The sequence below is a fragment of the Hoplias malabaricus genome, chromosome 2, assembly GCF_029633855.1.
Source record: "Hoplias malabaricus isolate fHopMal1 chromosome 2, fHopMal1.hap1, whole genome shotgun sequence".
NCBI classification, from domain to species: Eukaryota; Metazoa; Chordata; class Actinopteri; order Characiformes; family Erythrinidae; genus Hoplias; species Hoplias malabaricus.
In genome coordinates, this window is record NC_089801.1 from 73,730,984 (window position 1) to 73,875,162 (window position 144,179).

General features: G+C 41.2%; 3 protein-coding genes across 12 annotated transcripts; all 3 read right to left on the bottom strand.

Moving 5' to 3' along the window:
• Positions 1–5,512: 5,512 nt before the first annotated feature.
• LOC136687184 (mitogen-activated protein kinase kinase kinase kinase 4-like) lies at positions 5,513–68,714 on the bottom strand. Of its 7 annotated transcripts, XM_066661479.1 has the most exons (32): positions 68,457–68,714; positions 68,056–68,121; positions 37,776–37,832; positions 29,454–29,579; positions 28,548–28,658; positions 28,061–28,151; positions 27,704–27,834; positions 27,104–27,158; positions 26,790–26,868; positions 24,414–24,589; positions 23,904–23,976; positions 23,297–23,507; positions 20,505–20,666; positions 19,554–19,640; positions 18,017–18,481; positions 16,934–17,083; positions 16,113–16,355; positions 15,624–15,727; positions 15,123–15,262; positions 14,387–14,484; positions 13,422–13,591; positions 13,121–13,238; positions 12,538–12,789; positions 10,718–10,835; positions 10,182–10,349; positions 9,761–9,904; positions 9,485–9,619; positions 9,204–9,304; positions 8,957–9,106; positions 8,596–8,755; positions 7,306–7,445; positions 5,513–6,964 (listed from the first exon to the last, which is right to left on the bottom strand). In XM_066661479.1, the coding sequence occupies exons 1-32, from the start codon at positions 68,529–68,531 to the stop codon at positions 6,881–6,883; spliced, it is 4,440 nt and encodes a 1,479-aa protein (XP_066517576.1). In that variant the 5' UTR covers positions 68,532–68,714; the 3' UTR covers positions 5,513–6,880. The 7 variants fall into 7 exon arrangements, with proteins under 7 accessions (XP_066517576.1, XP_066517571.1, XP_066517572.1 ...); XM_066661474.1 differs by lacking the exon at positions 18,017–18,481 and having other exon boundaries at positions 5,517–6,964; positions 68,457–68,712; XM_066661475.1 differs by lacking the exon at positions 18,017–18,481 and having other exon boundaries at positions 5,518–6,964; positions 10,182–10,352; positions 16,113–16,349; positions 68,457–68,712.
• Positions 68,715–78,970: 10,256 nt separating this feature from the next.
• Positions 78,971–93,227, bottom strand: lonrf2 (LON peptidase N-terminal domain and ring finger 2). Its single transcript, XM_066661480.1, has 12 exons — positions 91,483–93,227; positions 87,150–87,268; positions 86,555–86,677; positions 85,792–85,956; positions 84,774–84,966; positions 84,478–84,580; positions 84,116–84,230; positions 83,632–83,753; positions 83,282–83,440; positions 82,337–82,499; positions 82,041–82,190; positions 78,971–80,469 (listed from the first exon to the last, which is right to left on the bottom strand). The coding sequence occupies exons 1-12, from the start codon at positions 92,165–92,167 to the stop codon at positions 80,311–80,313; spliced, it is 2,256 nt and encodes a 751-aa protein (XP_066517577.1). The 5' UTR covers positions 92,168–93,227; the 3' UTR covers positions 78,971–80,310.
• Positions 93,228–126,182: 32,955 nt separating this feature from the next.
• chst10 (carbohydrate sulfotransferase 10) lies at positions 126,183–142,399 on the bottom strand. 4 transcript variants are annotated; one of them, XM_066659978.1, is made up of 6 exons: positions 142,262–142,399; positions 136,356–136,478; positions 134,417–134,523; positions 128,552–128,786; positions 128,224–128,329; positions 126,183–128,066 (listed from the first exon to the last, which is right to left on the bottom strand). In XM_066659978.1, exons 2-6 carry the CDS (start codon positions 136,459–136,461, stop codon positions 127,517–127,519), a joined length of 1,104 nt encoding a protein of 367 aa, XP_066516075.1. In that variant the 5' UTR covers positions 136,462–136,478; positions 142,262–142,399; the 3' UTR covers positions 126,183–127,516. The 4 variants fall into 4 exon arrangements, with proteins under 4 accessions (XP_066516075.1, XP_066516078.1, XP_066516076.1 ...); XM_066659981.1 differs by having other exon boundaries at positions 142,255–142,393; XM_066659979.1 differs by having other exon boundaries at positions 142,276–142,380.
• Between the last annotated feature and the right edge of the window lie 1,780 nt (positions 142,400–144,179).

Here is a 144,179-nt window from a genome sequence, read left to right on the forward strand (position 1 = left end):
CTCACTGACAGTCACCCGGAGCGGGAATCGAACCCACAACCTCCAGATCCCTCGAGCTGTGTGACTGCGACACCTACCTGCTGCACCACCATGCACCACCTTGTGTTGATACCAGGCAGTTGAAAATCACCAATACAGCAGCTACTAGCTGCCACAGAAAAGCCACAGATAAGTTTTGTAACGGGATGTTACCACTGTCAAAAATGTAACTGAATGTTATCCCTAACCCTGGGGATATGTAATATTTTATAACAGGTTTATATCAAAGTCCTTAGTCATATGAAGCACTGCTTGAATTTATCAAATTGCTGAAGTGGCGCAATATATATCCTACTCTCTACCTGTTTTTGAACCTTGTTGTGTGGCACTCCTCCCGTTTTCATACTCCACTCGTTTCTCATTCAGTCATTAAAGTGTGAAGTAAACACACTTTGTCTCACAATGTTCAGTGTCTCTTCAAATTTGTGACGTTTTGGGGGGAGATGCATTAATAAATCCTGGTGAATATAAAAATGGGTTGAGTGTAAATATGACTGGGAATCTAAAATTAACACAGATAGCACAAAAAACAAGCGTTAGGAGAATAGATTTGACAAGAAAACAAGTGGGGTACAAAATGCTCAATGAAAACGAGTGTATCACGAAAAAAGTGTATCAAAGGGGAATCACCTGGAATCATTGGGTGCAAGGCGGGAATACACCCTGGAGGGGGCGCCAGTCCTTCACAGGGAGACACATACACACACACACACTCAAAACCTGTGTGTCCTCTACATGCTTTAGGATTAAGTGGGTGCTTCTGCAGCGCTTAAAGGCAAACTGTAAACGTCAAAGCTATAGGTCTAAAATCATTATTTTTGTCAGGAGAAGGCTTTTTGGGGACTGGGGTGATGACTGTCTAATTCCAGAGAGCTGGAACAGTGTGAGAGCCTAGTGACCGCTGAGAGATAGGACACCAGGCACCAAGAAGTGGGCGGAGCTAGTCCTCTAGCCTTCCTTATGAATACCTGCTGGAATAGTGACCGTACCTTTAACCAGTCGACCTCGTGTCCTACATCAGTGTCATTGCTTAATGAGTCTAAAGCTGACATGCACTCATCCTGTAAAATCCTGTATTTGAAATCTAAGGAAAAAAGTCATTGAGTTCATCAGCCTTCCAAAGGTCATCAGAGGCTCAGTAGCATATTTGCAATTGTCTTCATTGAGTCCCAAAGTTTTTTGGAGTCCATATTTGAAAAATGATTCTCAATACAGTCCTTTGATACTTTGACGATTTCTGGCTTCCCTCAGTAACTGATTATGTTCCTCTTGTACCACTTCCAGTCCAGCCTTGTCTTTATTTCTGAATGCTGCCTTTTTCCTGTTAATGCAGACTTTAATATCTTTAGTCATGTGGGGCTTATCGTTTGGATAAACCACAATTTCTTTTTTGTTACGGACACTGTATAGTTAATATAATCCGTAATTGTATCCATGGTTACATCGATGTCTGTACATAGGAAGCAGGCTTTAAGGCTCAGTGCCTTTGTGTTGCCCTCTCTGCTGAACAATAGATAGAAACTGGAACACAGCTTGTAGAATGTGTGACAAAAACACATATAACCTTAGGCCATTTATGAAAATAGTCTATCAGTGTGAATGCAAAAAGTATAATTCCAGTGTATTTCCATAATGTCAGCTGCCAGTTTTTCCAAGCAGTGGTAGCATATGGCATAGTCTGCGTAGGCCATTCGGACGTGAGAAATTCACACGGATTTGTTCGCACTGAGCAGGAAACACACGCAGCTTTGAACTCATCACTTGCTACAGCAGTGAGTATCGATGTCAGGGCAATCACTTCCACATCACCTTGTACCCTTGCGTCTTAACTGTGCAGAGGCAGGGAGAATAAACCGTCAGCGGATTAGTTTCCCTCCCAGCAGACTGTTATGGCTCCGGTACAGGTGCATAATTTGGTATTGCTGCCTTTGGCTCTCTTAAATACTTACACAGTCTGATTGCCCATCTGTCTAGAGACCACTATTACAAACCCATCCAGATGCTCAGTCACATATTGTTCACCAAGATCTACATAAACTGTTTCCCTGACTGCAAATGGCTAGTGCCGGAATTTCTGCTGTATCCAATGAATGTCTGATCTGATTCTTACCTGAGGAGATGTCCAAACCTAACCAGGTTTAACTTTAGTGCAGAGAAGCTGCTCTTTCAGAACAGTCAGGTACAGTTACCTCAGACAGGGGTGTGGGCCCTATACACAAGCAGTGCCCACGGGACGCCCTCAACCACTTACTCAGTGTTCCTCCAATTTTATATAGTTGTAAAAACTAAGTGGAATTTTATTTTTCTTATGGATGTGACAAAAAAGTCAAGATGGAACTGCCTTTAGTCTATTATTGGAATTAATTAGGCTGTAGCCAAACACAGGGCACAGGAAAACACAGCAAGACTTTCGTGTTGCTAAACATTAGAGTATAAATATCTAAAATGATGTGCTTTCATTTTAAACTATAGGCTTAGCTTGTCTCAAGTCCACGGTATCAGAGGATGAAGAGTCTGTTGCTTTATCACCTTCTGTGACAGTTTCTGGAACTGTGTTTCACAAGTTAGCTTTTCTACTAATTTGAGAGCCTATTCTTATGAGCCTATGAGACTGAGCCTGCTAATTTAGGCTATTAGCCTAATTGTGTGATGGCCTAATAATTCATATTAATTTAATTCTCGAATTAGTATACTTTTGCTATGGTGTGGTTCACCTCAGATTAGAGAAAAGGCATCATATTATTTCTACTTTTGTGTCATACAGTTTTTAGCACTGACAGTCGCAATGGTGTTGAAGCGTTTTATAACCACAGTTAGCCTACATTAAACTATGTGCTTTCACATTAGGGTTAATATTTGTTGTAAAAAGTTTGTTAGCAGGTGCTTTCCCTCATATCTCATCCCCTTCCTGCCTCCCTTTTCTACGGAGCCCCTTAAGTCTCATGGTGGAAAAATATTATTTAGAGATTTTATTCGTTCCCTCAGTTTAACACTCCATTTCAGACAGACATGACACAGGTTATGCGTTAGGACACTTGTTCTCTCCTCTCCATTCCTTATTTATAAATTACAACCACTTTTTTATAGACTGAAACATTAATATTTCGGTTAGAGGAGGGAGTGAATCTGACGGGACTCGTTTTTAACTGAACGAGTTTGGCGCGGATCAATCCGCTGGAGGTGGGAGAGCGGGCAGCTGTGGTGCGGCACAAAGCCGCGACCAAAATCACATCTCATTCTCAAACAAATTATTCAGTAAAATCCAGTTGACCTGCTGTTGTCTTTATATATCAATTACAACATAAAAAAAAATCTAATAATACTTAACGGGGCTTTTGTGGAGAGAATTAAGCCTTAACCGGGGAAAACTATATCAGGCAATACCTCATATCGTCCACAAGAGGGCACGCGAAGATTTAATTTGACACAATTTCAATGTAAAGATTTGACCACGATTTTGCAAAAAAAAAAAAAAAAAAAGGGCCGTTACACACCTAGTGGGTGCATTATTGCTGGTCAGAAGCTAATGTTGCCCAATTTTTCTTGTCCATAACAAACATTATGTGTGTAATTAACATTCACATAAATTACTCCAATGGAAAAAGGACAGTTACAGCTTTCATACGTCACCTTCATCTTGTATCTGTTTATTATTAAAAGTACTGTAGTGATACCTTTATTTCGTGGGCTACGCTTTGCTGCAGACAATAGAGAATGAAGAAAATGGGTATAAACATACACCTATAAAATACACAAAATTAATAAAATAATTACAAATAAGCAGCTTTACAGTGGCACTGACGGTGTAATCCTCCACGCAGCGAACTTGTTTTTTATGCTTTTATTCCTTTTTTAAACATTCATTCTTGAAAAAAATAATAAATAAATAAAAACCCAGTAAACATTTAGCCGTTGATTGAACGTTGAAATAACGTAATGACTGCCGTCTAATCAACGTATTATTAAGGTTGAAAATGAAAGTTGAAAAGACGTCCAAACACAGACATTGAAAAGACGACTATTCGACGTATTTTGGACGTCCATTGACGTTATTAATTGGTCCCGAAATAAATGACTTGTTTGAAACGCATTTTGGACGTCCACTGACGTTATCAATTGGTCACCATTTTTAAGATGGATTTTGGACGTCCGTTGATGTTTAAAATATGTCCTTGACGGACAGACTACTTTTAGACCTATTTTGAACGTCCAGGGACGTTCCTTGTTTACTGGGAAATGACAATAGCAGGTCAATTGGATTTTAATTAATAATTTGTTTGAGAATGAGATGATTTAAGCCGCGGCCAAAAAACTGCATTTATAAGGAACTTTAACTACTTTGAGACGTTTTTAAGATATTACCGTATTTATCTTAAAAAAATACTTTATGGCACCACATCTATAGTATATACACTACTAATTCTCCACGTACATTTACAAATGAATAATTAGTACAGGAGCTAAACCAGATGGTGTAATTGTAGATGGTGAGTGGCGCCAGAACAATGGACAGTCAGCGTAGAATGTTCGACTGTGTTTATATTCAGGACGTGCGTGTAGTTGCATTCCAGCATAATTCATTTGCTTGGAATTTTTGGGGGAGTCCGTGTGTGTCAGTGGACAACAGTGATCTATGCATTGGTGTTTCATGGGGAGATTTTAAAAGGAGATACAATATAATTTACTCAAACCCTTTTGGCAAGAAATCCCCTCAGATTCGAGGCATAATTATTTATTAACTTTATTTTATAGTCAGACTTTAACTTGCCCCTGACTGCCGTTGTATGCTTAGCTGAACCTGTGTGCGCGCTTTTAGGTCCTTTACACCTTTATGTGCTACACAATACATGGGAATTTATTTTTATTTTTATTCATCCAAGAACTTACATTTCTGTTTCGGTATAGCTGCTCGAGATGAGGGTAGGTATTTGAGCTTTGCCTGACGTAAACAAGGACTACTGACGTGCAGACTGACCAATTAAATGTTTACAGAGAAGGATATCGACCAATAACGGTAGCGCTACAGTCAGACCGTTCAATCAGAAGATTCTACGCTACTTCACCACGCCCCCTTCTCTCTCAAGCGAACCAATCGGAGTAGGGGAGGGCGGGACTAGTTTGTGAACGAAACGTTTCTCGAAGTTCTACGTAAGCTCTAGAAAAACAAAATCCCGGACGTTTGTGAAATTCCGGCCGGACATTTTTTTAAGTCTAAAAAAGAGGACATGTCCGGGTAAAAGAGGACGTCTGGTCACCCTAGGTTAGGATGTAATGATTCACATCATGGGCACAAGCCTGTGATCTCTTTATATATAAATTTATTTTTTATAACATTGATGTGAGTGTGTAAACAGGGTTTGTGTCCCTGGGGTGTGCACACATTTTCATTCACCAATGGAATCTTAAAATGCTGTAACTTTTCATTATTAGGGCTGTCACCACAATAATAAAAGTCTTAACAGTTTGCATTATATATATTTTTTTATTTTTTTTGGCCATAGTTTATTCAACCAAAGTGGAATAAACTGAGATAAAAGTGGAATTTTTGTTGTAGTTTGATTAATAACCGGTTCAGAAAAATGCAAAAGTATAGAAATGGTTGGGTGTTTGATTAATTCTTCAAAATCATTCACCTAACGGACTGAGGCAAGGTTCGCCAGGGGGCTTTCATCTCATGAAGGGGTTAATTGCTCCTTTTTAATTAAAGTCTTTCATGGTTCATTGGATTAAAAACATTTGTCAAGTTACTTTCATATTGTCGATGTCCAAAGAAAAACATCTGCATTTGAGCGTCAGCAGCATTCCTTTCATGACGAATGGACCAATAGAAATGCTCCAAAATGACTTTGAATTCCACGGAAAGTTAAAGCGTTTCCCTCCCCTTGTCCTAGACAGTTCTTATTTTGGCGACACTTGTAAAGACAGACGATATGCTAACTTCTTAAAAGTAGTGCCTTTTTGACACCGATTTTAACCTTTGAAACTCAACACATCTTCCTCTGACACTGAGGTCGACCAGGAAAAAAAGATGAGAAGGAATCTAAGAATTTATTTATCAAGTGCAATGCTTAAAAAAATTAAAACACTCAATGTACTGGATATGAACATTGCTGCAAATGTATCAGCATAAAATCTCAACACACTAAAGTCAATGTTGTTAAAAATCCTGCAAATATTAATCCCCAATGTAACCTGGACTAGCACAGTAATACAGTATGACTCCACTGTTTTGGCAGTTGACAATTCACAGAAACAAAAAAAAGCCCAAGCTCTTTCCAAACTCCCCCTCCATCAGAACCCAAACCCTGCATTCCCTCTGTAGTCTGACGAAAAGAGAGATGCTACACATACAGCCAGAGACTGTCAATCTGTTATAGTCAATTAAAGTTCAGTACAAATACATTGACATTAACTAGATTATTCATTACGCAGGGTTTTATATCCCTTGATGTCTGCAAAGTGTAGGAAAAAAGGAAACCCTGAATATTAGGGTGTTACAACAGGGTGGGAACCAATCACCACAGAAGGTCTGGAGTTGGCTGACCAATCAGTAATGCTGTTGATGTAACAACAACAACAAAGAACTGCAAACCAACATCCACAGCCCCTTCATAGCAGCAGGGGGCACTGTAGCTCCCTCTGGCAATTCTGATTCATTCTATTGTCTGTCCTCTCAGGGCCAGCCATAGAAATGGCACCCACATAGATCTGCTGCTACAGGAGCATGTGGCTCAAGAATAAACTTCAGCTCAAGGCGTTACCCCCTCCCCCCCAAAGCCATTTCCTCAGTATTTTCAGGAAGAGTCCATTTTTTGTCGCCAAAACCAGGGGCACAGCATCTTTACCAGCTGAGCAGGTTACTGCGGCCGAGAGTCATGAAGTAGACCTGGCTCGAGCCTCCAGGACGAACAGAGGCAAAGAACACCTAGAGCGAGAGTGTGAGAGAGAGATAAACAGGAAAAGAAAGAGAAGAGGGAGAGAAAAATAGAGTGGATTACTGCAATACCTGACAACTGAACATGGCAGATGAGGACAATAAGCTAAAAGCTAACGTTAGCAACTACAGCCTCACAGCTGGAGAGCAGAATTAAAAAATGAAAAGAAGCAAACAGAAGATGTCTAAGCACGTCTTGGCTGATTAACTACGACAGAGTTGTTACTTTCATGTCATGTTTATTACTAAACCTGCTGTGTTTAGAAGCGAGCATTGTAACACCATGAGATACACGTGTAAATACGATCTCGTGGATGCTCCATGTGTCTCACCTTGTCGTTTCTCTCACAGAGGAATTTGAGTCGTTGTGCTCTCTTGTGCATGAAGACACCATCCAGATGACCTGTCTCCACAGAGCGGATCTCTATGGCCTTCTCTCCCCAGCCCATGATTTGATTCGACCTGATGTACGCTACGGAAGAGAGGGGACATTGTGTCAAAACAAATTAATGCATGGGTAATTGCAGAAAGGAAAGGAATCATTCAACTGCAGAAATATGTTCAGGACGTACATAGCGTAGAATAATAATGATATAAATAATGGAATAAGGAGTGTAATAAGGAGTCTTATAGAAAAGTTGGGCATGCCATTAGTCAAATGTCGTTTTTCCTCCCTGAATTTAATTTACTGAAAATAATTCAATTTGCTACGGTGGCGCAGCAGGTAGGTGTCGCAGTCACACCGCTCCAGGGGTCTAGAGGTTGTGGATTCGATTCCCGCTCCGGGTGACTGTCTGTGAGGAGTGTGGTGTGTTCTCCCTGTGTCTGCGTGGGTTCCCTCCGGGTGACTGTCTGTGAGGAGTGTGGTGTGTTCTCCCTGTGTCTGCGTGGGTTTCCTCCGGGTGACTGTCTGTGAGGAGTGTGGTGTGTTCTCCCTGTGTCTGCGTGGGTTTCCTCCGGGTGACTGTCTGTGAGGAATGTGGTGTGTTCTCCCTGTGTCTGCGTGGGTTCCCTCCGGGTGACTGTCTGTGAGGAGTGTGGTGTGTTCTCCTTGTGTCTGAGTGGGTTTCCTCCGGGTGACTGTCTGTGAGGAATGTGGTGTGTTCTCTGTGTCTGCGTGGGTTTCTTCCGGGTGACTGTCTGTGAGGAGTGTGGTGTGTTCTCCCTGTGTCTGCGTGGGTTTCCTCCGGGTGCTCCGGTTTCCTCCCACAGTCCAAAAACGCATGACTCAAGTGTCCGTAGGTGTGTGTGTGTGTCTGTGTTGCCCTGTGAAGGACTGGCGCCCCCTCCAGGGTGCATTCCCTCCTTGCGCCCAATGATTCCAGGTAGGCTCTGGACCCACCGCGACCCTGAACTGGATAAGGGTTACAGATAATGAATGAATGAATTCAATTTGCATTTGCCATGTTTTGTGTTATGGTAAAATTCTATGTCACATTTAAATTTGTTCCCTTTATAATATTTATTTCATATATAGAATATTTTATTTCATATAATAGTTATGTCAGAGGACACTAGATGACCTAATAGACAAGCTCAGTTTGCTTTATTTAGTTATTCGATGTATATTTCTCTTCTTGAGTATATGACCCTCCACATCAGTGTGCATGAACTGATCGTACCGACGGAGGTGGGCATCTCTCCCCACTGCAGCACCACATCTTTGGTGATCCGGCCGTAAGTATTCACATAGACGCCTTCATCTTCATAGCAAACCAGGAGCTCGATGCCATCCGTGTTGGGAAGAATAATGATGGCGTGTGACTGAATGCTTGTCTGAATCTAAGAAAAGGGCAAGAGGAAAAATGCAGGAACAAAAAGCAAAAGCCAGTTGTGAATCAATAAATCAACAAGAAACTGACCTATGAAACACAGACCTACGAAACTGAGGCGAATGAAAACAGCAGAATATTTTACTTCTACTTCCCTACAGTGTCCTGTTATTGAAAGTGATGCAGAAGTACAGAGACAGGGAGAGCTTACGTGTGTTGGCAAATAGATGTCGTAAACAGCCCCGGAATCCACATCCACTGCATGAAAACCAGAGCAAGAGCCATAGATCACCTTCAGCCTTTGACCCTCCTCTACTGTCAGATCAACGAGCAAGGGCTTGTGCACCAGGTCTCCAAAAGACTGCACGACACAAAACATTCAGAGAGAAACTCATGAATCTATGGGTTCCTGATGCTTTCTGAAAAGACACGCGTTGTGTTGCATCGCTTCAACTCACCTTAAATGCCATAAATTTATGGTATGGCTTTGGTGCCCATGCGTAAACCTCCACCGAGTTCTTCAAGGCAAGCACCAAAAACTTGATTCTTTCATATTTTACTGGTGAAACAAAGGCATTGAGTTGTGTTTTAATAATTCAGATTGCTTTAAGGTTTCTGTTACTAATCATATTTACCACCAGCGTTGGTTAACACTGTTACCATTGTGTAAAAGCAAGAACTAAATACCTCAGTCTCACTCCCACAGCACCTCATTCATAAATCACTGAGGAACACATACCGACTTTGTAGTGCACACAGCCCTCCAGCTCGCCCACTGTAGTCCAGCCCTGCTTTTTCTCCACCTCTGGGTCATTGTGAAGGATTTTGTTCCTCAGCCAGGAGAGATAATACACTCGCAGTTTGTTCTTCTTTCCTGCATTGTTTTGGACAGAAACAGTACAAATTTACTGGCAAATGTTTTGCAACCTTTAGCTCCTAGATCCACTACTGAAGAAGTCAGAATCATTGAGTTTCTCAGACCCCTCTGAATGACTATAGACCACCTGGATCTTACCTGATATCGTAACCAGGACATTAAGGCCTTCCAGGACATCCATTTGCTGGAAGCGGCGTCGGTTTATGAGGGGGTAGACCTTGCCCTGACCGCTGCGGTCAAGAAGCATAAGTCCACTCTCTGTCCCCACCAACAGGTTCACCCCTACAGAGGGAAACATGAGGGTGTTATGTAAAATAAGAAACATGGACCACCTACATTGTTATTAACTGCTTCCCATTGCTATCATTTCTTTTTTCCCCAAGTAATCCATCCAAGGTACATTTACAATCATGAAGTTTGAGCCTTGACCGCCCTCAATATTAACGTATACCATTCAGTGATTCTGTAAGTAAGCAGCCGTCGTTCTGCATCGTCATATGAATTTCCGTTATACATATATCTTTCCAGACGATAACGACAGCTGTGGAAAGCTACCCACCCCAGAGCGCAGCGCAGAGGATCTCAGAGTTGAACCTCTTCTTGTACTTGCGAATCTCAGGCGTGTCACTCTGTGGACGAGTGTTCACCGGGTTCACGTTAACCACCGAGCCCTTTCGCGAAGGGTCTGGCCTCAAGGCCTCCTGTAGACGCCCATCACTCACAAATCCTGCTGGAGAACCGGAACAGAGCATCAGAATCAGGACATATATATATATATAAAATATAAACTATCTGTTAAATAAATGGTTTGTTTATTCAAACATCATTCTCTGTTCTACCACAAAAACATGTACAAAAGCATATTTATTGGATGTGAGTCTGCAGTTGAGGATGAAACAACAATAAGTCTTTTGGCACTAAACCGATGTTAGCTCCTCAGCAGACGCTGTGTAAAATGTCACTGAGGTATGGCTCATTTATCATGTTAAGCTTAAATATTTTCGAGAAGATATACACATGTATTTATTCTGGTACAGGTTTCTAGACCAAAACCTGAAAGACCAGCCTATTCATAAAAAACAAAAGGACCCTTACCCATGTTGTTGAGAGAACTGCCAGTGGAGGGGGAGATCTGAAGGAGGCGAGGGTCAATAAAAGGAGTGAAGGAAGAGGAGGACTTGTGTTTCTGAAGAGTATTACACGCAGACTGTGTCTGGAACAGACAGATTGTAGTTGAGTGGAGGTCTATAGGTGACGATAAATCACCTATCCATATAAATTTATTTGGGACTACATCGTCCAATCAGATTTACACCATAAAGCATTCGTTCTCATATCAGAGCCCAGTCAACACCTACATCTATGAGGTATAGATTTATACACCGAAGTTATTCAGTGCTCTTTATAGGAAATTCCAAAGTTTTTTCAACATTTTAGAAGTAATTTACATTTGCAAGGTTTCCTATCAGCACCGAGTTGTTTAGTTCTCTCTAAAATACAATATTTTTTGTGACGTGAAATTGTGTATCTACATCAAAAATTATACAAAATGTTAGAAAAACTGACGGAATTCTGCTTAACATTTTGGTAAAAAAAGTGCGGTCTAGGGTGGTCTATGGAGGTCTAGGGTGGTCTGGGGCGGTCTATGGAGGTCTGGGGCGGTCTACGGAGGTCCTGTTTGAGAAGCTAAGGAGCAGGTTTGGGCTCAGAGTATTTAATTACAATAAAATGCTTTGCTTTCTTTTCACATTTTTTCTGAAACCAGAATTAAAGCTAATTAAGCAACAATCCTTAATAACAACAACAACACAAGATTAGACATAAACAGTGTGAAAACATTATTAGTCTCTAATACAGTTAATAAAGCAATTAAATACGTGCATTTTTATGAGGAGAGTTAAAAAGGTTCACGTGAAAAAACAAAATGAAGGTTAAAATGGAGCAACACAAATGAGAATGAATAAACTGAAGGGTGGCAAGTGAATAAAAAATAAATAAATAAAATTCTAAAAATGCAAAGAAACTTAGCCCCTACATCTTTGTGTTTTGCTCTTTGGGTTTCTTTAATTCACAGAAGTTTCTGGTTGTGAATGTACGAGATTCACAGTAAATATATGGGAAGAAGAAATATTGAGAACCAGGCGATCGAGAGGCTGCACAGTCAGCGAGGAGAAGCCTTCCATCAACCCTCCGTTGTCAAACTCTAAGCTAAAACGTTTCCAGTTCAAGGGCAGTGGTTATCTATGTCTAGGAATTCCCAGACAGTCTTGTGACCCCTGACTGAACTCGAGCTTACATGAAATTCCAGAACGACTGGGATCATTTTTTTAAAAAACGTAATATCCATTATCAGATAAGATCAAGATAAATGCTTGGCTTAAGTGTTTAACGACTACAAATGTTCAGTGCATTCGGTGAAGACGGGTCCTTAAGTGGTCCCTGGCCTGAGGTTAAGCAGGATAAAGGCTTATTTTTTTGGGTGGTGGTAAATACAACATAAGTTTGGGTTGCTGTTGGGTTATTTTGTTAGATACATAACCAAGTATGTCTCATCTAAGCAGTTATCTCTGGGTTACATTAAGACAAAGCTTTCTTTTAAATGTAGGGAGGCAATCAATCACCAAATATCAGTTTAAAATATCACTCAAACCTAAAACTGTCTGTGTGCTGTGGTACGTACGTACTACATTAGTCTGAAATGTATTTCCTAGCCCTGAAGGGAAGAAAGGTAAAAAACACTAAGTAGTGCAAGGCCCACATTGCTGTAAAGACACAGAGCTCGTCCATCACTCAGTGTCAAGTTTTGCAAAGAGGCTCTAAATGTTATTCACAGTGAGTAGCAAAGTAAAGCCCAGTGAAAGCCAGCCAGCAGAGTTCTACACACCAAGGCGCTGTGGTGGAGTGGACAGACGTACCTCGCTGGCCACCAACTTGTCCATTGGGGTTTGCGGGGACATGGAGGGGCTGGCGTGGCTGGAAGCGGGGGAGGAGGTGACAGAAGGGGAGGGGGAAGGGGAGTGATGGCTCTGCTGGATGAGATCGGGCAGGAGGTGAATACGGCCTGCAAAGCCATTTCTCTCCTGTTGGCCGAGGACAAAAACAGGGCCTTGAACAGGGCCAGGGCCAGGAGCAGGGCCTGGACCCAATCGTTTTTTCTCTGCTACACTCTGGAATCAAAAACAGGCACAATTGAGTCTGTACTAAGCAGAATAAAGGGTGAGAAGTGAGAAAAGACAATGTTTCTGCCATCTACGAAAGCAAACTGGTTCAACTTTTGATTTAAAATCAGTAGGATGTGTGTGTGTGTGTGTTCAATTACAAGCTACTGTGCTGAAATTGGGCTGTGTTTATAAAATATATACAAGACAAAAATATATATATAAGACAAATAATAAAAAAATCTGATAAAACACAAAGGGATGAATGAGCAGATGATGTGCAATAAACAAACAGATAAATAACGTGTGTAAACATGGCTCCGACGAATCCCTCTCCTACCTGTCTGACAATTAAAGTGCCGTCTTTAGAAGGTGTGGTGGCTGGGTCGCTTTCTGCTTCATCATGAACAATCATGGTCTTTACGGACTCGGTCTCACCGTTGCTGAGTTTTGAGGAGCTGAAAAACAGTCCGTTCATTGGTCATCTATGACATTGCCACACATTTACAAGGACAAGGAATGACAAGATGCGTTAATGCACTTATTGTAGCCATAGACTAAATAAAGCAGGTCCTTAATAGAAAGGTATGTACTAAGTTAATCGTATAAAGGACTGGGAAGAATGGAAAATATCATCATACTTTGCCCTAGAGTCCTCTGCACCAGAGGTGGACTCATTGCCTAGTTCCTGTTCCACCTCATCATCCTCTTCTGAATCAGAGTCATCGCTAGATGATGAGTAGTCTGTCACTTTGTGAGGTGGGCGTGCGTCTTCTATTGTGCGAATCTCATTGGCCAGTAGAGTGAGATCCTAAATGTAGGGTGTAAGAGGTAAATGTTAGTCATAGTTTACAGGAGGCAAATTATTCTGCCCAAGTATAGCATCACTACCCCCCCACCCTTTGTGTAAATAGTCTTAGGCCTCCAACTCCAAGTCAACACATTAATAAACACTGACATACCACAGTCCTTTGTTAAAACAGCCAAAGATGAACGCATGCCAAGTGAGTTAAGGATGAGTTTACAAACAACATATAAAACTGCACCTTCTCCTTTGTGCTGAATTTAACATGAAGCAAAGTGAGCAGCCACAATGCAGATCATCGAGATGTGGTCCAGTGAGCAGAAGCCAAAACAATATTTAAATCACAGGGCTGTGTAGCAAATAATCGGGGGAGGAGCCAAATGAGCCTTAGTTTAAACCAATGATTAAAGGGGAAATAAAAGAACAAGACGTTTGGTTTAAAAAGCTAAAATGTGCAGCTGTGGCTCATGCTTTGATGTGCTCAGGCATAACATAAGGATGTGAACACCACCTCCACCGAACTCACCACTTCTCCCTACATAGTTTACAAAGTCAGTCATCAATTGGATGGAGAAGTTAATGGAGCGTGGAATTTCCAAAACATTGTCCAGTGGAGGAGACAATAAAAGGAGAATATAAAGATCAGTAGTAGATTAGCAAAAAGGGCACATATCCACAGAATAATCATCTCTGTATCGTGTGGTAAACAAATGTCACATATCTTAGGTTAGGTCAAGGTTTAGGAGACAAATCGTACACAATATGAGTATGAGGGCTTTCCAAAAGTGTAAAATAACTTACAACAGGCCTGGAAGGTCGGACAAAATCCTTCTTCTCCTCTGATTTCTTTCCGGTATTTTCCGGACGCTGGAGTGGAGAACCCTCTGATTTGGAGGAGGCTGGAGGAAATTGAAAAATGAGCCTCAATAATAATACAATTCTATTACAGGAGTTAAATCACTAAACACGCTGAAGCCCGTGTGGCTGGTGAAAACCTTCATTTCCTATATATACACCACCCAGCAGCCATAACATTACTACCACAACCTTGCTTCTGCACACACTGTCCATTCCTTTAGCTCTACTGACATAACGGAGCAGTCTGTAATTCTACAATTACAGACTGTAGTCCATCTGTTGCTCTGCATAATTTGCTTGCACCCTTTAACCTTGTTTCCTCCCTCAGCATTGAGGACCACCACAGAGAAGGTATGATTCAGGCGCTGGATCATTTCCAGCACAGCAGTGACCCTGACATGGTGGTGTTCGTGTGTGTTGTGATGGTGTGTCCTTGAGTTTTTAAAGCCCTCAGTGTCACTGCTGGAAGGAGAAGAGTCCACCAACCAAAAATATCCACTACACATGAAATCCCTGCTCTGCAGTGGTCCCATGGTGCAACAGATGGACTACGGTCTGCAGAACTACACAGTTCACGTATATACTCGTTGGACAGTAACTGTGGAAACAAGATGGTGGTAGTAATGTTATGGTTTATAGGTGCACTTATGTACTACGCATACAAGAAAAAGTCACTCACAGCGGACTCTGAACTTATCTCCAGAGCTGCTCTGGGAACTGGCCTGAGAGCTGGAGTTGCTGGACCCAGAGGAGCTACCACTGCCCGGTCTGGAGGCCAGTTTCTCCACCCTGTCCCACAAGAGACGAGGCTCTGCATTACTGAGACGGAGAAACAAAGCAAAAAAGAAGGGATACATCAAATTCAGTCATTTATTTTCAAAATAAATACTAACATTCAATACTTTAACATGCTTTCACCTAGAAAATCAACCTTTTGAATAAGGATGTTCACACTTTTGCTCATGCATCTGAAATATCTTCACAGCTTATAACAGTAAAACATTTGTTACTACCCTTTGTAAAATGCAGTTACGTTTTACCGTAAAAGAACAAGAAATCATTTCAAAACAACCACTTGGAGAAGAGTAATGAGTGTCTTGGATATGTGCTTGGAGAAAGATCATGTAATACATTACAAAGACTAAAAGGCATGTATCTAATTTAGGTTTAAAGAACTGACCTTCCAGCATTCCTCTGTCCAATCTGGTTACTTTGTTGGAGGTTCTGAAGGGGGGAGTCACGACGGGACAGTACAGGAGATCTAGAGGTTGTCCTCACTGGGACCTTTATGAAAAAAACATTAAAATCTAGTATGTAATAACAGACTCGTAATAAAATGGGTTTAAATGTAAAAATAGTGCAGGAAACTGCTACACAGCGCCATTCTATTAATTACAGAATGTATTACAATGCAGTATCCAGTTCTCTGAACAACAATATTACAAGATATATACAGAAAAAGCATGAATTGTCACAGGGCCAGATGTGATATAATGAGAATACTCATATGGATACAACTCTTGGTGTTTCCCTGTGGCAAAGTCTGCCGCAAACAGGGCTTGAGCAATGTAAATTAACCTATACCTACTAAAGCTCCACAGACTGTGTCAATGTTGACTACTAACGCCACCAGGACACCATCTTTCGGTTTTTGGGATCCTGTCCTTACCCTGGGGGGGACCTCATCACTGTGGCCTGCCTCTGAGGCCTCATGGCCCCTGGGCTGGGATTGATGCTGCAGGTGCGGGTGCTCGGAGCGAGAGGGGTGCGCTGGGTGGTGGTGCTGGTGGGGCTCCTGAGAGCGAAGATGGTGATGTGCAAAACTAGGAACGGGATCACTGAAGGAATGGGATCGAGACACAGGGGGTGCGGATGCGTTGCTCTTTAGAGCAGCCAGGTGAGACCACTGGACCTTCCAGAAGGGGAAAAAAAACACATGGAAAAGAGAAAGGGGAAGGGGACAGGAAAGTGGCACACAGAGTGAGACAGTAAGGCATGATCTCAGGCAAGACGAAGAGAGATGATGACAGGAGGATGGCAGACACTCCAGATGACCTCAAGTCATCCAGTATCACAACTCATTCACATAGCAACACAGGCTTAGAGCACCATGGGGTGAGAAAGGGCAGAAAGCGCGGCTTACTTTACACATGACTGTGTAACAATGGCAGGCAGAAACATGCAGCTTTATGTGAACTGGGACTGCACCGCGCTGATTATCAGCAGATGTGTGTGTAGGAGGCAGGAGTGTACAATGGATTGATCTGAAAATGGTGATTTAACATTCATTGTAATATATTTAATACAAAAACCGTGTGTTTTAAAAAGCCACACACACTTCTGCTTTATAAGCGAATGGTGTATCATTAATCCCTGCTACAATCTCAACTGAGACCAAACAAAAACCTTCCTCAAGACGACACCTACACAGATAAACAAGAGGAACGGAGTGTGGATGGGGGGAAAAAAGAGAGAATCTCTGTGTGTTACCTGTGGCTCCATAGGCTTGTGCATGCCTGAGGACTCTGACGAGGAGTTGCCGTTGGAAAAAGGCTCAGAAGAGCGTGGAGGAATAGGAGGCTGCTTTGGTGGAGCGGTCTGAGGGGAACTGTGAATGTTCTTACGGTGTCTTTCATCAGCCTGGAGCACGGGAGAGAGACAGACAGTGAAGGGAGATCTGGTCAGTGGGTGATGGGAGAGCAAGAGGGACATGCATTCGAGTCAAGTCAAGTGACAATCACTCAGACATGCTTGAGGTCAACTGCCTTGCCAGGACTGAGCAAGCCCGAGGATGACGAAAGAGAACAAAAACTGTTAGGACACAGCTGGCTCAAGCCAACGGGGCTTCCATGCTTGCTGAGATTTTCACTACTATATTGAGTACACTTGCTTTCCCTCTGATTAAATTAATAAATAAATATAATTATCCATGAAGTGGCTCAAGGCAAATGTGGTAAAGGGGAAAGACATGCCAAACAAACTTGTGGAAAGGCATGAAAATGTTAGTATTTAGTTTACCTCCAATAAATAAAACATGTCTGACCTGGGACTGCTAATGAAATTGTAAACAACGCATCCACACAGACACCTAATTAATGCACAGTAATAGTACAAGTGTTAAACATCATAAGGCAGGGTTATAAATGCTTAGGTTTTAGATGTTCACTTTACACAAGAGAGGCAAAGACATAACAGAAGACGGGACAAAATTGTTATTCCGTTTCAAGGCTACGGTGGTGAGCAGTGTGGTTTTCTTTCTATTTACACATTGGGACATCCCAAATTTAGACTTCCAGCACGACGGTCAGAACGTGATGGGGGATAACATATAACATTTAAAAAAAAAAAAAAAAAGAGGCAAACAATGAGCCGTCAAATGATTCAATTGAGGAAAAAGGTGAATTAGCTTGAAAACGAAGTACAATGAAATCAGTTTCAAAAGAAAACCATATTTCTCTCACTCCCACCACCATACTTTTACTTCACATGCAAAACAGAGCCAAGGTTAGCTCCAGCAGCCAGAGAAACAGCAGGCAGGAGTGGGTGGAGCGAGCGAGGGGTGAGGGTCTTCACCTCTTTGACCGGCTGGGCTTCAGAGACAGGGCCGCCCGGTGCGGGAGTTGACTGGACGAGGGGGTTATCGGTCCCACCTACCGGCTCTGTGACTAAAGGGCTAGGGTCCACTACCACAATTTCAGTCTGACAGTCTCTGGACTGGTCAACAGAGGGTTTATCGCCGTCCACTGGCCTAGTCGGTTCTGCATCAGGAATTACATTTCTGTCACTTTCATTACGAGGTGGATGTTCGGTCTTTGGGGCGGCTCTAAATTCGTCAGCGTTAGCGTAAAGTGGGGTCTCTTGTGGCTTTTCTAAGGGGCGAGCCTGAGGTAGCTTGGCCCAGTCAGGATGGGGTGTGAGAGCTTGGTTCTGCTGTTTTTGGTCCTTTTGGAGGGACAGCAGATAAGCCTGCTCCTGCTGGAGCTGCCTCTGCAGTCGCTCTGCCTTCCGTTGCTCCTCTAGCTCCCGCCATTTGAACTCCTGAGCACAGAGTGTAGCTCAATGAAAGAAATCCCCTGACATTAAACTCATTATAGTTACAACTTCATTATATATATATTTTAATACATTACAAGTGCTTGTATCATGCAGGACACATGCTTATAGATACAAATCACTGTAAAGTGATAACAGTCTGAAACACAGCAGTGTACTGTGGGTCTTGGTGTACTCCGACTATGTAACTAACGAATGCTGTGTCCACTGATTGCTTTTGGGCCGTCAGCCCAAAGTCTGTCATGTTAATGTTCACGGCACGGGAAAGTTGACATCAGAGGGTGTCTTTTTCAGGGATATCCATTTTATTTAATGTGTGATACAACACAAAGCCATTCTGCATTTATAAATAAATAAATAAATAAATAAATAAATAAATGAAAACTTGGGAATTAAGATTAATAGTAATCTGAATATTGGGAGAACAAAAATTTTAAAAAGCATACGGTCAGAACACATTCACAACCAATGGGGAGATTGATTCAAAGAAATTGTGAATCCTCAAATCCTCGCTGTGATTTTAGCGATGGGTAGCCGCCATGGGAACAGAGACAAAAAGGTCAAGAAAACACAGAGAGAGCAGCAACATTTAACTTTGTTTACGTATTCTTGTATTAACTCATTTCCACTCTCTCTGGAGGCACACTGCAGACTGTTCACAATGTAAACACCAGACCTCAAAGACGAGAACAATGAACTGAGCCTAACCACTCTGGAGAGAGCGGAGTTTTGGGAAGTCCCCTGTATTTTCCGAGGGCATGTCATAAGACGACACTCATAAATCTTTACGCGGGAATACTTAACTTTGGGTGACTCCCAGGCACTAGTCAGAGAACACACACACGACTCAACAACAATGGAATTGCTGAATTACAGTAGAGAACATTTGATCTTGCGGTCTTGGAAACGACCTATTTCAAATCCCCACTACATAAAAATATCACTGGGATCCATGTGAAACTAAACACAGACAGTAGGCCACGTCCTACAGACAAAACCTTTCAGACTGTGTGGTGAGAGGAGGGTGTAGATAAGAAAAGGCTATAAAAGTTCCTACCAGCAAAATGGCCTGCTCATGGAGCAACTGCTGCTGCAGGATTTCTAGGTGCCTCTGCTCCTCCTCCAGCTGACGGCGTATATACTCCTGTCAAATAAACCTTCATCAGCATTCCTTCATTCTGTGGTATTGAGTATTCACAGCTGGGCTGTGCGTTATCAATCAAACGTTTTATTACCATCTGCTGACATTAATGATATATCATCTTTTAATTAGAAGGAAACCCCTAAACACGGTCATGTATTACTCTGAAATAAATTAATTAACAAATACACACAAGGCACAGACTAGTGCTCCTTGTGGCGCATTCTGTGGACTGTATGTAGGTGAGTGAGTATGTGAACGAGTGAGTTACAAGACACTTTCATGAACTAATAATAAAGTCTGCATTTTATTATTCACATAGTCTCACTCATTTTTCTCCTTCTTAATTAAGCCACAATAGAAAAAAGCAAACAATATATCTGTAACATACTGCACCCTACAGCAGCTGCACAGAGGTCAATAAAGGATTTCCAGGGTTAATAATGAACTTGGAAAAAACAATTGCTTATGATGATCACAACTGAGAAAAATCAGCTGCATTCAGGTGGATTATTCTTTTAAATATTTTGTAAATGCAGCTGAATGACACTAAAGAGAATAAAGGAAAGCTACAAGGGATATAATATATTTTGCGTAACATCTTCTCTAGTATATTCTTCGTTGGGTAAATACAACTTGTGGTATCAGGTAATATTTTGGATGTGGAGATAAAACTTGTTTTTATTGTGTTCAGACACTGCATTATTTAGTGAAAGAGAATAATTGTGATAATTTAATCTTATGCATAAATTAACCTATTATTTGTGAACTGAGGTGTAATGTACTGTTATAATTAGTGCTATAACTATTAGGGAATAATAGTTACGTAAATAAATTACGAATGTATATATATTCCGTTTCATTTACTTGTTCACGGTCGTTCCTCCTTTTCTCCTCCTCGGCCCGTCGGCGCTCCTCCTCTTCCTTGCGTCTTCGCTCCATCTCTTCCATCCTCCTCTTCTCATCCTGCTCCCTTCGTCTCTGCTCTCGCTCCTGCTGTCTCCTCATCTCTCGCTCACGACGCTGTTGCTGTAAAATGCCAGGAGAGGGCGGGTATGAACACGCTGAAAACTTTGCCCGTGGATGTGCATGTGTTGAGAAGCAAGGAATCAAACCAGTGCATGTCACTGGAAAGGTGGGTGTTAGTTATGAGCAGCCAGTGAACCTCGTGTAACATCCTGGCCATGTAACAGCAGACGTATGGCCTGCCTTTATGACCCCGATTATACATTTACAATGCATTTGTAGCAATTTGGATAATTTAAGAAGTGTGGGTCACATACAGAGAGCTGCACTAGACTTTAATTATTTAAGCAGTGTGTAAATAAACAAAGGAAATGGCCAGAGTACATCAGCACAGACACATGCACTCACACTGCTCACAAGCAGCCTGCAATTTTCCTAAACAAACATGAACAGATCCTCATCTTCATGCGCTGCGCTGCTGTTGATAATGCAAGCAGACATAATGGGCCTCACAGTTTCCTGACCCTCCATGGCCTACTTCTGAGACCGAGCCCAAACCCAATTATAGTAAAGTGCCTTAGAGGCCCTGCTATGAAAATTCCGGCTGAACACAAGGCAACAGAGACTGGAGACGGAGAGACACACACACAACACACACACACTAGCGTGTATATTTTATGTACTTTTGCAAAACTCAGACAGAAGACTGTTCTTAAATCTATGCACTGACTCAGATCTTTGCTGGATATTTTATAAATTATTCATGTTCAAAAGTGCAGGTGTGAGCAGCTTGTACGACAGATTTACTTTCTTTGGAAAATTGTTAAAGAAAATAAATAAACAAACTAGCAGTTGTTTTTATTTCGCTTACAATGTAGCAATTTATCTCACAATACCTGAAGACCAATTACATACCAGAAGTTTGTCTTATAAAAGATAAACCAGTGCGACTGTCCAAGTCCAAAGATCAACAGAGATTTTTCAGAAACCAGACTTCAAAGTGCACTTAGCTGCCAAAACCAATGGCAGAATTACAGGTCTTCAGCCCCTTGGGCTTTGTAGGTAAAGGGCATGACTCAGGCTTTCTGTGTGGAGCTACTCAGAATTTCACATTTAATTCTGGGGTGTAAGAACTGATTATATCCTTTGAGCAGCGCTGCACTTAGATTGAATTAAAAATGTAGATCTATTTATTTTATTTCTAGAACCATGTTAACTATCCATCCATTCATTACACAGGGAGAACACACCACACTCCTCACAGACAGTCACCCGGAGGAAACCCACGCAGACACAGAGAGAACACACCACACTCCTCACAAACAGTCACCCGGAGGAAACCCACGCAGACACAAGGGAGAACACACCACAATCCTCACAGACAGTCACCCGGAGGAAACCCACGCAGACACAGGGAGAACACACCACAATCCTCACAGACAGTCACCCGGAGGAAACCCACGCAGACACAGGGAGAACACACCACAATCCTCACAGACAGTCACCCGGAGGAAACCCACCACACTCCTCACACACAGTCACCCGGAGGAAACCCACCACACTCCTCACAGACAGTCACCCGGAGGAAACCCCCGCAGACACAGGGAGAACACACCACACTCCTCACAGACAGTCACCCGGAGGAAACCCCCGCGGACACAGGGAGAACACACCACACTCCTCGCAGACAGTCACCCGGAGGAAACCCCCGCAGACACAGGGAGAACACACCACACTCCTCACAGACAGTCACCCGGAGGAAACCCCCGCAGACACAGGGAGAACACACCACACTCCTCACAGACAGTCACCCGGAGGAAACCCCCGCGGACACAGGGAGAACACACCACACTCCTCACAGTCAGTCACCCGGAGGAAACCCACGCAGACACAGGGAGAACACACCACACTCCTCACAGACAGTCACCCGTAGGAAACCCAAGCAGACACAGGGAGAACACACCACACTCCTCACAGACAGTCACCCGGAGGAAACCCACGCAGACACAGGGAGAACACACCACACTCCTCACAGACAGTCACCCGGAGGAAACCCACGCAGACACAGGGAGAACACACCACACTCCTCACAGACAGTCACCCGGAGGAAACCCAAGCAGACACAGGGAGAACACACCACACTCCTCAGACAGTCACCCGGAGGAAACCCCCACAAACACAGGGAGAACACACCACACTCCTCACAGACAGTCACCCGGAGGAAACCCCCACAGACACAGGGAGAACACACCACACTCCTCAGACAGTCACCCGGAGGAAACCCCCACAGACACAGGGAGAACACACCACAGTCACACAGAGGAGCATTTTAATAACTGTCCTTTTTTATTACTCTTTTATTTAGTTTTAAATTTTACTGAATAGCTTTTAATCATTTGTATCTTATATTCTGTTTTAATTCTATTTTATCCTTTTTAATTGTTTTAATTTTCTTTTACTTTTTAAATTCTATTGTAATGTGTCTGTTTTGCGCTGTAAAGCCCTTTGAATTACCACTGTGTTTGAAAGGTGCTCTATAAATAAACTGGCCTTGCCTATATTCAGTATAATATGTCATTTTGCGTGTGCAATATAAAATTGTGATTGTGGACAACAAGTCTTTAGGACACTGCATCAGTTCCTTAAATGTCACAACAGAATCAAACAGAATCCCACTGTGCCTCAATCCTCACCTCCTCCAGCCTCCTCCTCTGCTCCTTCTGCTGCTCGATACGTTTCTGTCTCTCGGCAAGCAGCTGACGCTTGTATTCCTCCTGCTCACGGAGCTGCTGCTCCTGGAGAAGCTGCTGCCTCCTCAGAGCTTCCGAGCGCTCCTTGTTCTCCTGCTGCAAGCGGATGAAGTCTCGTCTGAGTGTTGACTCGCCAGGTACGTTCACTATAGAGCTTTGAAGAATAACAGAGAGCAAGAGCTTGTGAATGAACGTTTATTTTGGCAGTGCATCATAAAAAGTCTGTTTATGTCGATTTAATAAAAATTCCGCTATGAAATGTTTAGGAAAAACAAGCAAATTTAGACCTAAATTAATGCACACAAACTCAAATAGGTTTTCATGTCGTAAACTAATTTTATCACTTATTATTTTATTATATACTTCATCATTTCTGCGTACGTTTTAATAATAATAGATGCATTTAAAAACCATCATCATTCCTCAGCTTCTTGTCATTGCCTCTGACTCTGAGTTTAAAAACAACCTACCACTGCTGGGGCTTCCCTTTACACAGAGGGTTGGACTTTCACACAATAATCACACAAAGACAACCTTCGGCAGCAAGTACCTGGGCTCTCCCTCTTGCTCTGGAGCTTCCTCCGCCTCCTCCTCACTGCCACTGTACTCATACTCAGTCTCATCTGCAAGCAAAGTTCAAATCGGTTTATTTACATGTTTACAAGGACAAGCAGAGTAAAGCATATGAGCAGAGCTTGAAAAATACCATTTATTTACAGTGAGTACAAGGTCAAAGCCTAATTTCTATCCAATTATACTCCACCTCTGAGTCACAGTACCATCAGCTACAGGAAGGAGGGGGCAAACTATGCTTCCTTCAAGGAGATGTGAGGCCAGCCCATTGCTTCTTTTCAAATGAAAAGCCAGTGAACAGCTTGTGCTGCGAGCGGGGCCATCCCACCCAACCAGAGAATAAGGGCACACCTTTTAGCCCTTAAACATTTCAGCCATACACCACCTAAACCAGTCCAGGTGATGCCAAGGTTCTGCTCCTGAACTGTGATGTTCATAGCAGGGATTCCTGTATAAGGGTCGTTATAAAGGAACTGCCAGGCCTCACCTTTCTCTCCTCTCCTCTTGCGTGTGCGGTCGATCTGGTCCTTCAGCTGGATGCGCACCTGCCTCTCATTGGGCTGGTCTCTGATGAACGGATGCTTCAGAAGCTGATCTGTGGGCGGCCGCTGGGTGTAGTTCTTCACCAAGCAGCTCTCGATGAAGCTGAAGAACTTTTTGGACCTATAAAAGGAAATAGAATAAATACAGGGGGAAAAACCCAACAGAAAATTCAAATAGGACAAATACTCAACTCTGGAGAGAGTGACCCACACTGTTTGAGAAGGGTTTGGACAGTGGTGATCAAACAAGCTAATCACTGGTGACACAAACACATGCTGAAAAGCAAATCTTTGAGAAACTTATTCACACTTTGAGCCCGTGCTGTGTTTAATATTTAAGCCTCGTGTCTGAAAGCTGAGTTTCCCTGCTCTGGACAGCAAAGATTAGGAAGCCTTACTGAGCTTTATATCATGAAAAGGATGAGAGATCACAACAATTTCATGTAACGACTGAGGTCAGCTTTGTTTAAAGAGGGGAAAGGAACATGGGATCTTTGGGATGCCCCCTCTTTAATGTTAGAAAGATGTGTAGATCTCAGTGTCAAACAAATAAATACAGTGGAATTTGAGTTCCTAACTTGTGTTTATTGATAGTCAGAAAACATGTTATTTCTTACTAATTCAAGGAAACGATTTACCGCTTTTCCAACAATATGGGCATGTAAGGAAACCAACGAAAGGGGTTCAAGAGCCTCTGTAACATGGAGGTAAACAGGGTAAGGACACTCACTTCGCCTGTTTTAGTTGGTGTTAGTTAATGTTAGCATGACTAGCTAAACTCGGTGGTTCAGATTATACTCGGCTGCATTACGGAGGTTTATAGTGTCGGATGAATTCGAGTTCGACTTCGATCACATTTACAGGAATAACGGTACCTCTACATTTGAGTTTAGCTTATTGCTAGGCTATTGTCATGAATAATGTTGGTTATTTAGCTAGATACTGTCATAACAGTCAGTCATAACGATGTTTTACCGCGGCGTTGTTCAGCTGTTGTCCACCAGTGACGTCACGGTCGCGTTCAAGAATTTCCGTAGCGAGCTCAGGTTTTTCCGTCAATTTAATAACATTGTCAGTTTTAAAGCAAATTAAGCCGCTATTTTCATTTTAATTCATACTTATATATGTCAGTCACTAAAATAATGTGAAATATTCATGGAGGTCCATTAAGTGGTGCTTAGCCTTTAAGCTACTGGCTAAATCAATCACTCAAAAGGGGGTTTGAACAGCAAATAAACCAGTGATATTTGTGTTGTAGACATTGTGAATCTCAGGTTTCTATCATAACCACCATTATCTGGAGTGCACACTGCCCGGCCAAAAGAGTTTCAGTTTTACAATCACTGACTGTACTTCATTTGTTGATCTGTGTTTCAGTTTGTTCATCAATGGTCAGGACCACCACAGGGTAGGTATTATTTGGGAAGTGGATATTTTTGAGGTTTGTTTTGGGCTGTTCTCAATCCAGCAGTGACTAGTTTTAAAACTCCAGCCGCACTGCTGTGTCTGATCCATTCTCACCAGCACAACACACACTAACACCAAAGCCACCATGTCAAACATCACTGTAATGCTGAGAATGATCACCTGCCCAAATAACACCTGTTCTGTGGTGGTCCGGTGTGATTCATGACCAGAAACAGACTGACTACAGTTTGTAAATGCAGAACTCTAACTTTATGATGAGTGGAGCTTATAATATGAACAATGAATGTAGAATATTAGCAGGTGCAATGTATTAGGATTGATGTATTTTAGCTTGTCATCTTATAACGCAAATCTGAACACAAACATATTCAGAGCTGGCAGGAGCCTGAACAGGCAGTTAATATTAAGACTGAAATATGACTGTAGGCAAGACTCTTTTCCTCGTGTCAGTGAGACAACAGCAGAACTGGTTTATTAATCGTCTTAACCACTTAATATTCAAATTAGGTTGAGTCAGTAATAATTCCTGTCAGTACAAATAACAGATTGTCTAAATAAACACAGTTAGATAAACCTTCAACCCTCCAACACATTTCAAACGTTGTAGATTCTACACGAGTTCGGGTGAAACACTGTCTAGTTCATAAGGAATTACTTTTATGGTCATTCCTCAGTCACTGAATAACACAGTATGAAATCAAGGGGGGTGGGGGGGGGGGGGGGTGTAGAGGGGAAATAAACCAAACTATCTAGAGAGTCAGATGTTGCGCAATGATGCTGGCAGCGGAGAGTACGACAAGTGCTTTGTAAAAACAACAAATCTAAAAAAAAGTATTTGTTATTCAACTGATGAACAGAGAACAATTGAAACATGTCGATTCAAGGACGCTCACCATGTTTTTGACTTGAGCCGTGGAGGTGGGTTCCTGGGGATGAGGAAAAGTGCTCTCATTGGGTGCATGTCGCACAGAGCTAGAATCAGGGGGGGAAAAAAAGAAAGTAAACAAATGTATGCAAAATGACTCACCGCAACCTCAGGCTAAACACCTGCATATGAGCAAGTGTACACATGTGAATAAATGACAGAAGAGCTAAAAGAGCCAAATGGAGCAACAACAAGAGTCAGACACAAATAGCCAACAGGAACAGGACACTACGGAAACAATGTGTACGATCAGGATAAGCACAAATGTGTTACAGTACTCACGGGGAGCTCCCTCAGCCATTTCTATAGCAGTGATACCACAAGACCACAGGTCACTCTGCAGAGAGAGAGAGAGAGAGAGAGAGAGAGAGAGAGAGAGAGAGAGAGAGAGAGAGAGAGAGAGAGAGAGAGAGAGAGAGAGAGAGAGAGAGAGAGAGAGAGAGAGAGAGAGAGAGAGAGAGACTCAATTAGAGACTGGCAAACAATAACGCATACGCAGCAGCTTCAGTACTTCATCTAAAAGCATATTGACCACAGCACAACACACTGATCACAGCTTCAGACCTGACCATGTGGCACAGGAGCAATGCAATGAACTCTCCACTTAACCCTTTAACCCCCAGCCTAGTTTTACTTAATTTAATAATCTTAAAAACCTGAAAACACCACATTGCTCTGTCTGGTCGTCTCCGTTGTAGTGCATCTGTTGGATAATTAATAGGACACTAAGACGACCTAATCATGTGACTAAAAAACTAGTCAGCTGATACAAATCTGACATTCATTCAACTGCCTTCCGTGTGTATACCTCCTAAACAAAGAAGAATGCTGAAATACACACTACATTAATGATCAGTGAAATATTTCACTACGTGTTTATACCCTGTAGTCGTAGGTGGCGTCAGGATTTTCATCACAGGCAATGACCTCTGGAGCCATCCAGTAAGGGGTGCCAATGAAAGTGTTTCTCCTGCCAACCGTCCTGTCCAACTGGGCACTTACACCAAAGTCAACTGGAGGAGGAGTGAAAAGTTAAAAAACACATCTGAATGAATGATGACAACTAAACATTTCCCAACATAGGAAGACCTTATGTTTATTATACAGGTACAAAGGTATTGAAACATTCAGTGCATCCCAAACACAGAGTAGCACTGAACACAGGTCAACACACACACACACTACGGAGTTTAACTTTAATAATGTGGTGTAAAGACACGAGGGGGCCTTGTGACTCACCGAGCTTAACTTCAGCGTTCTCAGTCAGCAGGACATTTTGGCCTTTGATGTCACGGTGGATGACGTGGTGAGCATGTAAGTGGGCCAGTCCCTGAGACAAGAGAACATGCTTTTCTCATTCAAAATTAAATTTACACACTAAATAATCATTTGGGAAGAAAGTCTAACTGATTTTCTTGACTTGCTGTTGTTTTCAGTGCGATAATGTCAGTATAAATCTGTAAAAATGAACTCCATGTTTTTCACTCCCTTTTCCTTTGGCTGGATTTAATGCAATAAACTATAAATGTAATAGAGTTTAAACAGTAAAGAGAAACAAAAGGTCTGGTTTATAGCCACTAATGCTAAGGTGTGAATGGAATACTGTGTGGCAGGGAGACGCATGACGATCAGAACCTGTAAAACACTACAAGTGACACATGACCGGAACACCAGTGGAGTGTGGAGAGGGAGGTCAACCCTAAGACGAGTTGTAAGTGTCACTCACTCTGAGGATTTCCCGGGAGATGTAGGCAATCTGGTCCTCCTTCAGCTTGTTTCCTTTAGTGTTCTTCACCAGATCTGTGATGGAGCCAGCTCCACAGAACTCCATCACCAGCTAGAGAGAGAGAGAGAGAGAGAAAAGAGAAAGACAGAAAAAGAAAGAAAATAGAGAAAAAAAGGAAAAAAAGAGTAGAGAGAGAAAGTGAGAGAGAAAACAGAAAAAAGAGGAGAGAAAGAGAGACAGACAGAAAACGAGAGGGAGGGAGAGAAAGCAAGAGAGACAGAGCGAGACAGAAAAAAGAGAAAGAGAAAAGATAAAGACAGAAAAAGAAAGAAAATGGAGAGAGAGAAAATAGAGAGAAAAAAGAGGAGAGAAAGAAAGAGACAACGAGTGGGAGAGAGAGAGAGAGCAAGAGAGACAGAGCGAGACAGAAAAAAGAGAAAGAGAAAAGATAAAGACAGAAAAAGAAAGAAAATGGAGAGAGAGAAAATAGAGAGAAAAAAGAGGAGAGAAAGAAAGAGACAACGAGTGGGAGAGAGAGAGACAGAGCGAGACAGAGAAAGAGAAAGAGAAAACAGAGAGAGGGAAAGAAAGAGAGAGACAGAAAAGAGAGACAAAGAAAGAGAGAAAAGAGAAAGGAGAAAGAGAGAGGCAGACTGATTACAGTCATTAATTAGCTTGCGCTACATTGTTATGTACTGAAAGAAAAACTAAATCTATAAATAGCTCAGCTGCACGGTCCTAACTGAGTGGCAACTGTTTGATAATCTGCACATTGCAGCCTTGTGTAAGTCAGTATAACTAGTCTCGTAAAGGCCATTATCACAATCTCTGTGAAACATGATTAAAATCAATAACTCCTGAAGCCCTAGTTAACAGTGCATCATTAGCGGTTAAACTCATACTCACCCAGAGCTGGTCGTCGTGTCCTGGGGGGCTCTTCTTAATGAACGCACCATAGTAGGTGGCGATGTTCCTGTGATGCGAGTATTTTTTCAGCATGTTGATCTCCAGCTTTATCTCTTCCTCTTCGTCCTAAAGCATATTAGGGATAGAAAAGAAACAGCAGTTAAGTCTTATGCAATCATCGTGGGCACATTTAGTGCTAAGTCTATTTGCAGAGGCACTACTGGGGTCTCATGTGATTCAGACGTCTGTGTGTGAGAAGCACGCTGATAAATCAGCTCAGGAGGAGAAACAAATCTTTTTGTAGTGGGAAAGCAAGAACGTTTGTCTAAATGAGGACCTCTCTAAGCCTAATTAGCGGCTGCGTGTTCTGGGATTAAACACGGATGAATTTCGCTGTCCTCCACAGCAGTTTACAGGCATTTTCATTACCGAGACTTAATAATACAAGAAAAGAGTGTAATCCATTTAAGCGCGGCTAATAAAATTAGGGATGCAATCGATTCGCTTAGCCTGGTTTTTGCTGCGTTTGCAAAGGCATTCAGTATCGTCAAGGGGTCCAGAAGAGAGGAAATTAATCCTTTCCAAAAGGATACTGTGAGAAAATAAATCACATATAAGGCAGTGTGCCCTTCACTGCGCTGCATTACCTCATTTACTGTGCATTTTGATTAGCGCATGGCATGAATTAACATATTTTTTCAGTTTTATTACTGTGGTTTAATATATAAATTCTCTCTTTAATTATTATGATTCGTTAGTGATTGTTTTCATGTGTTCTGCTGGGAGCTTTTTTTTGCAAAAAAAAAAAAATTTAAAATTGCTGAAACATTACAATCTTCACAATTACATTTTCACATAATAGAATACAAATGTCAACAAGCCACTCATTTTAAAAAACACCATGCCATAGGCTACTGCTATGAGTACATTATTATTAGTCACACAGGAAAAAAGGAAAGAAGTATGAAACTCAAATTTCACAAGTAACCCTTCAGTTCTGTGAATAAATATTCATTCATTATCTGTAACCCTTATCCAGTTCAGGGTCACGGTGGGTCCAGAGCCTACCTGGAATCATTGGGCACAAGGCAGGAATACACCCTGGAGGGGGCGCCAGTCCTTCACAGGGTAACACACAGACACACACACACCTTTTGAGTCGCCAATCCACCTACCAACGTGTGTTTTTGGACTGTAGGAGGAAACCGGAGCACCCGAAGGAAACCCACGCAGACACAGGGAGAACACACCACACTCCTCACAGACAGTCACCCGGAGGAAACCCACGCAGACACAGGGAGAACACACCACACTCCTCACAGACAGTCACCCGGAGGAAACCCACGCAGACACAGGGAGAACACACCACACTCCTCACAGACAGTCACCCGGAGCGGGAATCGAACCCGGAGCGGGAATTAAACCCACAACCTCCAGGCCCCTGGAGCTGTGTGACTGCGACACTACCTGCTGCGCCGCCGTGCCGTCCCGTGAATAAATATAACAACTCAAAATGAACAACCTGGCACCTGAGGGGCGCAGTGGTCCAAGCTTTGGTCTTATCATCAGGTGATGGATCCCCTGTTGTGCCTCAGCCATCCAAGCCGGGGAGCCCTATACAACACAATCTACCTTGTTCTCAGCTCATGGCGCTAGTTAGCACTGATGTTCCTCAGCTGATGTGACAGATCTGAGCAGTGTGGGCAATTTGCATTAAACTAGCGTTGTTGCATGAGCGCCAGGTAACAAAGAAGCTTTTTGGTTTCGTGGAGTAGACACCTGCGCACACACACCTTCGCAAGGTGAGAGTTTGGCGGGAACTCTAAGTGTGGATCTGAAGACTGTTAGTAATTGAGTATATATATATATATATATAAAATCCGTGGAGAAGTTGTTTGCTATAATCCCTGTGGAATTCTCTCTCTAACAGAATAAAGTTATCCATATATTGATGTAAAACAGCCTAAATTGATTAAACATTAAGCAGTACTACATGTGGTATTTGTAGCTTGTAGCCGATATATTAGCATATATTTCACCATGTTACCATGTAGTGGTAGTGTTCCATGGTAATCTTAAGGACTTAGGAGGCTCATGTGGTTCATGTAGTTAGTAAACACTGCTTGTTGTTTACATACTCTCTCTGTGGTATAACAGCTTTTAAGATACTTTCAGTTGCTGAGGGTTATGACTATATTAACAATAGCAGCAACATACTCAGAATAGCATAGTATGATGTAATGTAAAGATCTGCTTTTATACCGCGTTCCCCTACTCTAAATGTTTAATGACCTTAATAGCTCAGGGCAGAGTGGTCGCCAGACTCTCAATAATAATTCACAGCCCTTCAGCCTTGATCAACACGGACAATGCCTCAATTAATGTCTCAGAAACAATTAGTACTAATACCGTTTGGTCTGACATCATGTCTTGGGCATTAGATCCATCCGATTATCCTCTGCCATTATTTGGTGTGTGCCAAGGCATATGGTGAAAAATGGCATTGTGAAAGATGACCACCACTGAGCTCTAAAGTGCTCCGACACCCATTACAGCTAATTCAAAACACACCGTTCCTTTCTCAGTCATGTGCTTCGTGTGCGAGGAATGGGCTGACAAAGGCTTATTTAAGGGTAGCTGCCATGTCTTGTCGTCTAATACTCCCCAATACCATTTTTGCTCAGGCTAGTCCACCCTAGATTATTGCAGGGGGGACTCTGGCCAGAGCAGGATGCTTTTATTAAAACAGTACATTTACGACATAATGTTTTAAACAAGAATTAATGGATGTTTACCACTTAGCAGTGTGTAAATATGTAAACTATCAGACGAAAACCTAAAACTGCAATAATAGGTGATTTCAGATAATACTAAAAAGTGTGGTGGTGGTGGAAGAAGAAGAGAGGAAGAGAGAGAGAGAGAGAGAGAGAGAGAGAGAGAGAAAATACCTTTTCTAAAGCAGAATAGTGCTGAATAGAACCATTGTAAAATTCTAAGATCTATCATAGATTCAGAATATTAATAGTAGCCTTCTCTCAGCCTGAACTTTATCTGGATACGAAACCAGTCTATTTGAGATGACCTAAGCCTCTAATATAATTTCACTTTATTTATTGTGACATTAATTTTGTGAAAAACACAGAAAGCCGTATTTAATGCAGTCATTCACTGGGGCTGGGCAATGGATCGAAAAATGAAATTAATTTTCAATTCCACCTTAAATAACGCAGCACTAAGGAGCGTGCTCCAGCTACCACTAATATTTCCGAATCATTTAAGGTGGAAATATGTGCTATTCTATTAATCTCCAGCTCCTGCTGCAGTGTGTAGAGACCGCCCTGACTATGTTTTCCCATCCACGACCCAAAGACATTTATACGGATTTTAGTCTGTGGATCTACATAAATAGCAGCGCAATCGATAACCGCAGTGAGTTGTACGTCCATATTTAAGTGTATCCTAGGAAACGCGAGTTGTGTGTTCCCTGGGGAGTTTGGGGTTGTGTAGTGTGTTATCCTCAGTCTTGTGGTGTGAGTGAGAAATGTTTCCAATGTCCATAAGTATCGACAAAAACAATCATGTAGTGACTGGGGCAAAAAACTTCTATGAGGTGTGTCCCAAACAGTGCCATGTGTACTACATGTAGGGAGTAGTGAGTAGGGGGCCATTTCCAACACACCAATGTTTAAAGGTGCTCTCTGTAGCTGATACCGATACTGTGTTTAAGTGCTAGCACCGGTGCCGATACGGATATGGTATTAGTATCGGTGTAACACTAGCTAGCACCAAAGAAAAACACAGCACCTGTGGCTTGGACGCGAGGTGTTTGGCTATAATTAGGACAAAAAATTATTAATTAAAAAGAAATCAAAATGTAAACAATGAGAAAAAAAACGAGGGGAACAAGCTCCCAGGAACATTAGAAAAATATATATATACACACTGAAGTATATTCACAGTACCAGCCTCGTCACTGAACTACGTAGGTGAAAAAAATAGGAAAACAAAATAATCGTTCATTAAATCGTAATAAAACGTTAAATTAATTGCGATACTGATTTGCGCTCTCATCGCCCAGCACTCACTCACTGTTCAGTATTTTTAGTGATGCACCATCACACAACTCAACAACTGTACTGTTTATGTACAGTGCAGTTTTGTCCATTGAGGTGACATCATCTCTTTCCAGTGCCTATCCCTATCCCTTCCTATCTCACGCTCCCTCTCCCTCACACACACTTCCTCCAGCTGTGTGGATTACCTCTCGGTTGTGAGAGTCTCATTACAGCGGTTATTACCTGACTGACAGAACAGAGTGAGTCATGACTAAGAGAAAAGGCCACTTCTACAGTTTCACTTCTAAAGAAGCAGCTGATCCTAGAAAAGTTCAATAAGCCTATAGGGGTTCTTTAACAACAACAACAACAACAGTCACAGACAGGAGCCCCATGCAGGCCAAAGGTCATATGCACAACTAGATGAGCCTGAAAGTTGAGTTTGGCATTGTGTAAACACACACACACGTCCAAGTTGATTTTCAGTCTGTAAATAAACAGCAGTGGCCTGTTGACACCAGACAAGGTCTTGTTTAATTGACGGGTCCCCGTAGATACATTCTCACACACACACACACAGAGAGAGAGAGAGAGAGAAAGAAATGCACAGACGGAAAGGACAGGTAAAGTAAGAATAAAGAGGAAGACAGTGGCAGAAAGAAAGAAGAAGAAGTAAATAAAGTCAGTACCAGATTGAAAAGGGAAATAGCAACAATTCGTTTCCAGTCAAACGTTCCCCTGAAAGCTATACAGTAGCTAATAGTTTGTCTACTTCATCTTTTCTCACAGTTCTGCTCTTTAAGTAAAGTATATTTTCCAAGCATATGTTTATGTCTATACCCATTATTACTGGCTTTTCTATCCACATATTTTTAGCACGTTTTCATACAGGATGGGGTTTAGCAAGAGACAAAAGAGAAAGTGAAGCAAAACCTGTGAAAAAGAACACAGAAGAACAAAGAGAAAGCAGTAAGATGAAGAACTAAAAGGGAGATTCACGTGCGGTGGATGTGCGTGTGCGTGCACGTGAGAATGTGGGCCACAGCCGAAGTGGCTGAAGTGATCCATGAATGTTGTATACCAAGAGCGGTCAGCTGACTCATAACTCCATTCTCTCTGTGGCGGTGCTGAATGTACCCGTGTGAGGCAGACGTTCCAGTCTCTAGTAAAAGACACTGACTTCTGATCAAAAACACAGAATCTTTACGGTAAAACCATTAAGGCTCATATGGACACTAAAGAGTTTCAACAGATGATATTTTCAAGTGGTAGTTCGGCTAAAACTCAGCTGGAGATAACAGAATTTACACTGATTATCACCCATTACTTGCTTAGACTGGCACTGATCCGATGAATATTCTTAAAATACTTGTTTTCTGGTGGCTGCTTACAGGGGTTTGTTACACAATGAAACTGAAACACCTGTCATTGTAGTGTGGGAGGTTTCATGGCTAAACTGGAGCAGTCTGGTGGCCAATCTTCATTAACTGCACATTGCACCAGTAAGACCATGTGCATCCAATGGTTCAAACATTGTGTCCTGAAGGCGGTGCCGTGTATCAGGACGACAACGCACCAATACACACAGCGAGACCGGTGAAAGACTGGTTTGATGGACATGAGAGTGAAGTTGAACATCTCCCATGGCCTGCACAGTCACCAGATCTAAATATTATTGAGCCACTTTGGGGTGTTTTGGAGGAGCGAGTCAGGAAACGTTTTCCTCCACCAGCATCACGTAGAGACCTGGCCACTATCCTGCAAGAATAATGGCTTCAAATCCCTCTGACCACTGTGCAGGACTTGTATATGTCATTCCCAAGACGAACTGACGCTGTACTGGCCGCAAAAGGAGGCCCTACACCGTACTAATAAATTACTGTGGTCTAAAACCAGGTGTTTCACTTTCAATGTCCAACCCCTGTATTATCTGTGCATCTCATTTTATGCTTCTCTTTGCTTTAGAAAGTAATGGCACTGGACAGTGTTTTCTAAGATTAGACAAAATATGCGAAAGCAGAAGAACTTGTGGTATCCAGACCTTGGGAACCCCAAGTCTTTATCCAAACCGGGACACACCTAATCTACATTAGAAGAGGTGAGCAGCTCGGGGTGTGTCCTGAACACTCAGCTCACCTGATTACATCACAAGTCGTCCCAGAGTAAACTTGAAAGTGTGCTAGTCCCTATCACAGGAAATGGTTGAGCAATGTTTAAATGTCATGTAGCCTTTGTTCAATAACAGCTCCTGGGAATAAATAAGGAGTGTCAGAGGCAAGTCAGAACGCCTTCGGAAAACTGGTCCCAGAAACACACCACTGAGTTTCTGCTGTTTGTGATTTTTTTTTTTTTTTTTCTTAATTTCAGTCTTAGACCTTATTCATAAAAACATTCATGTAACAGGTAACTTCAGTATTAAAAGTGCTACGCAGCTTGAATCATACTACATTAGGTATGACTGACTATATTGAATATAGTGTATAGTTTATAAAACATTCTGGCATTAAAACAGCTGCAATAAAACCCTGACTCAGAAAGGCAGAAAACAATGTTCGATTACACTCAATAATTATGGCATGTGATAAATGTACTATGTAAAATAGTAATGGTGCTATTTAAAAAGATTTGGGTCAATGCGGATTATATCATTTTATAACGTAATGTTCAAAGCACAGCATCGACTCATTAGAAAAACTCTATTCTCTTTCATCTAAATGTACGAACTTTGTATCTGCAAAACTAAAACTTCACGAGAGAGAATAAAGTTTTTGACCGTTGGCAATGACATGCTTTAAAAAGGTGAAGAGAAAGAGTGCACAAACATCTCCAAAACATTTTAGTCATGGCTGTATTTTAGTTTACTTCTGCTCTAATGATACCTCATTTGGGTTTTTGTCCCACTATAGAGCCTATACATTTTATAGGGAATACTTTTGAGGGTAGGGCTTGTTGGACTGAATGCGTGGTGCAGGGGCAGGGAGAGGCTGACTGTTCAAACAAGCTTCAGAAAATATTCCAACAGAATTTCTGAATGCAGAGTAAGAGTCAGCAAAAGTGGCAAATCACTGAAAATACAGACTAGCCGATCTAAAACCACTAAGAGGGTGGATAATAAAGGCTGTGGGAGCTCTATGATGCTGGTCTGTTTCTACTGAGGCGGAATGTGTGGACTTTTATAAAAGTTGTGTGTGGGTGGGTGGGCACACCCCCTACCTAAACCTCAACTGTAGCTGTATATATCTCCAACGAGAAGTTTGCGAATAGTGAGATAAAAAAAAAAAAGCCACATTTTGAGGGATATCCCTGCACTATAAGCTTAGGTTCATTTAAAATAAATAAATAAATAAATAAACAAACACCCTTGCTTCAGGCTGTCAAGCAATCACCGGTGCTTATTAAACAATTAAACTTAGTTTTATGGAACAGTAATTTCCTAGACGCAGCAGAAACTCCAAACCCCACCTGAGTCTCACTAAGACATTCTCAGTTCCTGCACAGTATGTACTTCTCTGGATGTTCCAAGATTTATGACTCATTTTTGTATTTGTAGAACTCTCAGTTCATGCTGAGCTTCTACTGCACCAGAATACCCTAATTATTGATTTGTACTCTTATTATAAATGGATTCCATAATAATTCTAATACAAATGTAAATACAGCAGATATTAATATTGTTGTATGTACCTACAAAACAATAATAATCCATACTGTAGTATATTATACGCATTATCATAATACGGTCTATTGTAAGCACCTATTTGTGATAAGGACGTTAGCCGAGAGCTAATATTAGCATAGACGCTATGTTAAAACAGAAGCACTATAAAGTGGAGATTGTGTTGTCTGTTGTTATACAAGAAACAAGATTGAAAAGATCAGAAATAAACCCACGGTACCCTTCCAAAGTCTTAGACGTTCATTTACTAACGTCTTATAGCTCTAATAAACTGAAAAGAATATTTACTGGTTCAGATTTATGCTGCATTCTATTAGAATAAATAACACAGTAAAGAGATGATGTACCAATACAATGCATCAGTGTGTGGATTTTTGATCACAGCTTATTGCATTATAAAGATGTGGTTAGCAAAAGTGAAAACGAACAAATGTATCATATCGAATGTGGTGTGATACACTGACATTTATCCCCTACTACACTATGTCCTCCTTAATTTTTGAACACCATTTTATATTTAAAGTCTATACATTAACTGAAAACTGCACTGAGATCAGTGTTTTTAAGAAAGACTGTGGTGCTCGACTCTACCTCTGTGACGTCCATGACCTTGATGGCCGCCAGCTGTCCTGTTTTGACATGTCGGCCCTGTAGGAGAGAAAGGAAAGAAAAAAACGACAGTTAATTTTAGTCATCAGTCTCAAAGCAATGCAAATGTTCAATGTAAATCTCAACTTGTTTCACAAAAGGGATTTTCAGACTGTTCCCCGATTGTTCGAAAGAATAATACAGTACTCTCAGCTGACCTACATTTTCACATCGTCGTCAAACGGGACCTCAAACTTTCCTCTCAGTTCCTACATCGAGAAAAGAAAGAACAGACCACAGAAGTCTGACCCTGGTGCTGGGCCCCTACATAAACATTCCCACACTCTTCTCCTTTCTCTCCAAGCACCTCATTCTCTGTACTCTTCGGGCAAACCCCCACCTCCCCACTTCACTTTCTCTCACTTATTCCATCCATCCTTCAACTCTCTCTTACGTAAACAGAACCAAAAATAGCCAGGCCTCTTCCTTTATCAACTGCCCAAATACCAGATCCCCAAAGAACAGCACTATTGTTGGGTGATGATGAAAACAAAATAAAAAAAACGGTGTGAAACCAATCATACATCAACATACATGGATTCTAGGGCGCTATGATTGTACACTTAGCTAAAACTGGCTGTTGACAATTAAGCGGTCATGTACAGACATGTGCTCCGAGAGGCATGTATGCAAAAATATAACACACACTTGGAAGGAAATCTAAAAATCACAGTGGGGGATACACAGTGGGAATTAGGGCCCTCATGAGTTCAGCCAAGTGCTCACAAGTACACTGCACTATTATTCAGCGAAGTAAAAGAGGAGTGGAAACAATCAAAGAACCATCATGTAGACTGAGGCCAAAAAGCTCCAGGCCTAGAGTTTTTTCCTGATCTTCTCAAGAGCTGTGTTTGATGTTTCATAGAAGGGACAGTATTCCACAACCGGAGCACTGAAGTGGAAAAGTAGTTCCGTGGCCTGAAGGGCAATGGGGCACCAAATAGGACCGTTTTTTTTTTTTTTTTGCGTACACGTTTTTAGCTGTTTTTGAAAGGCGTTCATATCCAGCAATAAGTCTGTCCCAAAACTTACTCCCCACGTAAAGGCTGTCCCAGTTCTTAGATACCCAATCATGCTGCCTACTGAGATACCTTAATCTACCTTAAACCTTTCCTCAGCCACGAAGCACGAAGGCAATCCCATGATGCAACACAAGCACAATTCCTGTCTATTTCACTCTTCTCCCAGAACACACACAAAGAATTAAACTGGTGATGAAAACTGGAAGACTAGAGTCTGAGGCGATGCTAGCCACTGAGACAACTCCTGCCGTTTCATTTTCCAAATTTTGCAACTGTTTATATTTTACATCCTACTCCTCTCAATATCTTTGAACCCCGGTGTAACGCGAATACTGTCACACTCTGCTCAGAAAGGCGCAATCTGCCGGTGATGTCATATTACCGCTGGTGAACAGATTCACATGAGAACCTGAATGGGGCGAGCTCATGAAAAGGGGAGTGAGAAAAATTTAGGTGAACACAATCCTGCCGTCAGTGCTTGCCACAGAGCACTGAAGGTTTGGGTTTCCTTTGTCTGCATGGAGCTGATATTTGAGCCCAGGCCTCTGGTCTTCAAGGCTTGCCTGTCATGACTAAGGTCAGAGGTTTGTAGGATGACAGACAAGAGATTAAACCAGCTCCAGAATGAGGAGGAGGAGGTTAATTTTGTGGGTCAGTGCACTGTCATTGTCGGTTTTTCCTCAGAAAAGTAAGATTACGTCATGCTGTTCAAGGCTGAAAATATGGGTAGAAAAGCAGTGCAAAAAAATCAAAGCAACACATCTGGACCACAAAGATGGGAGGGTCCAACCCTGGACCCTGGAAAACTGAAAAAGTTTTAAAATTGTGGGCGGCGACTTGTTTTGGGAAAAAAAATAAAGCTTTAATTAAAACAAGATGAAGAAGTTTCTGAAAATGAAGCGGAAGACTGTGGGAAAAAGCAGGACATTGACTGAATCATAGTAAGGTATTCATCCAGTGTTGAATCACCTGCGCCAAATGGCCAAGGAACCCTCACATCTTAAGGTTTCTTAAAATTGCTGAGTATTTTGTAGAATGGGAAACCCACACTTCTTTAGAATTATAACTACAGTAAAAATTCAAACTCAGCTTCGTGGTCATACAATGTTTTGCGACTATGAAATATCATCACTGCAGTCGTCAGGACATCTACAGCACTTCTGATAAAGTCCAGAGAACAAGAACAAATACTATGAGAAGATTTTGGCCAAGTGCTCTGTCTGGACAGCAGCCAACAGAACTTTCCTCAGAGGTCAGTCTTAAGCTAAGAGTGCCACTGGGTTTTAGCTTTAGACCATTCAAGTTTTACCAAGCATTAAGAGGTACATCAGATAAGATTATGACAATTAGCCTACATAAGGATTGCTCAGAAAGCCTTTAGAACATGGTATTGGCCAGTTGTGCAGAGAAAGAACTTAGAACAGAGGCCTTTCTAAGCTCCTAGACAGGAAATCAGCTCAACTCTGGGAGGAAAAAGGTAATTAGAGACAGAGAACAGAGTTTGTTCCTTCTAACTACACATCTACTGTGACCGCTCTTCCATTTTTTATTTTTTTTTGCCTATTATCTTTCCACCTCCATTTTCTGGCAATGGCTGCTTCCTACACACATCTATCTGCAATGAGACATCAGCTATTGCACTGCTCTGGTTTGTACCCATCATGATGTATACTCCTCCAGTGACTTGTTCTGTTTTCTGGGTCAAACTAAAACCAAACCTGCATGTGGAATATTTATTAGGAGCCAGGACACCATTCCTGAATCAGACAAAGACCATCATAACCACCGGAGCAATTATCTTGGTTGAACCGATTGACAAACTCACATATACAAGATGTGATGTTCAAAACACAAGCTCGAGTGTTTCTAGGTTCATGTTAAATAAGGATGAAGCTGAAGTGCCATGAGCAAGACGCATGGCACTGTCAAAGCTTAGACTTAATCCTTTACACTGCTTCTTGGACACTTTAAGCAAGTAGGGTTCATTAATGAGACACTAACTCAGACACACACCACTTCCAGTGTGCCCAAGCAAAAAGGGCTACAGGAAGCAAGGGAGAACAAGACAAAGACAAACAGTGCTCAAAAGTCAAGGACCAAGGAACACAGTGGGTGTCTTTATGACAGTGAGGCAAAGCACTATAGATGAAGAGGACTTAGAGGAGGAGGATATTAAGGAAGTCCATATCCTAAACTGGCCTAAGCCTCAAAGCGACAGTCATTTGATAGTATCGCTTGTGCAGTGCTGGACTTCCCTGAGGAAATGCCAGGGAGGACAAGTCACGCCGAACGCTGATCAGTAAAACAGAAAAGAGAATCTGACTTGAACGTTGAAACAGCAAAGTTTACAAAGAACTACCCACCAGTGAAGCCGAAAGAACAGACACTTTTTTAAAAACACCGAGCTCTGAATAAATGACGGGGGGGGGGGGGGTTAGACATTACACAAATGTGTAATTTATAGCTTGTATGCACTTAACAGGATTTGGATGATGAAGGCTAATCATGATAGTGTTATGTTGAAGTTTGCCATTCAGACCATTCAGTTTGCAACCATTAATATCCACTTAAAATAAGCTATTATATTTAGAACGATTTATACATCAACATAAAAATAATAAAAAAGAAATTAAAATGAAGGCTACATCATACATTTAATAACACTTAATAACGCAGACACATTTACTACCGTTATGAACATGCTAAACTCCAGCATGGCACCAGATGACTACTGCCACTTAAGACAACATTTTCCGTCTTAACGCAAGCATCATCATTGATAAATTTAACTATGTGAACAATTGAAATTTCACTTAGCAGCAAGCAATTATGACGTACTGAACAATATAGTAGTTGGAGCAGAGTTTGGCATTACAGTGATCCCTCGTTTTTCATGGGGGATGCGTTCCAAGACCACCTGCGAAAAACGAATTTCCGTTAAGTAGAGGAAAGATGTATTTAACGAGTATTTGGACTTTTAAAACCCTCCCTGTTAACAACCCACCCTTTGCATTAAACAGTCGTACTATAATGTTTTTCAGCTGGAACTACATGTTCCATGTCCTACCAGTTTCTTTAATAGAGTCATTCCTAAGCTGTGATTTAGCGTCAGTAAAATTTCACTCGGATGTGGACATGAACAATACGTAAGAAATACTTGTAAATGATATATTTAGTCACCTACAGGCCCAGTCTAATACATGTAAATAATAATAATTAAAAAAACACTGTTGGCTATTCATCTTTCACGGTTTTCCTAGATTTTCCCTCAATATCCGCGATATAGCGGCCATAAGCCCCCTTGAAAAAACCCGCGAAGAAGCGAATCCATGAAAGATGAACCGCGAAGTAGCGAGGAATTACTCAAATCTCTAGTTTAAAAATCACTCTTGTTCACTTATAACAGTTCACAAAAAACGCTTGTCAGTTGCTTTCCTGCAAAGCTAATTGTTCAAAGAAATAAATCAACTGCTGCATACAGGGCCACCAGACTGGGATCATTGGATTAGCAGGCAGTAATTATCCTTTATTTATTTATTTATTTATTTATTTATTTTTGTCCCCCACCCCCTGAATTTTATCAGAAGAAATACAGTGGGAAACAGTCACATGTAGGTAGGTGGAGAACCTGGAACACAGACAAAAACCACAGCAGACTGGCTTTCAAAAGGACACCAAACATAGTAAAGTACAATGACACCCAGTGTGAATCTCTTGAAAAACATCTCTGTGGCAGACTCCATTTACGCAGCACAAAAGACGAAGACTGGGCCGGCACAGGGGAAAAGGATTACTGTTTAATATGGTGCTCACTGGGGAAACAGCTCTTTGTGATTCTGACAGAGAAGCAGGATGTGCTGAATCCAGATCAGTGGGTCACAGGTCAGCGGAGGACTGCCGACAGTTACAGCCTGCACTGCTTAGGGATCCACGAAAAAGCAATTTCAGCACTTGATCTTTATGAGATCCATAAACCGTCAGTCAGTCAATTACTGTGCCTTTTAATTCCCAAAACCCACAGAGGCACTCAATAGCAGACATGTTTTTGTATTAATTTAAAATAAATACGTACTAGAAATTACGTAATTGAATTAAGGCCCCGTCCTCACGGATCTTACGGCACTGAAAACGGAGGTTTTCGAACACTTGTTCCAAGGTGGAGATTTTAGAAAACGCTGTTGTCACTCTTCTCACGTGGACGAAGGTAAACAAATCTTTGCAGAAACCCCAACGTCACGACAAGCTACAATATACATGAAGCTAGCACTAGATTTCAGATTCCACATACGTATAAATGATGCTGCGTTAAAAATATATAATCATTCAGTAATTAATGACTTGCGTAGTGCATTACATTGGGAGTATGGAGTGATGTGAGATTTAAACACTTTCTATGCATTGTGGAGTTTTGAGGTCTCTCTAAGAAGTACTATGTCCCCCTACTGGACTGGCATGAGAATGTATTCGTCTGAACAGGGATATTCTCAAAAATGGAGGACAATGTTTAAATCTCCATGTCAGGACTATCTTGCCTGTCAAATGAAGCACAAAAAAAATTATATCAAATAAGCAGAGCTTTCCACGATGAACATACTGTTATAGGCAGATCGTTTGTAGGAAATGAACCTTCCAAATCAACATTTGAAGAGACACTTGGGCTATAAATATGGGTTGGCACCAACAAATATACGTGAATATATTGGACATTGACTCAACATTCTCTTTTTGGAGCGTCCATAGTTCTACCTTAACTTTACAAAAAGGAGGACAGCCAGTCTACACCAAAACAACTCATGAGTGTACATAAACACAACCCTCCAAGCTCCCACTTCATACAATAGTGAGAAAGTACACTAATGAGCTACTAAATCACGTTGTGGTATGCAGCTACAGTACACGGGGAAGCTGTTCAAAGGAATTTTAAAATGCCAGTAAGCCTTCAACCCACTTGGAATCACATTAGAATGCTCCAGAAAAAAAAGGCTGATATAAACAATGTTTAGATGTCAACTTTTATTTTAGTCTCAACACAGACAGCGCCAACTTACAGCTACCAGCGCGATGACAGACACCCCCCCCCATTTCTATCAGAACACAAAGTCTAATCCAACTACATCCCTCATCACCATCCAGCAGCGAAAGGATTTAGCATAAATTTTCAAGAGTCAGGACCAGTGCCCTCTTCAAACTGAAGTTTAAGCATTTTGAAATAAAACTGCTCCTTTTTAGCCACATCTAAAGATACACCACACGTGAGTGCGCTGGTGTTCCTGTCTGTGAAGAGGAAATGTGTTCAAACACACATGCCCCATGAGTCATGTGAGTAGAGATGACAGGCAGGCAAAGATCTAATGGAGTAGTAATGTGGGTAGAAAGCTTAGAGAGAATGGGCCCGGGGGATTAGAGAAGCGTATAGTTCTGTAGAGATTTCTTGTGCACATACTCTCTACCCATTCGTAGGGCAAGTTTTTCCTTCCTATTTGTATGATGTCACGTCAACGTGCCTCTAATTTTCTCCTTGAAGTAAAATAATCAGAGCACTGTCACCTGAAAATGAATCAAGGTTCTACCTCAGAAATCCAGGGATGTGATTACACAACCGCCCTCTTCTACCAACAGGAAACCGGTTCAAATCCCGTTTGAGAACCTAACTCTGAGCCATTCGGCATGCTTCCACCAGCACAAGTTGGTTTGCGAAGCAGAAAAGTTTGTTTCCAGCTGGAACTAAGGAACAGTAGGTTCTTTTGTGTAAACTGTAACAGCGCCTGTGGGTGTCAAGCTAAAGAATCTCCAGAAAGAGCGTAGAGCCTTAAATAAAGCAATATCAAACAGTACAGCCTGATAAGGTCATTTGCCACGGGTTACGTTGTCTTTGATGTTATACTGTGTAAAAAGACCAGCTACCCAATTCCTCCTTTAGTATGAAAACCAAGACATAAAAACAGGAAAATGCTCTGTGTGGATTTAGGGCTGTTCTTTTAGTGGAAAAAGGCCAACATGGCCGCTGTCTGTGTGGAACGGATGGCCGTCCTAGTAAATACAGGCTGTTTTTATTTGATTTTCAATTTATACCCATGTTTATAGCAAACAAGGCTTTACAAATGAGAACTTTTAGTTCCCAAACATCACATCATGCTCTGCAGAGATGCTTGTCTAAAAACATGACTGTGCAACGCTTTATGGCAGAGGGAGCAAGAGAGGTGTGTCTTAATTTCATGAACATTAATTACGTTCAGCAAAAATAGGGGGAGCTCAGAAGACAAAAAATCCAATTCTTACATATCCTTCCTTTAAAACAAGCTAATATTCATCTGCAACACAATAAAAGGAATCACCCAGTCACTCCCTTATGTACAAATTAATAAATTAAGTATTTGTCAGGTCCTACTTTATCTCGTCGCCATTTTTCTAATCAATGGAGGAAAGATTCATCATGTTTTAATTAAAGTGCATTTATACAAACGTGAACAAAAACAGCAAGCACACAACACACTAGCCAAGAACTATCACACAAGTCATTATAGTTCAGCCCTCTTTAAATAAGAGCAGCGATAACATACCATGGCCTAAAAAGCCAACTCCCCTTCACTTTGATGTGAGACTGCAGCTACAAAAACACTCCAACCGTTATCAATTTCAGTGCAGCCGTGGGGCAACCCCAAACATAAACCTCTGTTGGGGTCAGAGGTCACAGGTGCAACGACAGGGGATCAAGTTCCCTCCCTCGTGGCATTTGCTACAACACCATGCATGGGTGAATGATTTATAAGATATGATAATTTTAGGACTAAGCCTCTAAGGGGGAGAGATAGCAGAGCAGGAAAGAATGCTAAAGAGCCACCTCTTGAACAGGAAGTGAAGATAATCAGATTAAGAGTAAGGAAAGAGAAGGGACATAAGCAAAGAAACAGCATGAACACTGAACACCAGACTCATTATGGAGCATATTCTGCAGTATATGAAAATTCCCTGCTGTAAAAGAGCAACACAATTGGGGTGGACGATACAGCCCTAAAATAATCACAGTGCAGTGATCCCTCGTTTTTCGCGGGGGATGCATTCCAAGACCTCCCGCGAAGTAGATGAAATATATTTTTTAATGTATTTAACAAGTATTTGGAATTTTAAACCCCTCCCTGTTACTGTTAACAACCCACCCTTTGCATTAAACAGTCATTCTATAATGTTTTTCAGCTGGAACCACATGTGATATCCCACCAGTTTCTTTAATAGAGTCATTCCTAAGCTGTGATTTAGCGTCAGTAAATTTCACTCGGATGTGGACATGAACAATACATGTACTGTACGTAAGAAAGAGTATTAGTCACCTACAGGCCCAGTCTAATACATGTAAATAAAAAAATGCCTCCTTGAAAAAACCCGCGAAGTAGCAAAGGATTACTGTATTTCAGCAATGACATTCTTGGCGATATGAACAAAACATTAATTTCAAGAACATTATTGCAATAAATATTATATCAAATACATTTCCAGTACAAATGTCGCTTATTTTGTAAACAGTAATGTACCCAGACTCTGCATAAAAATACCCTTAAAGCTTTACAGTAAACAACAAAACTACAAATAAAGTTGCCATGCAGAGTCATTGTGGACTTTCTGCTTGGTTTAGAGCGTACGTTATCTGTTGAACTCTCTCTACGGTGTTTTTGGTTTTCCTCGTACTTCAGAGATTTATTGTCTTTCACATTTTACAGTTAGTGGTTTGCTGTACAGCTGATATTTTGTAACCAACCATTGCCACACTACTGAAGTAACACCCCGTTTAGGAGCAAATTCTTCCATTGCAGAGTAACTTTCCACCAAACTTGTCACTTTGTCTAAATGACTCACTTAATGCATGTATCCCATATTACATGAAGTCATTACGCAAACAAGTAAAAACATCACAATTATCGCAATATTGATTTTTACAGTTTTATCGTAACACTGCAAATGATTCAATACGGCACTGCCCCAGTCCACATCTGGTTTGATTGTTCTGTGATGTTCATTGGAACAAGTGAGAACCCTTGCATTACATAAGAACCTGAGGTAATTCTCTGTCCACTTCCAACAAACTCCACTGCAGTTTTGTTGAAATATGAACACAATACAGAAACTAGTGGCATTTTGTGTTGCAAATGTTCAGCCACCCTCCGCCCCCAATTTTCCTGCCAGCTGTGTGCATTGAAACCTTCCAGTCTCAAGCCTGCTTCTCCATTAGGTCACCGCTGCCCAACAGCGCTATATCCCTCTCTTTGTTGTGTACTTCTGTATTGGTGCATACGAAAGACATGTCTGATGCCATGTTGACACAAGAATGACTAGTGTGTGAATTCAGCTCAAAGCCATGGAGATTTCACAGCAATTTCACCCCAAATGATACCCGTTTGATATTATAGAGAAGCATGGGTGTGCATTACTTTATAACTTCAAATATTACAAGCTATGCATAAAACCCATGAGCTCCGACTATCATTCATTCATTATCTGTAACCGCTTATCCAATTCAGGGTCGCGGGGGGTCCAGAGCCTACCTGGAATCATTGGGCACAAGGCAGGAATAAACCCTGGAGGGGGCGCCAGTTCTTCACAAGGCGACACAGACACACACAGACATTCACTCACACACTCACACCTACGGACACTTTTGAGTCACCAATCCACCTGCAACGTGTGTTTTTGGACTGTGGGAGGAAACCGGAGCACCCGGAGGAAACCCACGCAGACACAGAGAGAACACACCAACTCCTCACAGACAGTCACCCGGAGCGGGAATCGAACCCACAACCTCCAGGTCCCTGGAGCTGTGTGACTGCGGCACTACCTGCTGCTCCACCGTGCCGCCCTCCGACTATCGTACAACATCAAATGGGTTTAGCTCATTTATTTTCACTAAACGTAGGTCATAAAACCTACAACAACTGCACAAAACTACAAACATAAAACACAAAGATGTAACGGTACACAAAAGTCACAGTTCTGTTTTAAACCTTAAGGTTCAGCGAGTACACACACTACTATATTAGGCTGAACTCATTAATAACTAATTAGGGCATTATAGAGAGTGTGCTATTCCTCCACAGATCTCAGAGCGAACTACAGCAGCGGCGCGGCATAAAAATAGTACATAAGTGTTTCATGACTGAAGCAAACCCCCAAAAAGTAGCTTTTTTTGTTGCATAAACTGTCCACCATTTCAATTCGTGTGAATAGCACAGAACTGTACTGTTAAAGGAAAATGTCACTGATGATTATGTACCAGCTCAACACTCAATTAGACAAGCAAAGAGAAAAAGACTGCAAGAACATGAGCACACTGGTCTGGAATCAAAGAAGAGTTCAAAGGGAGGTGTACGACAACTGCGCTGAAGGTTGAATGGCCCTTGGGTGGTGGTGGTGAACCGAGGCTGATGATTCAGACCAAGATGCAAGGTGACAGCAGAAGAAGGGGTAGGGCATGGGGAGTACAGACAAAGACAGACACACAAACAGTAAGGCTTTAATATGATCAGTGAAAACCGGTGAAACCAATCCCTCCCAAGCAGACTGTCATTAAAAGTAATGTTAAAAGTCATTGCACATGATGTCATTTCTTTGTGCTGTAAAAAACACGGTCTTGCGTGAAACTGCTTGAAGCAGAAGACCACAGCATCAGCTGTTCAGCAACATCCAGAAAAGCGTGAAGAAGATTGGGGGCAAAACATTGAAGGGTGATGTTTTAGTCTCAAACAGGATGATGGCATTTTATTAATTTATTTCTGTAGCAGCATGAATTAATACATATTCCGTAATAATCCACAAATGTTCTAAAAACAAGGGACTATCCTTGAAACCCCTGTATACAGAGTAAATATTTATACATTTTAAGACTATTTAACAAAAGACAGAACACGCTCATGGAACCCCCCACACACACAAAGCATGTTCAGCTAGCACAGACACACACTATAGACATACAAACACACACAGACACTCCCCCACTTCCTCCCCTGCCTTCCCTACACAAACCAGATGAGCATCCAGAGGAGAAAGGGCCAAGCACCACATGACACGAGCATGCTGCTAAGCTGTGATGCACATACCAGTGCAGACTGACCCACTTCCAAGTACATCGCCACTGGCCAGGAAAGGATATACATGCACTCTCTACATAAAACAGCACTAATGTGTTCTGATAATGATATTAGTTCGTCAAACTCACTCATGTCATTAACAAAAATGTCTTTACTGAACTGGTACATGTTTTTTCCCCCTCTTTGAGAATTGATCCTACTGTGTACCTTAAGTTTTCCCATAGAACACTTCATAATAAACAAAAACACCCTGGATTTAACAGAGTGTATAAATGTAGAGTGTACGATCACAAAGCAAAACAAATCAAATGAACAAATACAGTAGAACCTTACGACTTCTTGAAGATGCTTCATGAACGGCCCATTTCTAAGTTACACTATTCAAACATGTGAGCTTTGGAAGGAGCATGAGAAAATTGCACGCATTAGAAACCAGATCTGGTCACATGTGCCTTGCTGTAAGAAAATGATATTCATGTCAAAGCCTTGCAAAAGGTTCCAGCCAAGTTCAGGAGGTTCATTACTGATACAAGCAAGCAACCGAGCTGGTTCTCAACCGCCTTGGGTAGGCAAACAGAAACACAACCCAGACAACTGGCCATTAATCATCTAAACCTACTCTTTTTATGTAAAAATAGAAGCCAAGAACCAGTCATGCAAATATCCCGTTTGAACGTTTGTTCTGATTTCACTGATAAAACTGCATCAAGATATCTAGGCACAATAATACTGTGTAATAACTTTCAATCTTCATGTAACGTTGTTAATCCCCTGAGCCGACTGACACTTAGAAAACATTACAGTTATGAATCTATAGCCAAATGTAGGGCTGAAATATTAATCATGTTTGTACTGAAACTGAAAATGTGAAAATAAACAAACTAGTTTTTAAAATCATGAGAGCTGCAGTTTATTTATAGTTTACATTAACCAAGGCTACTGAACCCTGCTGTGTACATAACCACACCTAAGTTCATTCATTATCTGTAAGTGCTTATCCAGTTCAGGGTCACGGTGGGTCCAGAGCCTACCTGGAATCATTGGGCACAAGGCAGGAATACGCCCTGGAGGGGGCGCCAGTCCTTCACAGGGCAACACACACACTCACCACACCTAAGTTGCGGTCTGGAAAGTGGAAGCGTGATTGGCGGAGATGCAAAAGACACGTACAGACACATTTGATCACGTTTCTTTCACTCACTTTTGATATTAATCAATTTCTTCTTTGGTGTATTTTGCCCTGGATAAGAGCCTCTGCTAAATACTGGCAATGTAAATTTAACCAAAATTAGGCTTGGAATGAGTGCACATATGAAACAGTTTAACAAAACTGGGGGGGCGGGGGTTAAATAATAAAATATTGACACGTTAAGTAGTAAATTATCCAGACAAACTGAATGTCTTCAACACCATGGCGGTTTCCCAAACTGCATACAATCACATTAAACATGAATTTATTTGAGTTGTATCTGGGGTATGATGTGTTAAATTGAACTATTACTACTACTAGCATGTTTTCAGGCACTGAACTCAATCCCCCAACTGTCATATACCATCCAACGTGGTCAAATCTATGTGGCTTTAATAAATAAGAGCCAGGTGATTGGATTACAATGGTCTGCAAATGCAAATATTGTAACAAACTAAATTTATCCAGCAATTCTCTCTCACACACACACACACATTCCAAAGCAAGAGGTTAACATGACTAAGCTCATACTGAAAAGCATTCTCATTAAGAGAACAGCAGACTGAAATGAAAATGAATACTTTATCAGAGGCACACGGAGTGCTGGAACAAAGTAAACCAGACAGAGACCGCACTGGTGAAAAAAAAAAGGCGAGTTACTGAGAAGCACAGGGAGAAGCGAAGGCCTCTGCCCATTTGTTCATTTAGAGCTTGTGTATTGTCAGGATTTCTTTCAGTGAGGTGAACAGGGCCCCCACATTACTGTCACAGCAGTGCTGCTCTCAGCTGCTCCAAAAGACAGCTGTTCAATCACCTGCCACAAAAGACCCAGTATGAGGGGGACTGTGTGCTCAGTTGGTGGAGAGAAAAAGGCAGAGTGAGAGGAAACACATTATAAAAATGGCGAGGAATTGTGTGAGAGAAAGATTACGCTGAAAAGTCTCTTTCTAACTGAGATCTCAACTAAGTGCCTACCCCTTCACAAACTGAGAGCCAAAAGCAAAATGATAACCAATTTGGAGTGATAAGGGCATCCAGGAGATGACTGATTAGACCTGTGACTTCATGGTTAAGCTCCTATGTCTCTGACAAACGCTTACACACCTGCAGCAATGGTTGAGATTCTGAAAATGTGGTGATCGGAGGCATCCACAACAAAGAGAGAGCAAGAAAAGTAGGCCAAGACAACAGCAGCAAGAGTGGTCAATAACAGTATCTACTGATCACGCAACAGTGCTGCTGAAATGCCTTGATGGAATTACAGCGCTAAAAAAACTCCAGCCTTTTACAGTAGACCACACACAAACACTAAACTTAAGAGCAGGGTGGTCCAAAAGTCATTACTAGTAAAGACTTCAGCACAGTTAGGAGTCTAGAACATTGATACATCACTGTTACTGAAATTATATTGCAGTATTGTGACTGCAAAACGGGATGTGTCTGAGACCAACCCGTATACAGGTGGTCCTCGACTTACGTCGTTGATCCGTTCCTACGTCGCGTCGTAAACCAATTTTCGGGTAAGTCCGAACATACTGTACGTAAATAACCTACTGTAAGCACTTATCCTAACACCTATTCTCCTCGGTCCCGAGCCGCGTAACCGTGTATTCTTCCGCCGCGCACACCAGACACAAAGTTCGCGTTACGACGTTTACGACGCAAAACAAAACCACGTAAGTCGAAACAAGGCTTTACACAGTAAGTAGGAGATGTGCCGTAACCACGAAACATCGTAACTCGGGACTGACGTAATCCGAGGACCTTCTGTACACCTTTTGTCCATGAGTCATTCTACAGAAATGATCATCTGACCAGGAGCCTCATAGGTTAGAGGGCTAATTTGCATAATGTACCCTTCTACTATATATCAGTACAGTGTAGTTCAATATCACAATGATTTACAAAAGATGTATTGCACAGTTGGAATCCTCCTTTTGTCCCAATCGCAGCATTCCTTGCTTGCCCAACTGAACAGAGAGGGGGATATAGAGAGAATTCCAGGGATCCAGACCCTTTGATCTCAGGGATCGGCTGAATAAGCAGCCAGAGAAGGTGAACTCCGGACTGGTCGCGCTCCGACTGTTCCCTCAGCCTGCTGAGTAAAACCCTGCAAAGCCTCGAGTCCACAAACAGATTAATGCTCTGTCCGCTAGCATCAGTGTCACTCGAGCGAAGTGGAGGATCTACACGGCGGAGCTGGAAGACGACTATGATTTTCTGTCATGATTAATGTTAAGATTAGAAGCAGGCTCTGCGTTAGGGTCAAAGTAAGAGATGCGTTTAAGAGGCAGGATTAAGCACACGGAAGGGTAGGGCAAAGCAAATCAGTTAAAGACTTGCACATTCGTCTCTTGCCAAGAAAGATATTTAGGCCTCAGATATAATGGATGTCTGCTGCTCACAAGAGGTTCAGCGATGGTGGGTCACAAGAGGATACCATACCAACTATTAGTACCAACCCATCTTTCACTTCTTTCCAATAAATACAAGTTATTCAAGAGATACTTCCGTAGAAGATTAGTTATAAAATAATCCACTTGCGTAAGGAAGCAGTAAGTCAAAGGAATTTGTAAAAGAGATTAAAAGAGCACCAAGACTGTCACCATTAAGAAGCTAAATGCCGTTTGAGGAAGATGGAATCAAGCTCCACTCATGCAACTCAGCACAATGGGTCTGAAGGTATATGGAGCTGTCAATTAGCCTTTATTGAAAGAGAAAACGGCGGTGGGGGTTGGGTGTAGAACCTTTGAAATCCAAAAAAGAAGCTTCTGGTGTCCTCAAACAAACAATGGACTGACTCAGAGTCCACAATTAAACCATGCTTCTGAAACAGATCGAGGCGTATCTTCTGAAAATAATGGAAGCTGTAATAAAGGAAAATGATTAACTGTATATATGACACTACTAAGTGTATATTAAGCTATATATTGCCTACATACTGAAAAACAATTAACTTGTACTTAGCACTTTTCATACATTAATTGCCCGTTGAATGTATTATCTGATTATTGCTGGTAAAAGTACATTCAGCTCCTCACCAAATGAAAGAATAAAAAAACACTAACATTGTTAGAAACAAGCCTTTATGGGACCCTTGGGGGCTGTAAAAAGAAGTGTCCTCTTTTGGGTGAAGATAGTGTAACTGTAGCATCTGCAAAATGGGGGATTTCTGTCATATCATTCCAGAGTAGGGGATTAAGATAAATATAAGCTGCATGATGAGGGTGTATCATATTCAGAGCAGACTACAATAAAAGATCTCAGGTCATGGAAAGTGTGAGACTAATTACTCACTAAGTGACTAACTGCCAGATGGAGATGAAGGACACAGAAATGCCCTCGAGTTCTAGGGAATCTGTTGTAGGTGTGCTGAGTCTAGAACACCTGGTTCTACTTTTCAGTTCAGTTCAGTTCATGTATTACCGTCTGAAACTTGGCTTAAATGGAAGTTATTGGTAATGCGCTTAGTTAGAAAACAGCAGTAAAGAACATGGAAACAAAAGCACTTGCTGTTGCTGCTAACAGAACATCAATGTCCAAATGTATCTTCCTGACCATGCCATGCTCTTTGTTATGCATTCCAAGGTTGTATCAGATTTGGACTCATTTTGGAGATTTCTGACTGGGACTTCAAAGATAAGAGAAGGCAGCTGATCTTAGATCAGAGACAAAGAGAAACTTTTAACCAGTGTATGGCTTAAAAGAATGAAATTCTGGACTTGGACACTGCTGGAGGCGGGTAAGAAAAGGACAGAGGAGACCTCATCGGCTGCACAAAGAAGGCCTCTATTGAGGCAGTGTCACAGACGGTCAGGGGCTGTTGGGTCTTGTGACACCTATTAGGGAGAAGGAGCAAGTAGGAAGGGGTCATTTTTACCGTATGGCACACTGCTGAGAAGTGGCCGTTGATGAGGTTATATAAGACAGACCCTCCCTACTGCTTTATCAGCAGTCCCTGCTTTTATTCACCCTCGCCCACTCTCTCGCTCTAAGAGCATGTTGGCAAACGACCAGAAAAACGTGACTAGTCTGACAATGCTTCGGCTAACGTGACAATCAGCTAACAGCTGAGAAGGTGACACGTTCAACAACGTCTTTCATAAAAAGGCTGTGTCAAAAGTCTCAAGGGTGAACGAACCTCTGCTGCTTTGGAGACTAGGCCGAATCTTCCATGTCCAACAAGGAACTGGGAACAATTCGTAAGCAGAGATTTAACAGCCAGTGTTAGTTTTAGGTCAGCAAAGACGACTTCATCTAGAAGTGATACTTAGAGCTTTGATTTGCAAAAACAATGCTTTGTTTTAAACAGCATCATTTCTGTTTAACTGGAGCTTTGAATCAAAATCGTGAATGGTTTGGTAGTATTTTAAAAAGTGGCATTACTAGTCATTTTTGGCTGTTCTTATCTCACAAAAACGGTGGATCACAAAAATGCCTGGAACTTGTGTGATCTTGTAATTTAGCTGTATTATCACCACGGTATATTCTGTCATCTTTACTCCAAGATAACCTTCCTCCAGCATGAGCTGTGGTGATATTACAGAACATCAAAGCTAATCTGCCTTTGCTGAAACCACAAAGCAGACGCTGCAGTGTTGTAAGAGTGACATGCTCTCTTGGAAGTCATCTCTCAGGCCCTAAACAAGGTTTTCAAAAGCCATTTCAGAGGGTCAGTGAGTGAGGGAAAGGGGAAAAATAAATAAATACCAAAAAAAAGCCTTCTTTACACAGGGTTCCTAAGGCACCTCAAAAACTGGGCAAAACGAATCTGCCCGTGGCCCACCACTCCCTCCAGCACACTAACCCACAATTCAGTTTCCACTGAGCTAAATATAGCACTTTATCCACAGTGAGGGACCGTTAACTCTGCGAGGACTGGAGCTCTGCCTTCGATTCAAAATGAGCCGTTTCATCATGAGAAACTTAATTTGCATCACCTTCGTCACTTCCTAGTTAACGTAAGTGTGGTCCAACTTTAGGTGACATTCTTGTAGAGAACCGGATGTTCTAGCATCTGTGGCTGAAACTGCAACAGTCGCAGTCGCGCACATTTCCTCAGTTAAAGACACAGGATAAATATACTCCATTCTATACTGTACCCTGGTTACACAATCTAAAAATAAAACATCTAGGGTGATTTTTATAGGGTTATGAATAGTCTGTCTGCAATTAGGCATGGAACAGCAAAAGAACGAAGCTTTAAAACACCCTTCGGCGTAGCGGGATTGCGTGAAAACGTCTGAGTCTCTAAAATAGAGGACTCGGCCACAGCCATATGGCCTCCATATATGAGCCTGAACTCGGCTGTAATTAATGGTTTTTTAACTCTCTGCTTCACGTGGAACCTCTGACGAGCACCGACTTTCAGCACAGAGAGTTTCATATTGTCATTATCATCTCAAAGCTGGCTCCATTAGCCCTGCACGCTTCCTCCACCACCAACCGCAGCTTCCCTGCTCCTCCCTCTTAAAACGTCTGTGCAGACTCAGAGCCTGGTGACCCCCTTGCTGAGACATGTCTCATGTCCATATGGCCCTGCCTGGTATTAGACAGCATTAGACAGCTTGCACTAAGAGGATGCCCATCCACTGCCAGCAGAACGCCACAGGCACACTTGGGGCTGTGTTCCCACCACATATCCGTCTGGTGGAGATGTATTTTGAAGTACATTTGTACAGTGAGATTAACCAAGACACAGTTTCGTCAGTTTCCTGTGTCCTTCACCAAATGTTATGATAAGATCATTAGGGGTATTTTACTGAGTAACCTGAAGCCTACTGTTGTTAGCACTTAGGTGATAGCACTAAACAAAACAGCGCTGCACGAACTAAAAGAGGTGTTGAAACGCAGAGGTCTATGACACTTTCAAGTGAACATTTTGTTTCACTGAATATTTAGTCACAGACCTTTACATGTGCCCAATCACTAGTGTCTTACAGGATTCTGCCTTTATTTACAAACACATCTCTTCTCTACCGTTCTCCACACTGTTCAGCACCTCTGAGCAACCTAACCCTGTAATATAGGCTTAGTAAATCGAAACACATCTAGGCATTTTTTCCTCAAACAATGCTCTCATTATCTGTCATCTTTAAAAGTAGCTTATTATGTTTTCATATTGTTGCCAGTACTTATCCCTAGCTGTTACACTACCAAATTCAGTTATCACTCAGAATACTTTAGCGCAGGGCAAACAGTGGCTAAGATGCCATTTGATATAGTACACTTCCTGTATACTTGAATAAACACCTCTAAAACCATCAGTGAGGTACACAACAAAATATTAAGAATATTCAAAGAGCGATTATACTGTATGAATACAGACATTATTAACTAAGTACTGAATTACACACTGAAGAGTCACTAATATTTTTATTAAAAATTGTACTTGTTCTAAAAATCCAGGGCAAGTACTGGGGAGGGGAGGGGAGGAAGAGACACAAATCATTCAATCCCTTAACACAGGCTTTGAATAGAACACTGTAACAAACAGTACGTGCCGAATATTTTGAGAGAAACGGTTAATTTCAATTGCTCAGACACATGCAGAAAGCTGAGAGAGTAGGAAGTAGGATGGTTTCTCTTTGTGAGAAAGAGACACTCTGGGAGGTTGCAGACTGCAGAGGCTTTATAGGTGAGCTTGCACACCCTTGCATCATCTCTCCTGGCTGAAGATAAGTCATTAAGGTTGTTAAGTTGGGCCACTGGTGGTATTAAGTAGATCCATCAGGAGGCAGTCTGATGTCATTGTCTATTCAGGGAAACATAATAACCTCCATATATTTTACTCACAAATGTTTGATGTGTACGTGTGTCTCACAACAACAAATCTGTGAAAATAGCACACCAAATTGCAAATAATAAGAAAGAAAAAAGAAAAAACAACAACATCGCTCTCTTTATACAAAGCCCCTCACTGCAAAGATGGTGGCTCCACTAGTCAACAAACATCTCTATCAGTAACCCTCGAGGGGAAACTGGCAGTGCTGTGATCTGCTGCCAGCAGGCTTGAAAATGGCCGCTGCAATGGGATGAGACGGGAAAAGGTTAGATACTGTCCCGTATGCCACTTTGGCAGCAAGCTCCAAAAAAAAAAAAAAAAAAAAAAATTACAATTAAGCTTTCTCTACAGACCCAGAGTTGCCATGTGACTTTCCTGCTTCTGCAGCGTTGGCCAAACACAGCAGGCAACTGGCCCAATCCATGAGTTGCCATGAGACTAAACAAGTCAACAGCGGCCAAGAGGGTTTGTTGCACACAGACTGGGGGGGGGGGGGGGGGGGGGTGCTAAACAGCACACTTAGCCAGAGATTAAAGTAACCCCCACAAAAGCCAAAGCGAGTTCTATGGGAGATATACATACGTTTTTTGGACAGATGCTTTTTGGGATTCAACGAGGGAGTTGCATGATGTTGATGCAGACTGCCAGACCGCCTTGGCCACTTACTGCTAAACACAAACACCCACACACAGGGGCCTGTTGGGGAGATTCTGGGATTGTAGGAATATGGCGTGCCAATGCAGAGAACAACACAGAGGGAGGCCGGTCTTTTGGGCGCACACATGTTGGGTTTTGCTGACCATGAATAAAAAAGATGTCTACGGCCAAAGAGGTGCGCCAACAACTTAAAGATCTGACAATCCTGGGATTTATTCATTGATAATTGCACTAGAGTTTAGAGCAGGTAACTAAGGCAAGCATGGGCAATATCAAAAATATTAATATTACAATATCTCAGTGGGTTGTTTTGGAGATTTGTGAATTGTTAAATTAAAATTAACATTACAATTTTTTGTTCATACAGTTCAACACACTTTTGGCCCTATATGAGGCACATACGTAGGTTAAAAAAAAAAAAAAAAAAAAAAAAACAAAAAAAAAAAAAAAAAAAAAAAAAAAACAGTTAAAGTTGTGTCCAAGGGCCCAGGCAATGGTTTCTGGAGCCAATGATGAGTCACAGTGTATGGAATCACAGTGTGTGTACTCTGTAAGGCACTGTGCGTACTGGCATTGAAACCTGGCACTGTGTCTAAGGTAAGACTACAGCTGAATACCTCCCTTCAATACAGCAGACCCAATGCTGACAATATGTAGGCATTTATATTAGAGCAGACCACTCATACTGTAGCCCCCCAGCTCACAAAGCAATAACTATACTGCCACATTCAGCTGGAATGTGGGGGGAAGGACAAGGAGATAAATGAAGAATGTCCAGCCATGAAGAGTTCTGCCTGATAATCTCTTAATTACACATAGCTAAATAATATAAACACAGGACGTTAGCGTCAGCCCACAATTCTAATATCAGTGCATTGCCCTAAAGAAGTGGCAAAGTATTAATAGCTGTTAAATGTTCACAGTTAGAATATAGTCCATGAGAAAATCACGAGCAAACTGCTGAGAAGGGGAATGCCCAAGTGGCTCAGTTGACTATATATGGCCATTGTACGGTGGAATTGTCTTCTCTCATAGACTGCACATTTCTCAAAAATGTTGACTCTTTCTTTACTTTGAGGCAGTTTTAGAGAGGGTTATGAAGGCCACCTGAGGATTTCCATTGCTAAATGCCAGCTGGCACAGGACCAGAGTGATAAAACTCAAACAGATTCCAAAGCTCTGCTTAGAAACAGCCCATCCTCCATTGGGGCATTAAGTACTTCAGACAATAACAGAGCAGACAGTACCAGTTTTGCCCGTTATGGATTCCAAAATAACAGACATTTAAAAAAAAAAGCTATGACAAATTTGATAGGAAATCAGTTCCCAGAGGAGCACTGACAAAATCATATCAGCACCATTATGTTTGATTATTCATCAGATCACAGAGACATCATATCTTCTCCTTTTTTTGGGGGGGCAGAGTGGTGACAGCTGGTTCCTGACATTCAATAATTATCAATAAACATTAAACAAACATTTTGAATTAATCTCAGGAAACTTTTTTGCCCCTCTGCATGTAAAAACAGCTGACCCTCATTGAAAATGTGTGGCGAATTATGCAGCTGTACATCAAAGCAAGAATGGGAAAGATTTCCACCTACAAAGCTTCAACAATTAGTGTCCTCAGTTCCCAAACACTTAGTGAGTTGTTAAAAGGAGAGGTGATGTGACACAGTGGTAAACATCGCCCCTGTCCCAACTCTTTTGGAACATGCTGCAGGCCTCAAATTTAAAACAAGTGAATATTTAAAAAAAACCCACACCAATAAAGTTTATCCATTTGAACATTAAATATCTTGTCTTTGTAGTGTATTTAATTGAATAAAGGTTGAAAATGATTTGCAAATCACTGTATTCTGTTATTATTTATGTTTTAAACAACGTCCCAACTTCACTGGAATTGGGGTTGTATAATATCACCAGCATCAGTGTTTTTCTTGTTCATTTAATATAAAAATATGATCTACCAACAAAGACCAAAGACCTCCAAGAACATTTTGTTGATTTTAAGATTTACCATTACGGTAATCTCTCGCTATTTCACCTTTCATCTTTCGTGGATTCGATACTTCACAGGTTTTTTCAAGGGGGCTTATGGCCGCTATATTGTGGATATTGAGGGAAAACCTAAGAAACAGTACATGTGTTGTTCATGTCCACATCCGAGTGAAATGTACTTACGCTAAATCACAGCTTAGGAATTACTCTATTAAAGAAACTGGTGGGATATCACATGTGGATCCAGCTGAAAAACATTATAGAATGACTGTTTAATGCAAAGGGAGGGTTGTTAACAGTAACAGGGAGGGTTTTTAAAGTCCAAATACTCGTTAAATACATAAAAAAATATATATCTTTCCTCTACTTTGCGGAAATTCGATTTTCATGGGTGGTCTTGGAACGCATCCCCCGCCAAAAACGAGGGGTCACTGTACTTATTTATTCAATGTAACAGTTTAGAGTAAAACAAAGTTTAATGTGGAAATGTGCACCTATATGGAGTTTTATAAAAACACTAACGACAAATTCAGCTGTCGTCCTCTCTCTGTGAGATATAATACACAGATAATCTTGTCAGTCAGTCAGAAAGTGAAAATGCCCCTTCAAGGCCAGCCCGCGCAGCTAAAATAAGTAGTAATTGAACTAGCTCAGATTTTTTATTTTTACTGATCACTGGCTAAGCTGTTTAAAACATACTTTTGTATTGCCTCTAAAACACATACAGATACTTTGAAAACATCTAAATTTCAAATGTAAATATATAGAACCTGAGCTTTAGGTTTACTATAAACCTACAAACTAGACACTGCCAGAAAAACTGTCACTGTGGTGGTACCCTCAAGGTGCATATTCAGTACCTTTAATTAGGAAACAATTGTACCTTATTCTAATTGTAGGTTTTAAAATGGTGTTGATTTCTTTCAGGACTTTTACTTTACACAATTCTCTAATATAATATCTGAAGAAAAACACAACGAAGCTGTAGGAAACACAAGTGGCCTTTAAATACACTGTTGTACATTTAAAAAGTTACATTTACAGTAGCTGTACACATTATAGCTATAAAAATAGTGAGAACGGATGATGGTGTGAAGTTGTTTCTCTCATTCTAATGACTGTATGAAGGAAGGGAAAAAAAACACCAACAACACATTGCTTTATGTCAAGAAGGCTCTAGAATACTAACCTAATTAGGTGATAGATGTAGATGCTACGGACTCAAATTCTAAATAAGGCAAAAAACAGGCACACATCCTTCACGGCCTATGCACTGTACACCTGGACTAAACTGTTATAACTAGAGGACTCAACCAACGTCAATATGAGGAACCATCTTTTAGAGAACAGGAAGTAATATACAAAATGTGGTTAAACCAGTTGGCACATTCACTAGCGGTCAAATGCTGCTGCCCACAGTGATATTGTAACGGTGTCACACTTACCATTAAATCAACATCTACAACATGGTAAACTACAGAGGAAGAGGTATTAACCATTAACCCTGCTGCTTGTGTACATGTAAACACACGACACACCTTTTAAAAACTGGCCTTCTCCATATGCGATTGGTTGCTTGATTTTTGAGTGCGTATCAGGGGGCCAGTTAAAAGCAGTCTTGTGAGTTAAGGAAAAATTGCAGTGACACGCTGAAGAAAGGTCATCCATTCAAACAGGTATGTCAATCTGATCAAGCAGAAGATTGACTACTGAAGCCTTACGGCAAGGCAACGAGTCAAAGAACTGTTCCAGAGTATCTACTAGAGATGGGCGATATGGACCAAAAATAACATCACAATATTTTTTAGTTGAGTGGCAATATATGATATTTCCCTCGATATGTTTCTTCTCATGAGATAATAACAAAAAGGCACTTCTGAGTGAAAGCTACATGTTCCAAATGTTGAATGGTGATATGATACGATATTGTGAAAGACAATGGGAAAAATATTTTATGAACATTTAATAAACAGAACATTCAGGTGTTAGCTCAACCTCGTCTCTCAATATTCAAATGAAAACCAAAGTCCAGGTTTAAATATGTAAAAGGTTTTAATTAACTTTTCCTGCGTAATTGTACATTGAAAATAATTCAGTTTTAAAGCAAAGTTTAAAAAAAAAAATTACAGAAAAACATTTTTATTTATTAAAATAAACAGTGAAGTACATGTCAAATGACTTATAGACGCTGTAGGTCTCTAAATTAATAAAGTGCTTTTAAGAACAGTGTAAAGGCTTCAGCTCTGTGCCCCCAGTGTGGGATTCTGGGAAAAAGCTTGTCTGCAGAGACACACTTTAATCTCTCAATCTTCAATAAAGAGGATAGTGACGCTCAAATATGTCTCACAGGTGCGACTTTACCATGTGTCTTTCGTCAAGGCAAAGTGTTTTACTCTCGAAAGGGTCTGTTGGACTTAAATGTAAATGTTAGGCAGCGCTTCACACGCAAAAAAATTGTGACTGGACCATCGTTATCATGGATCAGGAGTTTTGAAGGCCTCTTGCTCTACTGTTGAGACAGGGATCATACCCTTTACTCTGTAGTAAACTACCGCTTTAGTACCACACCACTACGTACTTTTCTTTTCGTAAGGCACAGCGTTAGCTAATGAAGCTTGCAGTGTCGTCTGAACTGGTATAGGAAACTGTACTGGGACGTGAACTCTTCAGAACAGCAGCACCTCGGAGTTTAACAGCTTCATACAGAAGTGTGCTGCTGTTGTAAGTGGTGAACTGGGCTGGGAATGCTAGCGAATTTTAATACTACCTCCTTTCAGCATTCCCTGCAGACAGCCGTTTCTGCTACTTATCTGACCGGTAACATCCGAGCCATTTACATATAACTGAAACAAAAGATTCACAGAAACACAACAGTCCTCACGAATGCATTAGTGACGCCCTTGACTTCTGAAAGTTCTCACACACCTCATGAGTGTTAACAGCTTGTTTCTCAAGTGTCCCACCAGCGTTGAACTTAACAGGCCCTGAACCAAAACAGTCATTCACAGTACGGTTTGTATCTGAACTGAAAAGTACTGGGCACACTGCATTATAATGTTCTTGTAAAATAGGTACATGCAGAAGAGGCCTAAAAGCACACACCCCACATGTAGTCATTCAGTTTTGTTAAAAAAAAAGTCCAACAGGAGAGCAACAGTAGCCTCTAAAGTGCTGTTAAAGACCAGTAAACATCCTTCAAACGATGCATGTCAATATTGGAAGGGCTGTTTAAAATCTGAGGTTAGTTCTAGGTGAGATCATATTCATTGATTAGCTTCAATGCCAGCAGAAAGATATCAAAAATAAGTCTACCATAAAATCTGTTAAATCATTCACGCTGGAAACAGAAGGATGGTAGCTAACACTCAGTATAGTCGGCTGTCCAACTATTCAAACTACTGGAGGTTAAAGATATATTTGAAAAACACATTTAATCATTTTAAAATTAAAAATCCCCAAACAGCAAACCTTGAAATGGCTACGTGCCAAGCACTGCACTAAACCCCACTGAATAAAAGATTCTGAAGTGTATCCTGCTGTAGCCTTCACCACTGCACAGATCCTCAATCTCTCACTCTAGCACTCATATTAGCATTGTTTCATCATTCGACATGTACTATGTAGCTAGGCCTCCATTGGCAGTGTTTATATCAAACACATACAGATGATTTTCCTAAACAATACCATATAAAAATATATTATTAACACAGTATTGACATAGCATCTGGCATTATAAGCAAATCCAGATATTTTAAAGCATACTGGAAGATTAGCTTTTTTTACATAAAGGACTAGAGCATCATTTTTTTATCCGCAGAGTTCCTAGAACCCCAAGGGATGACTCAAAAGGGAGGGGGGAAAAATGGTGGTATTGTGCCAGCTCTAGCTCAGGCAGAGCAAACTATGACAGTACATTAACAGTACATAGTGAGAAAACCACAACACACTTATCACTGCAAACACTGTTTTGTTGTCCAAGTCCAGTCATTTGAAACAGTCTTTCTTCTTTTGGCTGAGAAAGGAGCCAGTCTAAGCGCGCCACAGAAATCTAAACAAAAACACCTTTGTAATGAGGCAGTTAGGGCTCTTACTGACCCAACAACAGCTGCTGCTGCTCAGCCAGTTGCTGCCCAATTTATTAAAGCGGCGCTGCTCATTTGCAAATGGGATAAACAGACAAGCCAACTGTCCAATCAGAGAGGTCAACGCAGAAGCAGGGAACATGCAGCACATTCGCCCATTTAGGGAGAAAGGAGACCTCTGTCTTGACTGTGATCAACAGCTTAACTGGCAAAATACATTCACTGGGGCAGTCCACAGGGCAGTGCATCAGATCTTTGAATATTCAACAGCAAGAAAGCAGAAAGAGAGCCATTAAAAGGGAAACGTTGCTCTGGAAACACCGACCACATTATCAACAGACCACATCTTCTCACTGAATAATTATGCACGCTGAATCCCAACCATCAAGCCCTTTACACATCCCTTCTATGCCTACACCAGACTAGAGAGAGGAGCTCAGTGCGCTTCTGCACTCGCATTGTGTCAGAGCCCAGCGTGGCTCTTTGACTTACAGTGGATGTGACTAATGCGCCATTGGCAGTTTTTGACACGGCCACGAAATTAACTGAGCATTCCCGGCAGGACACAACACAGCATAGAGGCAAAAGGGGTGGGCAATATGAACATTTGTTAAACATTTGTTTGTGAAAAAAATCTTGACACTCATGTCCAAGTGTAAAGAAGAAGGGGAAGAGAGAGAGAAAAAATAAAAAGCAGTAAAACACCTTCGTACATGTTGATTTCCTGACTTTTTTCTAATTAGATAAAACTCATTGGAAGTTCTCTGTGTTCCAGAATGCATTGAAATGGAGATTTGTTTGTTTTTAACCCCCTGATGGAGGCCTGTGTGATGAAATACGCTTGTATACAATAAAATCTAAAAAGTTTTGGTCAAGTATTGCTGGTTCCCTTTACACATATTCAAGTAAGTCCCTGGTATTGAGTACTTTTAGAACTAAACTTATGCTAATTCTGTAAATAAAACGTGCACAGTAGCCTTTTTGGGATCATGTTTCTACACAGGAAAGCTGTCACTGCGCTGTACGCTCAGATATTCGGTAGATATTCAGTATTTTAGTTGGGGAACAACTGTAACATATTAGAATTTAAATGTGGATTTTTAAGTTGTATTAATTTAATCTCAAGGAAATTTATTTTACACAGCTCTATAATGACACCTTATAGATATTCACCTCTCCTTCTGGAGAAGAGAATGTAATGCATCTTCAGGGAATACAACCGGACTCTAGAACCACCATTTTTTCTCTAAAGATAAATTTAATCTGCTCAGTGCTTTAATCCAAAAACTTTGTTTTCACACACGTTTAAAAATAATAATCTTTTTAAAATTAATTTTAACTCAGACTTATTAATGATAATTAATGCCATTTATTTTTGTGATGCCAGGACTTTATATATAAATAACTATTAAAAACCCAAATACACCCATCACCGCCAATTCATCTTCAAAAACATAAAAAGCAGTGGCACACAACAGGGGAGCTGTTTAAAAAAAAATAAATAAATAAAAAAAAAATTATAATAAAATAAAAGAAAAAGAGGTAACCCTATTAAAAAATAATAAAAAATAAGAAAATTAAAACTAAATACGACTGAATTTTTGTCATATCGCTCTACCTCAGAAAGAGACATCGTGAACTCCCTGTGAGCTAACGACTGACAAAAAGCTGATGAGCCGACAGAGCTGGGGGTCGCCGAATAGGAAAGCACCGCTTTGTGAAATTACGGGTTGCGTTCCTGGCTCTTGACGATGCCATAAATAGAACAGGACATATATAGCCTGGTCTGCCTCATACAGACAGATTAACAAAACCCATAAAAAGAGGCAGATTAACAAATCCTGTGTCATTATGTGCGATTGAACATGTCATTGAGGGAAGTGTGGGGGAGGAATATATCTCTTCTCAGGCCCAAGAAGCCATCTGTTCACATATGGAAGGTGGCACGCAGGCAAGTTTTCCGTTAACTAGAGACAATGCACAGAGCCTAGGAAAATACAGCAGTTAATACTCTACGTATGAAATCTATATAACACAATGAATCTAACACACTGTAGAAGCACTGAAGTAGAATTAAGAATGGACACGTTACCTATTCATCAGAACTGTGACAGCACTGGTTTAATTGATTGCAGCATTTAAAGAAACAATGACACAGCGGTCACAAACCCCGTCACTGGTATAACTTCCCTTTTCCTTGAATACCAAACAGCCACTACATCCAGTCTGAGATCTCAGAAAGAAAAAAAAAAAAAAAGAGACTTCCTCAACCTAAGCTGGGTTTGACTGTCTGGGAGCAGACAAACATTTATCAAACATTTTAAGAAACTCTTCTTTAAACCACTCAAGGCCACGTTCACGTTATAAACCTAAACATACACTTCTTCACAGCTCTGACCCGACACAATCCACATGTGTATCAACAAATTAATGCAGCATCATACAAATAAACCATGTGCGTGAAATAAAAACAAAACAAGCAGCACACTGCGAATATGATTTGCTTTAAACAGTTCCTAAGAGCTTTTCCCCTTACTGTTGCTACCGAGCAACAAGCACCGGGCCTCGAAAACAACCCTCAAACCTAGGCAATGTGTGTGATTTAAAACTGAAATTTTAAGGTAAATATAAAAACAACACTGGCATGAGTGTGCACAATAAAGCAGTGGAGCAGCCTTCTCTCTTGTGACTCACAGAACCTGGGTGTGAATTAAAAACTATATTTATGCACCTATCAGTTTTAGTGTATTGCCCTATACCTGTATAAATCTAATGGCTTAAAAATCTAACCACCAATTAATGAATTCTGTTTGCATCAACTAACAAACAGTTGCTGTGTTGAAAGCTAGTAACGCTGGCAGATGTACATTTGAAGGTAGATGTCTGCTACCACTGTCTTCTGTGTTCTCGTTTCCAGGTTACATCCAGTGCATTGTCAGGACACTGCTGTGTGGCGCTCAGAAAAACAAAACAATGCTGGGAAGCTTTAACCTTCATTAAAAAAAACAACTTCTTTACATTCATAAATAATGTGCAACATGGTGCATGTATTATACTGTGCCTCTTCCTGGTAACATGAACTTATAAAGTTATATTTAAGCTTATCGTGGTCATGGTAAAATGCAGACAAGTAATATCACATAAAAGCTGTATCAACTAAACACTCATTAAGTTGAGTGTACTGTGTGTGACATTCAATACCATACAGGTTTTACCACTTCTCCACTGAGGAGGTTGAAATGAAATAAGACCGAAAAAGTCTAAACTCTGTCTAAAAGCTGAACAAACATGAGTAAATGAAATTAAACAGGATTAACTACAGTCCCTACAAAACAGGATGTGATGTCAGTCTCTATTCATGCACCTAAGAGTCTGAAGCAGGGGCAGATGGTTGTACGCCTCCAAACAAAAGTTGTGTGAAATTTTTATTGCTTTATAAAATTAACTAAAACATCATGCATTAATCTAACAGTGCTTCAACTGAGTGGTTGGGAGACAAAGCTTCTACACAAGTCAATGCTTTTCCGTTTAAAAAGGGACCATATTGGACACGTTTGTACTCATTTTTACATTTGGAGTTTGTGTACCAAAAGCTTTTAGTCACAGACTTTTCAAAGTCTTTTCGCTATTTGGTTAATCCAAGCCAGAAAAACTTTCAATAATATTAAACACGGTTGATCTTATCGAACTTCAATCAGTTGTATTCTAATCTTAAGACAACTACTTCGACCGAATGATCACGAAGACAGGAACACACCAAAATTCCAGTAAAAACTCTTCTGACAATATTCCAAAATTGGAAATGTATCTGCAACAGTGAAATGGCTTGAAATGTCGTTTGGTTTGGAGCCAGCAACACTGCCCCTTTAAGACTGAGATATTTAAATGAGCTCTGCTCTGACTGGCTGCTCCATATGCTTCATACAAAACGCAATTGAGCTTAAAGACTCAGACAAGTAACTGAAGTTAATAAGCAGTGTCCTATTGTTCTTGGTTGTTCCCTGGACTAATACTAATAAATGTATGCGGGTGATTGTGATGTCACAAATGATTTAAATCAGGCTGGTTTTTGTCCAATTAGCTTCCACATATTTACCATAACGTGGAAGTTAGCTGTGCTAATGTCTGGAAGTTTAGTAACTCAATATGGACTCTTTAAAAGCGCAAAAAGGGGTGTTTATCAGAAACAGGGGCATTTTATGACGGATTCCCAGCAGTCAACAGTGGTCTTATAAAAGAGAAAAGCAACAGAGAAGGGCAAACATTTAAGACTGTTTATTAGCACTCTCCCCTCATCAGTTCAGTGCACTTCCATTCACACAACTTTACCACGCTACGTAAAACCCATTATAATTGGAGTTCCAGCTGGAAAACGTTCAGATAAATGCAGTTTTTATAAAAACAACACAAACCTTGTACACTTGTCCGTACGTGCCATTTCCAACCACCTCCACTAACTCAAAAATCCCGGCTGGATCCTGGAGAGAGAGACAAAGACAAAAAGGGACAAAATGAGACAAAAGACATGAGCTAACACGGCGTTAAAACAGAGAAAGCGAGTGTTAAAGAGGAGGAAAAATAAATGATAAAAGCAGCTGTTGCGCTCAGTGCTTTCTCTCCAAACACATGCCAGAGCATTTCAGACAAAGGAAAACTCCCAACGCCACTAGACTACACAGGGCTGTCTGAACACACAGACAAAGAGAACCGGACTACACCTTATCAAAAGACACCACGGCGGACATATCTCCAATAAACCTGCTTTACAGGGAGTGTGTGTGTGTGTGTTTATCTCCAGCGGTGCTGTCCTTACCCTCAGCGAAGAAAGGTCTATATCCACCAGACTTTTAGCCGGAGAGTCGTTCGCCATCTTCTCGATAACGTTCATAAACAGAGAAATTTCACTCGGAGAGAACCGTCTTCACCTCGAGTCTGGGCTCAGGGCTGGACTTCTACATCTGCAGCCCCTCTTCGGGGCAAAAAAAACGAGAGAAAAAGCACACAGTTCCTCGCGGAGAGCCAGAGAGACGCTTTAGTCCATGTCGAGGTGGCAGACTTAAGTCCGCACAAACTAGAAATGTATCGTTCGCCCAAGACTCGACTCAATGAATTGATTCTTTGAACCGATACATTTATGTAAATGTTGGGAGTCGAAGCACTGAATAGAACTCAAGAGCTATCTTTTAAAATCAGAACAAAAAGATCAGAGTGCATCTGTGTGCCAAAACCACCTTTAAAATGCACTAGGTTATTATTATTTTTAAATTAATACAAAAAAAAAAAAACTCTAGACAACGAGAAACATGATTTAAAAAATGTTGGTTTAGAAAAGGCATCAGCACAAGTGCATTCTGTGCCTGAGAATAGTTGTTTGACCACTGGTAATCTGGAGTGAGTGAATATCCTTGTGTTCATGGTTTGTTAACCCTGGCTTGGCTGCTGGATGGCACATCGATGGAATAGTGCACTGTTGGCGATTTGGGACGTGCGAAGTTGACAGCAAAATATGCAAAAACAAAAACAGGCACTTTGTTAAAAATGCAAATACTAATCGTTTACTACTAGGGAATGCTCAGTGTGAAGCCTGCACTTCCATTAAAGGACTGTGCCAAGATACTTTGAGAAAACTGAAAATTCATTATTATTCTCCCGGTGTGTTATTATCATACTGGTTAATCTATTTCCCTGTGGAAGATAAGATATAATCATAATTTTGCTCAGAGACCATCATATAAACACCACTATTAACATCATGTCAATATCAGTCCAAACCAGAGTACAATTATATAATAATAATAATAATAATATTAATAAAATTAATTCATTCATTCTTTATCTGTAACCCATATCCAGTTCAGGGTCGCGGTGGGTCCAGAGCCTTCTCTGAATCACTGGGCACAAGGCAAGAATACACCCTGGAGGGGGCGTCAGTCCTTCACAGGGCGACACACACAATCACATTCACTCACACACTCACACCTATGGACACTTTTGAGTTGCCAATCCACCTACCAATGTGTGTTTTTGGACTGTGGGAGGAAACTGGAGCACCCGGAGGAAACCCACGCAGACACAGGGAGAACACACCACACTCCTCACAGACAGTCACCCGGAGTGGGACTTGAACCCCCAACCTCCAGGACTCTGGAGCTGTATAACTGCGACACCTACCTACCACCATAATGCCCTTAGTAATAAAATACAATAATAATTAAAAAAAACTTAAGTATTTATATAAGTCTTAAATATTTATACAGTTTATTACATAATTTAATATATATCAAGTGTATGGAGTGGTTGCCATTGTTATTCTTTGTGAAGCTTCAAACCAACGAAAGCAGTGATGTGTATCTAGTGATGGGACATTTGTAATTTCACAGGTTTTAGAGAACTTGCTGGCACTAAGAGTACTACATTACAGAATGTATCTAATGAGATGTAATATATCATGCTATATACCTTAGAGATGAATGTGACTAAGTAGTTTTTCATTTTGACTTTTATCTGTCTCTTAAAATGACATTTTATGTTATTTATTTATTTATTATGTGAAGCCCCGCATGACTAGCTTTGAATAAAAAAAACCTTACTCACTCATACACAGTAACTTACTCAGGCATGTTTAGCAGGTGGAAGATTTTCCAGAAAGGGATGTTGTTAACGGTCAAGTGTCATGATTTTTTTTTAATACACTTATTTTTTGTTTTTAGTTAACGATAAACATTATCATTAATGAGGCTAATTCTGAGGGAAAACATGAACATAAAGAATTGAAAGAGTCGACTCTTTTCTATGAGCTGAATCGATTGATTTGACTCATTAAAAGAGCCGGTGTATCCATCAACAGCACAAACACAGGAAGCCGGCATGCTGCTGATTCACAGAGAGAAGGGCAGGGCTTACGAGGCAAAACTGACCGGCAGGATGACTGGGAATTGTTCACAAAAGCCTCGATCTATGTTGTTTCACCCAGCTTTGCTCAGAAGACCGACTTAAATGTGATTTTACGAGGTGGACATGAGTCTTTTCAAAGCACATATGCGCTGTGTGAGGCACGTGTGTTTGGCAGGAGGGAGCAGCCCTAGGTGACGGGTTGGGTGTGGCATGAGGAACCTCCACTTTACAACAGGCCAATTACTCATCCGTCCTCCTTCTCAGCGTGGGCTGCGTCCCAATTCCCTTTGTAGCGCACTAGGTAAAGAAATAACGGTCCACGCCCTACTCGGGAGTGTTCTGGTAATCATACAAAAAATAAATACATTATATATTTCACAAGAGTAACAAATGTGGTACAAAATGTGGACAATGGCATGATTCTATACTAAATCTTAATTCTTTATGTGATTTATTTTCTATGATATGGGCTTTTAATGCATGCCTTGTCCCATTAAGAACATCTTCCACTAGAGAGCTCATAGCTGGTCGACAGTTTGAACAGTGGCCTAAAACAAAGCTAGCCAACTCTCTACCCATTTTAGTGAGGGATTCCCTATGGAGTGAGGGTCCAAACAGCAACCTCTTCATCCTTTTGGCTACTTCCTGTTTAGTCATTAGTACCGAGCTGGTCATGGCCCAGAGTGCATTGGGGGGCAGTTTGCCAACAGACCGAGTCAGCATGAAGCTTGGTCTACCTCCCAGATGGCTATAGCAATTATTAGCATATGGGCTGGAACGCTTTCAGGGTTAGGGTTAGGGTGACAGTCCACTTATACAGATTTCTAAGCAATATTAGCAAGAACAGAGCTCAGCAGAGCTTGACAGTTACTCGACAAAAGCGAACAATGCTATACATGACTCACCAACTGACAGTCAGGACAGACTGGTCCAGCTAGGTCTGGGGGAGAAGGGATATGTGTATGTTTGTGTATGTAGACGTGCTCCTATGAGGCCACAGGCGATGTTATGAAAAAAATCTTAGTCTGTTTTATAATCTCTGAACTGTACTTTATTACTTTATAAATTCATTCTATGTTTATATTAAACATCAACAGAATCCTATGAATGTAAATGTCATTCTATTTACAGAAATAAAAAAACATAGAGAATACAAATTGGGGGGAAAATGAAGTTAGTTACTGCTTCCCTCAAACGAAATTAATCGACCGTGATACGTTTGGTTTTCTTGAATTTGTGAAGGAGCTACAAGATTAATGTAGATAACATTAATAAAATTTTACACAAACTATTACTTTTTGTTAAATATTTAAAAGAGTTTGGAGGAAGGTATAGTGCCATAGACTGTAGTGTCTAGCAGTGACCTACAGCACACTTTGGCTTGTATTTCATATCCTTCATTAAAACAAGGAAAGGTATTAGATAAAGATATCTTTTCTGCTTTATAGCAACACATCAGCGCACATGGCACCAGAGTGTGTAATCTAGATTACATTACGTGTTTTAATGTGTGATTTTAAATAATAATAATAATAATAGGCTTGTAAATAACCGTATCATTCCCAGCCGTCAGAAGAGATGGTATTCCGTGAAGATAAGTCAAAATTTTCCGTAAGCACTCCAGCATATGAACCTCCTAGCACTAGATAAACCAATGGACCAGATGCAAAAGTTGCTCAATGCAAATGATGACTCAAAACCTCAGGAACTATTACATATTTTTTGTGGTTATATGGAAGTGAAAACAGTATATTAAACGTCTTATGAGAAGTATTTATTTTTAACAAGGGAAGTGTTAAAAAATAGTTTGGCAAGCAATAAATGTTATGAAATTTTTACCCTCAATTGAAATGTAGTCATTCAGGGAAAGTCTGTTTGTTTATTTTTGATATTATATAATGTTGCATATGCCCCCTACAGGATGTGTTCCAACCTTGCACCCAATGATTCCAGGTAGGCTCTGGACCCACCACGACCCTGAATTGGATAAGGGTTACAGATAATGAATGAATTAATGAATAAAAATGTTGCATATTACTTTAACTATACATATGTACAGCAGTATGTTGCATAGCTATAAATACTATTACAAGATACTGAAGATAGACTGAAGATACACCGAAGATACACCGAAGATACACTGAAGATTCACTGAACATACACTGAGGATATACTGAAGATACACCAAAGATACACTGAAGATTCAACGAAGATAGACTGAAGATACAGCGAAGATATACTGAAGATTCACTGAAGATACACCGAAGATACACAGAAGGTACACCGAAGATATACTGAAGATTCACTGAAGATACACCGAAGATACACCAAAGATATACTGAAGATATACTGAAGATTCACTGAAGAAACACTGAAGATTCACTGAAGATACACCGAAGATACACAGAAGATATACTGAAGATTCACTGAAGATACATCGAAGATACACCGAAGATATACTGAAGATATACTGAAGATTCACTGAAGAAACACTGAAGATTCACTGAAGATACACCGAAGATACACAGAAGGTACACCGAAGATATACTGAAGATACACTGAAGATTCTCTGAAGATACGCTGAAGACGCGCCGAAGATACACCGAAGATACACTGAAGATACACAGAAGGTACACCGAAGATATACTGAAGATTCACTGAAGATACGCCGAAGATACACCAAAGATATACTGAAGATATACTGAAGATTCACTGAAGATACACCGAAGATATACTGAAGATTCACTGAAGATACATCGAAGATACACCGAAGATATACTGAAGATTCACTGAAGAAACACTGAAGATTCACTGAAGATACACCGAAGATACACAGAAGGTACACCGAAGATGTACTGAAGATACACTGAAGATACACTGAAGATACGCTGAAGACGCGCCGAAGATACACCGAAGATACACTGAAGATAGACTGAAGATACACCGAAGATATACTGAAGATACACTGAAGATTCACTGAAGATACACCGAAAATATACTGAAGATACGCTGAAGATTTGCTGAAGATACACTGAAGACACACTGAAGATTCACTGAAGATACACTGAAGACACACTGAAGATTCACTGAAGATTCACTGAAGATAAATTGAAGATACACTGAAGATTCACTGAAGACACACTGAAGGTACCCTAAAGATACACTGAAGATTCACTGAAGATACACTGAAGATACACTGAAGAAACACTGAAGATACACTGAAGATTCGCCAAAGATTCGTTGAAGATTCGCTGAAGACACACTGAAGACACACTGAAGATTCACGGAAGATACACTGAAGATTCACTGAAGATTTGCTGAAGATTCATTGAAGATACACTGAAGACATACTGAAGACACACTGAAGACATACTGAAGACACACTGAAGACACACTGAAGATTCACTGAAGATACACTGAAAGTACACTGAAGATACACTGAAGATTCGCTGAAGATTCATTGAAGACACACTGAAGATATACTGAAGACACACTGAAGATTCACTGAAGATACACAGAAAATACACTGAAGAAACACTGAAGATTCGCTGAAGATACACTGAAGATTCACTGAAGATACGCTGAAGATTTGTTGAAGATTCATTGAAGATACACTGAAGATACACTGAAGACACACTGAAGACTCACTGAAGATTCACTGAAGAAACGCTGAAGATTCACTGAAGATACGCTGAAGATTCGCTGAAGATACACTGAAGAATCACTGAAGATTCGCTGAAGATACGCTGAAGATTTGCTGAAGATTCATTGAAGATATACTGAAGATACACTGAAGATTCGCTGAAGATACGCTGAAGAAACACTGAAGACACACTGAAGATTCACTGAAGATACACTGAAGACACACTGAAGATTCACTGAAGAATCACTGAAGATGAACACATCCACTTTATTTACTTTAAAAATACAAGAGTATTAATAACTGTGACTTTTGGAAACATTTGGACACTCTTTCAATTATGAATTTAAGAACTAGGGTTAAGAACTTTTTAGAACATTGTGACCTGGATGTAATAAATGTAATGAATTTTGATATTTTAAAATACTTTTCACAATAAAAAAATCAAAAAGGAAAAGAAAACATTGGCAACTTAAGCATAAGAATGGACCTATGATGCACTGAAACTGTCAGCTAGTGACTACCACAACTCTATAGTGAGCCAAAAAAATAACTTAAATTCCAAACTAATTCAAGAAATACACACTAAAACCTTTGAAATAACCTGAACAATATATAATATACAATATATATAAAGCTTTTATTTGACTATGGAAACTGACAGCTATTATATTAAGCAATTAAACTAATAATTTAATCAGTTAAGAAATTATATCTGAGACTAACAACGGCTAGTTTATGACTTGTTAGCTGCATTAGCCTAATAGGTTTTAATACAAAAATAAGGAAGAAAATTTTAGATCCCGAACATATCCTACCAGACCAACTATGAGTGACTTAAAATCACATTGCTAACCCTAACGCTAACCTTAACCCTAACACGTTTGAATGTTTGCTGAGAAATGCTCAAGCTAGAAATATGCAAATACACAAGCACTGTAGATGCACAAAGATCCCTTCATAGGAGAGCAAGTGATTGCCATTATCAAGTGACGAGTCCCAATGAGCACTTAGGGTTCAACAGCAGGACACAGGTCCAGTGTGAGGAGGGTGAGGATGGGGGAAACTCACAAAGCTAATGTTTGAGTTTCACTGATAAGGCTGAGCAGCATCTCTTGCTCAGGCTTTTACATGTATGTAAAACATATATAACAGCTATATATTTCGTGTAACTACTGCGGTAAGAGAAGTAAACCAACAAAAAATTATAGGCCTTTATCATTCAAACATTAAAGAAAAAACAAAACACAGATTAGTCTTTTTCCCAGTTTTGTGACTTAACGTCATTTAATTTTTACAAAGGAGCTAAAGCTTAGGCAACTATCAAGTAATGTAATGTTATATCCCTTGGGGACATTGTATGTTTGCAAAAGCCCAGAAAAATCCTGACTCCAAAATGGCTCCTACTGTTGCTTTTAGCCAGGCAACATAAATTAATTATGTAGTTAGCATAATAATGCTAACATGATGGCTAATTCTACAGTAGCCTCTGTTATTCTAGGGTATAGACAAAATACTGTAACAGTGTGTGTTGAGTACATGAACATATTAACTACACTAACTCATCCCCAAGACATGAATGCAGTTCCACACTACTCTGTAGACCAATACTGTTTGACATATAGTGTATGTAGAATCTCTTTAGCTTGAGAAAGTGGAGCAACCAATAACTGCTGACAAAGGGAGCAATGGAAGACGACAAGTTTTAAATCCCAACCTCAGCCACAATCAGATAAGGCCAGATTACAACAAGCAAGAAGCTTCTTTAGACACCTGATGTCTCAGACAGAGCGTAAGCACTTTTGCTGATGCAGAGTTTGTCATCAGGTCTCACAGTGTCACAAGACAATGACTGGTGCATGCGCTCTAGAAATGTATACATACAAATAAAGGGGAATTTGTCTCAGACAGTATCATATCAGTAAATCATATCCATATTTCCCACCAAAGGTTGTGAAGCCAGTGGTGTCTAGATTTTGAGAACTGGGTCAGACGAGAAAACGACACACAGCATTGGAAGGATGACTTCATTGCATCAGTCAGCAACTGTGTATGAATATACTGACATGACACAAGCCTGTATATGTTGATAGATAAAGAAGTAGTTACACAACGTCAAGCCAAAAAGAAGAAAATAAATAAATAAAACTTGATTTCTGCTACATTATGGTTTAAACAGAAAGTGACAAATAGAAAAAAAATAAACCAATGTGTAACAGGAACCTGAAACACAACATTTATATCTGTGTCGACACAAGTGAATTTTGTTGTATGTGCCGTTGTTTAAGATTTTTAACAATGCTATGATTGGATTAAAACATCATTCTAAAGGGGGGTACAAACTTTTCTATCTCATAAGGTCAATTGTAAACGTGTCAAATGCTTCTATGTACAGATATACAAAAGAGTTGAACGCTATGCTAGGGATTAGTAGCTATAACAAAGGGACATGTCTGGACATGCCACATGTATTTTCTGGACTTCCTTCGAAAAGAATGAGTGATTTACAGCTTCTGTAAATGTCTTTAATGTATCAAATGTAGAAAAATATATTTTCATGATGGTCACTTTACTACTTGCTATAACTAGGGTGACCAGACGTCCTCTTTTACCCGGACATGTCCTCTTTTTTAGACTTAAAGAAATGTCCGGGCGGAATTTCACAAACGTCCGGGATTTTGTTTTTCTAGAGCTTTCATAGAACTTCGAGAAGCGTTTCATTCACAAACTAGTCCCGCCCTCCCCTACTCCGATTGGTTCGCTTGAGTGAGAAGGGGGAGTGGTAAAGTAGCCTAGAATCTTCTGATTGGACGATCTGACTGTAGAGCTACCGTTATTGGTGGATAACCTTCTCTGTAAACATGTAATTGGTCAGTCTGCACGTCAGTAGTATTTGTCAATTTCTATAAGAGACTGGATGTATGTTCTGTTGCATAAAATATACAAAACATATCGTAGTGTCAGATCATTTAGGCATGCTAGTGATTCAACAGCTGTCCATACAAGTACATGAAGCTGGAGAACTGTTTTCCACATTGGCGTGTTCTTGCCCCATGCCCAATGAGCTTTGACCGTGATGGAGATCCTATTACCACCCACATGACCATCAGCTGATAACTTTACTCTGCCTAGAGCTACACTATATTTGCTTAGCTTTTAATATACTCATATCATGATGTTATAGACTGCTGTATAGTCAAGGTCATTTCTAAGGGAGTATATACTCATCCTGAGGGAGTATTTCTTCCACTGTCACGGCAGCTTGCTCACTTGGGGCCACCACATGTTGCTATGTGACAACAACAAATAAATGCAGATTATACTTTAATAAATTAAAATTTGAAAAAAAATGTATGCTAATTAGTTTGGTAACCCCCCCAGCATGAGTTCAGTGTTGACCTATGTTGGTCTAAGCTGGTTTATGTTGGTTAACCCTGGTCTGATGCTGGTTGGCCGCTGACATTTTGAGTAATGGGAAATTGTGTATATGACGTGAGATTTCACCCATTTTTTTAACGTGTTTAATCCTTCCTACTAAATGAGCAAATGTGAAACCTCACGTATGTAAGGTAATGTTTTGAAACACTGATGCATTGCTGAGTCACAATGGGATGACAGATCTTACTGGAGGGGAGGCTAGAAACTGTAGACTTGACAGTGATACATTAGGAAACAGATCTAATGCTTGTACAGCAGTTGCTCAAGGATCAGGTTGCCAGTCGTCTTTGGAGATTTAAAAAAAGAAAATCTCATTTACTGCATTTCTCTCAAGTAGAAATGCCAATGAACTTGTAGAGACTGCCCCCTTGTGTGTGGGGTAATAATACACATTTCAGAATAGATGAGCAAAGACTGACTGACAGCAAATTACTCATTTAATGAAACTTATCATTGCTGTCCAAACATATAACTCCATTTTTGAGGGTTTTTAATTCACTACACCATTTGGACAGAGCTGGCCTTCACGCTGAGAGAACATTTCATAGTCAATGGAACAATAGAAATGCTCCAAAATTACTTGGTTTTACATTAAAATTTTTTTCCTTCTGTAAATGTACTACTTTGGGAGATATATGTTTTAAATTTGACAGTAATATGTTCTCTCGCCACGTTTACTGTTTATGCTTTGTGTCTTATAATGTTTACGAACAAAGCCAACTTTATGGTTGTCATTAACAGCTACAGTTTGAGTCAAAATTTGAGTTCTGTTTAGTTCTCTTCTGTTGGGTTCTGTTTTGAGTCAAAATACAATTTTTTGAGCCAATGGAAAGAGGGTAGAACTTTCAGGATTTTTCTAGACAATTGTAAATGTCAATATTATTGGTTGAAGTAAGTAATTTCAAAGAGGAATCAGTGATGGAGTGGAAAAATCCTGGGGTATTCCTGCATTCCTAAATCTAGAACCTATCCTTTTTTCCCTGCATTAACAGACTGTGGTAAACAAGAATTTTAAGTTACATTTTATAAATCACGATAAATATGAACAACTAACAATCATTTTTAAAATTTATTTGATCATTTTCATTAGTTTTTGAGGTTAATCAGTTTTAACAGTTTACTGCGTTACAAACCTTCCGTAAGAGAAAAAGGATACAACGAAATTGGGTCAGTCACCCGAGTTGTTCAAATGTAGCCACAAACCCATCAGTGCTGTGTCCCTGTAATTATCACAATGTGATTGCTGACCTAAATAGCACAAGAGCAAGAATAGTTATCAAATATCAGCATGGCCTGGATACACGAGCTTTATCAAAAAAAAAAAAAAACAAGACTCACAGCTTCGTTTTCATTTAAAATATAAAATAACTTTAATTTTAACGTACAAATTTACATGAAAAATGCAGCATTTGTGTAGTTACCAACAGGACACTGTACATATGGGAAAGAGAGGACAGATGCAAAGGGAGCTGGTCACATCACAAAAAAATAAAAAAAAATAAAAATAAAACAAAAGACTGCCACAGCTTAAAGACAAATGAGTTAAAGGCCTCCGATTTATCTGTACAAAGATGAATTACATGGACAAACAAATCAGCCACAAATATGGTGTACTATACAAATAAATATACCACATCATACAATACGCATGGGAATTAGTGACTAGAACAACTCTGATGTACATTATTGTCTTTATACATGACATATTCTATCCCTCTGGCAGATAAATTCAGAGGTAGATTTTTTAAACCACCTAACTTTACACTGATGCATGCATAACAACTGTCTAGTCTTCCAAAAGATGGACCGGAAATGACTGCAGACGTCATGTCAAAAAGCATGTTCCCTAAATTTAAACATTAAAATTTAAGTTGTAATCAATCTAGCATTTTAGAGCCTAATTCACTGTATCAGACTAATTCAATTTGACTTCAATATCAGCCACTTATTATTGCATACAAATGAGCTGTGAATGCGCTGTGCCACTTTAAAAAGAAAATCAGTGAACAGAGAGCGTAAAGCCACTCCATTTTCTTGTTTTCCCCATAGGACAGAACCTACTGTACAGAGTTTATATTTCCATTTTATTCAAATTAAATTGTGCAAAGCAGAATATGCTTAAAAATCTGGAAGGCAATTTTATGTTCTGAAAATATCTCGCACTACCTTTATTTGATGCACTTGTGGAACATGGCAATAATTTGATTCATTCTACTTATGATTTCGAGTCACAAAATGTTTTCAAAAAGCGCCTTTGAAAGTGTGTGCCCGTGTTTGAAGCAGGAGAAGATCATGTGGCCAGCTGTACACACCGAAAGAGGCACAAAGCAGAGGTGAAACGTTCAGTTTGTTGTAGGTATTGTAGTGTATCTTGTTCAGAAGAGTAAACGTCTGTAGCTACTGGAGTTAGAGAAAAATCAAAAAGTCCTGCCGTTATTTCTGATGCACCCCACATACTGAATAATCTTAGCTCCTGGAGCACTCAACTGCTGCAAAAATCCCATAACGAAACTAGGTAGACGATGGAAAGACTCAGCAGTTTTCCTAACATAAAAGACATATGCTGAATACGACACAAAGCCACAGTCAATGGAAGCCGCTTCAGTGGCCTGCTACCTGTTGCACATGTTGCTGGGCAACATGATAATGACAGTGATAATGATGACGGTGATAATTGCTATAAGGAAGGCTGTGGTCATCGAGGTCGCTTGCGGGTGACGAAAATGAGGACCCGGCGAATCGCAATGAGCCGGTCTTTTAATGAGGTCATAGCCAGGATGGTGAGCTGGGCTCTGCTCTCCAGCGGCAACACGGCCAGCAGCCACCAACTCCAAGCCGGCCCACTGGGGTTCCCCTGAAGAACAGAAACAGCAACGTTAACGAATTTGCGTAAGAAAAGTGTAGTAGTAATAACAACCAGTAAATTATGTGACCAAAACTTCATTATATTTCATTATATGACTTCCTTCGTGTGTTATTTTATAATCAAAGTACTACTTTGGCTAGTGAAGACTGAAGTCGAGGGTCACTGTTTTCTCAAACTGCCACCTTTCATCACTTAAATGTGGCTAGGAACTGCCTACAACTGCAGGAAAAAAGATTTGATGGAACAGCAATAGGTCCAATGAGAAGTCTGCTATTTTTTCTCATGGCGTGTAAGAGGAGGCAGAGAGCCAATCAAAATGCAGCTGGCAGAATCCAGCCTGCACATGCAGTAGACATACAAATGCAGCGCTTGTCCGTTTAGAACTTGTGTACATGGCTGGAGCAGGGGCAGAGTTTGTATAATTCAAAATCCAGTGGGAAATGAGACATGTTTCAACTGAATAGAAATATTGTCCAAAACCAGACAAACTGTGCCAGGCTGCTGCACAACGAATCTTTATGATCTGCCAATCTGGCAGCATACAGAACTGGGAAAGAGTACACTGCCCTGCTTAGCCTTCCCTCCATTTTGGATTTTCAACTGTCATTGCTCTGTGCCTGCCCATCTTCATTTCTACTGGTTGAAGTTTCTCCAAGTCAGAGTTCACAACTTTGAAATGGTTTGAACAATTTCGACGCTTGGCGGAGCGGGGTTAACTGCATGCAGGCACATTTGTGGTCCATCAGAGACGACGCAGGGTCCTAAGTGAGATATGCTTCTCTTTTTCCCTCTCTGTTGTGTAGGCACTCTCAGACTCTAAATGTGTGCTGTGTCTTGGTCGAGACTGGCAACACTACACGTTTGACACGGACCATTCTTTGTTCGCGTCATTCCGTGAGTTCAGAGTTTCTCTGAAAGGCGGGTCAAGAAACTGTCAATCACAGCCAGAAAAGCGGTGTGTGTGCTGGTGGTGGTTCGGTATTCCAAAAAGACGACGAAGAAAACACGATTGTGGACCCGTTCTTGTGTGTTTCGAGGAGGAGAGTATAGACCGTCTCCTGCAAAGAGAACTTGAGGTAATGTGTTAAGATATCTAGAGCATTCCCTTAGTATCTTTTTTCCACCTGACAACTGCAGCCTCCCTCTTTCTCAATACTGTGTTTACATAAGCGTGCCAGACAGCGCCCTGTCCTCCTATTGGTCACCGTCAAGGAACGGCTGTAGGATGTGTCTAGGCGAAACGATCCCAAGATTCTGCCATGCTAGACTTTTCGTCGTGGTGCATCCCAGACGCCAGATCTCTGATCTTTGATTATGTCACACTAAGTGACCGATACTCTGCCCCGTAGCTCATATTTGATTCCGACGCTGGAAATTTGTCAGATACGACAAAATTGTGCCAAAATCGGGCTAAATTCGCCTACTGCCTACTGCGTCTAAGAAGCAAAATTTCCAAAGTTGGTATGTAAAGCCCAAAGTCCATGTAAATACAGAACCAAAACAAACGGATTGATTTGGAAACAGAAACAGAACTGATTCAGGCCTGTGCTGATGTTCACCTGTGGCTCTGGGTCTTTGGGAGGCAGGTGGCCAAAGTGGCTGAGGATCTGGTTCTTCATGTTATCTTTGAGAGAGGTGAACCAGGCTGTGGCCTGATCATACACAGAGTCATGCAGCTTCAGCAGCTCTGTCAGCTCCTCCCCTTCAACCTGAATGTGATACACACACACACACACACACACACACATCAGGATGGAAGACCAGTGATTTCTCACACACTCTCACTCATTTCACCTCTCTCCCAGACGTGAGAATCACACACTCTTTGTCATCATAGTCTCACCCTATCCTTTACCTTCTTGTCCTCCAAATATTCAATCTTTGCTGTGTTGTAGCCATCTCTCTGGCCATGAGTGAGTACTTTGAAACGAGACACTCCAATGGTGTCCACCACTGAACGACCGTCAGGGAAGAACTTCACATCTCTCACTTCCAGCATGCACCCATAGTCAGCAAACCTGGCAACCAAGCACAGCTGCAAGTTAGACGTAAATAACTACTCAAATTTTAATGACAGGAAGGTTGAGGCCTTATAAACACAAAACATAAACATTCTGTTATTTTCATAAGAAAAATATATTAGACAAAAAAGTAATATCCATTTGAAAAAGGAGTTTGTGATACAAAATAACTGATATTTCAAAACAAATATACAATATAAAGGTTTAATCAGCTCTGTACTAGAGTAAGAGAAAAAATGCTCTACAACTGTATCATTATATTAATAGTTCTGTAGAGGAATATGAAATAAGATCACAAAGAAATCTTAAACGTTAAGCATACTGTTGTCGAAAATGCTTAATTCCAGACAACAGTCTGGGGTGTCTGCATGCCACTTAGGGGTTAATGTGGAGAGACAGTTTTGTTGTACACTGGGAAACAACTATAAAAATGTTTATATTTAAAGCTTCCATTTACTTTCCATTATTATTAACACTGTTTTATTTCTTTCATATGTTAATTACAAAGTCTGTGCACTGGCAAGTGCTCCCTTCTTATAGCTACATCCTAAAACAGACACAAGTTTTTTTTGCAAAATTATTGATTCTGCAGAAAATGTGATTCCACTGATTCAACTGATTGGGTTTCTGTTTATTTGGCAACATCTGAAGCAATTGTCAATGCAAAACGTGGAAACTATATTTGATATTCGCTGTTTTCATCAAATCTGTTGACCGTTTTGTTAAAAACATCAACTAATGTTATATAACTTTAGTTTAGATGGGTCACGCCCACTTACCCTTTTAACTCGTCCGAAATGCACATGCCAAACTGTTTAGTTCCTGTCTCCATGGCCCTGCGAATCATTAGCCTATAGCGAGGCTCAAAGACGTGCAACGGGCAGGGGATTGTGGGAAATGCCATTGTGCAAACAAAGATAGGCACTTCCACATTCAAGCTGTAATGGAAATTTTGAAAGATTCAATACAGCATTGAAAAATGGCAAACAACGACTGAAGAACCTGAGCTGAGTTTCAAACACTGCCTTATTTCTGCAATAGGTGGCATTTTGGATGTAAAAAGAACAAAAACATGCAATGATGTATGATGAAGTGTAACAGGTAAAAGGAAAATTAAGATAATACTCACTTAGACAGTTCCTTCATTTCTTCTTCGTGTACCTTCCTCCTTTCTTCCAGCTCCTCACTCAGAAAACGCTGAAGCACTTCCTCCATCAGGAAAGTCTTATTATACCCTCTAGCGGCCAGATACTGCAATTACAACAAAGAGAGTCCTACTAACTAGTATAAAACAGTATAACTCTAATTTTTAAATGTTAGACCTTCGTGATGTGTAGCTACTTCCGGTATGTGGCAATTCTGAATGATTCAGATGTGAATAAGTGATTACATTTTGGACAAGAGCGCATAACCATGGCCTTTCAACAGTTTATAATCACACAAGGAATGCAGAGCATGCCTATTTATTTTCAATTAAAATATGCAACCTGCCAGGAACCAACTCAAAACCACAGTCATACAGGTTGCACTGATATAAGAATCATATAAGAGATAGATGAAGAGCAAGAAATAAAGGGAATTCAAGAACGGTGGTTTTATAGAAGAATGCATACTTCTGAGATGTTCTCCTTGCATAGAGGACAGTTGGGGTTGTGGTCCAGGCAGCGCTCCAGACACTTGAGACAGAACATGTGTCCACAGGGAGTGGTGACAGGCTCATAAAACAGTCTGGAAAGAGAAGAGAGTATTAGATCAATTTCAAACAGTGGGCCCCATTAAGTGTATGGCGGGATATTTAACGTCTTTAATAAACAAACAAACAAAGACCCACTAAAGGACAGTCGATGTGAAAATGCAAACACCTTTAAGGAAATTACTCAAATTATAAAAGCCACCTTCTGAAATGATAAACACCTTTTGTGGCCATGGTAACACTGAATGTTTTTTTTTTGATGTGATAAAGTTCTGATTTTACCTCATGCACAATGAACATTCCATATCTGAGCTGTCCAACAGCTGCGAAGGCACCAGCCGTGTGCCACTCACAGCAGGGGGTGTGTGGGAAGAGCAGGGTGGATCTGAGAGACAAAGACCAATAACAAACAAGATAAGTGTGTAACACTAAATAAGTGGTAGTACAAGCACATACAACAACGCTGGTGCCCAGGTTCAACCACAGAAGGATAAATCATTCTAAAAAATCATTTACTTGACACAGCTCTAGCTCTGTATGTCACTACCACATCATCTTGCATCTATTGAGACTCATACCTTGTTTGGAAAGTTTGCTAGGAGGTCCAAAGGCATTGCCATCACCCGGACACTTTCTCTTAAGCCCCATATGAACAGGCAGTGAGGAGAGGACAGCTGCCAGTTTCTTGGAATCTTCTAAGCTACTCGAAGGATGGTTTAAGGATGAGGGATTGCCACCATCACATGCATTACTGCTCATCAAGGCAATGTCCTGTGAGATAAATACAAGACAGCTTAAGTAGAAAGACATTGTGTGTGGTCCAGCAGATGTTAGTCAGTTGATTGTTTTGATAGTTAGGGTCATGACAAACATGTAACTGTATCTCAGATGACCTTCTCAGGTGCTGAGGTCGTTGGTTACAACACTTAACATAGCACTTAATGCATTGCTGATGTTCAGGACAGTGTTTTTGGCAACATTTCTTTGTGGCATCCCACCACACACACACACACCTTTGCTGTCATATTACATACATCTATATATCTACAAATGTTTAGGAGATGCTTTTTAATACAATAATGATGATAATAAACAACATGCATTTATTTATTTAAAAAGAAAAACCAGACATGGTAGGTAAAAAAAAACAGACATTTAGTCATTTAGTGCTTTACTCACTCTTCTCTTTCAGTAATAGCCTGTCAATATCTATTCTGTTAGTCATAGTTTGTAGTGGAGATGAGGTTTCAGTAAACGTGACTACTGCTCAGAACATTTTATTCTTTGACTGTGTCAACGTGTTCTTCTCGCACATGTACAAGGAAAGAATTGCTTCCCTTCACAAACCTGCATTTCATTCAATAGTACACCATGCTTTCTTCAATAAAGAGATTTCCTTCACTGAAAATGTGTAAGCATTTTAAACAAATAGAGCCATAATATTCAGTTTATCATCATGTTACACTACAGAACTTAAAACTAGGTAGATATCTTATTTTCAGCAATGATTTTTGTGAAAATCTGTGCCTTTGACCCTGGTGATTTCAGACACTGGGGACATTCTGTTCCCATGACTGAGTGAACGTGTGCACGCACCTTTGAGCAGTCAGCTCTGGCCCCATCTCTGGGCAAAGAAGAATGGAGTGAGTTAAGGAGAGATAAAGGTTTGATGCGTGGAGTGGGGCCTGTGGCCTGAAGGGGATGTAAAGGTGTGTCCAGACTGTCATCTTCAAAAACCGAAGAAAACATCTCACACAGGACCTGGAATGAAAGACAAAAGCGTGGCAAAATAGCTTTAGTTTTATGCTGTTGGAGTAACAGGAGGACAAATGTGATTTAACCACCCAACCAGGTTTGTGACAAGCACGTGATCACGTACTATAGGCAGACTGCAATGCTAACCAGGCGGATATCAGCTTCTATTCAAGTTGTCTTCTGATGCCCCTTTTACACATTTCGCACTGTAATCCAGAAACGTTCCAGTGTATGTGAATGCGACCACCCGCATCATTCATCCCAGATCTTACCCAGACTTTACCCTCTTCCCTAGCTCTAGTGAACTCCTTGGGAAATGTTGTGGAGTTTCTCCTCCACTCCTTGTACAAGAGCCGTGCGCCACGCCTAAAGCACATGTTTCATCTCCCACTGTGAGAGTGCGCCCGAGGCAGAAAATCTCCCGCTGTGAGCTGCACGTGTGAACGACCGTTCCAGGACATCTCCGAACCCGATACTCCAGAGCTTCTCTAGAAATTCTCCGGAGTGCATGTGTGAAAGGTGCATTAGTCAAAACTTAAGAAACACTTTTTACATCAAACATGCCTTTTTGAGACCACTGAGGGAAGATTATTTGTATGTTTACCTTCTGTGCCTCCATTTTGACAGATGCCCAGTCGGGCTTTAGTGCTACACAATAGAAGTACTCCAGTAAGGCCTCTTCTCTGCGACCAGCACTGCAAAATGCCTTGGCCTTAATGTAGTGGGCCTGTTAATCAAAGAGAGAAAACAATGCGATGATAAACACCATGATGGAAATGTCCATAAAAGAAACACAGACTAAAATAAATAAATAAACAAACACCTTGGGAGGGGGTGTCGCTTTCATGATTAACCAGAAATATGAGAAAATCAGGAACTTAAAAATTCAAAATACTTGGGTCAACCCATTTCTGAATATATCCAATTTAATTTTATACAATATACACAATTGGGCTGCTTAGACCGAAGTGAATGGGCAAGCAGCAGCTCTCTGAATTACCCATGGCTTTTTCAAGCGGGCTGTGGAGAATTCTGAAGTGCTATTGTGGATCATTCTGTATGAGAGTTTCAAATGTGGTTTGTAACAGAGCATAGCTCATGATGTCATGCAATCTTATTTACACTCTCAAACTAAGGGCCGAACATGGGTGTAACCTCAGCATGGGTTTTGTAGTAAATTAACGTATAGGTTTCCTTACCTTTGCCGACAACGGTTTTAGCCGGCATAGGCTGTCTCCATCTTGAACTGCCTGACTGAAATTCTTCAAGTCCATATGCAGCTCAGCTCTCTGTGATAGCAGCTTACACGTGGAGGGTGCTGTGCGGGGTGAAAGAAATGGAATATAACTACATCATATTATAAACTAAGACATGCTTTACAGGTGACACCATCTTAGAATTGTTAATTAAACTGACCTAGTATTAAGGTTTTTTTTTTACATTTACACATCACAACTGGTATTAGGGCAGGTAATAATTTCCTCCTTGGGGCAAAATAAATATATGCATATCCATTCGCAATCCAACCATGTGGATGTAAAACTTTACAAGCCCGCCTTCAGAATACAGCCTCAGTCTTTATTGCGATGAATTCACTCATGGCACTGCGCAAATACGTCACACTGCCCATCAACCTTTAGGTGGCTGGAAATAAGCTTAGCGCAGTCAGATGATTCTTTTGCACTTTAAATGTCTTTGCTTGTACTGATCCTCTTACAGTTGTATATTTGGCCGTATAGAGAGCTTCTCCACAAAATCAATCATACTGGCTTTCCTTCTACCACAAAGAAAACTAAACCCATTGTCTACGTTTTGAAATTTTAAGGACTTTCCTTGGCTGAGACTAGACAATTTATGCCAGGGACACAGCTACTGGCTGAAATATACAGGTCCAAAAGAGAAGAGAGGGGGAAAAAAGTATATAATAAAAACATCAGAAAATGCAGGGCTGGTGGAAGGAGGCAGGTTTCTAACCCTTGTAACAGCAGTTTATGTATAGATCATGTTCTTCTTGAAAAAAACAATAGACATTAACAGAGTATTAAAAATGCATTAAAATGAATCTCTGTTAGCCTATTAATAAGCTGTAACATTGAATAAATAGATAATTGGGATTCTTTCAATGATCGGAAACATCTAGAATCTTTCAAATAAAATGATCAAAGTGTAAAAGTCCAAATCCTGCCGAAGGTTTGAAAATGAATTGCTTTACCAGTTTTAAAAACAATCAAACAAACCCTTTTTAACCAACATTTTCCTGTTTCACAACATTACATAACCACCACATGTAAACAAATACATCCGAAGCATCTCAATAATAATCTAATCTCATCTGATAATAAAACGCTATGTATTTGGACTCTATCTTCACATTGTTGAAACGGTAGAAACACCTGTGTGACAAACGCTATACAACAGATGGTGATCCGGCTAAACTAGGCTTGTTCTATTGCCCATGCGTAATTCACATCTAGCAGAGATTAGAAGGACAGCTTGAAGGCTTGCACAACTGGTAGGGTGTAGGCGACACTGTCTGGTTAAACTAGGTTTGTTATGTAAACTGTCTCCATTGGGTTTAGAAAAGTAGGACAAATGAAAATGTATATGTTGTGTGTGCTTTCAAGTATTTTAAATGGAGCCTATATAAAAGATACTATTATTTACACCTCAGTAATGAATAGGTCAGACACCACCACAGCTATGGCACCAGTGTCTTAAAGTTCATCACTAAACTATAATGTACCCTGGTCATTAGAGTCACCAAATGGACATATTAGTCTCATTACATCTTTGCTGATTTAATGCTACCCCTGTTAATGAACAGGAAGAAAGAATATTAACAAACGTGTCATGATGACCCAAACTTGGTCTACAAAATTCCTCAGCCAGCACAGGAGTTAAAACCAAGTCCCGCCACATTACAACTGTCCTAAGAAAATGTCTGTAAAGTTGTTCCACTTTCATTTCTTAGATAAGCTTCTCCTTTAACAGCCAAAAAACTCTGCAGATCCTACAGTTATAGATTTGGAAATCAAGACCAAAACTGTCCTAAATCAGCTGATTCAAAATGTTTATTCCTCTTTTTAAAATAGCAAGGAAACCCTGAATAACATATTGTCATCAAGTTATTCATTCACTTTAAACCTCATAACTTAAACTTCCAGCAAAAACTATTTTTAAAACTCTGCACTTCAAACTGTCCTCAGTACAGCACAGACCTAACTATATCTTAATGTCCAAGGTCTATCGTTCATAAGCAGTAGTCTATTTATAACGGCCATTGTACAACATGGAATCCAGGTCATCAGAAAATGAGGCCCGCTCTCATCTGCTGTTATAAAATACTGTAACAGCGTGATATAAGACCAAAGTTAAATCTTCTTTACAGGAATGCATGTTGATATAGAAATCACTTCAGTAGCGTTAGAAATTTATTAGACAAATGTTTAACCAAACTGAAAAAAGCAGGATTTTATCCAAGCTTGGTTTTGTGTTTCAGTCATTTTAATGGATTTGTAACCTTCGACAAATCAGTTACATTGTAACGTAATGAAGATGCACTTGAATCTAGCTCTAATTTAAAGATTGTGTTAACATCCGCTGACATATTCATAAAACACTGAATATCAGCACTGGGCCACAACTCCTACATCAGAACACCCTTATAAAATAAATATACAGTGGAATCTCTACTAACAAACTTTCCAAGAAACTAACCGGGCATTTGAATACTTTTTGCCTCCACCAATGAACCATGACTCTAGAAACAAACACGAGCCTCCGCGAGCCTGCGGCTGGAAATGTCCACTGACCACAATCGGAGAGTCTCCCAGCGCCCAGACTTGAGTGAGCTCTTATGATTAGAAAATTGTAGCTTTAGCAATTTAGCATTAGTGTAAATAGCAGACATTGAAATGTGTGCTACGTTAAGCCGTATCTACGCTTCGTCTCCCCACATTCACCCACCTACTCTCCGTTATTCCACCCACCCCCACCTCCCGTCATACAGCCAGTGTTACTCCTCCAGCCAGTCGTCACATCTTCAAGGTAGCGATGTGTAACCACTTAAAACTGTTTTATTTATTTTTTTATTGCTGTTTCCACTGTATTTAGTAAGGCTACAAGTATTTTTTTTTTACTAATTTGAGTGTGTTGTAAACACATATCAGTGCAAAAAGGGTGACTCTAGAAACAAACTTTTCCACTTACGAACCGGGTCACGGAACGGATCAAGTTCGTAGGTACAGGTTCCACTGTATTAAAAATGGGTCAGACAGATGGGATCTTAATAAAAAAAAGCTGAGAACATTGTCAACAGACCTGTAATTCTCAACCACTTTTACATCTAGATGCTGCCAATGATTAACAAAGCAGTAAGTGTGATTCTAATCAAACTTCACTGTCCTCATTACCGAGAAACATGATATGGCCCAAAGGTTGGCTGCTCTGCCAATGTGTGTTTTAGTGTGGAAAGCTTTGCTGCCATTTCTCAGAGCAACAGGAAAACAGGGCCAGACTGTGGGCATCCGAGAAGTGTCAACTGAGCATATGTGTTTACTCTCGGGCTGCTTTCACAGCATGTTGTGAGATGAGACAAACCGCCAAAACGAACACCCACGCCGGCTGCATCACTGTGGGATGTGAGAGACCAGAAAAGAAAATCAGCCAACATTTTGATTCATAATGCTGGAACACTGCAATCTCTTTTGCACTGATTAAGCCATAAAAAAGGCACGAAACTGCCTGTAAGATCCAGAAAGCTTTTTTCACAACTCCCCCTGTCTCCCTCATAAGTGACCTGATAGAAAATATCCGTCTGCATTAATTCTATTTCTCTCTGCATCATCAACGCCCCCTCCAACTGCCTTATATAAACAGGTCAGAATCCAGGGCCTTGCAGGCAAATTTAGGTCAGACGCAACAACAGGCTACACCGAGTTGGATATGAGCGCCACTCAAAAGTACACCAAGTAACTCACTCCCTCCACCCTGAGTCTGAGCCCTATTCCACTCAATGGGTAATAAACGACAACTACAAGGGGGTAGGGACGTCTTTACAAACCTCATTTATCAAATTACAAACCTAACACTGCAGACTGATTATGTTAAGCCTCATATACAGACCAATGTTTATGAAACAGAGACTGATACAGAGCTGATTAAACTTGACTTTCTAACTTTGCATATTAATTATCTCATGCCCTTCAAAAGCTTTATAGCATTGAATTCAAGTCTGGGAATCTCAGCAAATCAACCCACCCTGAGGTGAAATACATGTGTGCCTATTCTGTAATATGTATTGGTAGAAATCATCAAGACAGAATGCTGCATAAATTTGCTCTATTTACTGTACTTGTATATTTCAGGCCAATGAAAGAGCACAATGTCGCCCCCTGTAGTTGGTGGATACCTGCCACCAGTCTAAAGTAGGTCAGTCACTCCAATTATAAAACTAAAAATGACTACTAGCTAAAAACCCAAGTGCGTAACAAGTACATGACCCGATTCATAACGCAAAGCATCAGTTCGTACCGAGTTCCAGTGCAATGTTGTATTTCTCCAGGGCGCTGGGGAGCTCCTGCTTTTTCCAAAGGCTCTCCCCTTCCAGCCAGCACCTCCTCGACTTGCTTTCGGCCGTGAACCACTTTTCCAACAAGCTGCTGAGAACAACGTTAGACTTGAGGGCGCTGGGGTTCACCTTAGTGGTTTTAGTGCGGCAGCTCTTACAGTCCTTGACCGCGGGGTCTTCCAGGCAGCGTTTACACAACGTGTGGCCGCACTCCAAGGTCGCGGGCTCGATCAGTAAGCACCGGCATATTGGGCACGAGAACAGGTCGTGGGGCTGCTGAAACTCGTCTTCGTCTGGGTCCTCGGGGCCGTGGGTGGGTTTCCAGGCTCGGGCGATGCTCTCCAGGAGCGGCCGGACCTCCTCGGGCCGCAGGCGGCGAATTTGCCCCGCGGCTCGATACGAGTCCAGCGCCTCGGGAACGCGGCAACCGCGGGAGAGAGCATCCGCTTTCCGCAGATACAGGCTCCGGTCGGGCTGACGGAGCTCTGCGAGCTGAGACGAGTAGATCTCAACAGCTAGGTCGAAATCCCCCGCTCGGCAGGCCTCGTCGGCCACCTCCAGCATCTCCGGGAAAATGGCCGGGTTGGACAGCTCGGGTTGAGGGGCGAAATGCTCCGCATGGCTCTGCTGCTGGAGCCCGGCGTCCATCTTGGAGATGTGTACCGAAAAATAATTAAGAAAAAAGTGTAAAGAGTACCTAGAAGAACTTCTAGGCAGTGGTTTCGTTGGTCGGCACCAAACTGCCAGCCCTCGTTGAAACCATTGGGAAAGTTTCTAACAGTACTCAGTGTTTTTTAAGTCGTCCTCCTGGAGCCGCTGTTACACCGGTGTTACATGTTTCCACAGATCACCAGACACCGAAGAGCGTCCGGGAGGAGACCCGTGTCCACCACGGAGCCAGCCCCCGTGAGGGGAGCAAAACACCGGGGCTTTGCATCAACAGTACTAATTCTCACGGAAAAAGTTAGAAAAAAAAAGCTATTACGTGCCTTAGAGAGGAATATAACCCCTGAACCGGAGCTATGAGAAACTCCGAGATAATAACGTACTCGGTATAAAGAGCTTTAACGGGTCACTCGTGTCGTAGGCCTCGGACCTGTTCAGCATTAAGACGATTCTTCAGTAACATTAGAGATACCAGAAAGTATGAGAAGTAATCTAGAACAACGCATACGGCCGGTTCTCCGTGGTTAGCGGTGTGAATCGTCGAAGGGTGAAAGGGCTTTTCTTCTTCTCAGGCGGCTAACGCGGAGCTATAAACCGACACTGACTACACGAAGCAACAACCGAAAAAAATCTGCAAAACAAAGCGTTTTAGACGATAAAACGCCGCTTATATATTTGAGGTATGTTTTAAATCACAAACACGAGTCTCCGGTAAGTGGTAAACACTCTGAGCCGAATCAGTAGTCTGTCCTCTCCGTGTTTTATATAAGAGCTCAGATCTCCGGCGAACTGCACTTTGCGTAATCCGTCGAACTGCCGTCTCCTTCCTCCTCCTCTCGGGACCCGCACTGAGTTTTCTTCTTTTCGCGCTCGTTTCTCCGCTCCGGTCGTTTCCGACGGCTCCTGTTTCCCATTCTAAACGGCACCCAAAAGTCGACTCATGCGAAATTACGAAGACGAATTTATTGTAGTAAACGTGAACAGACGAAACCGGAGATCTACCGTCCTCTCGTACAGCACAAAAACACCAAACACTTACAGCCCGCCCACCGTCAGGCGAACGTAGGGTCACGTGACGCCCATGGCGCTCTCCCATTGGTGCTCTATGTGGCCCGCTTATATAATGAAACAAGTAGTTGTGTAACGGCGATGAGACGTTCGATTCACTACAGTGAACCGATTCTCTCGAACAGCGTGATTCAACTAATCAAACATCTGATTCAATTATTGTTTCCTAAAATTTTTCTATCGCATCCCCTGTCTGTTCCTGAGCTGATAGCAAACTACATTAGTTTGCGCGCTCTGCCGATATATTTACACAGAATGCTTGCCTTAGTTAATACATAGTACAACAGGGGGTTGGAGTAAGAAATGTATATCTTATTCAGCTGAATTGCTTGCTAGTCTCATCTGATTTGTGCTGGTTCAGCTGATCACCCAGTATGGCCATGCTGATTGATTCCCAGTAAACAAGGAACGTCCCTGGACGTTCAAAACAGGTTTAAAAGTAGTCTGTCCATCAAGGACATATTTTAAACGTCAGTGGACGTCCAAAATCCCTCTTAAGTTAGTTAAGTGGTGACCAATCGATAACGTCAGTGGACGTCCAAAACGCGTTTTATACAAGTAATTTATTTCGGGACCAATTAATAACGTCAATGGACATCCAAAATACGTCTAATAGTCGTCTTTTCAATGTCTGTGCTTGGACGTCTTTTCAACTTTTATTTTCAACCTTAAGAGAACGTTGATTAGACGGCAGTCATTACGTTATTTGAATGTTGAATCAACGGCTAATTGTCTACTGGGTTAGCATATCAGTGTATGCTAATTTTATGGTGAACTGGTACATTTCTTTGCTTTTGATTGTGTGAGCAGTTTTGGCAGATAATAAACAGATGTTTTTACTATATCCCGATTCAGAGTAGTAGTATTTTCAGATAAGATTTCTCTTTATTGGAGAATTGCCAGTTATGTGCTATAGAGAAACGAAGTATTATCAAACTAATTGAATATTTAAGCCATACATCTGTGACAATCCATATGGAGTATACTTTTTGACGTCATGTACTATATAGGCAACCATTGTAATGCAGACCACGAGCTATAAATTAGGAAAAATCAATGAAGTACAATAAGAACAATAAGATTCCTTTCTATAATTGAGTCTGATATCTCTGTAAAATCTGTTATTCTGATACATAATGCACAAAGCATAAACAGACAAAAATGATATGTAGCTCTGTATATTTATTATCTGTAATCGTTTCATCCTTCATCCTGGTGTAGCTCAGATTTTACTTGACAGCTTTGCCTTTATTCAGTATGTGCAGATCTTTGAATATCTGTTCCGGGCTTCCAGCGAGGCACAAAGGGGCACAATGAGTTTTAACAGCCACTTCCAGAATACTGGTGACATGTATTACATGGCAGGGTATCCAGGCCATCACCAAATACAGGACAACACCACCTGCATGTGACAGCAATGCCTCACTTCCAAATGCACTGAACAAAATCTTGATGACCACTCCTTGTCCAACCAATAAGATGCTGTATATTTCCTCAGCTGAGGTGAGGAAAACTCTACACAGGATTAACCCACAGAAAGATGCTGGACCAGACAACAATACCCTGAGCAGTGCCTGCCTTACTCACTACCGCTCCATTGCACTCATGCCTATCATCATGAAGTGCTTCGAGAAGCCTATCAGGAGCCACATGGAAACCCTGCTGCCCCCTCACTAGAGCCCCAGAAGTTCACGTATTGTCCTAACCTTCATCTGTCTCTCATCAACGTAGACAATAAAGACATGTGCGCATACTGTTTATAGACTTCAGTTCAACGTTCAACACAGTCATACCTCAGCCCCTGATTAGAAAGCTGAACTTACTGGGCCTTAAACCCTCCCTACTCAGGAGCACTGGCGGCTCTGTTCACACATGCGCTCCCTCAGACTTGACCCAGAATTTCTACCAGGGCACCTTCAGGATAAAGTTTGCATAAAGTCCAGGAACCTTAATGTAAACTGTGGAACATTTTTGAGTTACCATGTAGGGGCTATGCACAAACACACACACACACACACACACACTCTTCTTGAAACATTAAACATTTTCTAATTTATTACTTTATATACACTATATTGCCAGACGTATACACTCACCCATTCAAATGAATGCATTCTAGTGTGCCAATCATTTCCATATGTCACAGATGTATAAAACTAAGCACATAGAAACAGAGACTGCTTCTTCAGACATTTGTGAAATAATGGGTCGTTCTCAGGAGCTCAGTGAATTCCAGCATGTTACCGTGATAGGATGCTGACAGTCATGAAATTTCCTTGTTACTAAATAATCCACAGTTAACTGTCAGTGGTATTATAAAATAGTAGAAGTGATTGGGCACCAATAACAGCATCTCAACCATGAAGTGGTTGGCCAAAAAACAAACAAAAAAACACTGAGGCACAAAGTGTTCAGACCTCCAAACTTCATGTGGCTTTTAGATTAGCTCAAGAATAGTACAAAGAAAGCTTCATAAAATGGGTTTCCATGGCTGAGCAGCTGCAGCCAACTTTGTGGGAACAGTTTGGAGACGACCCCTTCCTGTTCCAACATGACTGTGCACCAGTGCACAAAGCAAGGTCTGTAAAGACATGGATGAGAGAGTTTGGTGTGGAAGAACTTGACTGACCTGCTCAGAGCCCTGACCTCAACCTGGTAGAACAGGCCTCTTCCAACTTCAGTGTCTGACCTCACAAAAACGTCTCTGGAAGAATGGTCAAAAATTCCCATAAACACACTCATAAACCTTGCGGAAAGCCTTCCCAAAATAGTTGTTATAGGTGCAATAATATTATTGTTGACATAATACTAAACCCTATGGATTAAGAATGGAATGTGACTCAGTCCATATGTGTGTGAAGCAGACAGGCAAATACTTTTGGTAACGTAGTGCATTTTTCTTTATATATATATTTGTATATATATTCACTGTATATGGTACACTCTGTATGGTTGAAATAACAATAAAAAGTGACTTGACATAACTGCCACCGTTCTCCACTTATATTCCTTACATAAACACCACAGGACATATTAACAACACAAATATATTTTTACTTTATGGAGTCATTAAGCTTAAATATCCAGTTTTTGTTCGATGTTTTGAGCCTTTAAAACGGCCATAAGCCCCAAAGAATCTGCAGGGAAACCGTTTGTTTAACCTGTGAATCGGTTCGACCGATGTACTGAGATGAATCGGTTCCAATGAACGAATCCTTCACGAGTCGGACACTGCTATTGTGTAACCTCAAAGCAGTAGCTGTGAGGGACATGGAGAGAATTAGTTCGACCTCTTGGTGGAAAACCTCGCATTCAAGAAAGAATAATTTCGTTTCAGCTACTTTTAAACAACTAAATAACCACAGAGCTGGACAATGTTATTTTACATTGTTTAAACACAGAGCTTTGGGACGGTTTGCGTGGTGTCCTCTCACCAAACATTTATACAAACTTTTATGTAACTGCCTTCTTTATATAAGACGCAATTTAATACCGTACATGTGCCGCACATAAGTGTCCCCTGCCCTGACTGTGTTTGGAAGGCAAATTAATCATTAAATGTGGTAAACTAATGTAACCCATGACTCATACGTTTCATAAATGTTATTTTGCTAATTTGATTCAGGGAGGGGCTCCACCTCTGTACTGGTTATGTATTCAAGTAACCTAGTTTCACAGAAGCAGAGGAGATACTTACACAAGCACATCATCCCAGTTTTAAGACATGTTTTTAACAGTCATATAGAACAAACACACAATGTATTATACAGCTTTCTCTCTTATTTAGCATATTTTTTTTTATTTGAGTTTGTTACAGACATCAAATCCTATTTTGTTTATATTTACAAAATAGAATACATTTGGTCGGTTAAAACACTGGAAATATCCTAACTAAACCTGGACATACACTTGATGGGATCACCCCAGTATCAATTTCTACCTTTTTTCCCTGAAATGTAAGAGTTAGCATAGTTAGCATCTCCCCCTCAATTTTATTTTTAACTCAAACTACTGGCTCTACTGAGCAGCATTAAAATGTAAACAAGTTTAAAACATAACTATTGATATAAGGCAACAATGAGGAAATGCCATATTCAAGAACATTCAGTCCTTATTGCGTAGCTAGACGGAGATTCCGGTTCAGAGAAACATTTTGGTATGTTCTTAATAAGGAAATGAAATACAGTTTATTACCTAGAAATGTGATAGAAGTTATCTTACATGAGGCAGTAAAAATTCAAAGCTTTAGAAATAGCTTTTAGCCCTGCAGACTCACTGTGAATCCAATTACTATAGCACAGGATGTGGGGATAGAAGGGCTACACCTTATTTAAGTGGTTTCATTTGGCTTAATTCTTCAGAGTGTGACCCATTTTACCTATAAAACAATCTGCATGTTCTGAAAAATGTATACTACTGTACAAATGTTTCAGGCACATGGGAAAATAATCTTTACAATTTAAATAATCAAGAAAACAACCGTTAATGGACCCAAAAGAGAACATTTATGTCAGAAAACATTTACGCAAAAGCACAGACGCATTTGATTTAATATTTATTTGCATATATTATAATGGTCATGGTGGTTTTACAAAGAAATACACAGTTATTCTCCAGGTAAATGGTGTAAAAAGGTGATTAAGACTCGCCTACTACTGTATGTGTTATATGTATGTATGTATTTCTATAGCATTATCTGGACCTCTCTCAGAGAATGTCACTGGGGATATGTAACAAACAACATCTAACTCCTGACCCTGGTGCCCTCATAATTAGTTATAGCCATGTCAACAATCTTTATATAAGCAGGGCTCAGCTTTCCCTTACAGTTTTAGAAGATCTAATCACAACTAAGGCTTTCTTAAGAGATTGTATAATAAATGCATGGATTGTAGCTAATATGTTGAATAATAGAATCTTCTAAATTGCATTGTCTGTGCTGCACACCCAGTATGAGTGAAGATGGTACATAATCTTTTTTATCTTATTTTTTCTTGGTGACCTCAACAGTGTGTGTGTGTGTGTGTGTGTGTGTGATAACAAGGCATTACCTAACAAACAATGAGATAATATATTTGGTAATGCTTTATTGTAGGTCATTGTTTTTTAGGCTACATTTCTTAACAACTCACCCACACATCTGTGTATCTGTGAAACACAGCTATCTATAAAAGTTACATTTTGTGAAATTGACAAAAGCTGCTTTAATGACCACTGACACGTGTGAATAAGTCTTTATAGGCTTCAGTCAATTATTTCCCCAATCCACTGTCCATTCCACTGAATTTTCAATGAATATGTAGCCAGGCCTTTAAGAACATAAATATTATATATGTTTGCATATTACATATATATTACATATATATGTAATGCATAGGAGATGCATTATAGGAGGACGTGTCACATCAGGCCAAACATATGTAAATCAGTTGTGTGTTTGGTGTAAGTGTTGTCTGTTGACAATAAAAAATGAACAGTAACAGGAACAAATGATGTAAGTTTCTTAATGTTTGTGATCAAACTGCTACACGTAGCTCACACGGAGATTCTAAAACTGGCAGCAAAAATCAAACAAAACTGCAGTGGAGGCGTGCAGAAAGCCAGGCGTCTGCCATGCATGAACTAATGCTAGGTTTCCCACTGGAGACAGGACTCAGAAGCTTATAGTAATTGGCCTTAGTTGTAATCCTTCTGGCACCATGAACACTCCAAGCTAACAGAGCAAAGATTTAAAAAAAAACAAAAAAAAAACAACACTTGCTAATAACTAGTAGCTGAACTAGCTATATATATAGCTCCACAGACAAGGAACACCTGGGATAGATAACGAGGGGGCAGGGCCACAAAGGAGGCACAATGAGAAGGTGGAGCCAAGGCGGAGACAATGGAGACAGGAACAAAACAACAAAGAGCCATGTGCTTCTAAGCACATGACAAACAAAGGAAACAATGAGACACAGAAGACAAGGAACACACTAGATGGGGAAGTTCATGACAAGATTTATGTGATGATACTTGGAATACCAAGCATTCCATCACTTGTTAGTTGCTCCAGTGCAAATCTATAAAAGAAAACCACTGGCTCATCTGCTTCTCTTGTGGAAAGTGGGACACTGTAAATTGTGTAAACTATTTCTGGATAGATACACGCCTATACACTTTTTAAAAGAACATTTTCTGACCTCTCTTTCACTCCCCCCGACATCCTTCCCTCTCTGAAAAAAAACCACAGTCTGGCAGTACACTGTAACAGGTGCAGCACATGCTCCGGAGGAAGCCCACGTGTGATGATGGCACCATTCACCATTCAGGCCTTCACACAGGGGTGGCCAGTCTCTGCCTGTTGCATGTGAATTAACTCAGAGCACTAAAAGTGAGAAGTCCTTAGATAAAACCACGTGAGTGCACCACAGTCTGAGAGTGGGAATACTGTGGGAAATATTGCTATGAATGGGCCTTTCAATGATGCACATGAGCGATGCAGAAGGGGAAACACATGCAACACGAGACATAAAGCCACACACACACATGCACAGTACATGAGGGGAGTCTGTTGCTATGGGAACAATGTTTTGCTTACACTGATGGTGGGTGGAGGGGTGGGGGGTTAGAAATAACATTCAGTTTTCAGATAAGAATAATGTTAATTTCACAAGGAATATAAGCTCCTCAACCCTGTAACATAATGTCCATCAAATTACATCAAATTTAGTCTAACTGAAAGATTAAAAGTAAGAAGTAAAATCTGTTTTACTTGCACTACCAAATTCACTATCCACTACTGTTTACAGCTCTTCCAATGGGTGATTCCCACTACTTAAAACACACACATTAAAATGTACACACAAATTACAATATATCACAAAAAGCAATGCTAATATTAATTCTCAGGGGTCAAGTTGTTTTTTTGGTTTTCTGCAAATTATAATAGATGTGTGCAAGGTGTTCAACATGCATTCAGTTGTGAAGTCTCTAACAGTTCTGAAAGCTCTGATTTTAAATTATTTGTCCTTAATTGGGGCGGCACAGTGGTGCAGCACGTAGTGTCGCAGTCACACAGCTCCAGGGACCTGGAGGTTGTGGGTTCAATTCCCGCTCCGGGTGACTGTCTGTGAGGAGTTGGTGTGTTCTCCCTGTGTCTGCGTGGGTTTCCTCCGGGTGACTGTCTGTGAGGAGTTGATGTGTTCTCCCTGTGTCTGTGTGGGTTTCCTCCGGGTGACTGTCTATGAGGAGTGTGGTGTGTTCTCCCTGTGTTTGCGTGGGTTTCCTCCGGGTGACTGTCTGTGAGGAGTGTGGTGTGTTCTCTCTGTGTCTGCATGGGTTTCCTCCGGGTGACTGTCTGTGAGGAGTGTGGTGTGTTCTCCCTGTGTCTGCGTGGGTTTTCTTCCGGGTGACTGTCTGTGAGGAGTGTGGTGTGTTCTCCCTGTGTCTGCGTGGGTTTCCTCCGGGTGACTGTCTGTGAGGAATGTGCTGTGTTGTCCCTGTGTCTGCGAGGGTTACCTCCGGGTGACTGTCTGTGAGGAGTTGGTGTGTTCTCCCTGTGTCTGGGTGGGTTTCCTCCGGGTGCTCCGGTTTCCTCCCACAGTCCAAAAAACACGTTGGTAGGTTGGCGACTGAAAAGGGTCCGTAGGTGTGGGTGTGTGAGTGAATGTGTGTGTGTGTGTGTGTGTCTCTGTGTTACACTGTGAAGGACTGGCGCCCCATCCAGGGTGTGATCGCGCCTTGAGCCCAATGATTCCAGGAAGGCTCTGGACCCACTGTGACCCTGAACTGGATAAGGGTTAATGAATGAATGTCCTTAATTGACTTGATATGTTGTGCTAACACTCAATAACTAGCAATGAAAATGATGCTAACTGAGGCCTGGAAAGAAGGGGGAGGCTATAAAAAGATATAAAAGCCTTTCAAAACTCAAAATTTCCATAGTCTGAAACATCAAGTCAAAATTAATATCAGAAAAACTCTCTGAAAGGACAGGCCTGCCAATGTATAAAACAACCAAAGGCAAATGCTGTGGAATAATGAAGTAAAAAAAATTGTAATGAAGTAAAAAAAAACTACTCTGTCTCAATCTCCAACGGTATGTTAAGTCAAAAAAAGGGAACAATTTCCTTAATAAATGATATTGGAGCTTTGTAGCAGCCAGTGGCTCAGGAAACATCACAATAGAAGCTTGGATTCCTCTAAAATATGAGCAAATTCTGGAAGCATATATCACCCAGTCTGTCAATAAACTGAACAGAAAAGAGGACATTAATATCCAAAGTATACCTCACTATCCTTTTACGAGGATTGTCAGCTTTAAGAATTGCAAGTTGAGGCTTATGCAATGCCCTCACTGCTCCCACACTTGAAGAGCATTGTTAATCTGTGGGTAGATCATAAACATGCCATCCAATGGATATCCAATATAGAAGCATACTGCACGGAAGAGTGGGTGAAAAGCTGTGATATTTGACATGGGGGAGTTACAAATAGAAGGTCTATATATACAGTGCTGTGTAAAAGTTTTAGGCACCCATGAATATAAGCATTGAGAGTATATTTGCTCAAAACCAACCAAAAAGAAAAAAAAGCCAATATGCAATAAATAAGATTGTAACAGTAAATAGTGATATTCTCTGTGTGAATGTTTTGGTGTAACTCTTTCCAAATGCCCCCTTGTGTCAGTCCAGTATTTTATACATAGAGGTGCATCTCAATAAATCAGAATATCAATCAAAAAGTACATTTATTTTCGTAATTCAATTCAAAAAGTGAAACTCATGATATAGATTCATAACAAACAGAGCTATCTATTTTAACCATTTATTTCTTTTAACGTTGATGCCAGTGAAAACCCAAAAGTCATTATCTCAGAAAATTAGAATATTATATAAGACCAATTGTAAAAAGTGATTTTTATTATAGAAATGTTGTTCTACTGAAAAGTATGTACAGTGTATGCACTCAGTACTTGGTCGGGGCTCCTTTTGCATGAATTACTGCATCAGTTCGGAGTGGCGTGGTGGTGATCAGCCTGTGGCACTGCCGAGGTGTAATGGAAGCCCAGGTTGCTTTGATAGTGGCCTTCAGCTCGTCTGCATTGTTGGGTCTGGTGTCTCTCGTCTTCTTCTTGACAATACTCCACAGATTCTCTATGGGGTTTAGGTCAGAAGAGTTTGCTGGCCAATCAAGCACAGTGATACTGGGGTTATTAAACCAGGTATTGGTATTTTTGGAAGTGTGGACAGGTGCCAAGTCCTGCTGGAAAATTAAATCTGCATCTCCATAACGCTTATAATCAGAGGGAAGCATGGAGTGCTCTAAAACGTCCTGGTCAATGGCTGCACAGACTTTGGACTTAACACAGTGGACCAACACCAGCAGATGACATGGCTCCCCAAGCCATCACTGACTGTGGACACTTCACACTAGACTCAAGCAGCTTGGACTGTGTGTCTCTCCACTCTTCCTCCAGACTCTGAGACCTTGATTTCAAATTAAATGCAAACTTGACCTTCATCTGACCTTGGCCCACTTCACAACAGTCCAGTCCTTTTTCTCCTTTGCCCAGGTGAGACACGTCTGCCGTTGTCTCTGGGTCATGAGCGGCTTGACACAAGGACTGCGACAGTTGTGGCCCATGTCCTGGACACGTCTGTGTGTGGTGGCTCTTGAAGCACTGTCTCCAGCAGCAGTCCTCTCCTTGTGAATCTCCCCCACATTTTTGAATGGTCTTTTCTTGACAGTACTTTCAAGGCTGCAGTTTTCCCTTCCACTCAACTTTCCATTAATATGCTCAGATACAGCAGGAGGGTGTCAATGACTGGCTTCTGGACGTCTGTCAGTCAGCAGTCTTCCCCGTGATTGTGGAGCCTACTGAACCAGACTAAGGCACCATTCTAAAGGCTTAGGAAACATTTTCAGGTGTTTTGTGTTGATTATTCTAATTTTCTAATGTCTTTAGGCTTTTCATTGGCTGTAGGCCATAATCATCAACATTTAATAGAAATAAACACTTGAAATATATCACTCTGATGATATTCTAATTTGTTGAGATGCACCTTTATATCCCCACCAGTGCAGGTCTGATTTAGGTGGTGGATCATTGTCAGTGCTGCAGTAACACTGATGTTTTTTTTGTGTGTTGCCTTGGTGGTTCAGACACAGTAGTGTTCTGTGGTGATCCCATCGAACAAAAATGATGAAAGTGAAATAATGTATTAAACAAATCGTCTGCTGTAAAGTCAAATTTACACAATTTTCACCTTTTTGAATCATATAGCTAACTTTGCTAACACAGTCTGAAGTAACTCTTCACCCAGATAAACCAAGCAGTCATAACATTATAGCCATCTTCTTATTTCTAAATTCATTGCGGGATATTGAAAGTTATTTTTGAAAAAGATTTTTAAAAAAGTAAAGTTGCAAAAGCCACTTGTTGTGGTTTACCTATTTAGCATACAGCTTAGCCCAGCTCATTCCCACTAAATCTGTGAAGTATTTTCAACACTGCTTTTTGAACAATACTCAGTATCATTCATTCATTCATTCATTATCTGTAACCCTTATCCAGTTCAGGGTCACAGTGGGTCCAGAGCCTACCTGGAATCATTGGGTGCAAGGCGGGATCACACCCTGGAGGGGGCGCCAGTCCTTCACAGGACAACACAGACACACACACATTCACACCTACGGACACTTCTGAGTCACCAATCCACCTACCAACGTGTGTTTTTGGACTGTGGGAGGAAACCCGGAGGAAACCCGGAGGAAACCCACACAGATACAGGGAGAACACACCACACTCCTCACAGACAGTCACCCGGAGGAAACCCACACGGACACAGGGAGAACACACCACACTCCTCACAGACAGTCACCCGGAGGAAACCCACACAGACACAGGGAGAACACACCACACTCCTCACAGACAGTCACCCGGAGGAAACCCACACGGACACAGGGAGAACACACCACACTCCTCACAGACAGTCACCCGGAGGAAACCCACACAGACACAGGGAGAACACACCACACTCCTCACAGACAGTCACCCGGAGGAAACCCACACGGACACAGGGAGAACACACCACACTCCTCACAGACAGTCACCCGGAGGAAACCCACACGGACACAGGGAGAACACACCACACTCCTCACAGACAGTCACCCGGAGGAAACTCACACGGACACAGGGAGAACACACCACACTCCTCACAGACAGTCACCCGGATATCAGTATCAGACAATCATTAATACTGTTTGTTTGGCACAGTAACAAAAACAACCTGTTCAGTTCTTAGGATTACAGCAGAAAAAAATCATACGCTTCATTTAATCTCCAGGACTTCTATTATGTTATTTTATTTTCAACAGTTGTATAATGAAAGATTACAAACATTCACCTCACCTTCTGAGGAATGTTATGTACCCTTAGAGAATACAACTGGACTTTAACGCCACTGATGTACCTTTAAAGGTAAGTTTTATTATTATTACACTTTTACTGTACCTTTTTACCTTTTATCAATATATTTCAGCATAGGTGTAATAATACAGGAATAATTATTAATTACTATTCTTATGGACACATGCAGACCTTGAAACATTTTGTTTGTGTGAAGCCTTGTATTGGTAGAGAGTATGAATATTACTTACTTATTACTATTTATTAATAATAACTAGAACATGAAACATTATAGAAACATGTATTTTTTCTTTCGTTCTTATATTTCTGCTGTATTTTGTGGATTGTATGGCAGTTACTATACTTCTATTTGCCTTCTAAATTTAACACTGGTAGAGATCTGCCCTAGAAATCCAATGCCCCAAATAAGCTTAAATCTGCCCACAGGTTTTTGCTTTGAAGGTGAAATCTTCTGTCTGGACCTAACATTATCAAAAAGGAAAAGGTCATCTTAAAAAATATACGTTTATTTTAATTTGAGAACCAAGATTGGTGGTAAAAATCTTATTGGGTTGATCATACAGAGTGATTTCTAAATTAAAAACCTGATAAATGTCCAAACAATGGTTATTAATAGGTATGTTGTCCCTCTGTGCTGCCGTAAGAGCTTCTACTCTTCTAGAGGATGAGATGTTTTTGTAAAGACATTTACTACTACTGTGAAGCCCAATGTTGGGTGCCCTCATATCCCATTAGCTGACACTTGGCATTAGGCATGGCCATCATAAGATGTGCAGCGGCACCAGAAACCTAATTATTGTCTATAGATTTATCTGCTTTTAGAGCAGGATACAGAGCTTGGGTTTATGTAGTTGAAGTTTGTTTGTGAGTAAGAACAAATTCGTCGGCTGCATGTTCATTCAAACAGAAACAACACAGAGTGTAAAAAAGCTCAACACAAGGGAGCTACGTTTTCTCTGTATTTTCATCAAATTGTAGGAATGGATATAGTCTCAAACATCCACAAAAGCAAATTTTGACAGGAACATATCTTTGCTAATGGGCTAAATTTGACTGTGAAACTATTAATTTAACCACAGAAGGCAAACGTGAAGACCCATTATATCCAGTCAACATTTTCATATAATTTCATATCATAGCACACTGTCACATACTGTGTTAGCAATTTGCCATACAGCTTACTTTTTTAACCAATGGCTTTGAAACGGTCTGGTTTCAAAACTCTGTGTGAAAACCATTTTTAAAAACCCTTTAGAGTGGTGTATATTTTTGGATGTACATTAAAAAAAAGAATGGCTTTATTCATCCAAACTCCCACAGAATCAAATCAGGAATGTCTGAAATGTGTCCTGGAATGCTCAGTACATCCAATAAGAAATTAGTGACTGGCTGGAAAGCACACACTTCAGCCTTCTGTATAATCCGATTTGGAAAGAGAAATATTGGACTATTGTCATCCAATATGCATTAATTAATATTAAATTTAAGTCTGATAAAAAGATATTATTGATAATCTTGTTTTGCTTAAATAAATAAACATATAAATAAATAAATAAATAAATAAATCAGAAATAACAAAGTCAATTTAATCTATGACACTATTAAATTATGAATTCTAGCAGTTTGTTTAGCAACTCATGTTTAAATATGTTTGTCTTATTTCCTCACATTAGACTTTAAAGTAAAACACTGCATTATGCTTTTTTTCATAATGTAGTGGATGTTGGTCATACACCCCGATACATATATATATAATTTTATAATTTGTTTTATAGCCTTGACCTTATTCAAACTCCTCCAACCTCTGATATTTGACTTAATGATATTAATTAAGATTTATAATTGGTTTAAGCAATTAAAACATTAATAATTAGTTTGAGAATGAATAATAATCATGCTAAATGAGTTCTTCAGGATTTTCAGAAATTCTAATGAATAAATTGCAAACACTGTGACTTCAAATAATGAGAGTTTTATTAATAAAAAGAAGATATTTAGTTAACATAGCACGACCTTGTAATCTCACGGTGTCCGGCAGGGGGAACTGATTTTGACCTTAAGGTGAGCTAGGCACTTCTAACTTGTGACTAAGGTTACTAACTAAGGTTTGATTAATACAGAATTTATCAAGAACTTAATTCGGTGTTCAGCTCTGGAAGTGCATAAGTTTAGCTTACTTTTCGTCGGGTTTTTACCACTCGTTTGGATGCAGAGGCTCTTTGGAGTCCTGGGAATGGAGGCGTCTCACTTAGTCTCGCGGTTCTTACCGCAGAAGCGTCCAGGCTGGTTTAGCGTGGAGGTCTTTCTTGTTGATTGAGTTGTCTCGGGCGTACCCGGAGGGTGATGACGCAGGCGGCAGGATCCTCTCTTCGGCCTTCGGTCCGGAGTGGGAGAGTCCAAAATATGGACGTTTAGACGAAAGTTCGCTGGTTGCTGCAGCTCCAGAACTGAAAAACCGCTTCAATAAACTCACTTATTCTAAGACTCTATGGTACCTCGGCAGTGTTTCCTTATTCTGGCCACGAATAAGTTCCCCTGCTTCGATTAGTCGTGAGATTAAACTTAGGTAGGTAATAAACATAAACAAGATTAAAAGAAAAGAAAGATATTCAAATTATTCGACTTATTAGTTAAACTTCATACTCTTAGCTAATTTCGAGACGTCTCTCGTAAGCTTTTCTGAAGTCTCTGAGAGGGTTCCTTTGTTTCGTTGTCGGCGTGGAAGAGACAGCGTTTTTTTTTGTTGTTTAAGGTTTCTCGGATCTCCTCGTGGTCCTCTCTTTTTTCAGTGGTCCGTTACTTTGTAGAGTCCTCGCGACTCTTCAAACTTCGAACTCCTTGTCTGTCTTGCTGTTTGGCCTTTTCAAGGCTGGCGCGGTCACGCCCTAATGGGAGGCGTTCTCTTTCTGATTGGACGCGAGTCCAGACTCACGTGACTCTCGTGAGGGAGAGAGAGAGAGAGAGAGTAGGAGGAGGGGGTTTGACTCTGTGATTCATACATAAGGAATATGAGTTTCTCGTATCAAAATTCTTATACCTGTTATCAACCTATAACAATGAGTACATTGGACTATTAATATCAGACATTTATATAAGGTCCCATCTTGAGTACATTGTTCACGTCCAATTCGTGATGATACGCTGAAAAATAAAACATTAATCCATTTTCTCTCATTCAGAGACAAAACTGATCTTTGTAATAGAAACAATCGGCATTATACATCATTTCATTAGAAGGTAGGCATTCATCTGAGGGTACAGAAAGTGACATTCATACGTTCGTTTATACACAAATAATTCAGAGATCGACTATTTTCGCTATTGTCTTGCGGCGACTCCGAGCGAGGTGTAGTTCCGCCAGTGTCCATTTGGTGTCGTTGTTAATCCGTGTTTTGGTTGGTGATTCACGGGAGTTCACTCGAGGTCACTTTGGTTTGAACATCTGTTGATCCCCGTGAAAGATAAGGGATATTGAGGCGCCACTTTGTCATAGGCGGCCGTAAAAGCTCTCTTCTTTGTTTGAAGTTCCTGTCTCTCTAAAAGCATCATAAAAGTTATCTCGAGTTCCTGAAGAGGTTAGGGGATCCAGATGCCATATGTTACGTTAAAGGGTTCTTTGATGCTCTTAGCTTATGAGTGTGCGTGTGTGGGGGCTTTGCACCCGTTGTTCAAACAGTCCTGTGGAATGTTGACTTCGGGACCAGACGAAGGTCCTGGTCAGAGTGAGAAAGGTTTAATTTAAAACCTTTCATTTCATTATTCCTTCATTGTCCAATATTCATATTTGGTCCATACTCCACTACATTCCCCCCTTTCTTTTCAGTTTTATGGTTCTGCAGGGAGCATGGAGCTGAAAAGAAACTTTGCTGTGGAGGAAGGTGAGATCAGCAAGCATATTCAAACACATTTCCAGAGCTGATGTATTACTATTAGTGTATGGGTGCATATGGAATGTGTATGTTTGCAGGCTGAAGGGATCCTAATTATTTAGGGGCAGGTCTTGTTCAAACGCGACCTCGAGAGCTGATTCTTCGACATGGCCTTCGGCTTCATATCTAAAACTTGGGGGTTCACCTCTCTGGGCTCTCTTATGTCTAACGAATTTGACCATTTTATTAGACCAAGTTTCTAACCTGCTCTGGAGGGCTCGAGTGCGTTTGAAATAGAACCAAGCTATACCAAAGGTCAAAAGATATCCTAATCCTACCAGGGTAACTAGTAAGGTGTCCGGGGTGGACCATGCATAGGTGACAGGCTGAACTGGCCATAGGGGTTGAGACGACAGTTCTCTAAGAGTGTTATCTATGGGGGTCAGGTCAATGACTTGGGTTCCCTCATATTCTAGGCGAGTTAGGGTTTTAGTATCTAGCTCGATGGTGTGTTTGGAGAAGAACTCTGAGATTTCTATGTCGCTCTCATATTGGTCAGGGTTTAGGTGATACAGGGCCAGGTCTCCTACATGTAAGATTGCGTTTACGGGGACGTCTACCCAGAAGGTTTGGCTAGGAAGGAGTACCCTTTCTGAGGTGTCATGTTGATCATAGGTTAGTAGGGCCTCTCTAAAGGGGGTGTTAACCAACCAACGATTTCCAACAATTTCAGCTTGAGTACTGGTTACCAAACGTCGGGGCGTGACGACTACCGGGCATTGAGTATTACTCATCATAGGCTTAAGGCCACAGATCCCATTTGCGCTGTCACGAATGAAAGGTTTGCTAGGGCACAAGTAGTGAATGTCTTTAGTGAGTGTGCACATAAGCAAATTGGGTACCAGATATAGGTCAGGGTTATCGTCTTGGTATGCTACAAGAGATGTTGTTTTCACACGAACGTAGGCAGAATCTTGCCAGAAACCAACGTTGACAACATCTTTCAAACGGTATATGTTTTCAGGCGCCATTATGGGAAGGTTAATAATGAATGCTAATTCTCGGTCTTGAGGATTAACATAAATTGGGATGGCGCTACCTAAGGTATAGGCTAGGTGGGCCTGGAGATCAGTAACTACTTCTCGAGTTGCTGTGGATAAAATCTCCTGTACTAAGGATAGGGGCACCAAGTAGGGAGGGATTCTCCCCATGGCTAGGCTATCTACAGAGGAGCTGATTTCTTGTAGCATATCAGACAATAACATATTCACAAGCTGGATGTGGGCAAGGTCAAGTTGTACTACTGAAAGCATGGAGTTAACCGTCTGGAGCGTTTTGTTCAAAGCGACACTGTGAGCGTTGAGCACTACGACGGTGCCACGTAGGGTTTGCCCAATGGTTTGCAGGTGCTGCTGCTGTTTGTCTAATTGGGTTTTAATGTTCGGAATTTCCGCTTGCAATTCCCCTACTTGACGTTTAACAGTGGCTACATTGACGGCATTGACGGCGGACGTTCCGAGACTCAGTAGTGATCCCACAGTTGCAGCTGCCATTAACAATCCGCCTATGAAGCGTTTAGGTCGTTTATTAAAACCATTTAGTTCTGATTGCGTTACGGTAAACTTTTGTAACTGGCGGAGCATGTGAGTTACGTCGGCTTCAGCATGGCTGATAGCTTCCTCAGTCCATCTAACTCCATTCCGGCCAGTCTGCAGCGTGGTTATCGGTAGGTTTTTGCTACACGCTTCGGCGGGATTCAACCGTACAAATACTCTCTGGGTATGGAGGCGGCAATTAGTGATTAGCAGTCCCGGCTGGTCTTTCAGTATTATTCCTGAGTCAGGACCTGGTTCAATCACTTCAGGGAGCACAGCGGTTCCTAGGGAGCCGACGATCAGGAGAATGAGCAGCGGGGCCATCCTACCGGAAGAGATGCTCATGGTTAGATTTAGGGTATTTACGGCGAGTCGTTTAGATAAATTATAAGAAATTTTCACGATACCCCCCTTTTTGATAAAAATTTCCTAGGGTAAGCACTCTACAATAATTGACGATGAGGGACTAGGGTCTTGCACCCTGAGTGTCCTCAGTCTGGTTAGAAGCTCGTTGCCTGCTAAAGAGTGAGAGAAAAAGGGAAAAGGGATAGGAGAACTAAGGTGTGAGTAGAAGGTTATAGTTGTTTGTTAACTAACACCCTTCCTGCCTTTGGTTCTGTCGTTTATGATCTAACACAAGCGTTAGTATCCCCTACAAGTCCCATGGGGGTTGTGTGTGGTCGGATTTGGTTGCGGTGGACCCATTTGAATTCGGTACTGCCCCGAGCTTTGTTTATTTTGATCCTGTAAACAACGGGGGACAGTTTGTCTGTTATCTTATAGGGACCGGACCATCGGGGTAGGAATTTGCGGGCCAAATTCCCCCCTGTTTTTCGCGACCTTCCAACAGGTTGGACAAAGATGTAGTACCATACTTTGTCCCCTATTTGGAGTTCATCGTGGGATGCTTTGTGATCATAGTACGCTTTGCGACCTTCTGCACTTCTTTCCAGTTTCTGCTGGGCAAAGGCGAAAGTAGCTTTGAGGTGTTTCTGCAGGTCCTCCATATACTGATGAGTGGTGTAGGCTACGGCTATGCTAGCTTCACCTGGCTGATATAACAGATGTAGAGGCAGAGTCATTTGTCTCCCTGTCATCAACTCAAAGGGTGAGACCCCGACCGCGTCGTGTGGGGTCGCCCGTATGGCCATCAGTACGAGGGGGAGTTTGACATCCCAGTCTCGTTGGTTTGCTGCTACGTACTTTTTCAGTATGCTAACAACAGTTCGGTTGGCTCGCTCTACCTGACCTGAGCTTTGAGGATGGTAGCTAATGTGAAGGCTGGTTTTTACTCCTAAGAGTTGCCAGAGCTGCTGCATGACCTCAGCTGTGAAATGTGTCCCTCTGTCAGAGTCGACACGGCTGGGTAGGCCAAACCGTGAGAAGACATGGTTCATCAGTAAGTATGCAGTGGTTAGTGCTGTGTCATTCGGTGCGGGGAGGCATTCTACCCATTTAGTGAATGCACACGTGACTGTGAGGAAGTACTTGTTACCTCTTACTGTTCGAGTGAGTGGTCCAACCCAGTCTATCTGGAGGTTTGACCAAGGGAAGGATACTCCTTTCTTTTGCAAGGGGGCTCTATGAAGAGGATTCGAGGGTTGAAATTGGCAACATACCAGACAGCCTTTAATGTAGTCAGCCACATCTTTTACCATGTGGGGCCAATATGCCACCTGCTTGAGCGCATGGTGTGTTGCTTTGACCCCTTTGTGTCCCGCAGATGGGGAGTCATGGGCGTGCATCAGCATCACCCCCCTGTGGCACTGAGGAACCACGAACGTAGGTGAAGTGTGCGAGTCAGTGGCATGAACTAGCAAGCCTTTGACGACTTGGAGGGACGCTTTGGCGCCGTATAGGTCTTTAAGGCCTGGTATGGTGTCAAGGTCTTGTGCTGCGATGGGATTAGTAGATGGGTCAGAGACATGGCTAAGCATTTTAGAAATGGATGGGTCTCGAGCTTGGAGAGTAACTAAGTCAGCGTCCGAAAAAGCAGGGTTAATAGAGACAATGGTAGTTTTGGCATTGTCGGGCGACGCCTTTGTTACAGTTCGAGACCGTGTGACAGCTAGGACTTCGATGTCGGGTGGGTTTGGAAAAAGGGAGGGATCGAATGTCCACGATGTGCCTTCGCGGGCCCCTTGCTTGGCTAAGCTATCTGCTTGATCATTGAATTCTTTGTCATCTCCCGGGACTCGGGAGTGACCCTTCACTTTCTTCCAGTAGATCTGCAGGTCATGTGTGTCTACCAAGTGTTCGCATGCCGCGAAAAGCTCTTTGTGTTTAACTGGCTTTTTGTTTGACGTGGTGTAGTTGTTGGTTTTCCACAGTCTCAAGTGGCATGTGAAGCTTAGGCGCGCGTAGTTGGAGTCTGTGCAGATCACCAACGTTTTTATGCTTTTCTGGACTGCAGACTGGATTGTGATAAGAATTCCTGCTATTTCAGCATATTGGGAGGACTGAGCACCCAATTTGAAACTTAGGGGTTCGTGAGGCCATCCGTTTATTCCGATAATACCCACCCCTGCCATCAGGGTGTGTTCTCGGCGGAACGAACAACCATCTACATACGCAGTGACAAGGTCTTTGCATGTGTTAGGATCGAAATAGTGGTGGTTAGCCACGGTGGGTAAGAGGGTTTCTGGAGTTTGTGGCACTTGGGAAGGAATGTTTCCTTCGCATCGCCTGCAGGAAGCAAGGCCTGTGCCTAGGGGGCTCTTGTAGTTTTGCGCGTAACGCACCTCTAAGTCAAAGCTTTGGAGAGCCATTAGCCATGACGCTACTCGAGCGTTAGTTACTACACCCTCTCGAATTCGTTGGCTGTTTAGGAAAGTGACTGGTTGATGATGAGTTTCAACAATCACCTTCTGACCACCTAGGTAGTTGGAGAAATGTTTGACTGCCCACACTGTTGCTAGTAGTGCTTTTTCGCAGTCACTGTATTTGTTTTCGGCAGCCAGCATAGTTTTACTAGCATAGGCTATGACACGTTTGTCTCTATCGTGTAATTGATACAGACCGGAGCTGAGACAGTGGTTCGAGAACCCTACTTCTAGGTAGAATTCTTTGCTACTGTCAGGATAGGCAAGGCATGGGGCCGTGCACAGTTTCGATTTTAGTGCCTGCATGACGTGTTCCTGGGCTTCGCCCCAGGTGAAAAGAGTGTCCTTTTTCAGGAGGTCATAAAGTGGACGAGCTAGGTCCGCATAGTTCTCTATGAATTGTCGTGAGTAGTTGCATACTCCTAAGAAACTGCGGAGTTCCTTAAGGTTGGTGGGTGCTGCGAGGTTTGTTACCCCTTGCACTCGACTCACTTGTGGTTCAACACCATCAGTGCTTACGAGCAGACCGACGTAATTCACTTTTGTTCTGCACCACTGACATTTGGAGAGTGATATTTTCGCACCTGCTGTTGTAAGCTGGTCAAGAACATGATCAATCTCGTCAATGTGTGCCTGTAGGGAGTGGTTACGCATGAGTATGTCGTCCACATATATGAGGGTGCCTCGCTCGCGGGCATCAGGGCATGCTTTGTTTAAGAAAATATTAAACTCCGCGGGTGAGTTGGCATATCCAAAAGGGCACCTAGTGAATGTGTACTGTCGGTTTGCGAAAGTGAAAGCGAGCTTGTGTTGGTCTTCTGCTTGCACCGGGATGGTCCAGAAGCCAGAGGCTACATCGATGGTGGAAAAGTATTTAGCGTTTCGGACCGAGGGAAGCTCTTGCTCCAATTGTGTCATCGGCCATCGAGACAAGGGAACCTGTTGATTTAGTTTCCGATAGTCGATGGTTAAGCGCCATTTACCATTTGGTTTTATGACGGGCCATAATGGTGCCGAGTACGTGCTGTTACAGGGTCGAATTATGCCCTTTTCCAGCAAGTCATCAATGATTTCTTGTACCGGTTCATAGGATGCCAACGGAATTTTGTATTGGCGGACAAACGTGGGTGGTGCTCCCGGACGAGTGGGAATACGTACTGAATGAATGTCAGTGAGACCACAGTCCGTTGAATCTTTGGAAAAAGATTTTTGATATTTAAGGAGCACTTCACAGAGTTTCTCACGTTCTTCTTTGCTTTGGAGGGCGTCGGCCTCCTTTAGAACTTGTTCGACTTGGATACGAAATTCGGAGTCAGATAGTTCTTTCGAAGTACGCGGATTTGAAGTGTTTTCTCCCGCTTCGGGAAGAAGAGATGGTTCCCGGGAGGATTCCGGGGATGAATCTATGGAAAGGACCGTGATCGTCATTTGATTGTCGTCAGCGAGATCTATCCTGCAAATGGCATCATTACTCATGTCCAGAGCTGAGAAGAGAGCAACAGCTCGTGTCGGATGAGTGTAGAACACCTTTGATTCTGCATGATCAAGAAGCAGGGATTCAGGCATTGGTCCTATGATCGGAATTCGCAACTCGAAGTCATGGAATTTCGTACTGACTAACCAACCCAGAGGAGATGAGTGAGGGATCGTCAAGGGTTGAGTGGTTTCGTTCCGTACGAATAGATATGTGGATCTTGCTCGCGTCTCCACCAAAGGTGTGGCTTCGAGGGTGAGGCCTAGTTCGAAGAACTGAGGTGACGGTTGGAAAAGTGCATGCGCGTGGCTTAAGTGTTGGCCAGGTCGCATGACTAAGCGGATGGGTACATTTGCTGCGTTCGCAGGTACCACAAGTGCACCTTGGTTAGTGACCTGACATACCTCGGGAATAGTTTGTCCTGAGCCTAGGTTGCTGAGATCAGAGGACCAGGTTTCCGTTGAAACATCAGTCAAAGACCACAGTACACTATTGAGGGTGTCTACGTGGACGTCGAGGCGCACCAAGAAGTCACTTCCAATGTAAACGTCATGCGGCAAGTTAGGGACGACTAAGAAATAATGGGTGATTACCCTTTTGTTCCACTGGACGGTTAAAGCGCAAATTCCATCAGTGGGTGACATTGCTTTTGATGTCAGGTTAAGAGGAAAGCGACAAGGACTGCTCACCAAAGGAATATTTGGTTGAGTGAGGCGCAGAGTGTTAAAGAGGGTTTGGCTTATGGCGGACTGGTCGGTCCATAGAGCCAGAACTGCATTGTCTACACGATAGTCCTGCATTGTGAGACCATTCACGATGGGAAGGCCTGGAGCGTCTGTTGTGGACGGCTGCGTGAAAGTGCACAGGAATGTGTTCCGTTGTTCTAACATGGCACTAGGGGGCCAGGGAGAGACTGCTGTCTCTGGTGTGGCCGCCATGGGCTCAGTTTCCTCTTCCTCGAAGTGAGGGATCTGACTTGTTGGATCTCCTATTGATTCAGGCCGGATTTCGAGACGGCAACACTGAGCTTCCCGGTGGTGTGGGGTGCAGATGGGTAAAGGCTCACGCACTTGTGCCCAGATCTTTGACCTTTTGAAGTCAATCAGTGGTTCGAAGCGATTAAGGAGATCTTTGCCGATGAGGAAGGGAATTGTTTCGAGAGGAGACACATGGACTGGATGCACTAAAGTCATTGGTCCAATGGCTAAGTGTATTAGTGCCATAGATTGGATAGTGAGGCCTGCATGTGAATACGGCTGAATTTTAAGAGAACAGTTTTGGAGCTGTATCTCGCGATTTTCACGCCGCGCAATGGCTCGAACCTGGTGGAACAAGGCGGAAGACATGAGCGTGACATCTGATGCAGTGTCCAACAGGGCCTCATGTACTAGCCTTCTCTCCACAATGGTGGACAAGTAGAATTTGCGTGCAACCCCTTTTTCCGTTAGGTGTCCCATGAATTGTCGGACGGGTGTGTCGCCTTCAATGACTGAAGGGTCATTTGGCGTTAAACCTTCTTTACCGTCTAACTGAACAACTAAAACAGCACTGGAGGGTGGTTGCGAGTCACCCCCCTGTATCATCGGGTTTTCAGTGTTTGTTTGGGTCACGAGGAGATTGCACGGTGCGCTGCAAGACGGAGCTTCGCTTGTCACTTCTCCTACATAACTTTCTAACATTTCTGGGGTGTTAGAGGATGGCTTTGGGTTAGACCGCGAAGAGGTGATAGAAAGAACGTCAGGTTTTTTCTTTTTCTCTTTGCAAATCATTGCAAGCATTCGGCGGATGTCCTCTAACTCCTTAGAGCTGAGTTCCGTGCCTTTAAGCTTGTCTCTAGCGTGATTTCTTTTATTTTGATACCAGTATTTCTCTTTCTTTTCTCTATAGGAATCAGAAAGCTGGTTCGGAGCTGTTCGCTCATATCCCTTATGGGGATGTGATGGTTTCCCACGGCCCGCACCGCGGTTTTCTACGGGGTAATAGTCACGACCATACCCAGCCCTGTCCCGAGGGTTCCAGAAATCTTTGTCGTGATTTCTGTCTGGCCTGCGAGGAGGGTAGCTCTTGTATTGGTGTGAGGGCGGATGAGGTTTCGGGCCCTCACTGGTCCACGGAGTGGAGGAAGGGTCCAGGGCGGATCTTTGTGGATCGGCCTGGGTGGCACCTTCTAACTCTAAATGTGGGGAACTGGAGTCGACATTGAAGACTTGGGGTGTTTCGGACCGCCTGTTGGGAATTTGTTGGGTTTTGAGGAAACCTCTGAGTGCTAAATCACGCAGCTGCCTGCTAGACAGGGTGCGAGGGCAAGCTGAGACTCCCAACTGGTGACTGGTGTGGGGATGGAGGTTTTGGATAAATAGTGATTTGAAATTTAACTCTTCCTCCATTCCGGAGTCATTTCTAGGTCCGAAGTACGCCTGTCTGAGTCGGTTATAATATTGCTGAGGGGATTCCTGGCGTTGCTGTTTTATGTTCAAAGCAGCGGCCAGTCCGGTCTGTGACAGGTGATTGGAGAATTCTTCCTCCAATGCTTGGCACAGCACATCATATCGCGCTTTTACATAGTCTGGCTGACGTTCAATGAAGTTACTGACGTCTCGGTTGGAGGTCAGTTTAATCACATATAGTCTGTCATCTATGGTGATCCCGGGGAACCTTTGGAGGTAGAAGTCAATATCTTTTAGGTAGGAAAAGATATCATTAGAACCGTCAGGTTTGGGATCAAAGCGGGTTATATTACGCGCGATTTTATCTAGGTCCTTGTATGAGGGACCATGAGAGGGTAAAGGTTGAGGGGACCAGACACTGGGTTGCAGTGCTCTGGGTCTAGCAGGGCGTTGTAAGGGACGACTGACAGGAGACACAGGGGAGGGGGAAATACCCGTTGATACCAGAGGAGGTGCTGCAGCAGCTCTAAAGGTTACGGTCCCTGAGTCTGGTTCCTGATCCTCACTATCTTCCTGCTGGCCTTGTCTTTCTGTAGCGGCACTAGGTGGCACATTGGGTGTGACCTGGGGCAGCGTGTTCCCTTCAGCTATTTCGCTTTGAAGTCGACTTAGCTCTGCCTCTACCTTTGCCTGCTGTCGCCGTGACACGTCAAGCTCACGTTCGCTGGCTCTGAGCTGTACTACAGCGAGGAGGGCTATTTGACCTAAGGCCTCAGTTAGGGGCTTGCCCTTGAGGATGTCGGTTAAGTGGTTCTCTACCCACTTAGCCACCATGTGGTCACGATGGGCCTGTGAGGTTTTCTGCACAGTTTCTGCGAGTCCAGGCATCACATCACTGGTGATGCTGGTCAGAACAGAGAATGCCTCATCCCACAAACCTTCTACATATACTTCCGAAGAAAAAGTCCCTTCTGCCATGTTAGCTGTGTTTTTAACTGCGAGGTGTAACTTACTTCTATTTAGTTAGGATTAATTCCGTTAATCCCTTTTCTAACTAAATCTGAACTAAATTCACCTGTACCGAGTGCTCTAAGAGTAACTGCTAGTATGTATGGTGTTAGAGTTCACTTGTGAATCTCTAAGGGAAGTCTGTTAGTAGGAGAGGGTGGAGTGAAAGTTGCTATGCGCGAGTGAATAAAAGAAGAGAGAAAGAGAAAAAAAAATTTTTTTTCAATAATTAAAATTATTAAAAATTTTGAATTAAAGAATTTGTCGAAAAATTTGGATGAAGGAATTTTAATATTAAGTGAGTTTTATTATTAGATATAATTTCCAATTAAGGAATTATGAAAGTAAAAGAATTTTCCGAATTAAAGAATTATTAAGAATAGCGAGATTAAAAGACTCTCTCTTAACTGCGTTTGTGATCTGGTATCAAGTTAAAGTGTCAATCTCTAATTACTGCACACTGTCTGCTGTAGTTGTATCAACTTATTATGCTTCCAAGCCTTTACTTGTAATTATTCAGATGTGCAGAGTTTAGAGACAGCCACTAGAGCTGTGATACCAGGTCTTATCAGTGTGAACTGGTCGACAATTTCAATTGCGATAGCAAGTTTTCTCCACCAGAGGGTACTGAAGGTAAGTCTGAATGGCAACAGCGAGCTTCAGTATTTAAGTTGAACTTAAATTGTAATACCAGACTAGGACACCAGAGGGCGACAAGCAAGTTACAATGCAATAGCAGCAATGGACACCAGTCGGCGCTGGTGAGAGTCCCAATAGACACGGTACCAGCAGATACACTAACACAAATGGGAATTTCCACTGTAGCGGGAAGTTTCAACACTAGAGGGTGTTATCAGATTAAAATCTAAAATGGGATAAAGATTTTAAACGCTCAGATACTCTATCAAAAAAATAAAAATTAAAATTTTAAAAGGGGAACAGAGATTTTACACTAAGGTATTTTAAAAGAATTTCATCTGTAATGACAACTTTTAAACACCAGAGGGCTGCTAAACACTTATGTTGTCTCGGCGGACAACCTCCCAACCACTAGAGGGTGTACGGGAATCAAACGTCAAGGGTAGCACCACTTGACCACAAGGAGGAGCAAGGGAGGACACGCTTCAATAGACGCTAGTTATGAAGTATTTTTCCCTGCAATTACGCACTTATACCACAAGAGGGAATTTGTCTTCCTCTGTTTTGGGGGCGTTTTGAATTTCCCTCCTTAGTTTCAGCTCCGCCCCTTAAAAGGGGTTCGTTCCTTTCTGAATACGCGTTCAGTTTAACTGGAACAGCTGACAAGAGCAGATAGCTCTTCACACAAGCCGTATTTTCGGCTGTTTAATAACCTCCCAATCGCCTAGCGCGCGATCTCGTTATTAACGCTGGTAGCGACCCAGTTTAAAACGAACGGGGGTATTCGGTTCGGTGGTCTCTCGCCGGGATTCGCGGCCAAGGGGTCGAACCGAAGGCAAAGTCTTAAAAGCGGAGTTTCGCGCTATTTAGACGTGCCCAAGGCCTCAATTTAATGCATGCAAAATGGCGCAGAGCCGCGCTCTTTCAAAAACAACCAAGCTTATTTTCTAACCGGTATATATCACAGAACAGTTTTTCAGCAGTAACAAACACAACACGAAATTACCCACATCAAGCTTTGAACCTCAATCGTTATTCATCAACACACACAGTGGAAAGTATTTCATAAACCCAAGCTGATATTCAGTGTTTTGCAGTTTGCTCATTAAAAAGCCTTTTTCCTGCCTCGCGTGGGCGCCAATAAAATATATATATTTTATATGTAGTGGATGTTGGTCATACACCCCGATACATATACATATAATTTTATAATTTGTTTTATAGCCTTGACTTTATTCAAACTCCTCCAACCTCTGATATTTGACTTAATGAAATTAATTAAGATTTATAATTGGTTTAAGCAATTAAAACATTAATAATTAGTTTGAGAATGAATAATAATCATGCTAAATGAGTTCTTCAGGATTTTCAGAAATTCTAATGAATAAATTGCAAACACTGTGACTTCAAATAATGAGAGTTTTATTAATAAAAAGAAGATATTTAGTTAACATAGCACGACCTTGTAATCTCACGGTGTCCGGCAGGGGGAACTGATTTTGACCTTAAGGTGAGCTAGGCACTTCTAACTTGTGACTAAGGTTACTAACTAAGGTTTGATTAATACAGAATTTATCAAGAACTTAATTCGGTTTCAGCTCTGGAAATGCATAAGTTTAGCTTACTTTTCGTCGATTTTCACCACTCGTTTGGATGCAGAGGCTCTTTGGAGTCCTGGGAATGGAGGCGTCTCACTTAGTCTCGCGGTTCTTACCGCAGAAGCGTCCAGGCTGGTTTAGCGTGGAGGTCTTTCTTGTTGATTGAGTTGTCTCGGGCGTACCCGGAGTGTGATGACGCAGGCGGCAGGATCCTCTCTTCGGCCTTCGGTCCGGAGTGGGAGAGTCCAAAATATGGACGTTTAGACGAAAGTTCGCTGGTTGCTGCAGCTCCAGAACTGAAAAACCGCTTCAATAAACTCACTTATTCTAAGACTCTATGGTACCTCGGCAGTGTTTCCTTATTCTGGCCACGAATAAGTTCCCCTGCTTCGATTAGTCGTGAGATTAAGCTTAGGTAGGTAATAAACATAAACAAGATTAAAAGAAAAGAAAGATATTCAAATTACTCGACTTATTAGTTAAACTTCATACTCTTAGCTAATTTCGAGACGTCTCTCGTAAGCTTTTCTGAAGTCTCTGAGAGGGTTCCTTTGTTTCGTTGTCGGCGTGGAAGAGACAGCGTTTTTTTGTTGTTTAAGGTTTCTCGGATCTCCTCGTGGTCCTCTCTTTTTTCAGTGGTCCGTTACTTTGTAGAGTCCTCGCGACTCTTCAAACTTCGAACTCCTTGTCTGTCTTGCTGTTTGGCCTTTTCAAGGCTGGCGCGGTCACGCCCTAATGGGAGGCGTCCTCTTTCTGATTGGACGCGAGTCCAGACTCACGTGACTCTCGTGAGGGAGAGAGAGAGAGAGAGAGTAGGAGGAGGGGGTTTGACTCTGTGATTCATACATAAGGAATATGAGTTTCTCGTATCAAAATTCTTATACCTGTTATCAACCTATAACAATGAGTACATTGGACTATTAATATCAGACATTTACATAAGGTCCCATCTTGAGTACATTGTTCACGTCCAATTCGTGATGATACGCTGAAAAATAAAACATTAATCCATTTTCTCTCATTCAGAGACAAAACTGATCTTTGTAATAGAAACAATCGGCATTATACATCATTTCATTAGAAGGTAGGCATTCATCTGAGGGTACAGAAAGTGACATTCATACGTTCGTTTATACACAAATAATTCAGAGATCGACTATTTTCGCTATTGTCTTGCGGCGACTCTGAGCGAGGCGTAGTTCCGCCAGTGTCCATTTGGTGTCGTTGTTGATCCGTGCTTTTGGTTGGTGATTCACGGGAGTTCACTCGAGGTCACTTTGGTTTGAACATCTGTTGATCCCCGTGAAAGATAAGGGATATTGAGGCGCCACTTTGTCATAGGCGGCCGTAAAAGCTCTCTTCTTTGTTTGAAGTTCCTGTCTCTCTAAAAGCATCATAAAAGTTATCTCGAGTTCCTGAAGAGGTTAGGGGATCCAGATGCCATATGTTACGTTAAAGGGTTCTTTGATGCTCTTAGCTTATGAGTGTGCGTGTGTGGGGGCTTTGCACCCGTTGTTCAAACAGTCCTGTGGAATGTTGACTTCGGGACCAGACGAAGGTCCTGGTCAGAGTGAGAAAGGTTTAATTTAAAACCTTTCATTTCATTATTCCTTCATTGTCCAATATTCATATTTGGTCCATACTCCACTACAATAACTATAAATGTGCACAAAATAATCAGAATATATTTATTATTCCTACTCTGTGAATACAGGGTTCACATGAATTATTTCATGAGAATCGCATCATTTCTACAGAGTTCCCAAAGTCCACTGAGAGCAAGAGTCTATGTTTTCCAGCCAGAGTGTTTATCCTAAAACATACAAGGCTTCAACTGCTCTGATTATGATCCTCGTTCTCATTCATACAGCTCATGATTGTTGTTTTTTAATTTGTTCCTTGCAAATTTAGTGCTTTAAAAGCCACCTAAAAGTTGTACTAGAATGATGGGTCATTTCTTAGCATCTTTCTTAGAATCATACAGTGTACAAACAGCTTTCTGTCCAATGCACAAGTATAGAATAGCTTGTAGGGTCATACTAGGTTTGGTGGAAAAATGCAAACTAACAATGAAATGAGTAACATAAACGGTTAATCTGAAATGATTATGATACACGGTATTAATATGTGGTGATTATGATGGTACAGAACATGCTGTGATTGAAGCATGACCCTTGTAAAGCTGTGCTTTGCAGCAAATTTCTTTAGTTCAAGAAGTTTAACCGAAATGTAAATGTGCATCCTGTTTGGGACAGGGCGACTTGACCTGACTCTCTGCAAGACATAATGCTGACTGTGGAGAAGTGAGAGAGTAGATGGTAATAGAAAGATGTATGGCCTAATAATCCATAATCCACTGACCTCCTAAAAGAATGGGTTGATGTCATGTCAGTAGAGGACCTTCACTGCACTGTGCACATGCATCAAGGGCCTGATAAAGCTTTTGAAACCAATTGGATTTGATGGTTTTAAGTAAAAAGCTAACCCAGTAAACAAGGAACGTCCCTGGACGTTCAAAACAGGTCTAAAAGTAGTCCGTCCGTCAAGGACATATTTTAAACGTCAATGGACGTCCAAAATCCATCTTAAAAAGTTAGTTAAGTGGTGACCAATCGATAACGTCAGTGGACGTCCAAAACGCGTTTTATACGAGTAATTTATTTCAGGACCAATTAATAACGTCAATGGACGTCCAAAATACGTCTAATAGTCGTCTTTTCAATGTCTGTGTTTGGACGTCTTTTCAATTTTCATTTTCAACCTTAAGAGAACGTTGATTAGACTGCAGTCATTACGTTATTTCAACGTTGAATCAACGGCTAATTGTTTACTGGGAAAGCTTGTGTCTATCTATTGGGGAATGGTCACTCTGTGGCTCAGGTCATCCTCTCACCTTCAATAATATTTGTGCATTCTGAGCCTCATATATCATTGACTAAATTTCCTGAGGAGTGCAAAGATCTGGCTCCGTAGCTGTGCAAGTGCCCCTCCTTGGATGATTGACGGGATCATGGAGGAGGGGTGCAAAAATGTGAAAATTCTGAAGTGTTCCACGTCCAGTACACGGCTGTGGTTTCTGTTTTATCATTGACTTGAACACACACACAAACCAGAGCGGTGTAAGGGTTTCAGTACCTCCTGAGGATCTGGCTGCAGTTCCAGACTGTTTATGCACAAAAAGAAATTATGAAATTGTGGTTGATTATATCCGCCCAACCTGTAGTAGTTAATTCTAATGTATTCAGTAAAGAAATGTATGCTTTGCGGGAACGTATACCTCTGTGGCACGTGGTTTGCTGAAATGTGTGTGGGTTGTGGCAGCAGAAGAACAAGCTCTCCTAGCTTCCAGAGATATTTTGATGTTGGCGGTTCAAGTTGTCAACGATTTTTTTTAGAACAGAAAACATGTCATTTTTTAGTGGAATGACATATTCCACTAAAAAAATAAATATGTTTATTCCTGTGTTTTTGATTTTTGAATGATTTGGTAATGCAGGAAGTTTCTTACATTTACAGGTAAACATATTGGTCACACTTCACTCATGGCTTTATTAAAAGCAATTCTTTTGTCCAAAGCTGTTGCTGTGATTAAGTGTCAGTCTCACACTTAGGACACTTCAGAGTTTGCTAAGGGCAACGTCCTTACAGATGCAGCAGCCAAGCATGCATGCACTCAAAATGACGCCCAACCTGTCTGTTTCGTTTAACTTGTTTCTCAGTCCTCAGGCAGTACTGCTTGGTGTAAAGCTGGCTCTGTTTTCAAAAGAGGCGTTAGATGGACCACGTCAGCCCTTTGCATATTTTCTCGATGTTGCCAAATTGTCTCATGGTAGAGACCATGCCTCTAAAGGCTCAATGGTTACAGCACTACAAAAGTACTGGTACACAAGAGATTTCCAATTTCCACTCAGAAACTTTGTGAGAAGTGCCTAATGCAGCACAAGGGATTAAAGTAACACCAGGGGCACATCCTCCACCCTATGAGCCATTTGAACGTTTACAGATGGACTTTTTTTCTGTGAGGCAAAGTGTTGTTTGGTGATAGTGGACATGTTCTCCAAATACGAGGAATGTTTCCCTACCAGAAAGCAAGATGTACAGGTGGTAGCAAAAGTCTCGGTGCACATTATTCTTCATTGGGGTATTCCCTGACACATGTGCATATAATCCACAAAGTGCAGGTGCAGTGGAAAGGGAAAATGCAACGATCAAAAGCAAAGTACAGAAATGTTGTGCAGGGACAGGGCTTAACTGGGTGCAGGCTTTGCCACTGGTCTTAATGTATATGTGCATGTGAATCGGAGTCAGAGCTGGTTTAACCCCATTTTAAATTTTGTCTGGGTGTTGATAAAAGATCACAGACATAAGCACTGGACAAAAGATCACAGACATGAGCACACAAGCAACAGCAGTGGCTGGGTCCATTCCAAGTACTGCTGACTACGGAAACTGCCGTGAAAGTTGAGGGACATGCACCTTGGATCCACGTGACACACTGCAAGAAAGCTTCAACGTTACAAAGCGACAACAATCCTGTAAAGCAAGAATGAATATTTTTTGAGTATTAATCATTTGGTTGATGTTATTGGCACCAACTTTGTCAAGGCCATTTCAGAGTTCAGGCTATCGTAGCACAGACACCATACCATCAGGTATTAATCTCTGGCATCAGAAATCCAAATACACTGTTATAACAGCTACTAATTCGTTTGTATGAGCGCTTGTGAAGTTCCTTACAATGCCACCACTTGTGCCAAATACATGAGACACATGCACCCTGACCCATTAAACTTACAATGTGTATTGCGCTGCAATGAAAGTGAACCATGTGATGAGGACATTCTAGATCAGTCAGGGCAGGGAGGTTATATGTGTCCTAGGGATTGTGCTTTAGCCGTAGGCTCAAAAATGTTCAATTATTCAGTAATCCAACATGAATGTCCCTCTTGGTTTAATGTCCCTTTTAATGTTATCTCCTACAGGAATGAATGAAAGTCCAGATGAATATATCTACAATCTGGACGCACCTTATGAATGTTACACATGAAATTTGTCCAAAGATGTTCTGCAGAGCATTCACCCTAGCCATGAACTAATGCCATTCACAGCTGAATTACATGAATTCTCTGGCATTCATAATGATTAGATGGCTCATATTTTGGCAAGTGGGGGGCTTTGGGGCTGAGATTTGCTATCACAGATCATTTCATTGATAGTAATGGCAGCAATTGGGGATGATGTTATCTTTTGCATTTTATTACTTTACATTGATTTATGATTAAATTGTTGTCCATATTACATGTTTTATTAATCATTAAAAAGCAGGGAGGAATGTGATGAAAAACCGGAGCACCCGGAGGAAACCCACGCAGACACAGGGAGAACACACCACACTCCTCACAGACAATCACCCGGAGGAAACCCATGCGGACAGGGGGAGAACACACCACATTCCTCACAGACAATCACCCCGAGGAAACACACGCAGACCACACCACACTCCTCACAGACAGTCACCCGGAAGAAACCCACGCGGACACGGGGAGAACACACCACACAGACAGTCACCCGGAGCGGGAATCAAACCCACAACCTCCAGATCCCTGGAGCTTTGTGACTGCGATACCTACCTGCTGCGCCACCGTGCAGCCCTGAAATGATTATAAAACACAGTATTAATATATGGTGATTATGATGGTACAGAACATGCTGTGCTTGAAGCCTTTTGAGAAGGGAAAAGTGCTTTGCAGTACATTTCTTTAGTTAGATTTAGGGATGTGATTTAGATTTATGGCCCCCTCCAGGGTGTAATCCCGCCTTGCGCCCAATGATTCCAGGTAGGCTCTGGACTCACCGCGACCCTGAACTGGATAAGGGTTACAGACAATGAATGAATGAATGAATTTAGATTTAGGGATGACAATTGCCATAACACTAGGAAAGTACTTCACCAGAGCTAAAAGCTCTTTTAATCACATTCACATATTATGAACCATCCTGTCAGCATATAACCCTTAGACCATACCAAACCCTTACTTTATACTAGAAAAAAAGGCATTGGAGATCTATAAACACATTCTTCAGTATACAATAAAAAGGACTTTCACATACAATATAAGACATTTTGAAATTTATTAGAAATGAATATTGGGAATATTCAATAATATCATCCTATTAGTAAATTACCTCCAAGTTCCTCTGTCAGTTCTTACAGATACGTAGTTAGAGAGGTAAATTTTTGGAAGACATGTCAATACATGTGTACTGATAAAACAAAAAGCATAAGTTCTCAAAACTCAAACCATCAAAAAATTACATCAGTTTTTCCAGAAGAATCTTCAGTTTTCAGTACACTTCCGCAAGTTATTTTACAGCAATTTAGCAAATACACAACTTTTATTTCGATTCCTCAAGAGCTCAGAGCAGTGTCTCTGATTTTTATAAATACTTTGTTTATATTGCTGTGAACAATCAGAACATCTGTGGTTAGAACTTAAAATTTAAAATTCCTTGCATGTGGAGTACTTTGCAAAGTCAGAAATCACGGTTTCTTTTATTCAATTTCCAATCAAGCCATTAAGGTAAACATTTCACAGTACTTTAATGTAAAATAATAATAATAATAAAATGAGTTAAATAAAAAAATAACAACATCAATAATAATAATAATAATAATAATAATAAAATAAAAAAAACCCTGAACTGGAAAAACGTAGTAGGTTTTATGTACTGATGAGTCTCAATTTGTAACTTACATTATTTGGACTCCAATGCGATACAAGACAAAAGCTGTAATTATGTTTATCTTTAGTGTCCTTTGAAAATGAACATCACATAATGCATGGCTGTTCTGACAGGAGAATGAATAGATGGAGGGTGTTCTGACTTTCACACAGTACCGCAGTACAGCAAACACTGCCTTTGTTCAGTTTTACAGGATGTTGCAGGAAGCCCATAATTTTATCCTAGACAAAGTTTTCCTATGAAGTCAACTTCTCTTCAAAAAGTGTTAAGACCTTTCTAGCAAAACATAAAACCTTTGTTAAATAACATCATAAATCTGGCACTTTAATTTTCATATGGCAAATAAAAAAGAACCAAGTAACAAGGCTGGAAAACTGGGACCAGGCAACACAAGGCAGCAATCAGCTCCACCACAAGATCCAATAAGATCCATAAGAAGAACATCTGCATGCTTAAAATCCCAGCAAAACCATCTGCTCTCCGTTGCAGTTGCCCCTTACTGTTGACGTCACAATTCATTCCTAGAATTCAGCTCCTTACTTACATACCAAGGTAAGAACAAACATAAAACTGGTCCCCGATCAGTGCAAAAGGGCAAAACTTCAATATCATCCCAAGCAGCAGAAAACGTTTGCCAGAAATCAGGCATTTTTTTGTTTTGCTGTATTACAAAATAGTGCATTCCACAAAAATAAACTAACTCAGCCTCTCTCATCAGTCCAACAGGAAATCAGGTCTATTGTAGCCGAAGAGGCTAAAGTCTCCCTGGTAACGAGCATAGAGGCGGCGAATGTCCCGCTTGCTGATCCCAGAGAAATAATGTTCCACCTTGGTCCGGTTGTAACTGGTTATTCCAGGTGGGATTGTGGGGTATGACACCAAATCGGCAATCCCTGCAGCTTTCAGAATATATGGAGCGTCACTCTCAAGAGTCTCATGGTGCCCCACCACATCATATGAAATATCACATGGAGCACACAGTTCAGTGTAGGTTAACCAGTGGATGATATGTTCTCCAAACTGCCGATCCAGATGCTGCCGGCCTGCTTCATCGCCCAAGTAGCGAACAAAGTCCTCAAAATGCAGGCCAGCACTCTCTTCACTGTCGCGGTGACTTTTTCGGTACTTGCGAATAATGGCAGGCGCTATGTTGTGCTTGTACCATGGCTCAAAGCGTGGATTCTTCACAAACTTGTCCTTGAAGGCAGAAATGAGACGCTCGAAGGGGTCTCGGACGATGAAGAACTTAAAGTATGTATGTAATCTGAAACAGCATTTAAGCAGATGCAAGTAAATAAGGAATCAAGATATCAAGATATCAATGATCAAGGTAAAGTATCTTGAAGTTTAAACAGACTTATAAATAGTACTAGGAACTATTTACAGCTTGTGAGACAAGCTTAACCATGAAATTTCCAGACCTTTCAGTGATCTCTGTGTCGCTCATAGAGGACAGGCGAGGTAAACCGTTTATCTCGTGGTGATGGACCACATTCTCAGGTATATCTTCAACCTTGGAGAACTTTCCTAAAAGTTACAGAAACACAACACAAAGCAGTGAGAAAACTACTGCAGAAAACAGACTCCAAATACCATATTTTTGAAATCTAGTTCGTGCTAATTCACATAATTGTAATCAATTGTGTTCAATTGAGGATAACTATATTAAAGAAATCTAAATTTCACTTTAAATCTATAAGTGTCTATGTATAGAGATAAAAGCAGTGTGTACTGAACAAAATCTCTCACCATTGAGAACAATGAGGACCTTCTTCCACTGTGTGTTGCCCACCTTGGGGGTTTGGCAGAAAAGAATTTTGTGTTTGTCACAAACGAAGATGCGATCTAGAACAAACTTGCGCAGCGGAGTGTGAGTGAGGTTCCAGAGAGAGGAGTCCTTGCAAACTCTGGACAAAAGCTGCAAACGCTGCACAGTCACTAAGTGCCAGTCTGACAGCTCAAATTCAGCTGGACCTCCTGAAGACTACACAAAATAAAAACAAATTAAGAAAGAATTCCAAAAATCTGACAAATTTACTGGCCTTCCGGTGATGCATCAGCAAGTGATTATGTACAAAAATATACACAACAGTTAAAAAAAAACCAGCATCTTTAAATATAGGGACATAGATAAATGGCTAAAACATTAACTTAATTATTAAATATGGAAATACACAAATTAAAAACTCATCATTATCAGTTCCGCTTATCAATTTCAGGGTCGCAGTGGCAACAGGGCGAGCAAAGAAGCCCACACATCTCTGCCCCCTGCAAATCCCACCAGCTCCTCCTGGGGGATCCCCAGGTGTTCCCAGGCCAGCCAGGAGATATAATCCCTCCAGCGTGTCCTGGGTCTACCTCAGGGGCTCCTTACAGCTGGACATGCCTGGTATACCTCCAGTGGGAGGCTCCCTTATAAGATGCCCGAACCACCTCAAGTGACTTCTCTCAATGCGAAGGAGCAGCGACTCTACTCCTAGCTCCTCCCTGGTCACTGAGCTCCACACTTGATCACGGAGAATACGCCCAGCGACCCGTCGGAGAAAACTCATTTCGGCCACTTGTATCCACGATCTTGTTCTTTCGGTTATTACCCAGAGATCATAATCATAGGTAAGAGTGGGGACATAGACTGACTTAGACTTTGACTTCATTGATCCCACATCGGGGAAATTCACTTGTTACAGCAGCAAACGATCTTGAGCATTGGACAAAATAATGGGAAAAACAGTAACACAATAAAACTATAGAGTATTGATATAAAGACTTAAAAACTTACATACAAACCAACATATATACCCATGCACCTACACAGAAATCAGGGATTTCAATTATTGCACATCATTATTCACATTGTTGGGAAAAAAGGCAGAGGTAGTAATACTGGTTGTGATAAACAGATCTATGAACAAATATATGCAAGATAATAGTGTATATTACATATAGTGAGTATTGTATAATCTAATAGCAGTAGGTATGAATGACCTTCGGTATCTCTCCTTCCTACACTGTGGGTGTAACAGTCGTCTGCTAAAGGAGCTGCTCAAGGCCCCCATCGTCGCAAATAGGGGGTGAGAGGGGTTATCCACAATTGATGTTAGTTTTGCTGACATTCCCCTCTCCCCCACCTCGTCTATGGAGTTCAAAGGACAGTCTAAGACAGAGCCAGCCCTTCTATCCAGTTTATTAAGCCTCTTCCTGTCCCTATCTGAGCTTCCACAGCCCCAACAGACCACAGAGTAGAAAATCACTGATGCAGCTGCAGTGTTATAAAATGTCCGTAGCAGTGTCCTGCTCACCCCAAAGGACCTCGGCCTCCTCAGCAAGTGGAGACAACTTTGGCTCTTCTTGTACAAGACATCTGTGTTTAGTGACCAGTCCAGTTTATTGTTAATGTGAACACCCAGATATTTATACTCCTCCACAATCTCAAATGTCCACACCCTGGATGTTCACTGGTGCAATTTGGGTAGCCTTCTTCCTGAAATCGATCAGCACCTCCTTTGTCTAGCTGGCATTAATATGCAGTTTGTTCAGGTCACACCAGCCCACAAAGTTGGTGATGACCTCTCTATACTCTAGATCGTTCCCCTCTGACACAGGTCCAATGATGGCTGTATCATCAGAGAACTTCTGGAGGTGGCAGCTGTCTGAGTTATAACTGAAGTCTGATGTGTAGAGTGTAAATAGGAAGGGAGAGAGAACTATATCTTGGGAGGCCCCCGTGCTGCAGCCCACCACATCAGACATGCAGTCACGTAGCCTCACATACTGTGGTCTGTTGGTGAGGTAATCGGTGATCCATGCAGCCAGATGACAGTCAACTCCAGCTCCCTCCAACTTCCCCCTAAGCAGTGATGGCTGGATTGTATTGAAAGCACTGGAAAAGTCAAAGAACATTACTCTTACAGTGCTCCCGGTGCCCTCTAGGTGCAAAAGTGATCGGTGTTGCAGGTAGATGACAGCGTCTGCCACACCAATGCCCGGTCAATACACGAACTGCAGGGGGTCCATCCCGCTATTTACCAGGTGTCGAAGGTGAATGAGAACAATTCTCTCCATGGTCTTCATTAGGTGAGAGGTTAGAGCTACTGGCCTGAAGTGGTTAGGCACCCTAGGATGCGCAGTCAATATCCTCCCCATGAGGTTCACATAACACATCCCAGTCTGTGGTGTCAAAGCAGTCCCTCTGTGCTCTACTGGTTTCCTCAGACCAGTTCCTTACATACCTCTTGGTGGGTGGTTGTTTATTCACCACAGGTATGTATACAGGGGACAGAAGAACAAGGTTGTGATCAGAACGACCCAACAGGGGAAGGGGTGATGAACAGTAAGCATCCTTAGTGTTCACATACATTAGATCCAGGGTTTTATTGGCTCTGGTGTGACATTTGACATACTGAGTGAATGTTGGGAGAGTGGAGGACAGTGAAGCATGATTAAAGTCACCAGAAATTAAGAGCAGGGACTGGGGATGCGACGTCTGAAACTTTGACACTACTGTGTGTAAGCACTCGCAGACTGTCGCAGCATCCGCTGACAGGGGGGATGTATACAATTATCACAATAACATTCAAATATTCCCTTGGGAGATAATATGGCCTAATGCTAACAGCTAGCAGTTCAATGTCTTTACAGCAGTACTGATCCTTCATCCAAATATGCCCCAAATTACACCATCTATGATTCACAAACATCAATAAAGCCATCCCTTCCCTCTTACCACTTTCCTTTGCTTTCTTGTCCGCTCTCACATGTTTAAAACCCTCCAGAGTAATGTGTGAGTCTGTTGTGTGAATTTGTTCAGCCAGGTCTCTGTGAGGCACATAATGCTACACTCCCGGTATTCCCTCTGCAGCCTGGTTAGCGCCATTAGCTCATCCATCTTATTAGGGAGAGATCTTACGTTCCCCATGATGACAGATGGTATACGTGATTTATACCGTGTTTTCTTCTCCTGGCACTTCGTTCCAGCTGCTCTCGAGTGTAAACAATAGAGCCATAGCTGAAAGGTTCCGCTAATGCCGATTTAAGTATCCCCAACAAGAGAAAAATACAAATCCACAATCTCATGAGTTGTACATTCCTAAGTGCACACTTCAGACTAAGACCGGTGCTGGAAAAAAACAAGAAAAAGGTACAACAACAAGAGGACAAAAACATGCTCGGAGCTACCGTAACTAGCTGCCACCCAAGCGGCGCCATCTTGGATCAAACCATTAAACCATCGGACCACTAAACTGAGTGCTTTGCTTTATGGCTCAGCTCTCTCTTCACCTAGACTGTCCGGTACAGTGACCACATTACTGCAGACCCTGCACCTAACCTACGGTCAACCTCACGATCCCTCTTCCCATCACTCGTGAACAAGCCCCCGATACTTGAACTCCTTCAGTTGGGGTAGGTTCTCACCCACTACCTCAAGGGAAAATGCTATCTGTTTCTGGGAGATAACCATGTTCTCTGACTTGGAGGTGCTGATCCGCATACTGACTGCTTCACACTCCGTGTGAAGAAGCCAGAAGAACAACATCATCCACAAACAGCAGAGATGCCACCTCTCAAGCTCCTCGACAGAAGCCTTCCTCTCCCAGGCTATGCCTCGACACCCTGTCCATGGATATCAGGAACAGTAGTGGAGACAAGGCACAGCCCTGACGGAGTCCAGTGCCCACAATAAACAAGCTTGACTTACTGCCTAGAGTACAAGGACCATACGGCTCAGCGACCCTGGCATCCCATACTCCTGGAGCACCTACCACAGAATCTCTCGGGGGAACACGGTCAAAAACCTTCTCCAAATCCACAAAGCATGTGTAGAATGGAGTAGCAAATTCCCACACCCTCTCAATCATCTGTGAAAAAGTAGAGTTGGTCCATAGTTCTCTGGCCAGGACGAAATCTGCATTGTTCCTCCAAAATCCTAGGGTTTACTATCCAACGGATTTTCCTTTCTAGCACCTTGGCATAGACTTTCCCAGGGAGGCAGAGAAGTGTGATGCTGCGATAATTGGCACACATTATCCGGTTCTCTTTTTCAAATATAAGAACCACCACCACATTTGCCAATCCAAAGGCACTGTTCCCGAGGTCCATGCAATATTGTAGAGACATGCCATCGAAGACAGCCCCACAGTATCGAGTGCCTTCAGTAATTCTGGGCGAATCTCATCCACTCCAGGGGCTCCATGGTGATCAGCTGACAGCTCAGCCCCTCTCTTTACCCGAGTGTCCAAAACATAAGGCCTCAGATCAGAAGACATGACCACAAAGTTGATCATTGATCTTTATCCAAAGGTACTCTGGTACCAAGTACACTTATGAGCAACCTTGTGTTCAAACATGGTGTACGTTATGGACAAACCATGATTAGCACAGCATTCCAATAACATTCCACCACTCGGGTTCAGATCAGGCAGGCCGTTCCTCCCAATCACTCCTCTCCAAGTTTCTCATCATTGCCAAAGTGAAAATTGAAATCCCCAGGCAAAACAATAGAGTCAGTGCATGGAATCTTCTCTATGACTCCACTCACTACCTTCAAGAAGTCTGAATACTCACACACACACAACAGTCAAAGTTTTCCTCTCTTCAGGCCGGAGCCACATTGAGGCTACCTAAAATAACCTAAAATAATCATGTCAATTATAAATAATGATCAAGGGGTTTGGTGTATTTAGGAAAGACAAGGAGAAGCCAGGTGTTGACACCTCCTTGCCCAAAAAAGGGTATAAAATCTGTGGACTTTCAGGGATGGTAAGTCGAATTAAAGCTTGTTTTTGAAAGCCTTAATTCTTCAAATAAAGAATGGAACCATTTCTCTTTTAACCAGAAACCCGTGCCTGTGAAATCTTTTAAAGCTGTGTTATCATTTATAAATTAGACAGATAACCTGTTTAAGGCAGAAGGCCCTTTTGACCCGACAATAGCATCTTTTCCACTAAGTGTGGCAACATCCAATTATTTAGGTTATTAAGGATGCACAGACAAGAATCTGGGTTCCTTGACTGTTTGTTTAATAAATCAATTCTGGAAAAAAATCCAAACATTTTAATAATTACTTATAAATAAATATTACATGCCATCAACATAAATTCTCTGCTGTCCAAAAGTTTGTAATTATGTGATACTGTTATGCTCTAAAATGCCAATAATTCAGTTAACGTTTTAAAAGGCAAAGAGGGGTATGTATTGTGATGCGAGGTAAAACAGCACCCAAATTACATAATTAATTATATGAAACAAAAATGAGTCAATGTTACCCAGCTATGGAGCAGGAATAGAACAATATCCTCATCTCAGTTCATGCTTTTCAAAGTTTGGAGTTCCTTCCGCTCTCTAAAAAACTCCAGGTGTCTTTGCTCTTCCGTAAGCAGAACGTCAAATTACCTCTAATTTTAAGACTGGATAAGCAAGCAGTGCTACTAAAACATGGAAATTGCTGATTTATGGTTTTATTATTGAAGGACTCAACTGAATCAAGGAAAAATCATGAGATTCCCCTTTATGAAAACTAATACAATTTAAAAACCCTGCTTCAACACCTACAGCAAGGACAGAAATGCTAAGTGAAATGCTAATAACTTGAACGTGGACGCCAAAAAGCTGACTCACTGCTGGAGACTGAGATGCTGTCTTCTGTGCAAGCTGCTCCTGTAGAGGTTTCATGGACTTTACAGATGGAAAGGTCCAGTTCAGCATTTCAACCCTTCCCCCATAGTCTGAAAATGAGAATGTGTGGAAGTTTCTATGAGTGTTTATGTCAAAGAATTTAACAACATGGATATAAAATTGCAATTACAATTTATATTAAGACTAAATCATGTAGTTATTCAATAATATTGATTCTTTTTGTGGCAGAAGGTGTTTTTATTTATTCCCATTTAATAGCCATGGAAGGGTCATGGCACGGGTTAATTGTGGGGCGGTCGCTTTAGCCCTATAAAAAGGGGGTTAGGAGGGCTTAGTGAGTTGTTGTCTCCCACCCTTCCAGTGAACTTGACCTTCCTGTCATTGGCTTGCGTGTGGTTTGGCGTGGTGGATTGAGGCAAGACTGCGGCGATTTGTGTGTTTTAATAATTTCAGTGATTGCTGTGTTAGTGTTGTGCCATGGTCTGAGGCCTTTATTCATCCTCTGCTTCACTATTTTGCTGTTTGACAAGTTTAACTCCAGGTAGGCATGTTGCTCCCTCTCTACCAAGAATGTCTTTAAAGTTTTTGTATTTACACTTTAATTATATTTTGCTAAATCCGTCATGCTGCCCGCTGGTCCTTCTCCTCTATCGGTTGTCGCACCTCATAGTGCTGGTATGTCTTTACAGGCTTTAGTTATATGCTCCTTGCGGAGTGTGGTGGTATATATAAACTGTACTGTATTTCCTAGACTCTGTTTTAAAGGAGGTTAACGTCCCTCTAGCTGTTCCTCCTCTCGTGGTGCCTCTGCTTTCTCCACGTCTTGGTTAAGTTGCATATTCCGGCTGTTAAGCTGCTACTTTGTCAACAGATTAGTGCCACTTTTGTGGCTGTTTTGTTCATGTTTTGTTTTTGGTTATTTCTTTGTTTGGGTTTGTCTCCAAGATGCAGTTAATTTACTTTGTGATATTTGGTAATATTCATTTGGTTTTTTTTTTCTTCTTGTGTTAAGTTTTTTCATTTCTATCGTTTGAAATTCGTTAGAATAATTTTTTTTATTAATGTTTTGGGTTTAGTTGGTTACTTTCTAATTTTGTACTTAATTATATTTTATCAATTATTTTTCTGTGGTTCCCTCACCTGCTTTCAAACAGCAGGCCTTATTTGTCTTTCGCAGTAGGCCTCATTTGCTCTTCCTCATGTTTGTTTTATTCTTTTATTTGGTTGGGTTTGGTTTCCATAAGTGTATATTGGCCTTATTGGTTTTTGTTTATTGGTTTGTTTTGTTTTTTTGTTACAGTTGATTAGTTTTCTTTGGCGTTTGTTTATTTTTGCAGGAATTATTTCTACTTTTAATTTTTTATTTTTGAGGTATGTCTTATTTTCTTTACTAATTGTTGTGGCAGCTATCTTATTGCACACATTGTCTGCCATTTATTATGCAGTAATTCTGATTGATCTTTTTTTGAATTTTAATGAATGTTGATTTATTAATTTAATAGCTGCAAGCTAAGTATTTTAGTGATTTAGGCCAATGTGTGAATTTGTGAACTATTGAAGTAAATTCAAGTCTTTTTGAAAATAAACTTCAGATTGTGGAAAATATGTGTCCGTCTCCAACAAACGAACCTGGGTTGCGTTTTATTAAAGTGTAGTATTTACTAATGTAAAAATAAGGTTCCTAAGGTGAAAATCCCTCAGGTGGAATAGTCATTTTATAATTAAAGGGTATTTCTTTATAACACAATTTTTATGTGGGTTATCGTCCCTCTTATGGCTTCACATTTTCACAAATTTGCTGAAAATAAAAAAGAAGAAAAATAAACCATGCACAGACTACAAAATATCATATAACCAACAAGGCACAGTGACAAATAACTGATACAATTTGATCAGTTTGACAAGACCATGCTATACATACCATCTGCCATTCTGAAGTTGATAAACTTGCTGATAAACACAAGAATGAGCAGAACCCATCCACAAACCCCAACCAATAGCCAGTGACGGCGCATCATAGGGGCCATGGAGAAGCTAAATGAGCCTGCGAAGAAACAGAGTGAATGCTTTTTTAAATGAAAAATCCACAAGAAACACATAGTAAGGTGCTTAATTAGGAAAACAAGAGGAAAATAAAGACTAGGCACAGAAATATGATGAACACTTTGTAAAAACTAAAACAAATACACCTGCATATCCCCCAAGTATGAGAAGGCTCCTAAAAGCCAGTTTTCCCTGAAAGTCCTGGAGTCAACGGCCATTTGATTCTCTAGAAGCAAGGTAAGGCAAAGTGAGCTAAGACCATAAGACTAATGTCTGCATAGAGAAGCCAACAAAAATATTCCAGCTAACAATAGGCCACTCCCTGCAAGACCAAATCATGAAACATTGTTGAATGACTTTTGTTTGAGTAATTTACCTCAAAACCTGAAAAATAGATGGAGTTCTCCTTTAAGGGAATTATTTTAAATACAGTAATACCTTGACTTATGAGTTTAATTCATTCTGTGACCGAGCTCGTAACCAAATTTGCTTGTATATCATATTAAAATTTCCCATTAAAATTAACTGAAATGCTATTAATCCATTCCAGCCCCAGCATGAATCAGAGAAGATTCAGTTTCTCTCACAGTGTGGTGCGCCTTTTAAATAATTCCGTTTCTATTTATGTGGACAGTCTTTTTCACAACTAGTATTGTCCCAGATGTTAGAGTGGCATGTGTTGCTACAGGCAGCGTCACTGCCCCACAGCTCTAGGGCTCTGGGGTTGTGGGTTTCCTCCAGATGATATGGTTTACTCGCACAGTCCAAAAACACATGTTGGTAGGTGGACTGGTTACTCAAAAGTGAATGTGTGAGAGCCCTGTCCAGGGTGTGTTCCTGCCTTGTGCCCAATGATTCTGAGTAGGCTCCAGATCCACTGTGACCCTGAAAAGGATTAAGCAATTACATAAAATGAATAAATTTAATTATAGTTACTGTCGTTTAGATGTCACTTCCTTTTATACATTTTGATTTATTTTTCTTTACGGTGTAAATATACATATATGTTTACATTATTGTCTTAGCAAAGTTAATAGCTATATTTATCTTGCAGATATTAAAAATCCTAGTTAGTCATCATTATTCATATTGTTTAATATGTAATGATGATAATAGTAAAAACAGGTAAATATTCTGCTATCATTATACTTTGCAAAACCCTGACTCCTCATTGTTTTATTTATTTATTTATTTATTCATAATGTAAATGTGCCAGATTTACCGAATGGCAGGTTGATGTTATAAAACAACAATCTCACAAAAAAACATTAATAAACACACAAATTTTATATAATACAGCATAAAACATAATCAAACATCATGCTGACAAATCTGTGTCCTCAACTGCCATGAAAGGATTTTTTAAAATACATGTTTTAGACCAAATCATGAAACATTGTTGAATGACTTTTGTTTGAGTAATTTACCTCAAAACCTGAAAAATAGATGGAGTTCTCCTTTAAGGGAATTATTTTAAATACAGTAATACCTTGACTTATGAGTTTAATTCATTCTGTGACCGAGCTCGTAACCAAATTTGCTTGTATATCATATTAAAATTTCCCATTAAAATGAACTGAAATGCTATTAATCCATTCCAGCCCCCCTAAAACAGGTCTAAGAACGTCCACGCGGAAGGATAACCAAGTGAACTGAAAGTTTGCTGGGCTACCTAATTGCGGGTGGTGTAAGCTCACTCGCTCGTAACTCAGATCTCGGCTCGCATCTTAAAGCATAAAATCAACCGAGTGACGGCTTGTATCTTGGAAAATTTGTAAGATGATTCCCTCGTAAGTCAAGGTTTTACTATACACATAATCAATCAGGAAGCCTTCCTAGTCATTTAATTAAGCTACTAAATTTAAACAGGGTGGTGCAGCAGTTAGTGTCGCAGTCACACATCTCCAGAGTCCTGGAGGTTGTGGGTTCAAGTCCCGCTCCGGGTGACTGTCTGTGAGGAGTGTGGTGTGTTCTCCCTGTGTCTGTGTTGGTTTCCTCCGGGTGACTGTCTGCGAGGAGTGTGGTGTGTTCTCCCTGTGTCTGTGTTGGTTTCCTCCGGGTGACTGTCTGCGAGGAGTGTGGTGTGTTCTCCCTGTGTCTGTGTTGGTTTCCTCCGGGTGACTGTCTGCGAGGAGTGTGGTGTGTTCTCCCTGTGTCTGTGTTGGTTTCCTCCGGGTGACTGTCTGCGAGGAGTGTGGTGTGTTCTCTCTGTGTCTGCGTGGGTTTTCTCCGGGTGACTGTCTGTGAGGAGTGTGGTGTGTTCTCCCTCTGTCTGTGTGGGTTTCCTCCAGGTGACTGTCTGCGAGGAGTGTGGTGTGTTCTCTCTGTGTCTGAGTGGGTTTCCTCCCGGTGACTGTCTGTGAGGAGTGTGGTGTGTTCTCCCTGTGTCTGTGTTGGTTTCCTCCGGGTGACTGTCTGTGAGGAGTGTGGTGTGTTCTCCCTCTGTCTGTGTGGGTTTCCTCCAGGTGACTGTCTGCGAGGAGTGTGGTGTGTTCTCTCTGTGTCTGAGTGGGTTTCCTCCCGGTGACTGTCTGTGAGGAGTGTGGTGTGTTCTCCCTGTGTCTGTGTGGGTTTCCTCCGGGTGACTGTCTGTGAGAAGTGTGGTGTGTTCTCCCTGTGTCTGTGTGGGTTTCCTCTGGGTGACTGTCTGTGAGGAGTGTGGTGTGTTCTCTCTGTGTCCGCGTGGGTTTTCTCCGGGTGACTGTCTGTGAGGAGTGTGGTGTGTTCTCTCTGTGTCCGCGTGGGTTTCCTCCAGGTAACTGTCAGTGAGGAGTGTGGTGTGTTCTCCCTGTGTCTGCGTGGGTTTCCTCCGGGTGACTGTCTGTGAGGAGTTTGGTGTGTTCTCCCTGTGTCCGCTTGGGTTTCCTCCAGGTGACTGTCTGTGAGGAGTGTGGTGTGTTCTCCCTGTGTCTGCGTGGGTTTCCTCCAGGTGACTGTCTGTGAGGAGTGTGGTGTGTTCTCCCCTTGTCTGCATGGGTTTCCTCCCACACTCCAAAAACACAGGTTGGTAGGTGGATTGGACACTCAAAAGTGTCCGTAGGTGCGAGTGCCACCTAGTGCCAAAAATGCCACCTAGCAGTAGGTTTTACGCCGGCTGGCCACATCAGTCTGCATTTGTTTTTTGGATTGGGTAAAATGCGAAAGGAAAGTCTCCAAATCCAAAAACCAGCGAAAGGAAATGAACAAATGCATTTCACGAAAAACATGTGAGTGACTTGGTCCACAAATGCAGATTCATTCATTCATTCATTATCTGTAACCGCTTATCCAATTCAGGGTCGCCGGGGTCCAGAGCCTACCTGGAATCATTGGGCGCAAGGCTGGAATACACCCTGGAAGGGGCGCCAGTCCTTCACAGGGCAACACAGACACACACACATTCACTCACAAACTCACACCTACGGACACTTTTGAGTCGCCAATCCACCTACCAACGTGTGTTTTTGGACTGTGGGAGAAAACCGGAGCACCCGGAGGAAACCCACGCGGACACGGGGAGAACACACCAACTCTGGGAATTGAACCCACAACCTCCAGAGCTGTGTGACTGCGACACTACCTGCTGCGCCACCGTGCCGCCCAATGCAGATTCAACAATTTACAAATACATTTTAATGTAATATTTCCAAATATGTGCAATGTAAATTTAAACAAATGTATTTATTTTCGCATAAAATTATAATTTATTTATGAAAACCAAAAATAAAAAAATGTATTTATGAATGTAACTGTATTTGTACAAATTGCAGACCGTGAGACACAGATTGGGATGTATTTGTTTGTGAATAGTGAAACATATTTGTGACATGTCTTTAGTTTGTTGATTGACATTTATGCATTTGTAAAGTATTTTGAGACTAAAGTACACGGACACACCTGACACACCTTTATGACGAGTTAATCAAGTTACATCTGCACACTTTTTCTATTTAACATTAATTTTAGAAGAAAACAGGCCAACTCTCTGAATTATTAAAGCCGGAACAGGGGAGAAACTGAATTATATCTATCACATACAGCACATTTTATCAGTCAGACTTTATAAAATATGAAATATAAGTATTTCTAAATAAATATCTGGATCCCAGCGAGGCTCTGATCATTTCCCAAGTCTTTATTACTTCTGGTTTATAAAATGTGGTGCTTGCATTTAGTAACGTTTAAATGATCATGAGTTTTCTGGTGTAAACAAGTCGCTTTAACACAGGGCTTGAGTTCTGAAGTTTAGTATGAACAGATAATAACAGGTTTCAATGATAATAAACTGTCAATAAATGACAAAAATATAATGTTATTGTTTATGCTCAGCGCCAAATGTTTAATGGAAAGGAATCTGTCCAAAAAGGCATTTGTTATTCATCTTGTTAAAGAGTTATCTGTTTATGTATTAAATTTCAGCAGCATGGTTGCATGGTTATGGAAGCATTTGTGCTGCCAACCTGACGCATGTGTCCTCTTTTTTTGAAAACTCAGATAAGGTCACACTATTTTATAAGAGTACTGAATTTTAAAAATGTAACATTTGTAGTTGCTACAAAACACTAAATTCTAAGACAGCAACATTCTTTGATACACAATACTGAATTTGAAGAGGGCAACATTAACACAGCCTGAGAGTCTCTGCTGTTAGTTATAAATTAATGGACTCTAATAGTATAGCACAAATTGCAACGAGTCTATAAATATGTAGCACTAAATTGTAAATTACAATCTCTCTCAAAAAACAAAAACACAGCATATTTATTCCACAACTTTCAGTTACAAAAATGATGAGCTACATTTCAGTAATGTTTATGGTTAACAAAACATTAGCTACAAACATGACACAATATGTTTCTAAATGAACCCTACAAGTCAGTGTGTAGCTTTACAGTTAGTCGAAGCTTCATCATTTTCTATTCAATCTCCATATAGGAGCCCTGTCAGAGGCTCTGTGTTTCCACTGTTGGAGCAGGTAAAGGAATGGAGAGATGTTTTTCCAGTTAGAGAAACGCTGAGAGAGAGATTCAATCCAAATATTTTAATGGGGAAATATTCCTGGAGACAGGTGCCCACAGTGTGGTCTACACCAATAAACACACATAATTAAGGAGATATTATAAGTAAATTACTAAGAATCGTATACATAAACTGCTGAGTAACTAAACAACTGAATTATGCTTATTCCAACACTCTTGTATCAATCTACTTAAAACTAAGAAATGATAGCCTCTACATTAGCCAGCACAATAACACATTAGCTGAACAACCACTACTCCCCCCCCACGAAATAAACTCTACATTTATCATGTAAAGGAGTCAGAATGCCTTGTCTACTCACTTCAAGGTTAAACACGCACACCAACTTGATTTCAACAGTTCTACCTGCCCAGAGAGCACTGAACAGTACTGTATCTACAGGCTCTCATCATGCCTGCTGCACATGATAGTGACCTCATCTCATTTTAGGCGGTGCTTTGGGACTTTCTCACACTCCACCCCAAAGAAAACTTTATACGTTAAAGAAAAAGATCAATGTAATCCACGACCTTTAAATATACTTTAATAGCAGCTATCATTTCTCAGCCACTGCAGTGGCAGCATATAAACATATTAGCTTCTTCTTCGAGATTCACCATTCCACCTTAAACGGTGTAGCTGCTGCGTTCGGGAGACCGTTAGCGCGAGAATGAAGACGTCAGTTTTAAGGTGGAACGGAGAATTCGAATAAGATGCTAGCATCAGCTGTATCAGCAGCAGTGTCTGGTTGTGTCATAAACAAACACACTATTACTTACTGCTTACCGCTTGGTTTATACCTTCAGTAAAAGTAAAAGCTGCGGTGTTTTATATCGTGACATCTCCTGTCGCCGGTTCGATGTGACAGCTCCAAAGATTCCCGTTGGTTTTCAGTCATTTTTGCTCCACAGGCCTTTGATGGTACTGACGAGAAGACCGTATTAAACCGCTCCTTCTGCTGGAGGACCAGGGAAATGCCTCTGTTAGTCTCTCACGAGTTACCTCTTAATGTTCAGACATTTGAAAGTTCAGACATTTATTTTCTTTATATTCTGTATCTCAGTAACATAGCAAAACTGCAAAAAAAAGTAAATACAGATAAATTATGACACATTAGTAAGTTAAAATGCAGTCGTTTAACTGGAAACATTTAGAAATTTGCAATTTTAAACAACCTACCTAAAATTATCCTCCAAAACCTGTTACTCTCTTCAACTTTTGTGCCTTTAAACAGCCAGTAAAATTATATTAATATTCAGTCAGTGTTACTCTACCAACATATTCATTTATTCATTCATTCATTCAGTCTGTAACCACTTATCCACGCAGACATGGGGAAAACACACCAAACTCTTCAACATCATTTGTCTATATGTTCATTAACTGACAAAGTACAAGAATGTGTAATTTCTAAAAATGTAAATTATATTAGAAAGCATTTATATTACTTAAATTTAACTGGGAATTTAGCCCTCCTACATTTATTGAAGTCACCATGTGGCATATTTTTGGGAGCTAGACCTCTCCACAGCTTCATTTATATCCCTTCAGTCTCACTCCATCCCTGTGTCGAACAACATCGCACCCACTATGGAATGCCATTGGGCTCTAAACACATGCGCGTCAACACGTTATTAAAATTTTGCGCATTAGCATGTGAAATTGAGCTGTGATAACGTGACCAAAAAATATGGAACACCATTATGGAATGCCATTGGGCTCTAAACGTGTGAACACATGGGCGTTAACACATTATTACAAATTTGCATGTTAACACATACAATTTTTATGGAACGGCATTGATCTCTAAACGTGATGGATCCTCTGTGTTAACACGTAGCATATAACTTTGTGTTAACACGCTAAGGTATTTACGTGTTAACACGTTTCGAATATATTAACACATTAAGTTTGTGTATTTGGATTTTTTCACAGTGGGTAATCAAGATATTTGTTAATCATGATGATTTACTGCCACCTACTGGTGTATGGCGTTATTGCTGAAACAACATAAAGCCTTAACTTACCAAATAATGAAAATATTCCAGTGTTTAATGTTCTGAACAATGTGTTATATGAGATTTTGTATAAACATTATATATATTATATAATACATTATATTGCTGAACATTTAAAAGCACACACACACACAAACACACACACATATACCGAGCAGCAGTTTGGACCCAGACATGGCGTATTGACTTAACAAGGGGATTGGTTGATATTTTATCTTATCCTGTTTATAATTGTAATTAATTGTGCTGATATTTTTGTGAAAAATAAAATTGCCATATTTAACCAAGTCTCTTTTCACTATTCTGTACTTAATTTGCTTTCAAAAATCATTCTTGCTGTAGATAAAGCAGGAATCCATTCCATCCATCCATTATCTGTAACCGCTTATCCAATTTAGGGTCGCGGGGGGTCCAGAGCCTACCTGGAATCATTGGGCGCAAGGCAGGAATACACCCTGGAGGGGACGCCAGTCCTTCACAGGGCTAAAGCAGGAATGATTTAACATATTTTACTGCAATAATAAGTTTTTTAAAAGAGCGACACATTGGTGCAGCAGGGAGTGTCACTATCACACAGCTCATGGGACATGGAGGTTGTGGGTGAGCGCCTCCGCGTAGATTCCCCTCGGGTGGAATGCATCGCATTGCAGTGCTATCCCAAAGCCTGGATAAATAGGGAGAGTTGC

Bases quoted from the DNA above. Each gene is read 5' to 3' on its own strand.
- LOC136687184 (XM_066661479.1), bottom strand. From the start codon at position 68,531: ATGAACGTTATCGAGAAGATGGCGAACGACTCTCCGGCTAAAAGTCTG. The intron at 68,122-68,456 runs GTAAGGACAGCA...CTCTCTCTCCAG, and splicing joins TAGACCTTTCTTCGCTGAGG to GATCCAGCCGGGATTTTTGA. The intron at 18,482-19,553 runs GTAGGAACTTTT...CTCTGTGCTCAG, and splicing joins ATGAGCAGGCCATTTTGCTG to GAGTTCAAATGGCGGGAGCT.
- lonrf2 (XM_066661480.1), bottom strand. From the start codon at position 92,167: ATGGACGCCGGGCTCCAGCAGCAGAGCCATGCGGAGCATTTCGCCCCT. The intron at 87,269-91,482 runs GTACGAACTGAT...CACCCCGCACAG, and splicing joins CAACATTGCACTGGAACTCG to CACCCTCCACGTGTAAGCTG. The intron at 82,500-83,281 runs GTAAGTGGGCGT...CTTGGTTGCCAG, and splicing joins ATTTCGGACGAGTTAAAAGG to GTTTGCTGACTATGGGTGCA.
- chst10 (XM_066659978.1), bottom strand. From the start codon at position 136,461: ATGGCCCCTATGATGCGCCGTCACTGGCTATTGGTTGGGGTTTGTGGA. The intron at 128,787-134,416 runs GTGAGTCAGCTT...TATTTTGTGTAG, and splicing joins CAGCATCTCAGTCTCCAGCA to TCTTCAGGAGGTCCAGCTGA. The intron at 128,330-128,551 runs GTGAGAGATTTT...TGTAACTTTTAG, and splicing joins GGTCCTCATTGTTCTCAATG to GAAAGTTCTCCAAGGTTGAA.